Raw genomic sequence first — 144,179 nt, 5'->3', positions numbered from 1 at the left:
TTTCTCAGGCTCAGTTTCCTAATTTGTAAAATGAAGATAATAACACCTACCTCTTAAGGGTGCTGTGAAGATCAAATGAGACATGTGTAAAGCACTTTGCAAAATGAAATTTAAAGTGCTACATGAATATTTGTATTATTATCTGAGAGCCAGAAGAGGCCTTGTTTAAGAGATTAAAAAAATGATCCCCAGGGATGAGGAGCTTTGTCCTACAGTCCATGCTAGAAATAGGACAATTATAGAAGCCAAGTTTGATTTCTACTACCTCAGATACCAGTCAATGTTTTTAGATATTCTTGTGCCTCAAGGTGCCTAGAATTGTGCTCAAGTGGTGACTTAACTTTCTCAAGTCCTTCTCTTCCTCCAGATTGATTCAGTTTACCAAGTGGGCTTTTCTTTGTTGTTCAGACTGGAGGAGTTTGTGAAACACTTGCAATGAAAGGCTGTTTGATATTTTTAATCACTCAGCCAACCTGCGTCAGAATCTGGCAGGCAAACAAAGAGGAGTTAAAAGGGAACAGAGATAGAGTCGGCTTGCCAGGGCCCACTGCCATTTCTGCATTTCCACAAACGCTCATCAGTTGCAATGCATTTCCCCCTTCCCTGGCAATTCATTATCAGAAATGGAGGGAGGGTTGACAGGGTCAATAGCCAAGCACACAAGGTTACTGGCTTCTTCTTATTTCTGTACAGTGTCAAGTGGGAGAAAAAGCAAGGACTCCAAGTCTTTAGGTAGGAATAATTAGCAGCAAGAATAAACATGGTAGTCTTTGAGCAATGTATCTTCAGCTAATTAATTTAGAACTCAGGACATTTTGTATGTCCTTCATTTTCAAAGAGGACCAGCAAGGAATGATGTAATAACTACCATTGGTAGAGAAACTAAATCAGGGAGTCACTGAATGTCCTGGAAGCAGAAAGGATTGTTAGAACACAGAATGTTAGAGGTGGGAGAACCCTTAGAACCCAGGATGTCAGAGCTGGGAGGGCCCTTAGAACCCAGGAGGTCAGAGCTGGGAGGGCCCTTAGAACCCAGGAGGTCAGAGCTGGGAGGGCCCTTAGAACCCAGGAGGTCAGGCTGGGAGGGCCCTTAGAACCCAGGAGGTCAGAGCTGGGAGGACCCTTAGAACCCAGGAGGTCAGAGCTGGGAAGGGCCTTTAGAACCCAGGAGGTCAGGCTGGGAGGGCCCTTAGAACCCAGGAGGTCAGAGCTGGGAGGGCCCTTAGAACCCAGGATATCAGAGTAAGTGAAGTTTAGAATACAGAATGTCAGAGATAACAGAAGTGTTAGACAAAGGCTACCAAATCCAGAAGGAACATTAAAGAAACCCTCCTTCAAAGCTCTCCCTTTATTAATAAGAAGACCAAGACCCACATAGAGGAAGTGCCTGGTTGCAGGTCACACAGTGAGTCAGAAACACAGGGGCCTAGAATGCAGGTCTCCCCCTTCCCCATCCCACACTCTTTCCAATAGGCTATTCTGTCTCACCATTTATAGACCTTCCATTTCAGCTGGTGACGTACCAGGAGTTGACCAATTTTCACTGGCACAACCCGCCCTGGCAGACTGGGGCTCAGCACCTGCCGGGGCTCCCAGTGACACGTCCGACTTCTTGTCCTCTGCTAGTCTCCCCTCCCCTCCAGTCCAACAGACTCTGCAAACACTCAGCCCAGAGCAGTGACCCATGGCTTTCACAGTTTGTCTAATTGGCACATCCACCCAGCTATTTAGGGCTGGGGCAGAAGCATTGTATGAATAGTATGATTTTTATCTTGACAAGAGGCCCTGACACAATTGTTGTTTCTCCCCTCAAAGTACACTAAACGGAAATGAGAAGGGATAAAGGAGAAAGGGGGACTGATCTATGGGCCCAACTGGATTACACTTGGAAATAACACTCTATTATTCTTTGTTTACTCTAACAATCTGTGCGAGAGGTAGGCAGGGAGTATGTCTGGAGAGCAAGTCCAATCTAGGGTCACTTCTGGATGTGGAAAGGGGAAAAACCCCAAATAGGCATCCCTAATGTATATATATGGATATGTGCTTGTAGGTGCAGTGTGTGTGTGTATGTGTGTGTGTGTATGTGTGTGTGTGTGTGTGTGTGTGTGTGTGTGTGTGTGTGTGTGTAAGTGGGGAAAGAGAGAAACAGACAGATAGAGAGACAGACCCAGGATCTAGGGATGAGATTGTAAAATGGCATGGAGGAGGGGATGGGGCAAAAATCAGAGCTTTGGGTTATCAGGGCAAGAATGTCTCAAAGGCAAGATTGACACATCAGCCTTGGGCAGTGAAGGCCCATCATCTGTCAGTCCAATCAGTCCTCTCACTGTCCCCCTCCCTAGATGGAACCAAAGGCCTGAAAGCTATAAGAGACATTAGAACAAATTCTATTTGAATTAAAACAGACATTATGAGAACACAGAATGTCAGAGCTGGGAAAGTATTTAGAATACAGAATGTTGGAACTGAAAGGCACTTAGATCCACAGAATGTCAGAATTATGAAAGGTTTAGAACACAGAATGTTCAGTCAGAAAGAGCTCTAGAACATATACTATCAGAGATGGGAGGGATCTTAGAATAGTGAAGGACAAAGCTTAGAAGCCAATGGCTATTCATTGTTAACTACCACAATTCCTCACTTTACTGATGAGGCAGCTGAGAACCAGGAGGGCAAAATTACTTTCCTGAGGGCACACAGTAACAGTTAAAATTAAAATGTATTTGCCAGCTCTAAAATCAGTATTCTTTTGACACTATATCATCATTCTATCAGGAAGATCTTCAGAGAAAGAAGTAACCTGATTCATTTCTAAACCAGAAATAGGTTGATCATGGTACAGAGTCTAAAGTTTAATGGTTTGAGTGATCAAAAGTTATCTAAGGGATTTTTAAAGACTTAGAGGAAGGCTTCTAGTATATCAGGTACAGCCTGTAATAAATCGTTATACATTTATTAAGTTATATACATTATACTATGTGCCAGGTCTTGGAGTAAAAGCAGTAAAAGACAATTCTTGTCCTCAAGGAACATACAATCTAATGGAGGAGACAGCGAGCAAATGCATACAGATAAACTAGATACTGGATAAATTGAAATAATTAAGAGATAAAAGGTACTAGATTTAAAAGGAGTTTGGAAATGCTTTCAATAGAAAATCAGACATAAAGGAAACCACGGAGATGAGAAAACAGACAAAGGAAATGCTCAGTCAAGAGATGGAGGGTTTTGTTCATGGAATAGCCAGGGGGAGAGGAGAATATATCCTTATGGGCACAGATGAAAAACACACTTAATATGAAGGTATGGCCTGGTTGCCTGCTCCTAAGGCAGAAAGTCATTAACTCACAAATTTTTGAAATTCAAAGTCTACTCCAAAGTCAAAACTCCCTTTAAAATCCACAAAAAGTTCTATGAGACCAATCATAAACCAGCAATATCTATAAAACATTGATATGGCAATGAAAATGATCACTTCCATATCAGATCCTTGTTCTCCCACTAACCCAGCCTCTGGAGAAAAATAATTGCCAATTTCTATACTGGCACTCCAAATGTGTTAAAAACAAACAAACAAACAAACAAAAACCAAAGTTCACAAGCTCCAATCAATAGATTTATGGCTATTTGTTGGCCAGGTGATATAATTAATTCAAAGCAAAGGCATTTAATGGAATAGTATTATAGGAAAAAGTAGCTATATACCATTCCTTCATGTCCCAAAACACCTGGGTTATACTCTCCCATCAAATACTCATTGTCAGTACAAAAGGCAAACACAAATAGCTATGACACATGTGGAAAGGTAACACTGAAATATATGAAAATATGTGGCTAAAACACATTGACTTCTGCTGGCCCAATTCCTGTTTGCTGTGTTTACTATGTGTTTACTACGTATCTATTGCTTACAACCAGCTGCCCAGAATTTGAGTTGCCATTCATCCTAAGGGGCAGATCATAAGAAGTCAGGAAAGTCGGCTTTCCACTCTGGCTCTGCTGTTTGTCACATATATGGCCTGGGTCAAGTGATTTGGGCAAGCCGCTTAGACTAAATTTGACGTCAAAGGATCATAGGTTAATCATACCTGCCACTAAGTGGCTGTATGACCTTGTGCCACCTTTTGGGGGCCATTATTTCTTCAGTTATAAAATGAGGTGATTGGACTACATGACCTCAAAGATCCCTTCTAGCTCAAAATCTATGAATTTCTCTGGTCTCAGTTTCCCATCTACTCACAAGATCATAGTTTTAAAGCAGGAAAGAATCCTTGTGCTCACTGAGCCCACTCCTTTCATTTTACACATGGGAGCTCAGAAAAATTAGATGGCCACAATCACACAACTAGTAAGTATCTGAATCAAAATCTGAATCCAAGTCATCCTGAATCTAGGGAAAACATTACAAACCACTGTATTGTGCAGCCTCTTTAAGGGGGGTGGACTGAGGAGGTTTTAATTGGGTGATCCCAAGAGATCCTTCCACTTAAAATCCTGTAAACTTATTTTACCTGTGAAATGGAGCTGTTGTGAAGAAAGCCCTTTGTATACCTAAATATCTCATAAGAAATATATGGCTTTAAAAAAAAAAAAGAAATATATGACTAAAAATGTTAATACCGCAAGAATTAATGGCATTCCAGGGAAGAGACGAGATTAGCTACAGTCTTGAAACGCACGTTATTTGACATTCAATAGTTAGCCTATCATTTCTTTATTCAAAATAATGTAATCTATTCAAAACAATAATATCCATTATTTTTGGATAACCAAATTGGGCTTTTTAAATCCATTATTTATTCATTCATTCATTCATTTGTTTGTTTATTTAATTATTTGCACTAGGTCCTAGTATGTTGAAAATTCCCCTAAGCCCACAGTGAGCAAACCAACAAGCCTGTGAGACACTACCCCCAGCTAGTGACTGTTCCCAATCACTCTGTCCATAAATCCTCACCCCATCCCTCAGAAAAGGTCATCAAATAAGCAAGCAGGGAAATCCTACAGGATTTACGAGCCTGAGAGTGAGTCCCTTTCCCTCTGTTTAGGGGAAGACAAGGATCAGGTTACCCAGTGGGGACCGAGTGCTTAGCATCTATAAACCATGCTCACTCCCACCCTGGGACATGTCTCAGGCCCATAGCGGGTCATTTACTCTGAGTTAATGGCAGCAGTGATGAAGCAGTCAGTGTTTGAGAGGCCCTTACGGAGTCCTGATGGCCCAGTAATGAGGCTTTAAATCTGTCACTGGAGATTAAATGGGAAGGTGCATCTTTTCATATGTGTTTTGGAGGCTTAACTCCCCCCACCTAGTCATGATGCTTTTTTTTTCATTTATTTTTTTTACCTTAGCAAAAAGAATCCAACCAGCCAGGCTCCAACCACACACATCGAATCCCAACTTGGGGGTGCAGGGAGTGACAGCCGGGACATTTCTCAATTTTTTTTATTGTCTACAGAACAATAGTCTGTTGTGTTCCAAAGCACATAGGCTCATCTTGGATGGGGGCAAAAAGGAAAGAATGGGGAAGTTAGTAGTTCTGGTGGCAGCAACAGAAAGCAATCTCTCTCAAGAGACTGAAGAGGAACAGAGCGGGTTTGTAGGGAGTGAGACGAGAGAAGGCAGCACAAAGCACAAAGATGGAGTTATGGACTCAGAATAGTAGGGTTGAAAAAGGACCTTGGAATACAGAATTTTCAAAAACAGATTGTCTGATCGGGATGAATCCCTGGGAAATAGGGAACTTAGTTCCAATAGTCGTCATGGTACCTTCCACCTCTGGACTCAGGAGCCAGTGCTAGACAGTACCAAAACACATAAATGGGAAACCTTAAAAAGCAGACTGTGAGAGTTGGAAGGGACCTTATTTAACAGAATGTCAAAGATGGGAGAGGCTTTAGAACAGGGAATGGAACCTTAGAACATAAAATACATGGGATAAAAGGAGCTTTGGAATCTAGAATGTCAAAGCTGGAGCAAGGGAAAAGTACCAAAGAAGAGAATATGTTAGAATGGAGAAAGTCTGGGTGAAGCAGAATGCTGGGACACATAATTTTCAGAACTGAGAGGACTCCTAGAACATTTAATATTGGGACTGGAAGGGGCCTCAAAGACTTTGTAGTCCGGCTCCCTCAGTTTACATATATGGAAAAAGAAAATGACAATGACAAGATCAGAAGACCTGCTCTCTCACCAGTTGACTCTCAAATGTGTATCCCAAATGTTTATAATTTCTAATAGATAATTTCTTTACAGTCAACTAAGTGGTCCTGTGAACAGAGCATTGGATCTGGAGTCAGGAAGACCAGAATTCAGACTCTTACTATATGACCCTAAGCAGGTCATTTTTTTTCTCTGTCTGCTTCAATTGTAAATGGAAATAACAAAAGCCTTGAGCGCATAGATGTTGTAATGATCAAATGAGATAATATTTTAAAAGCACTTAGTACAGTGACCAACATATAGTAATAATAAATGCTTATAACTTTAGAGATTGATAACTCTTCTCGAACCTTTTATTTCAAGTCAGGCTCTCTGGGTGTAAATCTTGATCATCGCTGTGAGACCATGAGAAAATCATTTAATATCTTGGTCTGTTTTCCTCCTCTGCAAATTGGGGAAAATGCTATTTATTCAGGCCATCCCACAGAGCTCTAGTGAGAGAAATGCTTTGCCCTCAATTTGCCATCCAAGGACTGTTCAAATTTGGACCCACGTGAATGTCATTTCACTTCTCTGGGACTCAGTTTCCCTGACTAGAAAATGAGGAGGTTGGTTCCAATAGTCACTATGGTACCTTTCACTTCTGGACTCGGGATTCTACAACTATTCTGGAATCCTTTCTTTAAAGTTCTTTAAGCTATGATTCCCTTCAACTTCCACCCAAAGGAGTTAGACTAATTTCTTCTCCCCCATCATGCTTAATTACAGTGGTAGCTAGGGACTTGATGAGGGCTTAAATTGGAAGGGAATCTCGAAAGTTTTCAGATCCGGTGCTTTTATAGTCTTTATTCTTGTCTTTTGTTGACAGGGAGGGGGATAAGGGAGTCGAGACTAAAAGTGCAGCCGATGAGCACTCCACTGGCACAGCAGAAGGAAAGATTTGGTACCTCTTGGCAGACTGTGAATGCCCTTTAATTAAGTCACACATCTGGAGCTCTGGGGAGAGACAGAACTAAGGAAACACCCATGATGGCGACCCACCCTCACATCTCCCCTGACTATTGGACCCAGCCGGGCCAACCACTGCAGCAGCACCATCCGGCCCAATGGCAGCCTCCACACAGACAAAGGATACCCGAGTGCCGAGTCCAGTTTCTTCAAATCTTTCCCAGGCTGGATACATGGAGACAGAGACAGGGGCCATAGAGTAGCAAGCTATAATTCCGTCAAAAAGCTCTGGTGACACTTCAAACCCAGAAAATGTGGCCAGAGTGGTTTGTCACCAGGGCCCCAGAGGAATTGACTCAGAGCACGCTGCTGCCGGTTTCTAAAACATGAGGCAGCAAGGGGCCAGACTGGGAGCGTTTAGCATTCCTGCCTTTGTCTATCCGGCCCCAAGCCTCTCAGGCTGTTACGCAGAGAGCCTGCCTGATCAGATCAATTCCAAGGACCCCTCCAGGCCGCAGAGGGAGAGCTGATGGCCTGTCATCTGCCACCAGCTCTGGCAAATTCCTACAAATGCCACCAGTGCCGCCCCCATCTCCATTGCCATCATCGTGACATTTATAGGGTACCTCCCATGTGCCAGGCACTGTGCTTTGCACTTTACAGTTGATCCTCAGAACAATCCTGGGAGTAGAGGCTGTTATTATCCCCATTTTACAGATGAGGAACCTGAGGCAGCTGGTGGTTATGGTAGTTGCCCAGAGTCACACGGCTAGTAATAGAATTTCTGCCCAGCTTCCAAGTCCAGCCCCACCATGACAGTTTGCTTTTGTCCTTCCACACAAACGTTTTTCAGAGGTGACACTCCAGATCCCAGGGATTTCTTGGCTTCATTCTTCATGCGTTAGCATAAAGATCACTGAATTTGGAGTCAAGGACTTTTGTTCTATCTTGGTTCTGTTACTCTGAGCCTCAGTTTCCCCATCTGTCAAATGGAAGAGGAGGAGTTGTGTGAATGGAAAAACAGGATCATAGGTGCATAGATATAAAATGAAAGGGACACCCAAGCTTACCATTTCACAGGTGAAGAAGCTGAGGACTAAGAAGGCAAATTGACTTTTGTATGGTGACACAGGTAGTGGGTACCAGAGGTGAGATTTGAGCCCAGGTCCTTTCCATTCAAGATCCTTTGATTTAGATCAATGCCCCAAGAAAAATGAAGGCCTTGGACTGCTCCAAATTCTGAAGGGTGTGGACAGTGATGTGACACATTGGTCCATGAGGCCGGCAGTGAGCATCAGTCACTTTGTAATGGGGTCCCTGAGGCAGTGTCTCAGGTCCCAGTCTTCTGGTGGATCCTTGGTAATTTTTTTTTCTCCAGGGATTTGATCATCTGTGTGAGGGGTGTGTGTGTGTGTGTGTGTGTGTGTGTGTGTGTGTGTGTGTGTGTGTGTGCGTGCGCACATTTATGGGGATGAGCCAAATTGTGCCTGCCCCAGCCCCTACATACCTAAGATCTGCTCTTATAAACAGCTCTCCCCAGACATCCCTGTGATGTGTCGAGAGTAAATGAATCAGAAACAGGCAGGCAAGGCTGCCCTCGAAATACACTTGACTTTAAAAATTATGGGAAAGTGAGCCTTTGGCAAAAGACATCTCAGGTTTGGCCAAACCCAAGGCTTTTGAAAAATCACTTGAGACATTGCACCAAACCCTGAGAGCTGCCAGCCGGGCCCAGCCCTGATCATTATGGATTATTTGCAGCTTGTATCTTTCAAATGCAATTTTCTGACATCCACTCACTAAACACTTCTGATCCAACCTGACGCTGTCCAGATTTATCCAGCTGTTCTCCCCACCCCCAAACCACCACCACACCCAGCCCTCCGAGCTTAACAACCTGACAAGGCCTTTGGAGGAAGCTATTCTGCACAATAGTGCAGGCCAGGGCATTCCAACCAGTTCACAGGGCCCCCCGGACCCCGGACCTGCCATCCGCCAGCCCTGGCAGCAATTCCCCAAATCAAGCATCCTCCAGGTCCATTTCAACTACGGTGACAAGCAGGAAGGGCCTTGCCAACCTGGTGAGCACCTTTAAGTCCAAGAGTCACAAGGGGGAGGCTCAAAAAGGAGAACAAATGAGAAAATATTTGCTAAGTATTTAACACAGTATATGGCACACAGTAAGCTTTTAATAAATATTTGTTCCCTCCCAACTCCCACTGTCATAAAATGCTAAACTCTGGGGATATACCATATGTTCATCTAGTCCACTTGCCCCTCATTTCAGAGCGGGAAACATGTTACGCCATCTAAGTCACATATTGAACCGTTTGACTCAAGGTCTGTCTATGAAGTAATATATCCAGGGTGCAGGAATTCCTTCCATCCTGGAGATTTCTACCTATTTTTTCTCAGTACATAAATCCTGGAGACACAGAAACATTGTAAATTTTGGTCATACAGATTTGTATGCAGGTCTACCTGATACTTATCTCAACACTAAATCAGGTCAAGTCAACTAGACTTTATTAAGTGTCTACAATGTGTCGGGCACTGTGCTGAGTACAAGGGATACAAAGACAAAAAGACGATTCCTGCTCTCAAAGAATATACAGTAATCCTTGTTGGCTACCCTATTTTTTTCCTTTGGGTAGGGAAAAGGTGGTGGTCCAGCATGTCTGGCAATTGGGCAAGGCTCTGAGAGGATCAATGACCTTCTAACAGAAATTGAACCTAGGTATTCCTTATTCCTAAAATCCTACCAAGATCAACCCTCTTTCCACCATGATTTCTCTCCCTGAGGCAGCTAGGTAGCTCGATGGATAGAGTGCTGCATCTGGAGTCAAGAAAACTTGAATTCAAATATGGTCTCAGACACTTATTAGCTGTGTGACCCTGGACAAATCACTTGTCTGCCTCAGTTTCCTCAAATGTGAAATAAGTAATAGTACCTACTTACCAAGGTTGTGAGGATAGAAATGTGAGAGCTAACAATAGTGAACACTTATATCTGTAAAGTGATTAGCATATAGTGGAGACTTAATGCTTTTCATCCTTCCTTCCTTCTTTCTTTCCTTCCTTTCATAAAGCCCTAAAAAGTTGAGCTGGAGCTGGGCATGTTGGTACACATCTAAAATCTTTGCTACAAGGAAGGCTGAGGGTCAGAAGGTATAAACTTCAATAAGGCTACAACCAATCAGATAGCATCACAAAGTCTGGTACCAATATGGTGAGCCCCTGAAGGGGGACCTCCAGGTCCCCTAAAAAAAGGACAAACTGACCCAGGTCAGAAATGGAACAGGTCAAAGCTCCCATGCCAAAAAGCAGTGGGAAAGTATCCATGAGTGGTTGTACTTCTAGCCTCGGGGAGATAGGGAGTCCTATTTAAAAAAAAAAAAAATTGGCCAACCCCCAGCAAAGTTGCCCTGGGATTTTAAGATTTAGAACAAAAGTGGAATGGGATTCAGAGATCCTCCAAACTAACGCCCTCATTTTGCAGAGAATGAAACGAGGGCCCAGAGATGGCTATCGGGGTGCCCAAGATTACTCAAGAAGCAAAAACTTGAGCCAGGATTCAGAGCCAGCTACTTTGGCTTCCAATTCAGGTCTCTTCCCACCTACTCAAGCTGCCAGGTAGGTCAGATAGCCTGTATGGGATGCCTCAGCTTCTGTCCCCTAGCTCCCAGCACCAAAAGGAGCCTAGAGGTCAAATGCTCCCATTTCCAGAGTTCTGGAGCTGACTACATAGCAATGGAATGGGACTGCCCAATGCTGACCAGTTCAATACTGAAACAATGTTTATTAAATGCCTGCTGTATGCAGAGCTTTCCTACCTCCTCGTGATGATCCCTTAAGATATCTTGAGGATATATCATCCTACTGGGCAACACTACAAGTCCTGGTCCCTTTGGGACCTCCCTTTTAAACACTCCTCTTCTCCATACTCCTGAAACTATTGAACATCTGGTATATTTCAGGTCCAGGGTCCCTGTGTCTTTCAAGAAGACAATGAACTCATCTAATAAACAAAATTCTGCCTTTTATGGGAAAAGGCCAGAACAGATCCCTAATCCAGTCCCTTCCATCCCAGGTAATATTTATTTTTAAATTGTAAAGGACCAAGATCCATACTACCAGCTTTGTTATTTAACCCAGAATACAGGGAATTTCTGACCAGATATGAAGAGGTGACTTAATCATTAGACTTGTTGGATATTCAAGGGGGAAGAGAAACCCCAAGAAATCCCATCCCAGCTCTGTCATCTATCAGCTGGGTCACTTATGGGAAAATCATTTAAACTCTCCAGCCTCAGTTTCCTCATCTGTAAAAAGGGTGGGTGGGTACCTATACCTGCTCCTAGTTTTGTTGAGAGTGTGGATGGAGAAGCATTGTGGAGGAAGCAGTGGGTTCAGTGAAAATAATACTGTAATCAGAGAAGTTGGCCCAAATTCTGTCTCTGACATTTACCGGTTGTATGGCCCTAGGTAAGGCATTTTACCTCTGTCTCAGTTTCTTCATCTGTAAATTTAAAAACAGGAGAGTTAAACTAGATGGCCTCTGAGTTCCCTTCCACCTTTAGCCCTATGATCCTAGATCCTAGATCTATTGAATTGTAGCCTTTTGAAGGAAGGGACTGTCGTTTTGTATCCTCAGCACTTAAAATGGTGCTTAATAAATTTTTGTTGATTGATGGGATCCTACAAATGCTTTGTAGCTGTCAAATGCTATAAGAATGTGTTATCATTATGGTTCCCCCTCCTCCATAGACTATTAGATACCAGTGAGCAGGGACTGCTCCATTTTTGTCTTTCTCCCCTCATCCTTTAAACCAATAAACAGTAGGCACTTAATAAATGCATGTTGAATTGGGAAGGGAAAGAGAGAAGCTCTCTTTGGAAATAAGGAAGTGCTTCCCCAACTCCTGATTTCCCTATCCTCCACTCATTCCATGGCAAAGAACATAGACCATAAGTAGTGAAGAAGCCGGCAGAAAATCTGATCACTTGCCAAGGAATTCCCAGACAATCCCTTGCCCACCAAAGAGACATTTTCCTTGGCTGCCCCCAATTCGTCCTGTGGCAATGGATTCCACTCTGGCCAAGGCAGCTTTTTTCTCCCCCTCACTTCCCTGAGACAAATGTCAAGTTTCCATTTACAGATTCCCTCACCAAAACCCCGAGATGATCGAGCCATCTAAATGCCATTATCTCCGTTTTACAAGGATGTACCTGAGGTTCAGAGAAGGGGAGTAAGATGTGTACCCAGGATCCTAAACCCCAATCTGAGGGTTGTTGCCACAGCCCCATGTTGTCTGTTGCTCAGAGTGTGGTACTATACCCTGGAAAACGCTTTCAAGACAGATCTGAGAGAATTCTTCCTTCCTAACCCAAAGGAAAGGATTAGCCTAAATTTCAGACAAAGCTATAACCAGGGTGAGACATTTGGGGCTTTGTCCCAGAGTGGAAGATTTAGAGAGTACTAATAATGCCTTCTAAAAGTCCTTTCCCATCAATCCAGTTCCACTCCCTATATTCACAGCATGCCCCCTCCAGTGGACTTGCATAGTAATGGGCTTAGTGTGCCCAGGTAGGCTGGCAGAACCCAGGGCAAGCATTACCTTTGGCCTTTCCCTGCATCCCAGGGTGTGTCAGCACAGCAGGCCCTGCTCCCATATCTATGCCTCCTTTCCTCAGCTGCTGTCCTATCAGAGGTACAGAAATCTAAGGGGGGGCAAAGGTTTGTGGCAGCCCACCCCTCGCCCTTGCCCCCAGCAGCCACAGCCTTCCAGCCTCCCTCCCTCTCCAGCATAAGCCAGTCCTCCGTCCAGGTCCAGCAGCCCTGAAGCCTCCTACCTCCCCAAGCTGCAGCTGAGGTCAGACTCCTCCTCTACCTCCACTAGCCCTGGATGAAAATCTTGCCAGTAACAGCCCAGGCCCCCCGGGGGATTTCTTTTTATCTCATTTCCTTTGGTTGATAGCAAGTAGCAGGTACATCTGTTCTGAATCTCTCCCTCTCTACTTTGATCCTTCTAACGCGAATGTCTCTCATATGGTTGAGATTCAACTGCCTGGAACGCCAACAATGTAGTCGATGCTGGTGTTAAGTGGCCTGCCCAAAGCCTTGAATGCAGGGGTCAACGGAGCAAAAAGAAAAACTACTGGAGCAAAGAACTCATCAGTTACTGTTTGGAGAGAGACAGCATGGTACTGCTGGCTTGGGGCATCACACAGACCTGGCTTCAACTTCTACTCCTGATATTTACTGGCTACAAGTCACAACTTCTGAGCCTCAGTTTCCCCCTCTGTAAAATGGGGCTAATAATAACTATAGAGCCTATAAGCAGAAAAACTTGAGGTAAAGCCTCAGATGAGTTGTGTTTCAAAAGTCTTAGTTGTTTAGTAGTTTTCAATCACATCCCACTGTTTATGACCCCTCTTTCGGAAAAGAGACAAGAGTGATTTGCCATTTCCTTTTCCAGCTCATTTTACAGATGAGGAAACTGAAGCAGTTAAGTGACTTGCCAGGATCATTAGTAAATTTGCTATTTCCTTCTCTAGGAAATGACTGAGTCTGGATTAGAATCCAGATCTTTGGACGCTAAAGTCCACGAAGGAAGGATTGTTGTGGCTTCTCATATCAAACTCTGTAAGGGATCATCCATCCTGCCCCTAGGACCCACACTTTAACAACCAGGATTGACACAATAAAGGTCATTTAACCTACTCTTGCCTCAGTTTCATCATCTTTAAAATGTGGGAGTTGGACTAGATGGGCCTCCAACCTTTAGATCTAGGATTCTAAAGGTCTACGATTGCTCCCCCTTGAAGACCATCAGAACACCCCAGAAATGCAGTTTATCAGCAAAGAAAATCTTGAAGCTTTACTGCCATCTCGTGGGCATTTGAGAGGACAGCAATCCAATTTACAGTGTAGGAAACTGAGGAGTCTACTACATTTTTAAATCTTTCAGAAACCATGAGTCACATTTTCTATAACGACCAGACTAAGCTGCTTTTTAGCCTCCTTCAACCAAAAATGAACTCTCCATAAAAATAGCTTAAATATTTAAACCTAATAAAATGGCTGCTGGCTAGATCCCTTGGCAGATGTCTGTAGCCTTGCCAGTCAGGCCAGGGCCTGAAAAGCAGAGATCTCTAACCTCTTCTCAGCAAGCAACTGGCCAGGCAGATGTTTGATCAAGGCTGGTCCCAGAATGTGCTTCAGGAAGAATGAACAAGGCTCCAAGGACTCAGGGAGGGATGCTCTGGGATAAAAGGCTTGGTTAAGATGAGGGAAACTTATCCATTTCAGAGTTAGGAGGAAATACCTAGAATCAGGGCCCTGGCTATGATCACAAGTTCTCATACTGCGTAAACGTTCAGTCTTAACTTATCACTAGCTTCCACCACTCCACTAGTCAATTTACAAACACTGATTAAGCACTTATAATGTGCCGAGCATTCTACTAATCTCAAGGGATAATAATAATAATAACAACATTTATATAGCATTTACAATCTGCCAGCACTACTAAATTCAAGGGATGATAATAACATCAATAATAAATTTATTATATTCCAAGACTGTATTAAGATCCAAGAACAGAAAGTCCAAAAAAAAATAAAATAAAATAAAATACTTGCCCTCAAAGAGCTTACAGTCTAAAGACTATGGGAGAGGGAGAACTGTAATTTATATTCTTGGAGTCAGAAATTCAGTTCAATTTGATTCAATAAGCATTTGTTTAGTACCTACTAAGTGCCTAGCACTGTGCTTGACCCAAAAGAAATCATCCATAACTTCAACAAGCTTATATTCTACTGCACAGAATACATATAATTTCAGGCACTAGGAGAAATGCTAACAACGTAAGGAATGGGTCAAGAAGGGCCTCGTACTCTTGGATCCATAGCTGGCAAAGACCTCAATAGGCCCTCTACTCTGGCCTTTTTTTTTTTTAAAAAAAACAAATAGAAGGATCAAGACACACATAAATGAAGCTAAGGATCCAAGAGATGAGGTGAGGAAGTGAGGAGGGAGTATCTATGGTGTGAAAAAGAGCCTGGACAAAGGCATGAAGGGGATAACCCAAAAACTGTGAAAAGCCAGAAGGTGAGGGGGAGTAAGTGTAGAAAGATAGGTTGCAAGGTTTTTAGTGACGAACAAAGGAGTACTTTGTCCTAGAAGCAAGGAAGACACTGTGTTTCTTGAGCAGGGGAGTGGCATGAATCTAGCTGTTTAGCACTAAGATGATATGTCGAGGTTCTATGATTTTGTAGGTACAACCTCCAAGCAGATAGCACCCCATTCTAAGTCAGAAAATAAGGCTCTGAGAATTGTCGCAGGCTGACTTGCTATACACTGCTAAATCATAGTCAAGATTTGAATCCAGGAGTTCCTAGCTACTCCTGGAAGCTCAACCTTCTTTCCCCTATGCAACACTGCCCCTCAAGGATTTTATTAAAAGAGAGGAAGAGGACTTATCGGTGCAAAACCTTCATAGTAACTCTTTGTAGTAGTAAAAAAAAAAAAACAAACCAAAAAACCCTCCCTATGTCCAATTATTAGAGAAGGAATGAATATAGTGTAGTTTAGCATTCTAATGGAATATTATTGTGCCCTAAGGGATGTCAAAGGATCTGGTGGAAAGCCCTCAGAACACTGGAGAGGGACCCCCACTGAGGATTCGTGGAAGGGCAGAGATAAGTAGTGCACAGGATAAGAATTCATGCATTAGTTATTCTTTGTTCCATTGGAGAAAAATGTCCTGTCTATGAAAATCTTGAAGGAAGCAATGACAAATAATTATTTCACAACAATCCTATAAGGCAAGTCCTACATATATGATTTCTTCCCTTTAACAGATGAGGACACTATTTTGGAGCAAGGAGTTGCCTACAATCAATCGCACAGCAACTATGTATTAAAGACCAGATTGGAGCCTGGATTTCCTGACTCAAAATCCAATGCTCTACTCCCCAAGGCAGGCCATCTCCCAGGGACCCGATGTGGCGACCCTTCCAAATGAAGGAGACAGACCTCGAACTCTAGGCCAGAAAAGCAGCTGCATCCCCTCCCCCTCCTCCACCAGAGCTGACAATTCAGGCGTTCCTGTTTCACGGGGCCCTCGTGGGAATAGGATGCAGCATATGACTTAGTGCCATTAGAAAGCAAATATGACAGCCAGGGTCATTAAGAGACCGGAACGGGGTTTGGAGGCCATTCGTTTATATTTGATCTCCAGATGTGAAGCAGCTGAAAGCTAATTAGCTTGACTTAGATCCTTGAAGGTTCCTTCTTTTCCCCAGATGCTTCAGGCCTGGGGAGTGAGAAAATGTGCTGGGCTGCTCAAGAGTGTGCTTTGATTGGGAACCCTCGGGAATGGGGCCACACTCCAGAGGAGGAAAGAGCACCAGCACATGGTGCATCTGGAAAAAAGACTTCTCCGACCCCACAGCGGGAAATTAAGTGGTATCCTTTAATGAGGGAGCCATTTCCACCACCACCCCAAGGAAGCAGGGAACATTGTACAATCCTTGTGTTTCAGAGGACCAGACCGTGATTAACTTCAAACCTCAGTGGTCAGGAGCTACTGAATGTGGATTCTGTGGCTACTAATGAAAAAGCAATTACAATGCATTATGTTGCTGAACTGTTTATGAAGGCGAAGCAAGAAGAAGGCCGAGCAATCAGCCAGTGGTGCAGAGAAGGCCGGTTCTTGGATTAAGAAAAGCTTGAGTTCGAATCCTGAGTTCCTGAGCCTCAGTTTCCTCATCTGGAAAGTGGGAATAATAATTTTATAACATTGACCTCACAGAATCTGGGGACCACAAATTTAAAGCTAGAAGGTAACTAGAAATTATTTAGTCCAATGCTCATACTTTACAGATGAGTAAATGAAAGGCCAACATGGAATAGGGAAGAAAGTCCTGAATTTGAAGGCAGAGACCTGGGAACAATTCCAGGCACTGCTACTAACTACTTACATGACCTGCTTCTGCAAGTCTATTTCTTCCCTGATAAAAGGAGGAATCTAAGAAAGCTTTATAAAGTGATATAGAACAAAGAAAACCGAATGAAGGGAAGAATATACACAATGACTTTGATAAGGTACATGATAACACTAAAAAGCAATCTGTTGAGCTGTGATGAATGGGAGTGAGTGATATCCTATGAGACAAATACTGTGTATATGATTTCCCCCCATTTAACAGATCCAGAAGAGCTGAAAATGAAACTAAGAGAAAGTTTTCTTAGTAGGGAGGTGGGGTGCTATAGATGCAAAATGTGATATACAAATCAGCCACGGATGCTGTATTTGAGGGTCTTCTTTATTATAAAAAAGAGTTCATGATGGATGGTGTTAAGAAGAAAGTATTGTCATCAGTACTTCTATATGCTGCCAACAAAGTCCAATAGCAAGAGATAGAAAGAGAAATCCCATTACAAATAACAGTAGATAATATAAAATATTTGGGAGTTTACTTGCCAAGACAAAGTCATGAACTATAAACACAATTACAAAACGCTTGCATACAAATAAAGTTAAATCTAAACGAATGGAAGAATATCAAGGGCTCGTGGATAAGCCAACCTAATATAATAAAAATGATAATTCTACATAAATTGAGCTATTTATTCAGTGCCACGCCAATCAAACTGCTAAGAAATTACTTTATAGAACAAGAAAATCCATCTAGAAAAACAAAAGGTCAAAAATTTTAAGGGGATTAATGAAAAAATTACAAAGGAAGGCAGCTTCACCATATCAGATCTATATATTATAAAGTGGTAATCATCAAAACCATTTGGTGCTGTCTAAAAAATAAAATAATGGATCAGTTAAATAGGTTAGTGTCACAAGATACAATAACCAATGACTACAGTAATCTAGTGCTTGATAAAACCCAAAGTCTCCAGCTTCTGTGATAAAAACTTATTACTTAACAAAATAATTGCTGGAAAAACTGGAAAATAGCATGGCAGAAACGAGGCACTGACCAACATCTAATACTACTACTTGAGTCATCATTGCTGGACTGAATCAACACTGAAATTGTTTTTAAATTGAAAGCCCCCCCCCCAAAGATGTAGCTATCTTATTTGGTTAGCCAATCAGTTATTTCTTTCTTGAACTAATTAAAGGATTGCATGCTGGATAAAAGAATACAAGGTACAAAATACTTGGTTTATACATTTCAAATTTCATTATGTTCAAATATTCTCACATATCTTTAAGTTACATTAATTGGGGAATAGAACCCACATATACTTATCACTGTGCCATCTCCTTTTTCCTCTATACATACTCAAAATTCTCCAATGGCTCTGTGATCTCATTGATATGTGTGTGGCTTATAACTAACTCATCATGTGCATCATGAGAATACAGTGGAGCACTTCACCTGCCACCCTACCCCCAACTTCTGCCAAATAACCAGCCCATCTTCTCTTTCTCTCATACATCTTCCTGATGATACCTGCCTCCTGCTCTTTTCAAAGTCCCTTCCTGATTACGGGTTACAGTCTCCTCATCTCCATCACTTGACTCCCCATTGCCTTCTGTGTGATATTCATTTTCAATTCTTCAGAGACTGTTGTGTTCTATGTCTCCTAGCCATAGAACAACACCGGTAGAATATTGATTTCCCCTATAATAGGTATTAAATGAACTTAGGAGCCTAACTTGGCTATATTATGAAACACAAATAGGTTCATTTTTTTTCATTAAGTAATGTCTATAGTACATTAAAACTTCAATATTAATTCAGTCTCCACTAACAGTGTATAATGATGTCTCAACAGAAGTATTATATTCTGAATTAGGGAGGGTGATAATCCTGCTATCCCCATCAGGCCATGCTTGAATATTGCTTTCAGTTCTGGGAACCATATTTTTAAAAGGGACATTGACAAACTGGGGCACATCTGGAATAAGATCATGGAATTTCAAGCTGGCAAAGACCTCAGAGAACTAGAACAACCCCTTGAATTTTACAGATGAAGAAATTTAAGCTAAGAAGGAGGATATGGATAAGAACTATGTCAAATAGAGCATTTGCTTTTGAGAGAATCAATTCCTAAAATTAGATCTTTACCTCCTTTTCCAGTCTTGTTTAATATTACTTCCCATTTAAAATCATCTGCTAGCTGTTCTCCAAAACTGGAATTCCCTTCTTCCTCCTCCTTGCCTATGCCTAAGTGAGCATGTGTCTCTAGCATCTTTCAAAGCATAGCCCAGGTGCCGCCTGAAGAAATTTAGAGGGGGACATGATCACTGGCACATAGGAGAAGAATGAGATTTGTTCTTCCTGGCTCCAGATGACACAAACAAAGCCAGCTGGGTGAAAGGGACATGGATTTTACCTCAGTAGTACAAAGAACATCAAAGAAAGAAGAAAGATAAAAAAGAGAAAGAAAGAAAGAAAGAAAGAAAGAAAGAAAGAAAGAAAGAAAGAAAGAAAGAAAGAAAGAAAGAAAGAAAGAAAGAAAGAAAGAAAGAAAGAAAGAAAGAAAGAAAGAAAGAAAGAAAGAAAGAAAGAAAGAAAGGAAGAAAGAAAGGAAGGAAGGAAGGAAGGAAGGAAGGAAGGAAGGAAGGAAGGAAGGAAGGAAGGAAGGAAGGAAGGAAGGAAGGAAGGAAGGAAGGAAGGAAGGAAGGAAGGAAGGAAGGAAGGAAGGAAGGAAGGAAGGAAGGAAGGAAGGAAGGAAGGAAGGAAGGAAGGAAGGAAGGAAGGAAGGAAGGAAGGAAGGAAGGAAGGAAGGAAGGAAGGAAGGAAGGAAGGAAGGAAGGAAGGAAGGAAGGAAGGAAGGAAGGAAGGAAGGAAGGAAGGAAGAGAAATAAAGAAAGTGTTTTAATGTGAACTCTCCAACATTGTAGGTGTTATGATAGAAATGGGAAGACCATCTGTTGTAGAGAGAACTCCTCTTTCAGGTAGGAGTATGACTAGATGGCCTCTAAGGTTCCTAAAATTTAACAAGCATTGATTAAACGCTGAGTGTGTGTGAGGTCCTGAGCTAGACACTGGGGATACAAAACTAAAATTGAAATAATCCCTACCCTACAAAAGTTTACATTCTATTGGGAGTAAAGGGACAGGATAAATGTATCCAAGCAAGTATAAAGTATTGTGTATGAAAGTAAATCCTAATTTCTGAGGGTCAGCATGGGATAATAGAGACTGAGAGAACCTCTAAATCAGGAAGGTCTGGGTTCAACTCTCAGCTCAGGCACATATCAGATGTATCCTGACAAATTATTCAGACTAACTGAATGCCCCGGACACCTTCTGAGTGTCAATTGCAATATAGCTGCACTTTCTGCCAAGATACTTTAGGAGAAAAAATATCCTCATTAGCAATTCCTTACTTTAATGAAAACACAAGCCCCGGGGAGGAGAGGGAATCATTTCAAGACAAAGAATGGTTGTGAATCAGGAAAGGCTTCCTGTAGGAGGAGGCACCTGAGCTATACTTTGAAAGGTGTTGGAGGATATGCAAAGTAGAAAGGAGAAGGGAGGATATTCTGGACCTGGCGGCTCACTTGGGCAAAGGCAGGGAGAAAGAAGAAGGGAATGTCGGGTGTGGAGAAAAGCTAGCAGATGGTTTGAAATGGGAAGTCATATTAAATGAGACTGGAAAAGCAGGTGGAGATCAGATTGTAGGAAGCTTTAAATGCCGGAATGAGGACTTTGTATCTCTTCCTAAAGGCACTGAAGAGGGAGATGACATAGCCAGATACAGGATTTTGGAATAGCAATTTAGCAGCCATATGGAGGAAGGAGGGGAGGGGGAGAAATTGGAAGCAGGGAGATTGCTGAGGAGTGGCTCCAGGCAGGAGGTGATGAAGGCTCAGACTAATGTATAGTTTGTATAAGTGAAGTGATGAGAATTGATTCAAGGGAATGTTGTGGAAGATGGCAAGGCTTGAAAACTGCTTGGATATGGCTGTTGAGAAAGGAAAAGGGTCAAGGAAGACTCCAAAGTTGCAAAACTGGGTTGACTAAGTATGGTGGTACTGTGGATAGAAACAGGGAAGTTTGAAGAAAGGATGGATTTTTAGGAAAATATAACAAGTTATATTCTGAACATGTTGAACTTGAAATCCTTTTAGGGTATCAAAGTAGACGTAGCCAGTGGGCACTGGACCCATTATACAGGAGTGAGATTTAAAAGAGATTTGAGCTAGATGGACAAGTAGAACAGGGATGTCCCAGTCCTTATGAATACATAGTGAGCTCTGCCTGATTTGAATTCTCCCAAGGATTTTGGAGACTCTCAGGTATACATCTGCTTACCATATAGTAAAGAAATCCCAAGTGAGCATTCATAAGAACTCTCACAAAGGAATCCCTTTTTACCCTCCCCAGCTGTGTTGAGCTGAAGAAGATGAATTGCTACCAGCCTCCAGATAGCAGAGGGAACTCCAGCTCTTTTGACCTTGTTCATTCTTGCTTGTAGGGGAATGAGTGTTGGCTATGGAATAGACATGTATGCAATCTTGTGAGAACTTGAAAGCTTCAGGAAATGGAATCCATTGCAGATATTGTTGGCCACTGAGCCAGCTAAGGTACCGGCACAGCCCTCAGGAGTGACCTACTTACTTACCTCAGCTGTGGATCGACTAGAGCACCATATTCCTATAGGCAGGAGGATGTATAGAATCACTTCACAAGATTTTCTAAATCTATCCCCTTCATTATTTCTTATAACACAATAGTATTCTATCCAATTATATATAATTTATTTAGCCATTCCCCAACCGGGAACAAATCTTCATTTTCCCAAATCTTTGACACCATAAAAAGAGCTGCTATCAATATTTTTATATAGATTTTTTTTCCCTTTTCTTTGATCCCTTTGGAAAACAGACCTACTAGTGGTCTTGCTGGATCAAAGTTTTAAGCACAGTTCTATGGCATTTGGGCTTTAGATCCAAATTGTTCTCTAAAATGATTAGACAAGTCCACAACTCCACCAACAATGTATTAGTGTTCCATATCCTCGCCAGCATTTGTCATTTTCCTTTTCTATCATGTTAGTTGATTTGATAGATTAGGTTGTTTTAATTTGTATTTCTCTAATTATTAGTAATTTAGGGCATTTTTCATGACTATTGGTAGCTTTAATTTCTTCCTCTGAAAACTGCCTATTTATATCCTTTGGCCATTTATCAGTTGGGGAAACTATCCTCTTGCTAAGGGCTAATTGGTGTTAATTGGTTAAACATACTAAGAATCTAATTGTTAGGTCAATCGATGATATATGGGAATTTAATTCAGAGAAAACCTGACCAGATTGGATCTCAAACTGATGACATTAGAAAGATACTCTCAAATTCTCCAGGGTGTCCCTAGAACTCTGAGTGGGGCAGAATATAACCATTCTATGAAGATCCATCTTGTCAGTGAGAGTGGGAGTTGGCATAAGGACCCCAAAAGGATATAGGAGCTACATAAATTTGAGAGTTATCTGCCTAGAGATAACTAAACTCCAGGGGAGCCAATGTGACCACCAAAAAAGAGAAAAGAAGAAGCCATTGATACTGCCAAGGAGGATGCTTAGGATTCTATGATTCTATTATTATTAATATATTGAAATATAAATTTCAATATTGAATTATAATTCAATGTCATGGAAGCAACCCAAAATGAACTTGATGCAGATTCCCTGTATATTAGAAGGTCTGATCTAAAAATACTTGTATATATGGAATACTATAGCCAAAGAACTCACCCCCAAGTGGCCAACGTACTGTTAATAATACGCTATATTCAACAAGGCTTATCTTCAATGAGCAGATATAGTATGTGGCCAAGACTATGGTCCTGTAAGGTGCTAGTGCTTGTCATCAAGTGGTATTATTTTCAAGGACCCAGTGTCACAGGAACCCAGAGGCATCTGAATGGAACTTTACAAAGGTCCATATCTATTACAGGAAGGAAAAGAAAAAAAAAAAGATGTTTAGGGGTTTTTTTAAGGACTCTGATGTCCTACCATGGTTATTTTAAATGGATCAATTAGGATAAAAGTCAATTTAAATTAATGAAAAATCACAGCAATAGAATTTTTTTAACTCACCATAGTTTTATTTAATGGATTAATTAGGATGAAGATCAATTTAAATTAATTAAAAATCACAGAAATAGAATCTTTTAACTCACCATAGTTTTATTTAATGGATTAATTAGGATGAAGGTCAATTTAAATTAATGAAAATTCATAGTAACAGAATTTTTTAAACTCACCATAGGTTTGTTAATAGATTAATTAGGATTGTCAATTTAAATTAATGAAAACTCACAGTAACAGAATTTTTAAATTCACCATAATTTTGTTTAATCGATTAATTAGGATGAAGGCCAATTTAAATTAATGAAAACTCACAGTAGCAGAGTTTTTAAAAACTCATCATAGCTTTGTTTAATCGATTGATTAGGATGAAAGCCAATTTAAATGAATGAAAACTCACAGTAGCAGAGTTTTTAAAACTCATCATAGTTTTGTTTAGTCGATTAATTAGGATGAAGGCCAATTTAAATGAATGAAAACTCACAGTAGCAATTACCATGGGTTTTTTTTAATCAATTAATTAGAATAAAGGTCAATTTAAATTAATTAAAAATCACAGTAACAGAATTTCTTTAAACTCACCATAGTTTTTTAATGAATTAATTAGGATGATGGTCAATTTAAATTAATAAAAAATCAGAGTAATAGAATTTTTAACCCACCTTCCCAGTGTGATTTTATAGTACCTTCTTTCATACCTTCTATGTGCTAATGAAATGTAATAGCTAGCTCGATCTTCTCCAAGCTGCCCCAGACCTATGTACTTATACAAGTACAAGTCTTCAAGGCTTTCTTTTTTAGGGAACAGTGCTTCCTTCAGGAATAGGAGGGCTGTGAGCAACAAGGGAGTCATGCTCAAAGTTGCCACATTGGGGTGTGTGTGTTGCAGGGAGTTGTCAGAAGAGGACAGAGAGTGGGGAGAACATTGCTCTGTGGGGGCTGGACCAAAGACAAGAATTAATCCATATCATATCCTTGAAACAAGGGCTGGGTTGGTGTCTGGTAGCCAGGTGCCTAAGGTCCCTGGACAGGAGAGGGCTAGGGAGATAGAAGGAGTAGGTGGTTCAGGTTTGAGCAAAAGATGGTATATGGGGGTGACAGAGATGGGCAGGGGAAAGAGGAGGTGGAAAAGTAGCTTTTTTTGGCTTCTCTATTGGTTCCCTATCCATAACAGCAGCATACTTCCTCTTCAACTGGAGCAATTCCATTTTTTAAGAGCAAGCTAATTTTACCTCCAGATATCCTTTTTTCAGCCTCTGGTAAAATAAATAAATGAACAAACAAAAACCCTTAAGAAACGAATTAACATGACTACAGACCATAACAGGACCTGAAAAAATTTATTTTAGAGCAGTTATCTGCCGGATCACTGTAGGTTACCTTGGGATTCAATCAGTCTAAGAAGCCTGAAGTTGCTGCCCTAACTCTTCTCCACACATGAAGACCTGAGTACATATAACTCAGCTCCTTAAAAGGATGTGGCCCCCCTCTCTGATAAAGCCAATCACCATTATAAGCCAAATAGATTTAGGGATAGGAGGGAGCTCAGGATCATCAGGTCCAATCCCCTGTTTTTCCATTTGAGGAAACTGAGGCTCAGAAAAGTTAAGTGACTTGCCTAGAATATCCCAGCTATTAAGTCTCAGAGGCAGAATTTGAACTCACAGATTTATCTCCAAGTCTCACAGTTAATACACTAAGCCTTAGTGTATTAATTGAGTGTATTAACTGTCCAAACCCTGGACATGGAGTCAGAAAAACCTGGGATTAGGATGATCTGGATTTGAATCTTACTTCAGATACTAGCTGTGGGTCTATGAGCAAGTCATACATACTTTCTGAACCTCATTTTTTCATGTATAAAAGTGCATAATAATAGAATCCATCTCATGGGGTTGTTGGGAGATGAAATATGGTCATGGATAGAAAGCCTTCCCTTTTATCACTGTGGCTTTAATGAGCCACTATTTTCAGGTACCTAGCTCCACCAGTCCCTCCTTTCTCTCCCATAAACTCTCATTCAATCTTTCCTTCTCTTCTGGCTGGCTCTTTCATTCATAACAAGGCCACTTGTTAGGAAACTCTCTCCTAACTGGTGGAGTTGAATGTCCTGGCCTGTGTATGAGGTGCAGCTGAGTTACCGAGAGGCTACAGCTCTGATTCTCAGCCAGTCCTGCTTTGGGACTCTCTGAGTGAGTATCAAGGTGGAGCAGTGGACAGAATGCCAGGCTTGGGTCAGGAAGAACTGAGTTCAAATCTGGTCCCAGATACTTACTAGCTGTGGGACCCCTTGAGCAAGTCACTTAATCCTATTTGCCTCAGTCTCCTCCTTTGTAAAATGAACTAAAGAAGGAAATAGAAAACCACTCCAGCTTTTTGCCAAGAAAATTCCAAAGCTTCCACTTTTTTTTGGGGGGGGGAGGGAAGCAATTGGGGTTAAATGACTTTTTTATTTACCTGGATAAATGTTTTTTTTTTAATATATTCTATGTGTGTTCATTGTAGAACATTGTAGAATTCAAGCTTTGAATATAGAGCTTGGGGTCTTCCCTTCTCTCCAAAATGACAAAGTGATCACAAGTTAATTAGAATCTGTTCATAGCCCCTAGACTAATAATAAAGATACTTTCTGGGGAGAGCAGCGTGGTAACCTCCAGACCCAATCTCCTGTTTCCCCACCTGACAGGAATAAAAGTTTTCTTTGGAGAAGGGTGAAGAAAGAAGTTAGAGATGTCTGCATCTGTCTTCCTTTGAGCCACATAAAAAGACAATCTCTTGAAGCACAGAGGACTTCATTATATACAATTGGACAATTTGATAATGCTAAGGACTTTGCTTCCCTTCCCAGTCTTCAGCAGATGAGATTGCATTCGAATTATATTTGTAGAAAATACTCAATTTTAATTAATGTTTGGCAAAAAATAAAGATGTTGTGTTTTTTTTCTCCTTCCTTCTCATGGACCTCTTTAAATCTATCCAGATATTTCTAGACCAAAGATTAATATCCCCTGGACTAGAAGACCTCAAAAATCCTTCCCAGTTCTCTATCAGTGACCAGAGAATTCAGAAAACACAGAGCAACTGACTTGAACTTATTGAGGCCCCCTGCTGTTGGCTGTTGGTTATAGTCATTTTTCCCCAGCCAAAGAAAAATGGAGCTAGATCTAAAAGAAAGGGAAATCAGAGATCATCTGGTTCAAGCTCTTCATTTTATGGTTGAGGAAACTGAGGCTCAAAGAATTGAAGGCTGACTATCCCAAGGTCATACAAATGGTATCCAAGGTAGCATTTGAACTCAGGTATTCTGTCACCTTTTTTACATCCTTTAGTTGCCACTCCTTTTGATTTCTGAAGTTATTGGGAATCTTCCTTAATGTGGAACAATTAGAACTTCCCTCACTCTCCCAACTACTGCAGCATCTTCCTCAAAAAAATCCTCCCTCCCACCCTTAGATATCTCATAGAATCAGAATTGTCAGAATGATAAGGAACTTTTTCTCTTTTTGGTTGAGATCTATGATTTGGATGACTTGTGATATAGAAATTCTCTCCCTTGCTATATAGATTAAGAATTCAGCTATAACCCCCAGGGTGAGAAGGGAGTCTGGAGGGCTGAAAAATTCCATAATTTTGCACAGAAAGTTAAGAGAATGTTAAGAATGTAGAATTTTAGAACTGGATAGGAATTCATATCGTCTGAGCCTGACATCTAAGGAAGCTGCTCCTTTAAGGTCCATTTTTCAAACAGGACTCAAACTCTTGATGATATGTGTACCTACAAATATACTTTTAAAAAACTGGGCCAGGGAAATGCCAGCATAGATGGGTACATGCTATGGAATTTAACTGCCTGGGGCACTGAGAGCCTAAATGACCTTTACAGGATCAAACACCCAGGGAGGAATTGATCCCTCAGGTGATCCTGAGCTCAGACCAGCTCACAACTCTGTACTGTGTACCAATAAAGTAAGGATAACATTGCATGTTATCTCCTCCATTAAATTGTAAGTTCCTCAAGGGAAGGGACTGTTTTGCCTCTTTTTGTGTCTCCGGTGATTCTCAGAGTGCCTGGTACAGAGTAGGCTCCCAATAACAGTTTATTGATTGATGAATATAGCTTTTACTCTGAAGAACTGACAGGGAGTTGTCTTTTTGACTTCTCTTTTTCTACTCTATCCCTTCTCCTTTGAAGCTTGGGGGAAAGTTTCAAGTAGTAAGTGTCTGAAAGGGCCCCAGGAGGCTTTTAAAAAAATTCTTCTTTTGAAGGTCTCTTTCACAAAGAGCAATTTTCTTGGATTTTTGAGTTATAATCTTTGTAATGTGAGCTCTGAACTTAGTTTGAAGTCAGGTGACACATAGTAGTAATAATAACAATTATGGATATAACTCTTTATGGTTTTCAAAGAGCTTTAACATATTATATAATTTGATTGTCACAGAAACCTTATGGGGAAGGTGCTGTGCAATAATATCCCCATTTTACAAATGAAGAACTGAATTATAATTGTCTGATCAATTATAATATATTGTGCAATTGTATAATCACCCATAGGTGACTGCTCTAGAGCTACACAGCTAGTAAATATTGATGTAGGATTCCCATTTCTCCCAGTTGTTAAAATAAGAGATGTTTCAAGGGATGTGAATCCTGAACCTAAATTCTGCTGCTCTATTACCAGAGTACCACAAGGGGGCATTGAAATAGTTGAAATCCTACTTACTACCATTGCTCCACTGAGTCTTTTGCAGATTATTTAATTCTAGCTCCCTTCATTATTTTCTCCCTAAACAATTGGTTTTCTGACACTTTCCCTTTGTTCACATCCTGTCCCAGAAGCCCCTGCTTCCTTATTCTCAAAGGGATGTTTTCATATAATTATCTGACCGTGGTACACACAGAATTGACCTATGATTAACTCTTCTGGCAGGAGTAGGGACACAAAAGGGGCTTCAGTGTTTTGGTCTGGACAAACTCACTAGTGATGACTGACAGATCTCAGTCCCACCTTTCTTCTTAATCATCCATCAGAATGTATTACCGAAAACGCTTTAGCCTAAAATGGAGCCATCTTTTTCTTTCTCCCTTGATTGCCTCTGTGAGGAGATGTCCTCGAAAAGTGTGCTATTGGAGGTAGGGAGGGTGAGAAGAAGTAGTGTAGAGCCAGGAGTGGGGGCCCTTAGGTGTGATCTCTGCACTGAAAGGGGATCTCTTGAGCTAGGGAGTTCTGAGCCTCAGTAGGCCCAAAGTATATTGGGTGTCCACACTCATTCTGTCATCAATATGATGAGCTTACAGGAGCAGAGGCCACTGGGCTGCCTAAAGACAGGGCAAGTCTTTGACCTGCTTGGTTATCCCAATCTGGTCTGCTTCACTAATCTTTAGAAAACCTAGTGGATCTCTGAACCAGGCTAGATTGGAAAAAGCAAGCAGAATAGAGCTTCCAAGATAATAAATATTGGCCTGTGAGTGTCTACTGCACTTCCAGCCTAGAGGTGGGAAGAAGCAGTCTCTACTAATAAGAAAAGGAAGGAAGGAAGGAAGGAAGGAAGGAAGGAAGGAAGGAAGGAAGGAAGGAAGGAAGGAAGGAAGGAAGGAAGGAAGGAAGGAAGGAAGAAAAAAGAGGGAGGGAAGGAGGGAGGGAGGGAGGAAGAAAGGAAAGGAAGGAAGGGAGGGAGGGAGGGAGGAAGAAAGGAAAGGAAGGAAGGGAGGGAGGGAGGGAGGCTTTTGCCATGATTAATAAGGCAAAATTGGAGGGAGAGGAAGGGCAAAAATTAAAAAAAACACCAAGGCAGAAATAAAGCATTGTCCACTGAGGATCAGCCCCAGGAATTTAAACAGACTGTTTTTAAAGACAATTTTTCATAATTAAAGAACAACAATTCCTGTTAAGGGACAGGTCAATTCTTCGACAGCCTCCACAGCTGTGGATCTGAAGGGGTTGCAGGGCAGCCTTTGCTTACACAGGTATTGCAGAATGGGAACGAGATAAATTGGAGGCAGAGGGAAGAGGGGAGAGGTCAGACAGCACAACGGCCTCTCAGTCTCCTGGAATCATCCTCTCACAGGAGGAGATCCATTCTGGATTGGATCTCCAGCAGCCACTGTTAGGCAGCGCCCGTATATTACAACAGCTCTCCCATATATTCCAACAAATTCTGATAAATGTATATTATAAAGGAGATGGGTTATCACATCCCTATTCTGCCCCAGTTAGGCTATTAGGCAACTCTAAAGATTATTGGATGGGCTTGTGTTATCTCAGAGACAGATTCAGGCGAGGGCCATCTCCAGTATTCCTGATCTCTCTCTGGCCACTGGACCCAGATAGCTCTGAAGGGAAAAGTGAGGTAAGTGACCTTGTCTACTCCTCCCTCCCTTAAATCCAATTCATTTGCATGTCATGACACCACACCTCCATGATGTCATGAGGGACAAACAACAACCCCAACTATAACAGTAATCCAGACAGATCCAAATTTCTAAGCTGATTTCTAAAAAAAGGATCAAAGCAACATATAGCTGCTCTTTCCTCCATGATTCTTAACACATCCTGCACCCATACTGAGGGGGGCTGTCGCCCCATCTGTAAGGGGAATGGGAAATCATGGGTTCATCCAAATTCACTTGGCAGTAGAAGCTAAATTCCACATAATAATTAAATATAACCATATGATCATATATTTCAAGTTAACCAACATTTATGAAGCACTTACTATGTACCAGGCACTTTGCTTAGTTCTAGGGATACAGAGGAAGGACAGACTTCAGCTGAAACTTGAAGGAGGCCAAGAGTTTGAGGTGGGGGGAGAGAGAGAGAGAGAGAGAGAGAGAGAGAGAGAGAGAGAGAGAGAGAGAGAGAGAGAGAGAGAGAGAGAGAGCCTAGAGGCAGAAGAATTTTACAATGGATAGTTTCTTTTCTACACACTTTCCTTTTCCCACAACTTTATTCTTGATAGTTTTCTTTATTCCTCTTTTCCCCTGTAAATAAAAACTTTTGAAAATACACACTGGTCCTTATATGTAGCAACTGAAGGGAAGAAAGGAAAGAAGCTGTGGATACTAGAATTGGTCATCTATGGACTGTAACAGGGGCTGAAGGCCAGTCAGTTATTTGGTAGGCATTTATTAAACACCACTATATGCCAGGAGCTGTCCCAAGTGCTGAAGATATAAAGATTCCAAAAACAAAATTAAATTTCTTGGAAAGGAATGAGCTCTCCCTCATTAGATCTCTGCATACAAAAGCTAGAGTACCACAGTATATCTCAAGTCAAATCAATAAGAATTTATTAAGTGCCAGGCACTGTACTAGGTTCTGGCAACACAAAAGAAGGCAAAACACAAAAAATAACAACAAAAAGCCTTACCTGACCTCATGAAGTCTACAGTCTAATGGGGAGACCACATGAAAATAACCATATATGACCAATTTCTGAATTTAGGGAAATAACCATAGGTACCAAGAGAGCTAGAGACTCAGTATCATCTATTACGGGTCAGAGATAAGCAAATTTTAGAATATACTAAAAAAAGAAAGATTATCTGATATTTGTCTAGGGCTTTAAAGTGTGCAAATTGTCCTACTCCTCATCTCACTTAATCCTCACCATAAGTTTGTGAGGCAATCACTGTTATATCCATTTTATAGATACCTGCAGCTCAGATTGGTTATTGGATCTGCCCAGGGTCATGGAGCTAAATAAATGTTAGAGGCAAAATTTGAACCCAGGTCTTCCCTGGCTGGTTCCAAGTCAAGTATTTGGCCACCAGGCTACCTCTGACACTCAGACTAAGAGCCAGCTACTTCCCCCCTGTTTCTCCTCAGTTCTGATATTTTGGTGCTGAATACCAAGGAAAGTATTATGATCAGCAAGGCAGTTTCCAGATAGAACATGCCTTAGTTGAGAGCTACAACCTTCATATACATTGAGATTGTTAAAAAAAAAAAAAAAAAAAGGACTGGGTTCTCTCATAGGGAATCACTAAGTGGAAGGCTAAGGTCTATTTTTATTTTTCTTATCAATATTCAATATCCATCTATTGAGTCCTTTGCTGTCTGCTTGTATCATTTCTCAGAAACTAGATTTTGAATCTAACTCTTTTTGAGTGGAGAAGAATTCCAGAGAGGGACTTGAATTAATCCTGCCCTAACTGATAAGCACCAACAATTCCCACTGGAACAAGCCCCATAGTACTGTAATGTATCATGCAGCTACGGATGCCAGATTGACTGCTATCCAGGGGCAACTTGAGTCTTGAATCCTCTAATAGGCTTAAAAGCTATAGAACTTAGTTCTCTTCAGAGGATCAAACTGACAAGTATAAAGACAGATGCTGTACTAAGAATATTTACCAAAAGACAGCTGAAAAAGACTTTTATCTGCACATGCTGCATTGAAATCTTACTTCACAATAGCAAGATTAAAATCTGGGGACCAAGTGCAAAATGAGCCCTTGCCATTTGGGATGAGGGTGGGGGTAAGATACTCCTGAATAAAAGGAAGGACTGTTTGAGAAGGACTCAAACAGAGGAAACATTATAGGCACAAACAAAATCAATGCAATTAAAATTAGAAGGAAAACAGTTAACTGGGAAAAAAATCTTTGAGGTAAATTTCTCTGATAAAAATCTGATACTCAAAATACATTGGAAATTAATGTAGATATAGAAGAGCAAGGATGATTCTCAATGAACAAAATATTCAAAGGGTATGAATGGGTAGTTTTCAAAAGAAGAAAAGTAAACTATGGGAGACCATTTTTAAAAATGTGCCATTGCCTAAACTAATCATTCAAATAAAGATTAAAGCAGTTCTGAGATTCTACCTCACACCTATCATTGAAAAAGATGACAAAAAGGAGAAGATGAAAAAAAATTAAAAGGGGAAGGAAGAAAGGGTCTATGGGAGGATAGACACTGTTGGTGAAGCACTAATTTGGTCCAACTATTATGGAAAGTAATTTGGAACAATTCCCAAAAAAGTTATTAAACTGTGTATGTCCTTTGACCCATGATACCACCATTAAGCATGTCAAAGACAGGGAAAAAAATCCATATATAAAGAAATTTAAGGCAGAACTTTTTGTTGTAGTAGTGAGAACCAAAACAAAGTAGGTGTTCACTAATTAGAAAATAGCTGAACAAATTACAGAATTTTTCCCACCACAAATTTTGTTTTCAATAAAAATTGGATGATAATAATAGCCGTTTCCAGGTGATGCAGTGAATAGAGCACTGGTCCCAGAGTCAGGAAGAGCTGAGTTTGAATTTGACCTTAGCTTTCTAGCTATGTGACCTTGAGCAAATCCCTTATCCCTGTTTGCCTTAGTAAAATGGCTGTAAAAGAAAATGACAAACCACTCCAGTATCTCTGCCAAGAAAACCCTAAAGTTATGAATAAATATGACTGAATAACAACAATAAAATAGCTAGTATTTAAATAACATTTAAAATTTACCAAAAAAATTATACACACACACACCCATATACATACAGATATGTATATCCATAATATGTATAATCACACAACTAGAAAGTTTCTGAGACAAGATTTGAATTCTTAATTCTAGACAATTTAAAAATTCATCTGACAATGACAATCCAGGAATATTCACTGAAAAGTTTCAAGCTGATCAAAATTGACCAAACATATCCTTTCCCAAAGAAAAGTAGAAGCAAAGACCAAATGAATTCACCACACATCAGCTAGAAAATAAAGGAGCATGAAAGGGCACTTCTTCCTCTGCCAGCAATTCTCTTGGACAAGAAGTAATGAGCCTGAAGGAATTAGGCCTAATTCAATCTGTCTAATCTAACAAGTATTTATTATTGCTGCAACAAAGAATCCAGGGGAAATGGTGGAACAATGGATTTAAAGACAGAGACTCTAAAATTCAAACCTCAGCTCTGCCCTTTATGATCTATACAAGCAAGGTCACTTGACTTTTGTGTCTCAGTTTCCTCTATGTAAAATGAGGAGATTGGGCTAATTGGCCTCTTCCAGTTCCAAATTTATGATATTATGAGAAGCTTCCTATATAGAAAGCTATCCAAAGAGGAATGAGCTATCTCATGGAGCAGCAAGGTTCCCTTGAGTCATATCTTCTGGTAGAGTCTGAATGTTCACTTTTCAAAAATAGTGTGGACCCTGAACTAAATGACTTCCAAGGTTCTTTCCACTCAGGGGATTTTTTGATTCCACAAAAGCTCTTTGAATTGTTCAACCCCTAGAAAGCCATGTATCACAAATCTTCTATTTGGCCAAAGCCTTTATGGAGGATGTGGTCATTGGATGGGAAAAAAACAAGGTATTCACCAGGGCTTTTTGCTGATACTGTTGCAAGATCTTCAAATGTTACCTTGAAAACCCCATTGTACAAAATGCTCCCAATAGTAGAAGGCCAAAAGGGGACCAACCAGTCCAAAGCATAGTATATGGTTTACAAGTTCAACCAGGAGGAATGAAAAGAGAGAGAGAATCTGTATGTTCATGAATGGTCAAGGCACATAATCCTTCTGAACCTATAAAATTCATCTATAAAATATGAGAGGGGGCAGCTAAACTGGGTCTGGCATCAGGAAGACCTGAATTCAAATCCACTTTCAGACAGTTACAAGTTTTATAACTCCTAATCTCAGTTTTCTCATCTGTAAAATGTAGATAATAATAGTACCTCCCTCCCAGCGTTGTTAAGGGAATCAAATGAGATAATAATCACAAAGGGTTTAGCATAGTGTTTGGCACACAGTAAGCACTATGTAAGCATTAACGATGATGATGATGATGATGATGATGATGTTGATAATTACTGAATTAGATGCCAAAAGAAATACCCACATATTCCACCTTGGTCACTTTCCCAAAACTGCTTATCCCAAGAAAATAAATTTAGATCATAAGAGCAAATATTTAGAGGCAGAAGGGGCCTTGGAGGTCAATGAGTCCAACTCCTCATTTTACAGCTGAGGGAACTGAGAAACAGAGATGTTAAATAACTTGGCCACAGTCACACAGCTGGTGAGTATGTCAGGAAAGATCTGAAATCAGATTTTTCTGATTTTGAGTTCAGCCAGCTACTCTAGCCAAAGAAGGGTTGTGAGCAAAGTCTAAAATCATCTTTAAAATAAATAGTAATGGCTAGCATTTAGATAGTGATGTAATGTTTGCAAAGCATTGTAGGTTATTTCATTTAATCCTCACATAGCCCTTTGAGGTAGATGGCATTATTATACCCCATCTTATAGTGGTGGGGATGGTGGTGGTGGTGATGATGATGAAAAAAAGGAAGAAAAGGAGGAGCAGGAGGAAGAGGAAAAGAAGGGAAGACAGAGGAGGAGAAAGGAGGAAGAAGAGGAGAGGGGAGGAGAAAGAGGAAAAGTACTTCTAGCTGGAAATGATCTGATTAAGCTATTTACAGTAAGGTGTGAATTACTGATAATCTAATGTGTTAACTCTTACAAGAGTGTTGCATCACTTTTTCCCTTCTTGTGTTAATCAATTTGAGTTTATATGTAGAAACATTCTCCTAGGGATTAAATGTTCATAAACATGTTTATCCTGAGGAGAAAAGTGGGAATATAAAAAAAAAGCTCTTAAAATAACAAGTCCTTACACAACATAGATGAACCAGTAATGATTTAAAAGCTAGACTTAGAGGTCGGAAGAACAGGATCCAGATCTGACTGATACTATCTGACAATATGATCTTGAGGAAATCATTTAAGTTGTCTCAATCTCAATTATTTCTTCTATTTTAAAAAAAGGAATAATAATACTTGTCATACCTATTCAATACAGTAGACATGAGGCTTAATGAGATAATGTATACAAATGGCTTTGCAAATTTTAAATAGTTATATAAATCTTTATTATATTATCTCAATAATTATATTACAAAAGAAGGCACATTCAAGATTCCAAGAATCTTTTAATTTTGTTTGACCCTCAAAAAGAATTCTATGAGCTAAATGTAACATATATTATCCCCATTTTATTTATATTTTCTCAATTATTTTAATTAAAGCTTTTTATTTTCAAATATGCATAATTTTCCAGTATTCATTCTTATAAAACCTTGTGTTCTAAATTTTCCCCTCCATTCCCCCCATCCCCTTCCCCAGTTGGCAAGTGATCCAATATTTGTTAAAACATGTAAAATTCTTCTATACATGTTTCCACAAATTGCTGAACAAGAAAAATCAGATCAAAAAGAAAACAATGAGAAAGAAAACAAAAAGCAAGCAAACAACAGCAAAAAGAGTGAAAATAATATGTTGGGGTCCACACTCAGTTCCCCCAGTCCTCTCTCTGAGTGCACATGGTTTTCTTCATCACAAGACCATTAAAACTGATCTGAATCACCTCACTGTTTGCAAGAGACATATCCATCAGAATTGGTCATCACATAATATTGTTGTTGCCAAGTACAATGGTGTTTTCTGGTTCTTCTCAGTTCACTTAGCATCAGTTCATGTAAGTCTCTCCAGGCCTCTCTGAAATCATCCTGTTGGTTATTTCTTACAGAACAATAATATTCCATGACATTCATATACCATAACTTATTCAGCCATTCCCCAACTGATGGACATCCACTCAGTTTTCAGTTTCTTGGCATTACAAAAAGGGCTGCCTCAAACACTGTTGCACATGTAGGTCTCTTTCCCTCCTTTATGATCTCTTTGGGATACAGGCCCAGTAGAGACACTGCTGGATCAAAGGGTATGCACAATTTGATAGCCTTTTGGACATAGTTCTAAACTACTCTCCAGAACTGTTGAATCAGTTCACAACTCCATCAACATTGTATTAGTGTTCTTTCTGTTGATGTTTGCTTGCATTTTTGTTTTCCTTCTCAGGTTTTTTTCTTTCTTTCTAGATCCAATTTTCCTTATGCAGCAAGATAACTGTATAAATATGTATACACATATTGGATTTAATACATACTTTAACACATTTAACATGTATTGGGCTTCCTGCCATCTAGGGAAGGGGGTGAGAGGAAGGAGGGGGAAAGTTGGAACAGAAGGTTTTTCAAGGTTCAATGTTGAAAAATTACACATGCATATATTTTGTAACTAAAACTATAATAATAAAAAAACAATACTGTACTAGTTTTTCCACATCCCCTCCAACATTCATTATCTTTTCCTGTGAGAGGTATGTAATAATAGCTCAGAGTTATCTTAATTTGCATTTCTCCGATCAATAGTGACCAAAAATCTCTTGACTCTATATGGTCTTCACTCCTACTACTCTTTCCATCAATTCAGTGATCCAAGGCAATGTTAATAGACTTGGGATAGAAAATTCCATTCACATCTAGAGAGGGAACTATGAAGACTGAATGTATGTTGAAACATACTATTTTCACCTTTTTTTCTGATTTTTTGTTTCTTGTGGTTTTCTTCTTTTGTTCTGATTTTTCTCTCCCAACATGATTTGTGGAAATATGTAAAAAAATAAATGTGCATATATTAATTAAGAAATGAAATTTAAAAACAAAATTTCCTATAGATATTGTGCAGATAAATTATTGCTTTTCTGATTGGTTAAAATTATTGGCATATAAGTTCATCTTCTGGAGGTTTGCTGAACATATTTAATATTTAGATGAGATAATAGAGATGGCATGCAATTTACCCTTTTACAACTAAGTTTTAAGGTTACAACATGTTTCCACATTTTTAAAGCTTTTTTTTTGCACTGTAATATAGGATTGTGAGTAGCCAATATGTCAATGTTTTATTTACATATAGCTATGTGGGTCATATTTTCTTCTTTATTAAATTGTGAGCCCCTTGAGGGTAGGATTTGATTGTATTTGACTTTCTTTGTATCCTGAGCACTTATCACAGTACCTGGCATATAGTAGGTGTTTAATAAATGCCTACAAAAAAAGAGTAAGGAGGTTCTAACTGTCTTCAATCATGTTGAGGCTCTACAAGCATTGGATTGCTTCAAATATTTTTGACTTCCAGCTTTGAGAGGGAAGATGGAAGAGGCTAATTCTACTTCAAGTTACAGATCCTGGAAAACATAAAGAAAGCCAAGAGTTTTCATTATGTCCCTATCCCTAGCCTTCTATACTAGAAACTTGGGGAGTTTTGCCTTTGAATGAAACCCAGGACTCTATTAGTTGAGCTGACTTATCTCATTCCCAATGAGAGAGCTCCTTTATTCTGCATTATCTAGTATACTTCTCTTGGTACCTTCTCTGATTTTTGGTTTGCTGTTGACTTGGATTAAGGTTTTTGTTTGTTTGTTTGTTTTTGTTTGTTTGTTTTTGGCTAATCTCTATGTGTGTTCATTATCAAACTGGTATTTGGTGGAGAAAAAGTCAAGCTTTGGATAGATAGCTTAGGGTTCCATTCTCTTCAATAAGAGAATTCATAAGTTAGCCTGGACCTGATCATATTCCCCTTGACTAATAATATTTAAGGAAGAACATAGATATACTTCTAGTCTGTTACATACATCTCCAGCTTCCCTCCTAACTTCCTGCTTTCCCTCCAGGCACGAAGGAAAGTCTCCCTTGAAGAAGGGTAGGGGAAGAAGGGCAGGCAGGATTTTAAGTTCCTAGCTTCCTCTTCTGTTTCTTTCCTTGACTCCAGATTACCAACCATGGCTGCCAAAGAAAAAGTGAGATACAGAGAAATAGCCCCTCCTCACCTGCTGGAAGAACAACAGATTGCTCCCTGAGTCCCAAGTTAGAGGCTCAAAACACAAGATTCTTTCTATATCATTCTTTTATATCCTAAGGACAAATAAAATTGAGAGTCTACTCAATTTCCTACTAAAGAAAAATTTAGCATCGACAAGAATCAGAAAAGTCTAGAACTGTCCCTTGCCATACAATAAAGAAATTCCACATCTTAAACCTTTCTATCATACTGTTGAACCTAACAAGTAGCCTGAGATCAAAACAAAAAGCTCAGGAAAGTCAACATGTGCTATTTCCAATATGTGCGTACAATTCCAATAGGAATGATGTCACAGGCTTTACATAATGTTACTGATCATGTTTGGGCAAGATTCACAACTGCTATTGACTTGCACTTGGGAACTTCTGATGAAGGAAGTGATCACACTTATTATACTTGTATCTCTCACTTGAGAGAAAAGCTGAAAGAAATCTTTTATTCATGCTCTGAGATAGAAAGCACATGCCTGGCAGCAGCCCACTGAACTTACACATGGGTCTCCTGTGTATGTAACCAGGACTGAGTTTTCATTGTAATACTGTGTTTTCTATTTTTGTCTTTCCATTATTTTCTATGACTAAACTGAAAAGTTTTTGAAGGCAGAATTTTGTCTTCTGTAAATCTTTGCACTACTCATACCATCTTAAAAAATGCTAGTTGAACAAAATTAATTTAAAAAAACTTCAACAATCAATAAGACTAGACTAAATCAAGGAAGCATAAAATTATGAAATGTGGAAAGAGTTTATGGTTTGAGTTCAGGAAGACCTAGATCCAAATCTTGTTTGACTTATTTACTAATAAATTATAGGCAATATTATATCCTCAGTGACTATAAAATGAGAGGATTCAATTAAATAAACCCTATGGTCCCTTTCAACTCTTCTATTTTCTATATATCTTCCAGCTCTGACATGATTCTAGAGCTTCTTCCTGGAGCTAACATTCGATGTTCTAACAATCTGTCCTAGTTGATGAGTGCCTTGATTAGGTCAAGGATGGGTCCATATCACTTTATATTCTCTGCTTAGAGTTACTTGGTTGTTGTCCTTCATTCTAGAAGAAGACTCAAATGATATCACATGGCTGATGAGCTCCATACAAGTGCCACAGATCAAGCACAAATAATTTCTATGAACATTTGGGGTGGATTTTAAAATTTTGTGCAACTTACATTTCTTTTGAGCTGTTGCAATTTGCTTATGAAGCACAGCAACTTCTCTAATGAAAACATGCCATGCTAGGCAATCCTGTGCCAGTGTCTCCAATGTTGTGCTATCATTTCTAAAATTCTTAAGAGAGACCTTGAAGGTGTCCTTTTATTTTTTCTGACTTTTCTAACTGCTTGAATGCTTGCCCTGTATTAGTTCTCCATAAAATAGTCTTTTGATAAGTGTGCATTTGGCATTCAAACAATATGACCAGTCCAACAGAGTTGTGCCCTTTGCAGTAGAGTTTGGATACTTGGCACTTTAGTTGAAGAAATGACCTCAGTGTCTGGTTATCTTATCTTGCCAGGTGATCTTCAGAATCCTCCTGAGACAATTCAGATGGAAGCGACTCAGTTTCCTGACATGGTGCTGGTATACTGTTCAGTTTTCAAAGCCATACAACCATGAGGTCGGTATAATAGTTCTGTAGACCTTCAGTTTGGTAGTCAGTCTAATATTTCTCTCCCACACTTTCCCTCAGAGCTTCCCAAATACTAAACTAGATCTGGCAGTGCATGTATCAACCTCAGTATCAATGTATAAATCCCTAGAAAGTATACTGCCAAGGTAAGCAAACTTATCCACAGCATTCAAAACACCTTTTAATGTAATTGATGGTTCCACATACGGATGAAATGGTGCTGGCTGATGGAGTACCTATGTTTTCTTGGTTTTCTTTAATTCCATCAAAAGTAAAATCCAGGGGCAGAGCCAAGATGGCAGAGAGTAGATACAGCTGTATCTGATCTCCTCTGACTTCCTGTCAGATCAATAGTAGATTAAGCCTCTGACCTAGTTTTGGAGTGAAGAACCCACAAATATTTGGAGTATAACAAATTTCCAGAAGATACTTTGGAAGAAGTTCAGGAAAGATCTGTTTCAATGGAGCAGGAGAAGAGGGTGCTGAGCCTGGACTGCAGCACAGGCAGCTCCAATGAGAGCTGGGGCAGGTGCAAGGGGAAATCTCTTGTGAGGTTCTTAGGATATTCTGTCCTGATTGCAAGCTGGTGGTATAGCATATTTGCTTCTTCGAGACACCCAGGGCTAATACAAAAGGCAAACTGTAAGCCACTGAGCCCCAGGAGAATGCAGACTGAATGCAATTATCCAGCACTGGAAATCAGTCAGCAGAACTGCCTCAGGGCAAACTAAAGCAGCTGTCACTCATTTGCCTTAAGATCAGACAGACCTCAACCATTTAAAAAATGAGCAAAAAAACAAAAAGAACTCTGACTATAGACAGCTTTTATGAAGAAAGAGAAGAACAGACCTCAAATCCGGAGGTTCCTATAGGTAAATCAGCTATAGATGAAGCCCTAAAGGGTGGTACAAGCTAGTCTCCATTTCACAAGGTTCTCTTGGAAGAATTCAAAAAGGATATTAAAAGAGAGTTAGAAGAAAATGGGGAAAGGAAATGAGATCTTTGCAAGAGGAATGGAAAAGGAAAAAACAGAAATTATCTGAAGAAAACTCCTTACAAAATAGATTTAGTGAAATGGAAAAGCATATACCTCCCTACAAAATAGATTTGATGAAATAGAAAAAGCATTTAACTCATTAAAAAATAGATATGAAAAAGAAACCAAATTCATTGAAAAACAGAATTTATAAAATGGGGGGGGGGGGGAAATGAAATGAACAAAACAACTCATTTAAAATTCAATTGCCCAAATTCCAAAAGGAATTTAACAAAAAGTAACTGAAGAAAATAATACATTAAAAATTGGAATTTAGAATTGAAAAAATGGAAGTGAATGACTCAATGAGACTTCAAGAATCAGTCAAAACCAAAAAATTAAAAAATAGAAGAAAATGTGAAACAGCTCATTGGAAAAACTGACCTGGAAAATAGATCTAGGAGAGACTATCTAAGGATTATTGGACTTCCTGAAAACCATGATGAAAAAAAAAGGGAACCTAGGCATCATCTTTCAGGAAGTCATCAAGGAAAACTGCCCTGATATCATAGAATTAGAAAGTAAAGTAGCCATTGGAAGAATTCACTGATTACTTCCTGAAAGAGAGCCCAAAATGAAAACTCCAAAGAATATCATAGCAAAATTTCAGAACTGTCATATCAAGGAAAAAATATTGCAGGAAGCCAAAAAAAAAAAAACAATTCAAATATCAAGGAGCTACAATTAGGATTACCCAGGACCTAGCAGCTTTCACCTTAAAGAATCGGAAGGTTCTAGAATCTGATATAGGAAAGGCAAAGGAACTTGGATTGCAGCCAAGAATTAATTACCCAGCTAAATTGAGCATTATCTTTCAGGAAAGAAGGTGGACATTCAATGATACAGGTGAGATTTCATTTATTTCTGATGAAAAGGCCAGAGCTGAACAAAAAATTTGATCTCCAAATACAGAACTCAAGAGAAGCATAAAAAGGTAAAAAGGAAAGAACTCTTGAGAACTATATCTGGGCTATGGTTATACTTAGAAAGTGAGAGTATCATTTGATTTTATTGTGATAATATGAAAAAGAAAATGGAGGTGAAAAGGGGATTGTATGAGAGAAAGTGGAAAATGGAGGTAAAATGAGGGAAATTACATCTCATAAAAAGGAAAAAAAGACCTATTATAATTGAGAGGAAAAAGAGAGAGGGGTGAACATGGTGTGAATCGTACTCTCATCAGATTTGGCTCAAAGAGAGAATATCTGACATATTTGGTTTCACAAAGAAACTTCTCTCACTTTATAGGGAAGTGGGAAGGGAAAGGGGAAAGAAAATGGGGAGGTCTAATAGAAGGGAAAACAGAAGTAGTAGGGGAAAGGTATAAGAAAGGGGGAAGAACTATAAAGGGGAAGGGCTGTTTGAGGGAGGTGGTCATCAGAAGCAAAATACTGGAGAGGAGAGAAAGGGGGAAAAGAAAGAGAAAAGCATAACTTGGGGTAAATAAGATGGCAGGAAGTACAAATTAGTTATTTTAACTGTGAATGTGAATGGGATGCACTCTCCCATAAAACAGAAGCTGATAGCAGACTAGATCAAAAGTCAGAATCCCACAATATGCTGTTAACAAGAAACACAATTAAAGCAGAGTGATACATACAGAGTGAAGGTGAAAGGCTAGAGCAAGATCTATTATGCTTCAGGTGAAGTAAAAAAAATGCAGGGGTAGCAATCCTGATCTCAGATCAAGAAAAAGCAAAAATAGATCTAATTAAAAGAGATAAAGAAGGAAATTATATCTTGGTAAAGGGTACCATAGATAATGAAGTAATATCAATAGTAAACATATATGCATCAATTGGTATAGAATCCAGATTCCTAGAGAAGAAGCTAAGAGAGATGCAAGAAGAAATAGACAGCAAAACTATATTAGTGAGGGATCTCAACCTTGTTCTTTCAGAACTAGGCAAATCAAACCACAAAATAAATAAGAAAGAAGTTAAGGAAGTAAATAGAATTTATTCCTAGAAAAATCTCTGGGGCCAGATGGATTTACATGTGAATTCTACCTAACATTTAAAGAACAATTAATTCCAATACTATGCAAACTATTTGAAAAAATAGGGAAAGGAGTCCTACCAAATTCTTTTAATGATACAGATATGGTGCTGATACCTAAACCAGGTAGGATGAAAACAGAGAAAGAAAATTATAGACCAATTTCCCTAATGAATATTGATGCAAAAATCTTAAATAAAATATTAGCAAAGAGATTACAGAAAGTTATCCCCAGGATAATATATCATGACCAAGTAGGATTTATACCAGGAATACAGGGCTGTTCAATATTAGGAAAACTATTAATATAATTGACTAGATCAATAACCAAACTAACAAAAATCATATGATTATCTCAACAGATGCAGAAAAAGCATTTGATAAAATCCAACAACACTAGAGTATATAGGAATAAATGGATTTTTTTTCTTAAAATGATTAGTAGCATCTATTTAAAATCATATGTAATGAGAACAAACTAGAACCATTCCCAATAAGATCAGGGGTGAAACAAGGTTGCCCGTTATCACCATTATTATTCAATATTGTATTAGGAATGTTAGCTTTGACAATAAGAGAAGAAAAAGAGATTAAATGAACCAGAGTAGGTAATGAGGAAACCAAATTATTACTCTTTGCAGATGATATAATGGTATACTTAGAGAACCCTAAAGAATCAACTGAGGGTAGATTAAAACATAGTATTCCACTCTTTTTGTTGTGGTTTGTTTCAATTTTTTTTTCTTTCTCCTTTTTTAATCTGATTTTTCTTATGCACAAGATAATTGTATAAATATGTATGCCTATTTTGGATTGAACAGATATTAGACTAGGGGATCTAGGGGAGAGAGTGGGGGGAAGGAGGGGAAAATTGGAACACAAGGTTTTTTTCAAGGGTCAATGTTGAAAAAATTATCCTTGCATATATTTTGAAAATTAAAAAAACTTCAATAAAAATAAATAAATAAAAGAATCATTGAAATATTAATTCCCACTTACTGATGTTAAACTTCAGGAAAAGTTGGAGAGTAAAAACTAAACCTCTTTTCTGTTTCAAATTTATTTCTATGACTAGAATAAAATATAAAATAGTTCACATATCAAAAAAAAAAAAAGCAAAATAGAGAGATGTATCATTCTTGGCTCAGCAAAAAGGCAAATGGAATTCAGTTTTATGCTGATAATAACAATCCAAAGTGCTTTATGATGTCCTCAGGTTATCTATGTGCCAAAGATCTATGATGCATTTTAACTATTCAGTGTATAAGGACATGATCCTAGAGAAACAGACTGAATACTTCCATAGTGTTCTCCACAGATTGCCATCAATCAATGCTAAAGCACTGACTATTTACCTCAGGTTGAAATTAATTCTTCCCTAGTTGAAATTCCAATTGAAAAAGAGCCTTTGAATGCCGTTAGGCTACTTTCATGTGGCAAAGCAGTTGGTACTGATTCTATCCCAGCTGAGGTTTATAAAATATGTGGGGGGAGGGAAGAGGGGGGTTATTGGTCATTCAAAAGCTGACTGAAATTTTCTAGATTACATAGCAAGAGGAGGTTATGCCTCAAGAGTTCAAAGATGCCCCCACTGTCCATCTCTTTAAAAGGTAAAGGGGGAATCCATTGTCCTGTGACAGTTGGGGGGGGTTTCTCTTAGTCATTGTTAGCAAGATTTTTGCCAGAATCCCCCTTAATGGACTGATCCTTCATCTCTACCTGAGAACCAGGAGAGAGATTCCTAACTGGTTTCAGGAGTGGAGGAATAGTCCATACGGTGCTTATTGTCCAACAATCCAGGAGAAGACGGAAGTCTGTACATATTCTGATCTGACTAGGGGGTTTGATAGCGTCAGCCAAATTCATCAGTATCGTATGTCAGTTTCACGATGCCGTGCTTTCTGGGCTCTGGACCACAAATGATGCTCTTGTGCTGTCCCAGCCACCAGCGGGATAAACCAGAGTGCGAGCTGCTCCCACACTTAGCTTCATGTTTTCAGTCCCTTTGTCAAACCCTTTCAGTGAGGACGAACATGGCAACGAGATCAGCAGCTGCGCACTTGATGGTAAATTCTTCAGTTTGAAAAGGCTGTAAAGCCAAAATGAAAGCCAAAGGAGCCTCCGCGCATGATTTCTTTTGTTGCAGGTGATTGTGCGCTGAAGACAGCCTGGGAAGCTGAGAGGTAACAGAGTGTGGAGACTCTGCGGCTTGGGCTGCTCTCTTTGGCTTTGCCCACAGATGCTTCTGGGCACATCCTAAATTAAGCGCCTACTATGTGTCAGGCACTTAGTTACAGTGATACAAAAAAAGGATGCAAAAAAGTAAAAAAAAAATAACTCCCATCCTCAAGGAATTTATAATCTAATGAAAGATACAATATACAAACCACAATGATTGCTTAACTAATGTTTTAAAAAATTATGACGTATGAGATCCCACCCAACTCTGGCATTCTATGATCCTGCGACTTGTTTTTGTTAGCTGGTTTTGGCTTTTTTTTTTTTTTTTTCTAACATACGTCATCTTTCCCTTACAAACAATCCCCTGCAAACCACCTACCCTACAGGAACTGTGAGGATTACTGGGTGTTAACTCGGTTGTCTAATTTAGCAAGGTGCTTAACAATTCTCTAGTTCAGAGTTCACACCTTTAAAAGGAGTTTACACCTTTAGAATCTGAAAGGATTACACCTTAGAAGGAATTCACACCTTTAAAAGAAGCTAACTCATTGGCTGTAGGAGTTCCCACAAACCCATTCTCTGGGAGGATAAAAGGAGCCAGGATTCAGGAAGAAGAGGATTCGAGGTTCTACCTTCTCTCTGGCTAGAGGCTCCAGAAGCCTCCCAAGAAACCTGTTCACAGAGAAAAGGATTTAAAAAAAAAAAAAGGAACCTCCTCCCAGAGAAGGAGTATAACTGAGGGACAACAGACCTTTACAAGGAACCTTTCCCATCCACCCTCAGCTCATCAATTACTTCTGCGCCTGCGCAGAGTCCCCTACGCTTCCCCTCCCAGCTCCGGCGCTTTTCTAGTTTAGGTTTGGTCGGGCGGAGTCTCGAGAGGGAGGGGGGCGCGTTCGCCTCAGGAAATACGTCACTGGCGGAAGAGCCTTAAACCGGATGTTTTAGAAGTCATTTCCTTGTTTTTCCCGGAAGTTGTCCGAGGAGTTGAGAGATTCGCCGGGATGGCGTCGGGACTGGAGATTGAGGTAGGGGGAGTGCTGACCGGGGCGGTAGGGAGGCTGGAGGCCCGGGGCAGTGGGGAGGCCACGGCCACGGGCGCGGGACTCTCGGTGCGGGGGAGCCGGGCCTGGCTGACTGTCCTTTCTGCGTTGCAGACTCGCCCAGAGACCCTGGAGGACGAGGAGGAGGAGGAGCGGCCCCTGACCGCGGCCGAGGCGCTGGCCGCCCAGAAGCGAGAAGAGAGACTGAGGAAGTTTCGGGAGCTGCATATGAAAAGAGTAAGTCGGGCCTTGGAGTCGGGGAGAGGGGCGCGGAGCCTCTGCGGCCCCGGAGCGGCGAAGCTGGGGCGGCCTTGTATCCTCTCTGGAGTCGGGGGAGCGCGAGTACTTCTGCTCTTCCCTCGGCCTCAGTTTTCTCCTCTGCAAAATGGGTTTGCTCATGAAACGCAGATCGCGGGGTTGTTCTGAGGTATGAGATATGTGTAAAGCGATACAGGCACGCTCGCCATAATTGATATTAACAAAGATAGTTAAGTGATTAATGGAGAGGCGGCCGGCATGAGTATTAACGTCAAGAAGACCTGGCTTCCAATGCTCTCCCCTCCCCTGCCCTCCCCCCCAAACTGGCGTCACCCCGGGCAAGGCGCTTAACCTCTTGGAACCTCAGCTTGCTCAGCTGTCAGATGAAGGGGGCTGGACTTGTTGGTGTTCGGACCAAATCTGTTCTCTTATTAAGCATTTAGTAATAATGGCCTGAATTTATATGGCCCTTTAACGTTAGTATTATGCATAATAATGGTGATCTCCAACCACCCTGAGAGGTCAGGTGCCTGTTGTCTCCCATTCACAAATGAAGAAACAGGTTAAATGACATACTTTTGTTTTTTTTTTGTTTGTTTGTTTTGTTTTTGTTTTTTAGCTAAAGGTGATTGGTTAATTTCTACATTTTGTTTTGTATTTGCCATTTCTTCTTCTTCTTCCCCCCCCCCCCCCCCGCTGGGGTTAAGTGACTTGCCCAGGGTCACACAGCTAGGAAGTGTTAAGTGTCTGAAACCAGATTTGAACTCGGGTCCTCCTGAATTCGGAGCTGGTGCTCCGTCACTGCGCCCCCTAGCTGCCCCTGCTATTTCTTTTTGCTATATGATTTCTAAAAGTAGTACTGCAGAGCGGTTTAAAAGCAAAATCGTCTCTCCTATAGCTCCCTTCCCAGTTGATTTCTGAGTACAAAAGAAGAATCAGAGGACTCAGATAGTTCAAGAAAGTTGTCCCCTTCTCTTTACTCTATCTAATAGAGCATTTAATGAATGTTTAATAAATGCATGTGGACTGACTTTTAAAGAAAGTATCCATTCCTTCATTTTAAATAATCTTGCTAATAAAGACAGCTGCTTTCCTTTGTAAGAAGTGATAAAAGTACCTGTAAAATAAGCACCATGTATAAGTAAGTAAGAAATATATAAAATAGAAATTTTGTGTGAGGAGAGGTGCTAGGTGCTAGGAAATTAGAAAAAGTCTCTGATGGCACTTGATAGATGTTTAATTAGATGTTTGATTGGCAGCTGAATTGTGCTTTGAAGAATTTAGAATGTCTGGGAACATCTATAATAAATTCTTTATCTGATACTCATTTACAAAGGACCTTTAAAAAAAGCCATTTCTTTTAAAAAGCATTTCTAAATTTAAAAAAAAAGTTGAACAGACTTAAATGTAAATACAATATAAGACTTAGGTGTAAATCTTTTTTTTTTTGCCCAAAACTAAGAGATGAAGGTGAAGGAAGTGTGTATTTTAGTGGGGAAAGAACGGGGAGGGGAAGCCTGATCCAAGGCTCTGATATTCAAGTTGATTGTATGGGAAGGAGCCTGGAGAACCAGTGGGCTTGAAAGTAGAATTGGCGGCTTTTTAGAAAGATAGGCTGAAGCCCCATTGTGAAAGAATTTTGAAGTCTAAGAAGGAAAATTGTTTTGTATTCTCAAGGCAGTGGGAAGCCAACTGAGTCTTTTTGAGATCTTAGTAAATAGTATGTCAGAGCTGGAAGAAAGCTCACAAAATGATATGTCAGATCTTGAGAGGGGAACTTGGGAACATCAAGTATCAGATTTGGGACCTTGGAATAGTGTTTCATGGGTACAAGGACCACAGAAATAATATAATTCATACTCTCACTTTAAATGAGGAAACTCAAGTCCCTGAGACTTTTTAATTGAGATTATTTTGGCTCAATAGAAGAGCATATGAAAGAAGTGTTCTAGATCCCACAGCTACATTGTGACAGTACTGTAACCAGAACTCAGATCTAATGGGGAAAGAAGACACTTCCCCCTCCTTTGTCCATTCAGCTTAATTCACTAAGCATCTCTTAAATGCCTACCAGCTCCAGTCTTGGACTTTGGTCAATACATGCAAAGATAACAGGTTGCAATCTCTCTGCAGCTTAGATTTTTAGGGAGCTGCCCAAAGCCCTGCAAAGTTGTGACTGTACCTGAGCCCTTGTGTCAGAAATAGGATCAGGGGCAGGCCCCTACTGTTTTGGAAACAAAGATGATACATCTCTGTTCTCCAAGAGCTTAAAACTTAAATATAAACAAACAAATGGTTTTACAGGCTAAGTAATTAAGTGGAGCTTCAGTCAGAGAGGCAGCAAGCTTTAGAGAGCCCATGGGGCAGTCTTTGACAGATTTCTGGACATCCTGGCATCTGTGTTGGGCCTCAAAGGAAAGTAATAATTTCACCAGCTAGAGTTGTGGGTGTCTTCTAAGCCTAGTGAATGAAAGATAGTAGCAGATGGTCTGGGCATGATCCCAGTAGTCTTGTCAGTGGGCTTTCTCTTTAAAGGCTCTTTCTAGTCCTCCAGGCAGCTGCCAAAACAGTCATTACCTCTAAGATAAAATAGGATTTTTTTTAACCCTGATGTTTAAAGGTCTTTTGCAGTCTGACTCCAATCTTCTTTTCCATTCTTTTACATCATTCAGTTCATACTAGATGTTCTAGTGAATCTGGCTTACTAGCTAGCTATTTCTTGAACTTTTTTTTTTTTTATCTGCTGCCGCTGTTGATTTAAATTGCACAAACATGGATCCCTGTGCTTCATCTTGGCCTCACACAGTGACTCCTTATTTTTCCTTAAGATTCAGCTCATTTGTGATTTCTGTAAATACCTTCCTAATCCTCCCATTGATTAATGTACTCTCCCCTCCTCAGATGTCCTTGTATGTATTTACTTTGTATTTGTTTTGTCCACAAAGTAGAATTTAAGTGTCTTGATGGCAGAGTATTTGTATTTGTCTGTTTCTAGCATCTAGCACAATGCTTTTAGGCACATAGATGAGACTTTCTAACAGATTAGTTTGTCTGAAGGGAAGAGCATGGGAAAGAAGTGTGAATGGGCCCTTGGGGGGGGCGGGGTTTATCTGGCTGAGATACTTGTTAAGGAATGGTTTGGATAGATGTCTCTTGGGTCTCTTCTAATTGAGCTTCTGTGAAATAAGAAAGAAAAAGCAGTCTGTCTGGGCAGAGGACAAGTGGAACTGAATTCTGGTAATAGCACTAATGAATAGAAGAGAACAAAAGGCAGAAGTCTTGGGGAAGCAGAATCCATAGCACTTGACAACTGACTGAAAGAGGGTGATAAAGAAAAGGAAGAAGCCCAGAAAAACAAGAGCTCATATTTGTCACAAATGAAATTTTACAGGACTTTCTTTACAACACTTCCTAAGCTGGGTACTGCAACTATTTTCTCATTTTCAAATGAAGCTATTGAAGGCCAGTAAAATTCATTGACTTTACTAAGGTCACAGGGATAGTAAGTGACAGAGCCCGCACTGCAGTCCAAGGTCATCTGACTGTAAGTGAATTGTTTTTTGGTTTTTCTCAGTGCATTGGACTTGTCTCCAGTAGTGATATCAAAGTTTCGATTTCAGATGATTGAAAGAATAATGGGAATCATCACTGATATTAAAAGGGAAGTTGGAGAAGATCAGGATCATTTGGGTCATGTTGAGTTAGAGGTGCTAGAGATTCGAAAATAGAGGTAATCCCATAGGAAGTTCTAAACTTCAGAGTTAACTTTCTGTGTGAGAGAATCGTGGACACAGAAACCAACTTGATACAAGAACTTTTTTGGTTGATGGGAAGCAGTAATGGGGAGGGAGGGGCAGGGGATTAGGAAAGGTCTTATGTAAATAACATTTTGAACTGATCTTTGAAGGAAACTAGGAATTCTAAGAAGTTGTGGTGTGGTGGGGACAGCCAATGCATATGCCCAGAGTGGATGAAGCAATACTATGTTTGAAGAACGGTGAGAAAGCTGTTTATTTAAGAGCATGAAAACAGGGGATTAGATAAGGTTGGAAAGGTCATTTGATGCTGTCATAAAAGTCTGTGTTTGAGCTTTGCCATAATCTGTATACTGCCGAAATTTACTGAAAAAAGGGGGGCTGACATGGTCACCCCCCTAACCCCATGGTCACTTTGAGACAACAGCTGAGTGCTCTCTGGGGGATGACTTAGAGAGGGGAGATCCTGTTTGCAAAGAAACCAGTCAGGAAACAAAAGGTAACCATAGTGAACTGTGCCCTCACTTAGAATGGAGAGAAAGGGCTCATCAATTCAAGAGAGTAATCAGTCATTCATTAAGTGCTGGCTATGGGCCTACACTGCTAAGTACTAAGATACAAAGAAGAATGTTCCATCCCTACCTTCAAGGAACTTACATTTTCGTGGAAGATATTAGTAATTAGGGGAATTGGGAAGGACATCATATAGAAGGTGTTGCATGAGCTGAGCTTTAAAAGAAACCATTGTATATGGCCACTGGACCCACTTGGCTCCAAAGGGAGAGAGAGGCTGGTGACTGCTTAGCTGGACCTCACTTCAATCGAGTTCACCTCCCTGCTATCATGATCTTCTTGAGGAACAAAGGATAAACAGTAACAACAAAAGATGTCAAAAGACAGAGGTCAGTGTATCTTGCATTAGGTATGGGGATAGGACATGGAGTATTGCATGTGGAACAGCAATATGTCAAACAGTCAGTATGGCTAGGCCTAGATTGCAGGGGAGAGATGCTATGTAACAAGAATAGAGAAGTAAAAGGGGCCTGGCTTGTTAAGAGAATTAAATGTCAAACAGGGGAGATTCAATTTGATCCTGGGTAATAAGCAGCCAACCACTGAGGTCTGTTTAGAAAAGGGGCTGAGATAGAGACTTTCACAATAGGAAAATCATTTTAGTGGCTTTATGGATGATGGAGTTAGGAGAAGCTCGAGGCAAGGAGACCAAAGAAAAAGCTTTTGGAGTTGTCTAGGAGAAAGAGCTTGTTGGTTAGAATGAGGAGATTGCTGTGGGAGGAGAGGAGGATATACATTTCAGAAATATTGTGGAACTAGCCAACCATCTGCCCAGTCTTATTGCTATTTTCACAACATACTAAGATTGAAGAATCAAGGATGAAATCAAGATTACTAACAGGAAAGATGTCAGGTCATTGGCAGGATGGCTGGTCATTGCATGTACTCTTGAGAGTAAAGAGAATATTCACTGAGTTTGAATATTCATTTCTCTTACTAATTTTAGTGATCTAGAACATTCCATGTGGTTAAGAGTGTGCAGTTCTTTTGAGAACTGTTCATATGCTTTGAACTGTTGTCTTATTTTCTACATTTACAAAGCATTTTCTTCTCCAGTATTCTATAAGATTAATAATGTGAAATATACCCATTTTTTAGGTGAAAAAAACTGGGATAAACATGAGATAAATTGCCTAGAAACACATAACTAATATTGAAGTGGAATTCACATAGCTCACCTGATTCTGTGTCCAGTTAATTCCTAGCTCAGCTTCTTAGTACTTTTGTGACCTTAAACAAGTCTCTTTTTTTGTGACTCTTAAGCAAATCATTCTTTCTAAGCCTGTTTTATCTGAAATGTGAAATGAAGGTATTTGAACAATATGACCTCTTAAATCCTCTTCCTGTTCTGAATCTCTTCTTTCCACTAAATTGATGCTGTGTCTATTTCTATTTTTCTCTCCCATTTCTCATGTGTCTAGCCCTTTGTAATCATTTGGTAAATTTATTTGAAAAGATACCTACATCTAAAACTTGCCCTCATTTTTACAATGAATGAGAGACTGGGAGAATCTTCAGAGGGGTCCTTGGCCCTGAGACTCTTGCCTCACATTGTTGTGTTTAGTTCTAATTTTTTCATCTTCCAGCTATTTATCCAGGCTAGTTTTCTGTGGTGGTGACACATTCTCCTCATATTTTTAGAATGAGGCCCGAAAATTAAATCATCAGGAAGTTGTGGAGGAAGATAAAAGGCTCAAGCTGCCAGCCAACTGGGAGGCTAAGAAGGCTCGTTTGGAATGGGAGCTACAGGTTGAAGAAAAGAAGAAGGTAAGTCCCACTGTCCTTACTTCAGAGTGGGAGAATGTGGAACCATGGAAAAGTCTTGGAGATGAGCTTCTTTGAGAGGTTGAGTCACAACCTCTTTGAGCCTCAGTTTCTTCAGCAGTAAAAGAAGATGGCTCCATCTTCACAGGTGATAGCAACACTAAACCTGTGATTTTGTGTGGAATCATGCTTCTTTTTTCTAAAGCTGATTCCCAAATTTTAAAACATTCATTGCCTACTGTTCAAAAAAAAAACAAAAAACACTGTGAAAATGTGTTGGGGTCATTATTTTGTTTTTTAATTCAGGTCATTAAATCATAAGATTTAGAACTGAAAAGTAATTTAAAGGAAATGCCCTCCAACTCTGGTTTTACAGAGAGAATTCATTAGATCTGGGAATGGAAGTGACTTAATGCCCAAGACAAAGAAAAACTGGGACTCCAGATCAGGGTCATTGGATTGTAAGATATTTAGGTGGGAGAGACTTAGAGTGGAAGAAGGCAGTCAGATATTCAGACTCTTACTTTAGGAAAATCACTTTGGTGGGTCTGTGGAGGATGTATTGGAATGGGGACAGGCTTGAAGAGGTGATTGTGATTGTTTGAGTAGTAAACTGGGGATGGATGTGAGAAAAGGTCAGATAACAAGATCTGGTAATATATGTGGTATGAAGAAGAGTGAAAAGTCAAAAGTGATGTGGATGTTATAAAAGTGGGTGACAAAGAATGGAGGTTTTCCAAACAATAAAAGGAAAATAAAGAAATAGAGTGGGCTTGGGAGGTGGGAAGGGAATAAGCTGTGGTTTGGGTGTGTTGAATTTTTAGGCCCTAAAAAACTTTAAAATGTCCAGCAAACAGTTGTTGATGTGGGACTGGAGCTCAGGGGAGACATGAAAAGGTAGTGATTAAACCTCTGGGAAAACTAAGTTTGAATCCCATCACCATCACTTGGTAACTCTGTAATGTTGGCTCACCTCTTTGGGCTTCAGGTGGCTTTTGCAGAATGTGGTGATGATATTTGCCCTATGAAGAGGCAATATAGTATAGTGACTAGAACACTGGAATCAGAAAGATTTTTTTCAGTCATTTTCAACTCTTCGTGGTCCCATTTGGGCTTTTCTGGGCAAAAAATTCTGGACTGGTTTATAGTTTCCTTTTCCAGTTCATTTTACAGATGAGGAAACTGAGGCAAATATTGTTAATTGTGTGAGTCCTTTTGTAGCTGAAAACATCACACAAAGATACAAATTCAACTATTAATTTTTTTTTTTCTTTTTCTGAGGCTGGGGTTAAGTGACTTGCCCAGGGTCACACAGCTAGGAAGTGTTTTAAGTGTCTGAGATCAGATTTGAACTTGGGTCCTCCTGAATTCAGGGCTGGTGCTCCACCAGCCACCTAGCTGCCCCCAACTATTAAATTATTTAAAAACAAAACAAAACAAAACAAAACAAAAAAACCTTGATCTTTTAGGAATGTGCTGCAAGGGGAGAAGACTATGAACGAGTGAAACTACTGGAGATCAGTGCTGAAGATGCAGAAAGATGGGAAAGAAAGAAGAAGAGGAAGAACCCAGATCTGGGCTTTTCAGGTAAATCCTTTTCATTGACTAGATTTGCTATATTAAAACATCCAGTGATTCTAGTGAGGCATCTCCTCAGTGGACTAGATCTTCAAAGAGTAAATCAGTAAGAACTCTTACTGACAAGAGCTTCCCTAGATTCTCATCCTGGAGTGCTTCATGCCTGTGAGGTTTATAATCCATTCATGCCCACCAGTCATGGTCTCTTTTAAAGTCCTTTATCAGAGATCTGACCAGGTTGTTCAAGGCATCCATCAAAGCCCTTCTCACTTCAGGGTTGCCAGTGCAGCATGGAAGCTGTCCTTTGCTGTCACCATGTAGCTTACCCATTTCTCTTGTCAACCCGACCCTTCTTTCTTCAGGGATGCCATCTTCACTACCTTTAATGGGTCACCTTTGGTAAAATGCCACGTACTGTTTGTGTCTCTCCATTTGCCATTGAATCACTCACAATTTTGATTTTTCAGATGTGGTTGTGTGAATTATAGCCAGATGGGATAACCAGAAGAACATTGCTATTAAAAAAGATGGGCTCTTGTACTCACACATGTGTGTATGGGTGTCTGATTGTAAGAAGAATTTGAGATCATTGAAAAGCCTTGTTCTAAAATGTAATTCTGCCCACTGTCAAAAATGCCCGTAAGTCAAGGAGACACACTGTGGTTGGAGCAGAATAATGGTTTATCTCATGTAACTTCTCTGCTGTTTGTAGTATTTTTGAAAACCAAACTATCCTTTCTCCCCATCTACCCCCTTTCTTCTCTGGGCCTGGAATGGATCTTAGAATCCAGCTAGCCAAACTTACATCTGAAAAAACCTCTTCAGTGTACCTAACACTAGGAGTCATCTAAGAAGTAAGTCAAAAAGTGTTCTGCACATATCATGGGCCAGGCCTGTGCTTGAAATAGCCTTTGCTTGAAGACTTCTAATAGCAGAGAACCCTGCCTTCTCACCTCCCCAAGCAGAAAGCTTTTTTCTTACATCCAACCAAAGGGCATTTCTCTGTAGATTTTTCCACAGCACCTATTTCTGCCTTCAGAATGTCTCCATAACCAAACAATTTCCCATTTTATTTTAAAGATTATGCAGCTGCTCAGTTACGCCAGTATCACCGGTTAACCAAGCAGATCAAACCTGATATGGAAGCATATGAAAAACTGAGAGAAAAATAGTAAGTACTAAGACCCAATAATCATAGTAATATAGTAAGTAATAGTAATAATAGTAAGTACTAAGACCCAATCAATCAGCCTTTGTTTCCTCTCCTAAAATAAACACCATTTACTACATCACTAAGGTCTGTGCTGTTCCTAGCACTGTGTATCTCCATCATCCCTGGAGCAATCATCTTAAGTACCATCTATCTCAAAACTATGTAGTAGAGTGTTTGCATTTTAGATGGAGGCTGACAACATGTATGATCTTTGGGAAGATTGTAGTAAAACAAGAAGGCCAACATAGTGGTGAGGAGGATGGAGATTTCAGGCTGGAGAATAGTGTGGACCAAGGAAAGGATCATATCTGGAGTCTGGCTTTTACTAGCATGAGGAGTGGGTGTGGGGTGAAGACCCTTCCCAATAAATTCCAGGGCTTCAGGATAAGTATAGTAAAAAGGAAAGTTTATTAGAAAGGACACTCCCCAAAACACCAACAGTAGCGTCAACAGAGGATATTAGGGGTGGGAGGAGAGTGTGGGTGTGGGTGTCTATGTGTTCAGCAAAGCAGATTATATAGACCCTAATCTCAAACTTCCCCCCCCCCCCCCCCTTCCCTTTTTCCTCTTTAACCCATCTGCTGGGTCTCAGGAGGTACAATCTATTCTTAGAAATCTACCCCAGCACAAAAACAAAGAAAACGATGTTTCTCATAACATGTCTCACCAGATGGTAAGGCGTCAATCTCCTTCCCTTCTAGTCTGGAGGTGTCAATTTTTCGTTTGGGTCAGAATATACTTATAGCTGTCAAAAACAATTTGATTTACAAGGCAAAATACAGGATTATGCTGGGCCCTTCAGAGTGAGAGATACTCTCCTAGCATAAACATCTCTTTAACCCTGAGAGCACTGTATCAGATCACTCAGGTGCTATTCTGCTTAGCCCCAAAGACAGATATACTGTTATTGGCCATGTTTCGAACCTCTGCTCTAGTCTAAAGGGGAATCCCCTCTCCAGTGTACTGACAAGTGGTTATTCAGCCCCTGCTAGAATCTAGGCCTTTGGAGATGATTTTAGCCAGTCTATGCAGCTTGGGTGGCTGTGGAAACGTGCCTATTTCTTTTGTGTTCTGCACTCCAAGTGACACGAAGAATAGTGCACTGGGCATGGAATCAATCAGCAAGGTCTGAATTCATATCCAGCCTTAGACCTGTGTGACCATGGGCAAGTCACTTCACTCTCTCTCTCTGACTCATAATAGTAATGTTTACTCCCTAATGTTGTTCTGAGGATCAAATGAGATAGTTTTAATAGTTTAATGCCTGATAAGCCTTCATTTCCCTCCTACTCACACAGTATCTGCTCTGGGTACCTGCCAGCCAAACATCACTTGTCTGTATGAGTTCAAGTGGTGATTGTGTGACCACTTACTTGGGAAGTTGTAGAAGACATTGATGCTTTAGATAAGAATTCAACTTCTTGACTTCAGAGAGGGGCCTTCAAACTCTGGGATTCTAGGTTTTGTGATCTGGCTTCTAGTTCCCTATTCTGGCACCATCTTGTGACTTGTCACACATCCCATTTTCTCACATGTAAAATGAGGAACAGGTCGGAACTGTGGGAAAGTTGGGCAAGATGGTCTCTAAAGTCCTTTCAAGGTTTAATATTCTTGGGGATTCTATTTAATACTAAATATAGTATTTCAAAGTAAATCATTTTATTCCCATAGCTCAGCATTTGTGACAAAATATATGTTCATAATGTTATAATTTTGATTTCTTGCAGTGGAGAAGAATTCTACCCAACATCCAATAGTCTTCTTCATGGAACACATGTACCTTCTACAGAAGAAATTGATAGGATGGTAATAGATCTAGACAAACAGTAAGTATCTAGCACAAGTCTTGGGTTTGAGCTGTTCTCATGCAGACTTCCAAAAGTTATTCTAGTTCCTTACAGTGTCTTATTTTTTTACATCAAAACATTTTTGATCTCATAGAGGCAGTTACTTATTCCAATAATGCAGAGCATAATCCTCCTGTACCTTTTTTTCCCATGAAACTGTTGTCCTGTCTACAGTCCTGCTGTAGTCTACCTGATGTGCTTAATTTTTATATCTCTTGACTTTGCATGTCATATACAAATCTCCCATATAATAATTTGTATTTTGTCATTTCTGTGAAGCGTTATGAACACTTCAGCAATAGATGAGGTATTATGAAGTTGGATTTCAGCAGTATTTTTAAAAATCAAAGGGAAGTTTTGTTGAAACTATTGTAGTCGGTGAAGGATTACGTTCTGAATTGTCATTACTATTTTTTACTTTCCAGATATCAGTACATTTGAGGGCTATACCTGAATTGTGGATATATTGATGTTTATATTTAATATATATAGAATAATATATATATATGATATAGATATAGATATAGATATAGATATATATAATTATATTATTATATTGATGAACTGTTTGTATTGCTTATTTTACTACATATAAGTAGTTGCTGAGAAGTCCTCACAAGGGATCTGGGAATGAAAATTCACCTAAATGAGATATTTTCCAGGGCTTCCTATGTAAGTGCAGATATTGAGGCTCTGCCTTCAGGGAGCTTAATGTCTAGTAAAGGAGAAAAGTGTGTTGAGCATAGGGTGTTTTTTTTTCTCTCTATGCTAGGATCAGAATTTGAGGGTTATAGCGTTTGGAGTAGTTAATCCTTGAAGTCGGTCAGTTAGGCAATGTCCTAAGCACTGGAGGAAAAAACAACTACCTGTTCTTAAAGTTCATACAGTTGAGTGAGAAGTGTAGAAAAGATATTGTGTAGATGAGGAGGGGGAAGCAGCTCTCAATAAAAGGCCTGAGTTTTGTCAGTGAAATAAGCAGCACAGTTCTCATCTGGTGTGGGATGGGGTGTGTGAGGAAAGATGAAAATGGCTACTGTCAGCAGGGGATAGGGAATTAAGATGATGCAAAAAAAAAAAAAAAAAAGTATGTAAGTTGGTGCATTACACACAATTTCATGATTTCTCCAGCTTGCTTCAGCACAGAAGTAGAAGCAAAGACAGTACATAGGAATGATCCAGATCTGGGAAAGCAAAATGGGGCAGGGAAGGATGCAGTTCAAGATGGGGGAGGAAAGTAATCAGTATAGATAATTAAGCCTGGGAAGGAACGAGAGGTGGAAATTCCGTAGGTTATGGTGAGAATGAAGAACAGGTTTGGGGGTCAAGATAGAGGAGAGTTCAGATTTTTATGAACTTAAAAACCTCTTTTCATTTTTTTACGGTTCAGAAAACTTTCTACATGGGAACATGTTTTTCTAAATTTTGGAACATGTTTTTCCAGAAGACCAAGCTTAATTTTTAATACTTTGTTTTTCAGAATTGAGAAACGAGAAAAATACAGTCGGAGACGTCCTTATAACGATGACTCTGATATTGACTACATCAATGAAAGAAACGCCAAATTCAACAAGAAAGCAGAGAGATTCTATGGAAAGTATACAGCTGAAATCAAACAGAATTTGGAAAGAGGAACAGCTGTTTAAACTTCAGGAAACGTTGAACTTGGTTGTAAATTGAGTCAAGTAAATTGCCATCAGTGAACTGTACAAATAAAGGATTTTTACTCTTGTATCTAACACTCAAATGCATTTTTAAGTTTGTGTATTTTCATATTTCAGAGTACGGCTATTTTAGGAAAAATACAGTCTTTAGGAAACTTTTCCTATCTCTGATAGTTACCAGGCTGGAACACCACAGACAAGACTGTATTTCCAGGTGTAAAATGGGAACAATGAACTAGTCTTACCTACCTCACAGGGTTGTTGTGAGGCTAAAATGAGAATGTATTCAAAATGGTTTGTAAACTTCTATATAAAGTGCTACTTCACAGTCATTTTCTTCTCTGTTGTTATTAGGGATGCAGGCGTCAGCTGCCTCTTCCCTGGGCTCAAGTGAATAATAGAATTTGAGTTATGAGATTTTGAAGCTATCTCCTTCCTCTGCCCAATACCTGAAGCTCTTTGCAGCCTTCGTTGCAACACCTAGAAAGGTTATTTTGGCAGAGCACTTATTTGTGCTCCCAGTATATCTAAGTGATCCTTTTAGCAGCTAAGGCTAAATACATTGTCTGGGTTTTGTTCACACTTAGCTAATAGTTCAGATTGTTTACTACTTCCCATTTGTGAATGTTATTAAGTATAGGAGTTTAAGTTGTTGACTAAAGTCACTTGACTTTTTATGACTCCATCTGGGGTTTTCTTAGCAAAGATACAATGGATTTTGCCACTTCTACAGCTCCTTTTACAGATGAGGAAGTGACTTGCCCAAGGTCATACAACCGAGATCTAAAATAAAATTTGAACCCAGAACCTGACTAATCTGTATCATTTAGTTGCCTAAAACTACATTTTGGCTTTCCCTCCCCTCCCACCCTTATAATTGGAATCTACATGTGTTAAAAGTAGTTAAAATGCAACATGCTAACCTCAGAATTAAGATTAAAAGTAAAGATCCTAATGTATCCTTATATCCATATGCACACAAGAATTATTCCTAATTCTGGAATAAAATTATCTCTAAGTGACTGAACATTTTGAAAGGATGAAAAGCCACAACTAAGACTGAGTTGGAAAGAAAATCCTCACAAAAGAGCTAATAAAAGCACTTAAAATTAAGTGCTTAGATATATTAGTAGAAGGAACTCCATAATTTCAGTTTTCTTAACATGAGCTTGTCCCTGCTTAATTCCAACAACTTTTTACTAACCCCTGCCTTGAATTTTAAAAAGCTTTTTAGAAGCTATCAATATCCTACTATGTAAAAATTTAATTATATCCCATTGTGGAAAGCAGGGCCCTCACCTTGTCAAGTGCCACATTTTTACAATTTAACAGTTATAATTTGTACAGTAGGGGAATACTGAAATTGATACCAACAAAATTTAAATAAGAAAATATTAAGCTGTTGATATTTATCATACCTCACATCCACAAAGGCAAAAATTCCTTCTCAAAATAATTGAGGGGGAAAGGGACAGGACAAAATGTCACTGCTTTTTCTATTTGCATTATAGTCATAGCATAGACTTGTTTCCCTGGTTGTTTGCCTCACATCAAGTAATAGTATTTTTTTAAAGAAATGAATAGGGAAGTTTGTGACAACCTTCAAATACTTAACTCTTTCCATGGATACATCCAGGTTTACTTCACATTCACAGGACAGCAAGACTGACAGAAGGGACAAAGAAAAGCTTTAAGTATATGGGCCATTATACAAGCTTAGTAGCCCAGAAGGCTATATACATATGGTCCATGCCTTAGTTCTGCTCTAAAAAAATAAATCCTTCACAAAATCCTGTGACCACTTTGGGAATTACTCAGGTAAACAGCCAGATCCCAAAACAGCTTCAAGCATACAAGAAATGATATCCTTCCTCATTATTTGCACAATTGGCAAAATGCCTGGGAACTAAAACAAGGCACTATGAATTAAAATGTAAGCTGTTTCAAATTAATGACTAGGCCTATGTTTTCATTTTCAATCTCTTATTATTTGTGAAAAGAGCAAGGCAACTCCAACTTCAAATAGGTCCAGACCACAGATTGAAAAATTATCTCCAAGCACTAGCAATCTCTAGTCAAGTTTGATTACTCCTTGGGGCTAAATTGTTTTATCAAATATTTAAGAGTTCAGGAAACCTCAAGCAAATATTATTTTGAGGAAACATGTTTCAACAGGCTTCCCCCCCCCCCCATTCATTATTACTTCAGTGGCAAAGAGGCAACAAAGGCAGAGATTGGGGAAAAAAATAGACTTTATTAACAAATGAAAATATATACAATGTCAACACATAGCTGTACAGTAACTTGAGTTGGCACTGGTTGTATTTAACCCAGTGCAATGCCACTTAAGTATTTACAAATATCTACATACACAAATAAAAATCCCACCTGTGATTTCTGGTCCATTTTGTGCTCATTTCACTTATCTGGAAAAGAAATCTAAGACAGATTAAAGCACTTAATCTTTTCATGCCACATTTCAAACTGTCTTTTATAGCTAAATATAGCTTTTGCTATTCATGAGGAAGAGATGAAATTAAACATCTTAAAATTTGAAAGACAGTACTGTTTTAGGAGAACTTAAAAGTAAATTATTTTCCTCTTTCTTGATAGGAATCCACTGTCCATATGAACTCTGGCTTTTCTCATCATCTTTAGGGAATCCTGCAGTTTCTTTAGTTGTTTTCTGAAGTGCTGGATTTGCTATAGAGTTCTGCAAAATGAAAATCAAGTACCGAGTCAAACTTTAAAAGTTCAGTAAGTTTAAGGAGATCCTAGTAAAAATTCTGAAATTTCTTTCTTGCAAAATAAATTTGAAATAAGTATCAAAATTCTTATGAGCTACAAATTCTAAAGGTGACACTTATATAAAAATTCACCTTAAACATTTTTTATATTGCATTTGAAAAGTGACTGTTAAATTTGTTTGATAAATAATTTGGAAAAAAAAACACTCCATTTTAGAAAAAAGGAAACAAGGAAATCAACCCATAGTGGGGTACTGGTATTCCCAAGGTTACACTGATAAGCAGAATAGGAAACTGGAGCCTACATGACAGAGCAAGAAAATGAACATAAGTTTTCCAGCTCTTAATCCAACATTCTTTCCACTATCCATGGTACTCTCCAAGAAACCAAAATGAAAATCATATACTTACACCACAATGGAAAGGTAGGTTTCTTTGCAGGGAAGAACTTTCATTTGAGGTTTTAATTACATCCTCATTGAATCTTCCTGACAGCTAGAAACATGGATAAGAAAAAAAAATTTTTTTAAAAGACTGAGTCATCCAATTGATAATTATTCTACAAAAGAATTCATCAGTATAATAACAAGTTTTATCTAGTCAATAAGATCAGACCCAAGCAACACAATGGTGTGTTGAGGCCTAGACATAAAAAATTAACTCAATGTCAGACTCAAAATATGGCAATCTTGAGAAGTTAACAAAGGGCTCTTTCTACTTACACCTCACTAAGGCATAGGGATCATGATAAAATCCAACCAAATCTCAATTATAAATTCAAATTCACATGGACATATAAAACACCATACCAGGTAAAGTGAAAATCTCATGCTTATTAATGTCACTGTTTTCCATCATTCTTCACCATAAATTAATGAAATATGAATGTTTTAGTTTTATCACCTATTAATTTTGCATCGAAAATAGTAAAATTAGGACAGTTAAGTCACCAAATATTTAACATTTTTGGCTATAACAGGTCATTGTCTTAAAGAAAATGAGTTCACCTGGATGGCATTTCACATCTTTACTATATAAACCTATTCATATATTAAAATGAACAAAAATCTATTTTTTAAAAATCAAATGAGTTAAAGAATTTAAGTATTAGCAGCCTCTCAATACTCTTATTCACTTACATAGAATAATTAGACAATGACCAATGTTTGTATTAAAAAGATCCCAAAATCTAACTGTTAAATCAAAACTATCCCTATCTTCTTAATCATAAAAGCTAAGGAATGTAAAGTTTTGATTTTTATGTAATGGGAAATTAAAGTACATTGCATCTGACTGATTCAAGTGCATATATCCTGCCAATTCTGGAGAATGACAATAAACTTATCTGCAAGTGATGCAGGCCTCTTCTTCTGTTATCTCTCAAACATCTGGAATATATTGCATACATTATGAAAGGGACATCTATAACACAGATGCCTCCCCAAATCACAAAGTGTACTTTTACAGTTATCTCTGAAAGGCAAGTTTAGGTATTGTTTTGAAGAGTAGCTAAGTTTACATCTGTCCAAATTCTAGCATGCAGATATTCTACTATCACAAAACTAAAATTTTGCAATTCATGAAAGTTAACTTTCAAGTAATTTAAACCTCTCTCACAGCAGCTTTAGCCCATGTATCAATTACCAAGAGATTCTCTTCATCAATGTCTGGAGACCACATTCATGATTTCTATAAGACAGAAATAAAGCAAGTGAACTGTACTGAATGTTGGGAGTACAGAATTTTTGGGAACATAGTTTGTTGCAAATGAAAATTAATGAATAGTTTGTATTTATTAATCTAACTCAAGTGTTAAAGGGAAAAAAAAAATACAACTTTGAGAATTACATTGATGTGCTTGAGGTACCAGAGTGTTTCAGTCAAGTCCAATAAGTATTCCTTGAAATGTAGAGCGAACTTCCCCCAAAACAAGATCATTACTTTTCCATCAACACTGTTAACTATAAATTTGAGTTCATATTTTCTAAGAAATGTAAACTAAGGCATTTTGAAAATAAGTCACTATGCATTGTTCAAATTCATCCTGGAAGTAGTTTGTTTCTGAAGTTTTGTTTAAGTGAAGAAATATAAACACCAGAAATATAAAACAGTAAGATGATACTTACCTCAAGTTTCGTAGCATCACTCTGTATTTGTTTTCCATAATTTGCATCTTTAGATAGTAAACCAGTTTTGAGACTAGCTGGCAGTTCAATATTGGCTGTTCCTAAAGCTTTGGCTGCATTAGCTTTTGCAATTTCTAAAAGTTCCATCCTATCTGGAAAACAGAAAACAAAACAATTATTAATGCTTAAATGTTAACTTTTCACCAAAAAAAAAATGTGTCAGCATAATATAGAAAATCAAACATGCTTCTTTTAAAAAAAAAAAAAATCCTTTTTCTCCTCATTCCTTCAGGTTTTACTCTTTTAATAGATGGTGGTGTCTGATTCTTTATGACCTCCAACTTGGGGTTTTCTTAGCAAAGAAACTGGAGTAGTTTGTCATTTCCTTCTTCCAGCTCATTTTTACAAATGAATAAAGTGAAGCAAACAGGGTCAAGGGACTTGCCAGGATCATACAGTTTCTAAGTGTCTGAGGCAGAATCGAACTCAGGAAGATGCTGACTTTGCTGTCCCTAAAAATATAATGTATTCAATAAAGTGAAAGTAAAACCTTTTTTTAAAGCTCCTAGCCACTGCAACCTTAAAAGAGCTACTGCTGACAGTGGAGTTTGGGGTGTGGTCAAATGAGAAGTCATCTTGAGCAACAATTGTACAGATGGAACTTAGACATGCCCAAATCAGAGCGTTAGTTCACACACATGAAAATTAAATAACTTTCAACACTGCCTCAATATCCTGTAATTTACCACTTCTATTCCAAAGACAATCTGGGTTCATAAACAGCCTCAGACACTTATTTGCCTAAATTTCTCATCTATAAAATGGGGACACATTTAAGAATGATTCAGCCAACCACTGCAGTATCTTTTTTGGGGGGGGAGGGGGGGAAGAAGAACCACGACCTTTTGTCAAAACAAGGGATCATGCAGAGTTAGGGTCCACTGAACAATTACAAAGATGAATTACAAATATAGAATTCCCTACTGATACAAAAGTGTTTTGTTTTTATTTCCTCTGCAAAAGAGGCAACTGGAGTAGGAGCCGATAGAGACCCCCCCCAAAAAAAAACCTCTGCTTTTTCAAGTGTGGAGCAGCCTTTCTAAAAATCACATTTACTGATCTGAATTTAGTTTCATACCTCCACCCAGCCAAGAGAAAAACGACCGGGAAATGAAACCGAGAGCCCGGAAGAGAGAGAAAAGGGAACTTTAACAGACAAGGAGGGAAGGCCACAATCCGTGCCGTTGCCCGCTCGCTTCTCCAAAACATCGCTGGTGCTCACGGAGCTTTCCGGGGCCGCGCGCCGCCCTCCCAAGCTCACCTTTGTCGCTGAGGCGCAGGGGCGTGTGGCTGCGGGAGCGGGAGCGCCATCTCGGGTGCGCCTCGGGGTAGTCCGTACGCCCGAAGCCGTAGTACCGACGGCCCCGGGGGCCCAGCGCAGGCCGGCGGTAGTGCGAGCGTCCGCGGGAGCGGGACCTGCTGCGGGATCTACCTCGCGACCGTGAGCGGTAGGACCGGCGGTAGGCCCGCGGCGGCAGACGCTCTCGGTACCGGCGGCCGCGCGACCTCGATCGGCTCCGGGAGTAGGAGCGCGAGTAGCGGCGGTACTTGCGCTGGTGGCGCCGCCGGGTCTGGGAGCGCGAGCGGCGGCGCCGGGACCGGCTGCGGCTGCGCGAGGCCGACGAGCGCGAGGAATGGCTCGAGGCGGCACGGGAGCTCGCCGAGGACGACGAGCTGTGCGACCTGGACGAGAGCCGGCTGGAGCGGTCCGTGCCCGACCCCGCGGGGGAGTCCTTGCTCTGGGGAGATCCGGGCCACATATCGTTTACATAGCTCGTCATGGCGCAGTGGTTCCTGCAAGGACAGATACCGGAAGCCGTCATCACCCGCCCTCCCAGAAGAGGAAGTGGCACAAGCGCTCGGGGCCGAGACGGGCCTATTGCAGAGGGGCTCAGAAGAGGCCCAGGCCATCCGAGCCGTAACCGCGAGGGGTTGCACTCGACAAACCCGTAACTCCCTGGCCTCAGCCCACGGTCAACTGCCAGTCCCAGAACGCGCCCCAATCGGCGCACGCGTGCGCTCCTGCCCGCCCCCGGCCCTTTCGACAGACCCCCAAATGCAAGCCTTCCATCCTCCTCCTTCCCCGCCGCCCCCGGCAGGCTGGAGCACGCCCGCGCGATTACTCTCCCTCCCATCCGCGCTCTTTCTCCATCAGCCCAGTCTGAGAAAGCCGAGAATCCAGCCGAACAAAAGGAACTTACACGAAACCGACACGTAAAAAAGCGTGAAAGAGCTGGAGCCCTTTGGTCTCCTCTTTCCGACAGGAGAAACTCTCAGAGATTCACCTTCCGCTCTCCTCCGAGATCTCCGCCTTCTGAAAGCACCAACGCCCAGCAGTCGCCGAAAATACCAGAAACTCTCTCGGTCGCGCGTGCGCAACGACCGCAGGCGGGACGAGGGAGGAGCTAGCCTTGTCAAACCCACCTCCTCCCAGTGCAGACTTTCCGCCGGCGAGCGCATGCGCGTCTCCTTACTCCTACATCCGGGCTTAAGGCTGGGCCTTTAGTTGTTCGATTCCTCTGGCTGGGCAGTGGATGCTCTTCTGAGCGAAGGACTCGTAGTGAGGCTGAGGCGGAGCCCGGAGACTGACCGACCGACCGACCAGTGTCGGACTGACGGCCGCCAGATCTGCGTCGCTGCCAAGGGCTGGGGTCCGGTAAGAGCCGGGGCGAGGCCGGGAGGTGAGACGCCCCCGGAGCCTCGCGACAGCCCGAGAGGCAGGAGTCCGAGGTGTCAGCTGTTCTAGCAGTTGGGGAAACTGAGGCTCGCTCGCACTCACTTCTCCGCTCGGGCCGGAGGCGAAATTCGAATGCGGGTCTCCGGACCGCTGACTCAACCCGGCCACCGCCCCGCCCCCCCCTCCTCGGGCGTAGGGGATTAGTAGAGCCCTAGGGTTCGAGGAGGAGAAAGGGGCCTCCCCCGCCCCGCCTCCCTGAACCTGGGTCTGTGAATCTCCCGAGACCTTCCTGCTGAGCCCCACCCCTGGGCGGGCTCTGGGCCACCGACTCGGCCGCCCCCCACCCTGGGCTCTGGAGGATCGCGGCGGAAAGGAACCGCCCTTCCCTCGAGGGGCGGAGAGGGCTGGACCCCCTCCCCCCCTGCTGTGGCTAGGGGCTGCTCCAGCTCTGGCCCCTGGATGGATGCGAGAACAGTGGGGGCACCGTGGGGACCGACTCCCCCGACTTTAAACAAAGCGCTGCCTCAGTTTCCCCGATTGTACAGGATGCTGAAGTCTTGTCCAGTCCCAATCCCAGGAGTCTAGTCCGGGGATCATCCTCCCGCCTCCCCCGCTCTTTGCAGAGAGATGAGCAGGAGTTGGGAAAGGCTGTGATTTCAACTGGTCTATTGTTTTTTCAGAGTTTAAAAAAATCCCCGTTTTACTTTCTTGGTGTTGCCACTTGAAGGGTGTGACCCACAGGGCAAAATGAAGGGTGGAATGAGGATGTTAGTGAAAATAACCTTAGAGTTTGTTTTTTTTTAATCGATTTCTTTTTCTTTTTTTTTTTTTTAAATCACCAGAAATTCTCCCAGGTTTCCTCTCTCCCTCCTAGAGAGCTGTTGATCTTTTTACTTTTAATTTTGGAGTACAGTGCTATATATAGCACTATATATATATGTATGTATATATATATATATATATATACACACACATATGTATGTGTATGTATATGTAATATACTATGCTGGACTATAGGTATGAGACAATTGTAAAGAAAAGCACTTGCTTTGGAGTTGGGTAGAGGATGGGTAGGATTAAAGTAGATTAATTGGGAAGCTTGGTTTTTGTTTTTAAGAAAAATGGCATGAGGTATTCAGAGGATTTGCTTGTGGTGGAGATTACTTAGAAAATTTTATTATGAGATAAGGCTGGAAAGGTAGGGTGGCAAGGAAAAGAAATATGGTTAGTGGTAGAGAGTCACTGAAGATCCGTGAGCTGAGGAGTGACCAGATCTTTCTGTAAGGAAGCAGTATGTACATACTTTCACATAGTATGTACTTTTTGGAAAACACTGAACAAAGGTACTGGGTGGATTCAGGCTAGGTGGATAATGTCTATCCAAAACAGCCAGAATCTATGGACTGATTTGTAGCTTAGCTGAATCTTGGTGTATGATTTATAAGGTAAAATGGGGTAGGAATGGTGGCAGCACTTTGGAACATAATCAGAGCGTCACTCATATGCGATTCTCCCTCATTTGGACCCATCTTGCATGTGTTTTTTTAGAGTTTTGTTCCAACTAAGGAGGAGAGACAAAGTGATGTCATGGAAAGACCACTACTTAGCTTTTAAGTCAGGACACCAGGATTTAAGTACCAGGCCCAGCATTTCTAGCTTTGTAACTAGAGAGTCAGTCTCAGTTCAAATTTACCCATTTGTAAAATGGGAATAATAATGTCCTTCAAAGGGTAATAATAAGGAAAGCACTTCGTTATTTTTAAAAAGTTGTCTAAATGATAAAATTGGGAACCTAGCACTATCAGATGCATAAGAAGCATTTCATCTGTGAAAAACATTTTCATGATTTACTGGATAGCCATAATTGTTATGTGCTCAACCTCCTGTATGAAAACCTAGAGTCTCACCAGTAAAACCAAAACAGCTAGTCCACATGATTAGCAAGTTGCTGCCTTTCTTCATATGCTAAGATTGTTGTTCCATGAATGGCTGGTACTGAGACCAGTACAACTTGCTGGCTCATGTCTGGTAGGTCCCACATTATCAGTGTTTGCCTCTATTGAAACCTAGCTTGTTAAAGTCAGAGATAAGTAGAGTAATAAAGTGGTTAATAGTAATCATAGCCTTCTGATAGCTTTAACAGATTCTGTCATTTGCTATTTACAACGAGTCTAGGAGATAGGTGCTATTGTTGTTATCCCCATTTTACAGGTTAGAAAACTTGAAGCTGAGATGGGTTGAGTGACTTGCTCAGGGTCACATAACTACTACATGTCTGAGTCATCAAGAGTCAACTCAGGTCTTCAAACTCCAGGTACAATGTATTGTCCACTACGCTCCATTTCTAGAAGTTAGTAAAGAAAACAAGAAATAAAGAATGGTGAGAGGGGGTGGAGCCAAGATGGCGGAGAAGATACATGAGGTTTTGTGAGCTCCCTTCTTTCCCCATTACCAATTAGTTAAATCAGCCTCAAAAATAATGCTGGACTGATAGAAACCACAAGGATTAGAAGCACAACGTACCACCTAAAGAGAATCTGGAGTGTCAACAGAAAAGGTCAGTTCCAAGGAGAGGAAGAAAAAAGGCCAGCACAGACAAAGCTAGGTGCTAGCACACTGTGCTGATCAGGCTGGGGAGAACTCTGGGATCAGAGAAGCCACTGAGATAGAAGAATCTGGCACAGGCTGATAGCTCTTCTCTGCTTATAAAACAGCAGTTCAGAAGAGAAATCAAGCCACTTTAAAATATAAAGCCAGATCCTAAAACCACTCCAATCCGGAAGTGACCTAACAGATCGCCACACAGCTGTGCAGCCACTTTCTGCTATCCGGGGCTTCACCTTGGGGTAGTTAAGAGCCTGAAGAGCAGGGGACACAGCCTGAGGCAACATCTAATCCACATAGTGCCGGGCTTAGCCTGAGGCCATGGAACTAGAGCAGCCTCGGAATTCCCAGAGAAACAGAACCTTTGAAATAGGGACCAAGGTTTCTGGGCAGACACTTCTGCCAGGGGCTTTTCACGTCAGCTGCTGATATCCACGCCCCACTGGACGCATTGGCTGGGCTTTGTGTCGCTTTTACTGTTCAGTCTTAAACCTCAGGGAAGTCACTAGGACACACAGCGGGGTCCTTCACTGGGCAACCCTCACAGTACAGCCATACTAATCACCTCTGAGGCACTTCCAGGGAAGGGGAGGGAAACACTCTCCCAGAGTTTTCTCTTAGCTCAGGCACAGTAGCAGCTGCATCCATCTGGTCTGGGAGGAAGCTGGCAAATAAATAAATAAATAAACTTCTTATCCCAAGGGCAGACCCCAACAGATTTTTAACAATGAGTAAAAAGCTGAAGAGAACCATTGATTCCTTTTACACAGAGAAAGAGCGGGTATCCAACCCCGAGGAAGTTAACAGCAGAGACCCAGCAGATAAAGGGGAACGATACCTGCCTCCCATCACATAACTCTCTCCTAGAAGAGACTATTAAAAAGTTAAGAGAGTTTGAAGAAAAATGGGGAAAGGAAAGAGAAGCTATGATAGAGAATAACAATGTTCTGAAATTTGAGTTGGAAAAAATAAAGAATTCACCGGAGATGCAGGGAAACAAAATTTGTGAATTAGAAAAAATCACAGGAAAGTATTTCTGAATTGGAAAAGATAAAAAATTCTCAAAAAAAGTAGTATTTCTGAATTGGAAAAGATAAAAAAGTCTCAAAAAAGTAGGATTTCTGAACTGGAAAAAGAAAATAACTCTAAAAAAAATTAGGGAAATGGAAAAAATTCAATAGAGCAAAATAATTCATTTAAAAACTCAATTGGGCATATACAAAAAGAACTAAAAAATGTGAATGAAGAAAATAACTCATTAAAAATCAGGACGGAACAAATAGAAATGAATGATTCATTGAGAACCCAAGAATCAGTCAAACAAAACAAAAACAACAACAAAAAAAAATATGGAAAGCTGGAGAATGACGTCAAATACTTACTGGGAAAATCTGTGGACCTGGAAAATAGATCTAGGAGAGATAATCAGGATCATTGGACTTTCCGAAAACTATGATAAAAAAAAAAAAGAGCCTAGATTCTATTTTATAGGAAATCATCAAAGAGAACTGTGTCCAGAGATAATAGAAACAGAAGGGAAAATAGGTGCTGAAAGAATTCACCGAATACCTTCTGAAAAAGATCCTAAAAAAAGAACTCCATGGAACATTGTGGCTAAGCTGCAGAACTACCCAACGAAGGAAAAAATATTGTAAGCAGCTAGAAAAAAAAAATTCAAATATCAAGGGGCAACAATATGGGTCACTCAAGTTCTGGCTGCCTCCACATTAAAAGATCGAAGGGCCTGGAACCTGATATTCTGAAAGGCAAAAGATCAAGGATTGCAACCAAGAATAAACTGCCCAGCTAAGTTTAGCATTTTCTTCCATGGAAGAAGATGGTCATTTAATGAAACAGAGGAATTCCATTTGTTTCTAAGAAAAAAACCAGACTTAAACAAAAAATTTGATCTACATCCACAAGACTGAAGAGAAACAGAAAAAGGTAAAAAGAACTCTTGAGAACTGTATCTCTGTTGTGGATATATAGAAAGTCTGCATGGATAATTTGATTTTACTGATATAGAAAAAAGGTGGAGTAGTAAAAGGAAGGGGGTAGTATCAGAAAAAGGGGAAGGAGTGATAAAAAGCGGGAAACTACATTCCAGGAAGAGGCATAGAAAAATATACCATGTCTGAGAGAATTTAGAGAGGGGGAGAAACATTGTGCGAATCTTACTCTCATCAGAGTAGGCTCAAAGAGTAAATAATTGATATATTTGTTTTTCAGAGAATTCTCTCTCACCTCATTAAAATGGGGGAGAGGAAAAGGGAAAAGGAAAAGGGGAATAAGGGAAGGGTACAAGAAAAGGGAAGGGATTTGGAAGGAGGGGGGAGGGATACTAAAAAGGGAGGGCTGTGCATCACAAGTGGGGTCTATAAATTAAATATTGGTGAAGGGGTTCATGGGGATCAAGGGAAAAAGGATAATCTGGGGATAATATGATGGCAGGAAATACAGAATTAGTAATTTCAATTGTAAATGTGAATGGGATGAACTCTCCCATCAAATGGAGATGGATAGCAGACTGGATCAAAAGTCAGAACCCTACAATATATTATTTACAGGAAACACACTTAAAGCAGGGAAATACATACAGAGTAAAGGTAAAAGGTTGGAGCAGAATCTATTATGCTTCAGGTAAAGCCAAAAAAGCAGGGGTAGCCATCCTTATCTCAGATCAAGCAAAAGCAGAAATTCATCTAATTAAAAGAGATAAGGAAGGAAACTATATCCTGCTAAAAGGTAGCATAAACAATGAAGCCATATCAATACTAAACATATATGCACCAAGTGGTATAGCATCTAACTTTCTAAAGGAAAAGTTAAGAGAGTTGCAAGAAGAAATAGACAGTAAAACTATAATAGTGGGAGATCTCAAACTTGCACTCTCAGATTTAGACAAATCAAACCATAAAACAAGAAAGAAATTTAAAAAGTAAATAGAACATTAGAAAAACTAGGTATGATAGACCTTTGCAGAAAACTGAATGGCAATAGAAAGGAATATACTTTCTTCTCAGCAGTTCATGGAACCTATACAAAAATTGACCATATATTAGGACATAAAGATCTCAAAATTAAATGCAGGAAGGCAGAATAATAAATGCCGCCTTCTCAGATAACAATGCAATAAAAACTACATTCAATAAGAAGTTAGGGGTAAATAGACCAAAAAGTAATTGGAAACTGAATAATTTCATCTTAAAGAATGACTGGGTGAAACGGTAAATTATAGAAACAATAATTTCATCCAAGATAATGACAATGATGAAACATCATACCAAAATCTGTGGGATGCAGATAAAGCGGTAATAAAACCAAGAGTTGGTTTTATGAAAAAGCCAATAAAATAGATAAACCTTTGGTAAATCTGATCAGAAAAAGGAAAGAGGAAAATCAAATTGTTAGTCTTACAAAGGGGGATCTTTCCACCAATGAAGAGGAAATTAGAGAAATAATGAGTTACTTTGCCCAACTTTATGCCAATAAATTTGATAACTTAAGTGAAATGGATGACTTCCTCCAAAAATATAGGCTTTCTAGATTAACAGAGGAGGAGATAAATTGCTTAAATAGTCCCATTTCAGAAAAAAAGAAATAGAACAAGCTATTAATCAACTCCCCAGGAAAAAATCCCCAGGACCAGATGGATTTACATGTGAATTCTACCAAACATTTAAAGAACAATTAGCCCCAATGTTATATAAACTATTTGAAAAAATAGGGGATGAAGGAGTCCTACCAAACTCCTTTTATGATACAGACATGGTACTGACACCTAAACCAGGTAGATCAAAAATTGAGAAAGAAAACTATAGACCAATTTTCTTAATGAATATTGATGCTAAATATTATTTGCTAAGATATTAGCAAAAAGACTTCAGAAAATCATCCCCAGGATAATTCACTATGATCAAGTAGGATTTATACCAGGAATGCAGGGCTGGTTTAATATTAGGAAAACTATTAGTATAATTGACTATATTAATAATAAAATTAATAAAAACCATATAATCATCCCAATAGATGCAGAAAAAGCATTTGATAAAATCCAACATCCATTCCTACTAAAAACTCTTGAGAGTATAAGAATAAATGGACTATTCCTTACAATAATCAGGAGCATATATTTAAGACCGTCAGTAAGCATAATATGCAATGGAGATAAACTGGAACCTTTCCCAGTAAGATCAGGAGGGAACAAGGTTGCCCACTATCCCTATTACTATTCAATATTGTATTAGAAATGTTAGCCTCAGCAATAAGAGTCGAGAAAGAGATTAAAGGAATAAGAGTAGGTAATGAGGAAATCAAACTGTCACTCTTTGCAGATGATATGATGGTATACTTAGAAAACCCCAGAGATTCTAATAAAAAGTTATTCGAAATAATTCACAACTTTAGCAAAGTTGCTGGATACAAAATAAATCCACATAAATCCTCAGCATTTTTATATATCACCAACAAAATGCAACAGCAAGAGATACAAAGAGAAATTCCATTCCAAACAAATGTTGAGAGTATAAAATATTTGGGAATCCATCTACCAAAGAAAAGTCAGGAATTATATGAGCAAAATTATGAAACACTTGCCACAAAAATAAAGTCAGATTTAAATAATTGGAAAGACATTCAGTGCTCTTGGATAGGCCAAGCGAATGTAATAAAGATGACAATGCTCCCCAAACTAATCTATTTATTTAGTGCTATACCAATCAGACTCCCAAGAAACTTATTTCAATGACCTAGAAAAAATAACAACAAAATTCATATGGAAGAATAAAAGGTCGAGAATTACAAGGGAACTAATGAAAAAAAAGTCAGATGAAGGTGGTCTAGGTGTACCTGATCTAAAGCTATATTATATAGCAGCATTCACCAAAATCATTTGGTATTGGCTAAGAAATAGACCGGTCGATCAGTGGAACAGATTAGGTACAAAGGACAAAAAAGGGTACATCTATAGCAATCTACTGTTTGACAAACCCAAAGATAGCAACATTAGGGATAAAAATTCATTATTTGAAAAAAACTGTTGGGAAAACTGGAAATTAGTATGGCAGAAATTAGATATGGATCCACACTTAACACCATATACCAAGATAAGATCAAAATGGGTCCATGATTTAGGCATAAAGAATGAGAACACAAATAGATTAGAGGAACAGAGAATAGTCTACTTCTCAGACCTGTGGAGGAGGAAGGAATTTATGACCAGAGGAGAACTAGAGATCATTATCAATCACAAAATAGAAGATTTTGATTACATCAAACTAAAAAGTTTCTGTAGAAACAATACTAATGCAAACAAGATTAGAAGGAAAGTAACAAATTGGGAAAATATTTTTACAGTTAAAGGTTCTGATAAAGGCCTCATTTCCAAAATATATAGAGAACTGACCCTAATATATAAGAAATCAAACCATTCTCCAATTGATAAATGGTCAAAAGATATGAACAGACAATCTCAGATGATGAAATTGAAATTATATCCACTCATATGAAAAAGTGTTCCAAATCACTACTGATCAGAGAAATGCGAATTAAGACAACTCTGAGATACCACTACACACCTGTCAGATTGGCTAAGATGACAGGAACAAATAACGATGAATGTTGGAGGGGATGTGGGAAAACTGGGACACTAATACATTGTTTGTGGAGTTGTGAAAGGATCCAACCATTCTGGAGAGCAATTTGGAACTATGCCCAAAAAGTTATCAAACTCTGCACACCCTTTGATCCAGCTTATACCCCAAAGAAATACTAAAGAGGGGAAAGGGACCTGTATGTGCCAAAATGTTTGTGGCAGCTCTTTTCGTAGTGGCTAGAAACTGGAAGATGAATGGATGTCCGTCAATTGGAGAATGGTTGGGTAAAGCATGGTATGTGAAGGTTATGGAATATTATTGCTCTGTAAGAAATGACCAGCAGGACGAATACAGAGAGGTTTGGAGAGACTTACATGAACTGATGCTGAATGAAATGAACAGAACCAGAAGATCAATATACACTTCAACAACAATGCTGTATGAAAATATATTCTGATGGAAGTGAATATCTTCAACATAAAGAAGATCCAACTCACTTCCAGTTGCTCAATGATGGACAGAAACAACTACACCCAGAGAAGGAACACTGGGAAGTGAATGTAAATTGGTAGCACTATTGTCTATCTACCCAGGTTACTTATACCTTCAAAATCTAATACTTAACGTGCAACAAGAAAATTGGATTTACACACACACACACACACACACACACACACACACACACACACACACACACACACACACAGAATGACGAGATAGGACATTTAAGGAAAATGAGTAACTAAAAAATGGATTGGGTGGAGATGAGCACAGAAAAAAAGCACTGTGCAATAGAATGTCTAATTTCGTAGAGGAAATTTGAAGAAATATAATAGCTAAAATGAAAAAGGTTTTGAAGGAACATAATAGCTATAAAATAATCTTTTTTGAAAGAAAATTTCTTCTGTTGTCTGAAATGTGGAACACAATCTCTGAGTTGGACGAGACCTCAGAGGCTAAACCAATTGCTGAAAAGAAATGCCTTCTGCATTTTACCTGACTCATCAGCCCAGCCATTGATGGAAGACTTTCAACAAGGTCAAGATAAAGGCCTCATCCCTCCTGTCCACTTTAACTCTATTAAGGAGTCTTTTCTTACATCAAGCCAAAAATTTTTTTTCTCTGCAGTTTCTGCTCTTTTTTTCTGTGTCTTATCCTTTGTGGCCCAGGAGAACAAATGTATTCTCCACAGGTACAATACTTGAAAGCAACTCTTTTGTCCCCCTTAGGCTTCTCTTCCTCAGATCAAACACCTGCAGTTCCTTCAAATGGCCCTCAAGTGACATGGATTTGAGAATCTTCAGAATCCTGCTTATCCTACTCTGGACACCTCCTAACTCAAGAATTCTTCTAGGATCTATGAACTTGTTGTTTTAATATTTTGGTAACTGGTAAAATTTCAATATAATTGGTTTCCTTAATAATCCAATATATTTCATTTTATATATTTAAAAACACTATTCAGAGAGGAGATCCATAGGTTTCAATAGACTTCCAGAGGGGTACAGGACACCCAAAAAAATTGAGAATCCTTGTTCCAGTTTAAGTACTCGTAACTTAAAAGTTAACTAAAATATATGGCCCAGAGTCCAGATGTGCTTTGATCCTGGCAGTGGCACTTCTTATTCTCAATATTATCATTCTTAATGTGACCTCAGATCCATGGAGTATTCAACTGGAGATCTTCCAAACAGACAGAGGACTTTTTGAGGAGAAAGATTGTTTTTCCTTTTCTCTTATTCCTAACACTAAGCACATGGTAAGATGTTATGAAATGCTTGTTGACCGACCCAAATTATCACATGGGTCTTTGTATCTTGTCCACATGATTAGCATGAGAGATTGTCAAATGCTCGGCTGGAATCTGGGTAAACTACATTGTTTCCCTTAATCTACTTGTCTTTTAGCCCTGCCATTAAAGGAAAAAGCTTAGTTTCTGTGTGTCTGTCTGTATTTCTGTCTCTCTCTCTTATACAATTGACACTGCTTTTGACAATATGGAAATCTTACAATCTGATGTTCTGACTCTTAAAATTATCTAAATTCCTTTTGCCTCTACAATGTTTATGTTAGAACAGGCTGTAAGTCATCTAAAACTAGTCAAGCAACTGTTATAGTTCTAGAATGCCGGCCATCAACTTTCAGTAAGTAGCCAATCAGCAATTAAGATATTTTAATGTTCTGGCAAGAATTAGCTTCATGTTTCATAACTATATAAAAACTATCCTTTAAATTAAAGATATAAGATCATTGATTTAGAACTAGAAGGACTCTTGGAAGCATATGTACACACATGAATGAATCTTTTGTTTCTCAAAATTAGAAGTCTTCAAACATTTCCCCAATATTTCTGAGCATCTGTGATTTCAATGATGTGGGTTATCTGCTGCTAGTTCAGCAATTTGCAACCCATATGTGACTTTCTATCTTGGCCATATCCTCCCATAAATCTTCTTTAGAAAATCTTATCTAGTGTACTGAAGACATTCTCCTAGCTTTTTTTTTCAGTACCAGTACAATAACAATAACTAAGCTATCTTCTGCTAACCCTAACACTCTACCTGATTTTCCAATCATAATTTTCCTATGTTATTTTTTTTAGGCTACTTCCTACATGCATGTCATCATTGAGTAATCTTTTACAGTCTACTAATACTCACCATATAGATCTCCATCAGATCATGTGGGGATAAGTAGTCACCCCATATTAGTTGGAAGACCACCTGTAAAGAACCACCCACTATTTCCTAAGATAGTTGGTTTTACTTTGAGGTAGATCTAATCATTAGGAAGTTTTTTCTTTGGTAATAAAAATAGATAGTTACAAAATTTTTTTTGCCTTTTTGTTATTATTGTTCTTGAGCTTTTATCTATAGAAATTCTTGAATGATCTGGCTTAGTTGAGTCATCTGACTACACTGTCTGCATCCTTGTTTTCCTCTCCATCACTTTTCTTTATTTTGTAAGGTGAATACAAGTGAATCACCCACCATTGTCAACAGCCACTAGTTTCCTCAATAACATTTTGCAGATGAATTTCTGTTCTAACCAATATTGCCTGTGTCTATGTGCTTGACAAAACAGTTCAAGCATCTGAGGCATTTTTGGAGTTTCTTAGTCTCCTTATTATGGTAGTTATTTTACCTCAGTTGAACTTCTGGGGAAATCACTATCAGTGTGTTTTCCTTTTTCTGTCTTTCATAGCTTGTTTGACTAAGTCAGTAGGGCATTATGACTGTGTGTAGTTTTGTGTCATCTTTAATCTTCTATGATGTGAGAACAAGGAACTCAACAGAGGTGCCTATGGCCTCTTTCCCCCTCAACTCCAATATAGTTGCCAAAGCATCATTGCTTAAACACAGCTATGATCTCACTCCCACATTCAGGAAACGACCCCTTTGCACCAGGAAATCATGGATGAGAAGAAAATTTCCATATACACCAAAAGACAAACTCTTGCCATTTAAAGCCTTTCACAATCTAAATCCTGCCTACTCTGCCAGGCTGATTCCACCTTATGCCCTATACATTTCAGTCAAATTTTCCTGCTTGCTGTTTCCTACTTGGGATTCTCTCCTTCATCTCACAGAAATTCTTTTTGTTTCAGATCTCAATTCTCAAGGCTACTTCAAGAGGTTGTTCTCTAGTTGTTAATCCTTCTTCTCCCAGTTACTTTGTATTTATTTGTATTTATCCCATATTTACTTATCTATGAACATATGTCATCAACACTTAACGTAGTCAGTGCCTTGTACATAATAAGTACTTCATATTGCTTATTTATTGATTGACTGGTATGTTTATTGAGTTACAGTTGATAGCCAACTGGGAAGGATAGCTGTTATTAACCAGATGTGCTAAGATTCAAAAAGATCATTACTGGTTAGAACATGGAGTTGGACCTAATAAAATATAACCTAATAGGGATTAAGGCAAAATCTTATATTTAGGTTAAAAAATTAGTTTCACAAAATGAGATATTCTTGAGTAGATAGCTATTCAGATAAAAAGATGGGGATGGGGACGTATTGTAGATTACAATTTGAACATGTCAGTTTTGTGATATTGCAGCCATGAAAGCTGATGAAATCTTAGATTCTAATCAGATGAGCCTTGTTTCCAGAATTGGGAGGTAATAGTACTGCTACCCTCAGCCTCGGGCAAACCACATGTGGAACATGAGGCTCAATGCTCGGTGCACACTTCAGGAATGATACTGATCAGCTTGTTGTGAATTTCTCTAGGGTGCTCATTACATGGTATTGAATTGTATCAAGCCCCAAGATCTCACAAAGCCTCACAAGAGATATGTAATGGCCTGGCCAACCACACAGGAAGACCAAATAGATAAAGAATGTCTGTTGCCCAGACTTGAGTATATGTCTAAATGGACATGTCCATTTAGACATAGCTTATCCAGTACAACGAACATCTGGGACACACAAGTATAGAAGAAAAATGAGCTGGGTTCCCAGTGTAAAAGAAGGAGGCAAATATGCTAAATTCCTTTTGGAAAATTATAGTGCATCCTTATCTAAGTTTCCCATAACATCAAAAGTCCATTTAAAAATTATTTATTTTTAATACACATTGCTTTATGAATCATGTTGGGAGAGAAAAGTCAGAATAAAAAGGAAAAAACCATGGGAGAGAAAAACAAAAACAAAGAAGTGAATCTAGGATGTGTTGATTTACATTCAGTCTCTGTAGTTCTTTTTCTGGATGCAAATGGAATTTTTTTTATCCAAAATTTTTTGGGAGTGCCTTGGAAGAAGTCCATTTTTTTGAATACAAGACATTTTCTTGGTATGACAGGGAGACGTAGAACACCACTCCTTCTGAAAAACATGATGAGGTTCACACAGGGAAATGGAAAGGCAAAGAATATCAAGAAGTTGTGTGACTGAGAAGTTGGGCTGATCATATGGCAGGATAGAAGGATAACAGCTGGTCCTTTCCATGGTCCCCTCAAGAATAGACCAAAGGGGACAGAATGGACAGAAATCCTCTAGCTCAACTTAGGTGTCAAAGTTTGGAGAGAAAATAGAAAGGAGTCAGGCATTGTATATGCATTGTTAGGAAAACTCCCATATTGATAAACCAGACAAGTATCTAAAGTTTTTTGCTCACTAAAGGTCTTAAGTTCAAGCCATATGAGAATCAGTTAAATTATAAATGTTTAGCCAGAAGAAAAATACTTGAGGGAAATAAGTAATTGTCTTCAATTATTTGAAGGAGTGGGTAGAGTCTACCAGGTCAAAAATCAGAAAGAGATGGATTAAATCCAACCTGAGACACTTACTAGCTGTGTGACCCTCTTTAACTGCTTCAAGTTTCCTCATCTGTAAAATGAGGGTGATAATAGCACCTACTGGCAAGGGAGGTTATGAAAATATTTGTAAAACACTTTGCAGAGCTATATAACTGTCAGCTGTCATTATCATAATTCTCTTTTCTTCAGAAAACAGATTATGTGTAGAAGCAGAAAAGCAAATTTAGGCTTGAGGTCAGGAAGATCTCTCTGAAGGGGAGTGGGCTGCCTTTTGTAGGAGTATGGCAGTCTCTTAGCAAGAGCTGAGTGAACAATTGTCCACTACATTCAGAAGAATATTTTTGTTCAGGTAAGGATTGATCTTGATGAACCCTAAAATTCTGTAATTCTCTTTCATTTCTTTGTCCTGAACCATATTTTCCAAATTTTTGCCTTGGACTTTCCTACCCATCTTTACATTGGAATCACTGTTAAGTTAAGCAATGTTTTGCTTTGGGAGATTTTATCGAGTTGATACAATATGTGTATTTCTTCATCTTCTCTGTCAGATGTTGCTGCCACTGCTGTAGTTATTGCCCATCATGGGTTTTTTTCTTGTGAAGATCAAGCACACTGTAAAACAGGATAACCAAGTATCCCAGGAAAAGCAGTTTTTTATTTCCCTTAGATAGAAGAAGCCAACTCTTTTATTTGCCTCTCCAAGGAAAACCCATGAGACAAGACTTAAATTAAACTACTTATGTCTTCTGCTTTGTTTTCTAGTGAAGATGTTAATATAGAAGTTTAGCTTCTGCTGATTCTATTATATTATGGTAGCATGTCAACTCATTAGTCATTGCTTTATTAAATTAAACCTGTGTTTATTGATGGTGTAAGAACTGTGATTTTTTTTTTACCTCTTGCCCCTTTTTTGCTTTTCTGCCTCTGCAGCAGTAGAAGGAAGCTGTATAGGACTGCAGAAAATTTTTAAAATTATTCTTTGTTTCATGAGTTACTGTGACTAAATCATTATACATCATGAGTAGCATGATGAACTTATCCATCTCTCATTCTATTCCATCTCTCACTAGGTTAGTCCTCTTAATAACAGAAACTGTCCATCATTAATAATGAGTTGCAGGTCTTTTCAGCTTAATAGAACCTGCCAAAATTTGTGATGCATGGGCATAATTTAGAGTCCAGGCTACTTCCATAACACAATGAGACGTAGGAGTAAGCCTTTAGTGAAGGCCAAAACACTGCAGATATTCTCTGTTGTGGGATAAATAGAGTTAAAAGCATCCATAATTTTGTACCTAATTTCTTCATAATATGTTATATACATTTGATGTGAATTGTCACTTTTTCACTAGGGACATATCAATATAAATATAGTTTAAATGATTGAATGCCTTGTTCAGTTTTTTCCTAGAGACTTGAAAAATGTCTGGATTTCTGGAAGGTCTTCGATGTTCAGAGTGCATTGACTGGGGAGAAAAACGTAATACTATTGCATCTATTGTAGCTGGACTTCTGGTATGTATATGGCTATGATTGCCTCCATTTTTTGTTCTCTTTATGTGACTTAAATTGACAAAATTGTCTTTGCTTTTGTTAAATTTCTATTTTGGGATACCAACAATAGTATAATTTACTAAACTCAAAAAATTATTGCTATGTATGTTTTTGTATCATCTTTATATGGGGAAGATAAAGATCCTGTCATCCCCACCTACAGGGATCTGATATTTACTCTCTTTGGTTAATTTAAGTTTTGTTTGTACTAACCCAAGGAAACCATGGATGAGAAGAAAATCCCCATATACACCAAAATAATCATAGCTTCATTTTTAAAAATTTTTTTATTTTTATTTTTTTTATTTTTTTGTCATGGATAAGAATTGGAAATGAAGTAGATACTCATCATTTGGGAAATAGCTTAACAAATTAATAGTATGTGAATGTAGGGGGCAGCTAGGTGGCGCAGTGGATAGAGCACCAGCCCTGAATTCAGGAGGACCCGAGTTCAAATTTGATCTCAGTCACTTAACACGTCCTAGCTGTGTGACCCTGGGCAAGTCACTTAACCCCAGCCTCAAAAAAAAAAAAATAAAAAAGGGAAAAAAATAATATGTGAATGTAATAAAATAGTAGTATACTTGAAGAAATGGCATTTGATTTTCAGAGAGACCTGGAGAGACTTACATGAACTGCTGCTGAGTGAAATGAGCAGAACCAGGAGATCATTATACACTTCAATGACAATACTATATGATGATCAATTCTGATGGAACTGTCTCTCTTAAACAATGAGATGATCCTAATCTGTTCCAGTTGTTCAGTAATGAAGAGAACCTGCTGTACCCAGCGAAAGAACTATGGGAAATGAGTGTAGATCACAACATAGCATTTCCACTCTTTCTGTTACTGTTTGCTTGCATTTTTGTCTTCCTTCTTGGGGTTTTTTTTTAACCTTTTTCTAGATCCAATTTTTCTTGTGCAGCAAGATAACTGTATAAATTTGTATGCATATATCGTATTTAATATATACTTTAACATATTTAACATGTATTGGTCTACCTGCTATCTAGGGGGCTTGGTGTCTTTCATTTAATAAACTCCTGTTTCGTTCACTGCTTCATTATGTCATGGTAGCCACCCTAGTTTTCAAAGGCTTTCTTAGTGGAGTGTGAGCGTGGTCCTCTGGCCCTGTGAAGCTGATGAGCTTTCTGACATAGCTTGGAGATGGACCAAGAGCCAGCCCAGCTCTTGCTTAGAAGAGAACCACATCTCTAGGAGATGGCTCCCTGTGCTAGTGGCAGAACTTCCTTCACTGGTGCTTCAAAGTACAGTTAATCCCTGTGACTGCCTCCTAAAGTATTGGTGATACTGATGTTATGTGTGGTGTTAAATTTTAGAACATGATACATTATGTCTTACTAGATAAGTATTTTCTGATTGTTTTTATATTGGAACTATAATTAGAATTAATTTAATGAGAATGATAGAAACCAAAAATATTTCTTCAAAACATGGCATGTTGGAAAGAACCTTTAAAGATCTGGTCCTACTTCCCATTTTAGAGATGAAGAAGCTAACATGTATCCACATTACATAGCAAATAATCAGTGCAGCTAGGACAAGTGCCCAGGTTTCTGACCCACAGATCACTTGTCTGAGTACCAGAAGGGAATGCACTCCATATAGCCATCTGAGTGCTAGGTAGATGTGGCAGCTCCTGATTGCTTGTATAAAGGAGCAGCTGACCATATGTAGCCATTAGAATAGACTGAGATTTGCCCCCAAATCCCTTTAGGGTCTAAGAATAAAAGGAGAAAGGTCAGAAGTGTACTATTCTACAAAACGAAGGGCATAGGAGGTGTACAAGAGGAGATTGGGATAGAAAATACATTTGTTCAAAGATGAAATGAGTAAAAACTGACTGAGCAACTATCTTTTTTTGATTAGTTATATCTATTCTCTGGAACATCGATTTTTTCTTCTACTTGGCTCCCTCCCTGCTTTCAAGGCCACCCTCTGATAACCCTCTAGGTTTGCCCAAATGCATTGACTTGCTAGAGCTTTGGGGGTGCAGCACTTGGCAGACCCGTATTCCTTTTTGCTGGGGAGAAGAGAAGGCAAGCCCAGCCCCCCACTCAGCCTGATCCTCCTCACACTGCCCAGTAGGTTGACTTCCCAGGATTGGCAGAATTGGCTATAAGAACAGAAAGGGGCTGTGCTGTACAGCACTTAATCTTGTTCCACAGACATAATGTTGATTCAGGTATTGCTATATAAGAATTTTCTCTTCCAAAAATATTTCCTGCTTAGATATCTCTTTAAGGATTGTTAGAACATAAAACATCCATCATGGAAGTGTCTGCTCTAGATAGTACTCAATGCTCTGGGCCCAAGCCTTGTATCTGCCCCACAGCTGCCTCTTTTCCCTGGTTTTCCTTCTTTCCTCCCTTCTTCCCACTCTTCCCGAGCCCTTTTCAAAGCCTCCTTCTTGGTGAAGTCTGAGATCCTTCAGAAAGACATTAACCTTCTTTTGTAGACTTTCGCAGCATCTTGTTTTTGGTTTTCATGTCCCATTTTGTGTTAATGTTATTGCTTTATCCTCCGATCACATGAGCTCCATAAAATCAAGGGCTTTCCTATGTATACTTGGGCTTCCGTAGTGGCCTAGCACTGCTGTGTAACCAACATATACTCAATAAGTATTTGTCAAATTTGTCAAGTTTTGTTGCAGCCTTGCATTGGGACAGCTCAAAATTCTTCCTAAAGGCTGCAGCAATATGTCACTGCTGCTTTTTCAATCCAGTGGTATGTTGGGTTGTTCCTCACTCCTTTCCCTTCTACATGTTACTGTAGTTGTAGCAGATTGTTGCTAAATTTTTGGCAGCCTTCAGAGTTTTGTTATGCCACTGAAAAATAATAGTTCGGATAAGTTTATTCGTAATAACTATCATGGTCATTTCCCTTAAAACTCTTTAAAGATGGTATATTGTACTTCTTTTTTAGAGATATGAAAATAGGCTCAGAATATTAAGTGACTTGTCCAAGTATCACATGAGGCCCAAATTTGAACACTATATATTATGATTTAAAATCCAATATTCTTTCTATTAAGAAAGCCCATTTTAGCACTGAAAATGTACTGCCATTAAGTAAGTGTTAAATCAAAGATTCCCTTTCTCTGTAAGGAAGCATACTAAGCTTTTAATTTAAGAAATTTCTCAGTTTACTAGAAATGTGTATATTATATTGAAATAGACCTCCACGCTTGTCTAAATTACTTTTTATATTAAAGTTAAAATATTTTTTAGTGGGTTTGTTGAGGATTTTTGTTGCTTCTTTTTTTTTTTTTTTTTGAGCTTAAGTCAAAAAAATCTTCTTTGGACTAGAAGTACAACAGCTACTTTTAGGCCCAAACCATTATTGATCAGTAAGAAAGTTCCTTTTCTAATCTGGTCCAATTTGCTCCTCCTTAAGCAACCTATTGGTCACCATTTTGGGGGGGTTGACTTTGTTGATGATGATAACTCAGCTGGGGATACTCAACCTCCTCCCCCCTCTGATTGGAGGACTGGAGGCTGAGGTAGTAAATTCTTCCCGAAAGTTTTCTTTTATAGAAGTAACATAACTTTTCTACTAAGTCCCCTTTCTGTCTGCAGTTCCACTTGTTTTGAACTTTGCGGAACACAGTGCCCCCGTGCTGGCTAAACCCCCAGTGTCCAATTCACCCTACTTCATTGCTTACCAGTTTCCTATTGTGAGTTGTCTTCTGCAATTATTGGCTGTAGAGCTGCTCTTTCTTCATGACACTCATTAGTCATGTGACCCTGAACACATCACTTAGTCTCTCAGGAGCCCTCACACTTGCTAAGATCGTGCCAGATTTATACTGTGCACAGTCATCTCCTCATCGAGAGCTTTGTACATTGATGAAATCACTTGTGTACACTAGAGAAAAAAAGGCATGTGTGTGTTAAAGGTTTTATTCTCTCCTTGTAGAAATATTTTTGGTGTGATAATAAAGTAGCAGCTAGCATTTATAATTCTTTATAGATTACTTAAGGGCAAAAATTGTCTTCCTTTTTCTCATTTGTTTTCAGCATTTAGCATAGTGTCTCATGCATAATAGATATTTAATAAATGTTTATTGAATTGAATTGATACCAGACTTGTTATGGATATATGGTTGGCTTTAAACATGCTGCAGCTAAGAACTCTGAATCTCAAGCAATCCCCCAACTTTGGTCTTTTGCAGTAGCAGGAGTTATGAGCATACAGTGTCATTCTTGGCTAAATTTTTAAAATATTTAAATAAAGTATTCCATTTTTAACTTATCAAACTGAAAATTCCTTCATTGGTCACTCAAGATAACATGTTGGTTTTTAACAGTTTTTTACAGGTTGGTGGATCATTATAGATGCAGCTGTTAAGTATCCCTCTATGGAAAACTTCCACCATTCCTATCATGCCTGTGGAGTAGTAGCAACTCTTGCCTTCCTCATGTAAGCATCAGTCTCTTAATACTACTGTCAGGATTTAGATTATCAAATATTTCTTAAAGACTTCTGGATTGAATTTTAACCAAAAAAATGTCCAATGTCCCTATGCCCACTTACCTCTTGATTCCAAATTTTAAATCATAAATTTTTTCCACACATATGTGACTATAGACAAATCTAGTTCTACCTTCAACTAAAAGGACCAAGGCAAGTTAGAATCTATTTGGCTAATGGTCTTACTGTTCAATTATTCCATCAAAAAAGTAATTATCCTTTTAAAAAATGAGCAAAATATCCAAATGTTATAACTTTTTTTTAGAAAGCCCAATATATTATCTCCAGTCCCTAACACTTTATTTCAATTATTCTACACTGAAACCATATTAGAATATATTTTATTAAATGGGAAATTTCACCAGTTCCATATTTATGAGTTTTGTTTTGGTTATAAACAACATTGTGCCATAGGGGATAGAATCAAGACCTTACACCAGGTCCAAGGCCAACCTATGCATGTACTGACTATGGAGCTGCTATTTCTTAGTGAGACTTACTAGCCATGTGACCCTGGACACATCACTTAGTCTCTTAGAGGCCTTCAAACTTAGGGCTAAGATTGTGAGCTTCAGAGCAGTGCTCTACTAGCACAATCATCTCACCAAGAGTTTTGTACATTGATGAAATCACTCGTGTACTCTAGGAAAAAAAAGTCATGTTTTTGTTAAAGATTTTAATATCTCCTTGTAGAAATATTTTTTGTATGATGATGATGATGACAGTAGCAGGTAACATTTATAAATTCTTGATTTGTTATCTCATTTGAGCCTCATAACAACCCTGTGAATTAGGTGCTGTTACGATGAAGAAGCTAAGTCTGAGAATTGCACTTGGTCACATAGCTAGTAAGTCTTGCACTTGGTCACATAGCTAGTAAGTCTCAACTTGTTTAACACTGTTCATTACTCCTTGCCCAGCCTTCCTATTACACCCTTGAGTCCAGTTGTATCCATAATGGATTAGCTCTCCAAGGCAGAAGAGCTTAACAAGATCTAAAGACTTATATCAGATCTTAGAAACCAACTCTCCCAGCTCTCCTCAGCTGACATCAGAGGAAATGGGCCCAGAGCAGTTATTACATTGTCCTGTGCCTGGAGTACTTACACAGCTTGTCACAGAGTCAGGACTAGATCAGGACAGAAATGAGGGGGCAGCCTAATGTAGCACCCAGGTCCAATTAGCTGATCTTCTCCAGCATGGCTCGAGAATCCAGACTTGAGACCACTTGCTTCTTCAGCATTCATTAGCAGAGGCAGAATGTATAATGGAAGCCCTGGATCTGGGGGCCAGAGGCCATTGAACCCTGACCCAAGCTAGACACAGAGTTTAAAGCAAACAGAGTCCTTGCCCCATGGAATTTATAATATAAAGAATAAGTCACACACACACACACACACACACACACACACACACACACACACACACACACACACACACACACAGTCTGCTATAATATTATTTATAAATGCATTTTAAACACCTAGTATTATGTGAGATCAAGCTCCTTAATTTCTCCTAGATTAGGCTTTCACAACATGTCTGTCATTAATGTAATTATTATGATTTCACAGATTTCAGTTATTATGAAATGTGAGTACAGAAATACCTTTTAAAAATAAGGAACTATATCATGTCAAGTTCATTTATCCCTTTTTACATAAAAAAACACAAGCTCAGACACACATAGCCTTCCCTAATTAATATAAATAGTTGAGAGTATTTTATATTCCAAATGTAAAAACTGAGTAAGGTACTTGTAGTAAATTTTGTTTTGTTATGTCAGACTTCATTATGTTTATTTTATTCAGGATTAATGCAGTATCCAATGGACAGGTTCACGGTGATAGTTACAGTGAAGGGTGTCTGGGTCAAACAGGTAAGCAGCCAGTCATCTGGCATTTATTTAAAACCTTTTGGGTTAAAAAAACAAAACAAAACCCTGCAAGGCTCAGGGGAAGGTAGAGGGATAAGTAATGTCAAGTGCCTGCCAAAGTGTACAGAATAGGAGGGAAACTGTGATGTGTGCACAGACAGCTGCTTCTGAATCAAGTACCCAGGACTTCTCGCTCTGAGAGCCACACAGACACTTGGACCAGGGCTGCTCCAGCTTTTTTCATCACAAGCCCTTTTTGCCTGAGGACCCCAAATACATAGTATAGAAAATAAATATATGAATCAAATATTTACTGACAGTAAATCATAAAGAAATTTATTTTAAAACAATTCTTTGGTATATATGTAATTTTGCCATTTAGTAAAGACATAAACAAGTTGAAATGGATGTGCTTGTTTATTTTTACATAAATAATTAAATTTTGGTAGATTACTATTACTATTGCCATATTTCTCGCAACCCCCACATTCAGTTACGGGACCCCATATGAGGTCAAGACCCACAAAGAAACTTTTACTCAGAGGACTAGGAAGAAGAGTCAGCAGCTTCTCAGTCATCACAGGCTGAAGACGCAGTCAAAGCTTATGTTAAAAGAGTCATTAATGAGTTTAGGTAAATGTTTCCAGAGGTTTTAGAAGTTGGGAGTCAGGAGACCAGAGTTCAGGGTCAGGGGAAGTTCCTGTACTTCCTTCCAGGAAGTTGTGAGCCAACCTCCTCTACATCTCAACTCACATTTTCTTTTGTCTCAACTCACAAAATTCTTTGTTATTTTTGATTAAATTGTAACAGATAGTTTCTGCCTTTGAATTTCTCAAAATTAGTATTGCTTTCAGTCTTATTTAATATTTTACATTAAACTTTAAACAAAGCACCATCTCGATCTCAAGGAGTTCATTCATAGATCTTTTTTATAAAGATGGCTAATAGCTTTTTGATGATGAAATGAAATTTTTAAAATCACATAAATTACTTTTAGAAGAAAAGTTTAGCTGAATGTCAAAGACTAATTATTTAGTGATTGTTGAAAATAGGAAATAAAGGTCTACTTTAAAATACTCTTAAATTTGTATACTTGGGGAAATTTTTCTCACTCTGGGACATATTTCAGTCTACAATTCTCATGTTTCTACTGCCTCTTGTTTATTGCTACCATAATTAATATGCTGAAACTGGTAATGTAGGAATTTGAAATCTACTTGTATGACTAAAAGGATACTGGATTTTAGGACACAACTTTAAGTAGGGCCTGAACCTTAGAGGTAATCATTCTGAACCCAGATTTCATGAATAATGGCTTAACTCACACCTAGGATTTTATACTTTGGGTAGGAAGCCAGGAATTAATATATAATCTATCACTTCTGCTATGCTTTATTGAGCTATGATGCTCATGGGCACTACTTTTATTAAATACTTGAGCTAATTAAGTCAAAAAACTCATTTATTTCAGAATTCATTTTAGCTAGTCAAATGATTCAATTTATTTCACTTTGTAATAAAGTATAGCAAATATTCATAAATATTACGTAAATGTGACTTAAAAGGTGATTGTCCTCATCTGTTATCAAAATTATAATGCAGCATTCCCAAGTGCTAGCCAGCACTGCCCAATTTGAATTCATTTCACTATCCTAAAATAGTGAAAGATGATGGTTTATATATTCCCTCCTCAGTGAATGCAGATTTATTATGGAAAAAGATGAGGGGAAGGCTGTCTGAAAGACATTTTCCTTGCAAAAGAAATTTATATTTTCCCATATTTAATTCTTAAAGGAAATTATCTATTGAGCAGCCTGAAAGAATGCATGAGCCAGTATTTTATTGTGAAACATTGTTCATACTTGACATTTTATGAGCAAGGTTAGGATGGAGGTGGGGTGAGTTTGGTAAAGTAAAGATAGATCCAGACCTTGAAAGTAAGTAATGACAGCTGACAGAATTGTGGAATTGAAATCCTAATTCCAGATTTTTACAGTTTCTGTAGCCATTTTAGATACTTCCTCATAGCATCTAAAAGCTGATGGATTTCATCCCTCCCCTTCGTTCCCTCTTCTAGTACACAAAATTTGTAATCAGATCACAAACAAAATATCTATATTTTCATGTTAATATGTTTATAATTTTTCTTAAAGGTGCTCGAATTTGGCTGTTAATTGGATTTATGTTGGCCTTTGGATCTCTGATTGCATCTATGTGGATCCTCTTTGGAGGCTATGTCGTCAAAGGTAAAAGAAAACAGATTCTGGTTGATTTAGAAGCAGTATCTGGACTAAATATTTTATTATGTTTTGTTTTAATTCAAAAATTGCCGTTAAACTTTTAGGATTTCATCATTCTTTTGGAGGTGTTTTGTTTGTAGATGAAGCACTGAAAAGACAGTTAAGCCCTTTTATCTATAGGATCATTTTCAGACCTCATATACAACCAAAAAAATCTTCCCCCTCTCCCAGATCCTGCTTCCCTACCTCCTCTATAATTTCTCCCACTCAGGCTCCCTGCAAAATATCACACACACACACACCCCATACATACACACACACACACACACGCAAAATATCACACCCCATACACACACACACACACACACACACACACACACACACACACACACACACACAGCCTTTTGAGCTTCCTTTCAAATTGCTGATAATCTCACAAATTGAAATCGGATCTTGGTCTCCTCCTGATGTATCCTTTTGTATACCAAGGATGCCCCCCTGATCATTCATGAAGATTCTTCTCCTAAGGGGGTCTCAGAAAAACAAAATAAAGTCTTGTGTGTGTCTCTTTCTCCCCCTTCCCAGTCCAACTTCTCTTTGATTTTTATGTGGAAATGCCATAGATCTATTCAAAATATCAGCCCAGTGCTCCTATTATTACCTCCAAAATTCTATTTTCCAAAAGCCTGAAATGGCAAAGTTGTTATTTATTAATATCCTCTTCCATGGGAAAAAAAATAGAAGTGGGGGTGGGCATGAGGAATATTGCCTCAGGGTAGATAGGGATGAGACCTGGGATTTCACTGGTTTCTCTTATCCATTCAGGTCAGCACCTTGCAAATGATTTAGGAACTTCCTAGAGCCTAAAGTACTAAAGTGAAGGCTAACCAGGGTCATATAATTAGCTTGGCCCAGAGGCAGCACTTGAACTCAGAGCTTTCTGGCTATGTGGTACTTTCCCAGAACAATTTCCAATTTTTGAAGTTAGGAACTCTTTCTTTTTTTTTTTTTTTTTTTTTTTTTTTTTTTTTTGTATCCTAGGCACTTGTACATGCCTGGCACTGTGCTTGTTGACACTCAAATTTTTATAATTGAGTTTAAACTTAAAAGCTCAGGGTTTGTTTAAGTCCCTTTTATCTCATTTTCAATTAAGAAGTCCTTAAATGCTGATCTCCAAACAGCACATTTCATTTTCTATACCCTACTCCTTATGTCCTCAACTTAGAAAATTTCAAATTATTCACATAAACAGTTAAAAGCCAGGAAGTATTGTGTGTAAATAATTGTTGGCATCAAGGTACCTGTGCACTGATGAGAGCAGTAAGTCCACAGGCCTAAAGGCTCTATTTTTTCTGACCCTTTTACTGTTCCAAACTGAACCTGAACTGGCCAGTCCTTCCACTGGTCTCTTAATCAAATGGAATTCCAATCAGATACACTGGAAATTACTCTGCAGGAAAAATGGTATAGCTGAACTTTCAGGGAGTCATTTTCTCTTCCTCTTCATGCGTATTCCAATTAGGAGGTAATTACTCAAAGCATGTGGGGATCAAGCCTTAGAGGAATTTAAACTGAAAAACCAGAACAGATCATGCCACATGATTGCAGGAAACTTGGCATTTCCAATATATTAGAACCTACAAATAATTGCGAATTTAAACTACTAGGAATTTATTGTAAATTATTTTCTTTTCAAACAGAAAAACCAATAGTGTACCCTGGAATTGCTGTTTTTTTCCAGAATGCATTTATCTTTTTTGGGTAAGTCTGTGTCTATTCCTTCTGTCTTTTAAAAATGTCTATGTCACTTGTTACAGTTGCTCCCTAAACCTCCTGAGAAAATGAGAGGCCTGTGGGAGGACTGTGTTGTGTGCATCCATTTCACTTAACAGATGTGGCAAGCCTGTCTCGGGCAGCATTTCTATAGCATAAGCTCCTCCAGGATGGCTTTTAGTTGTTACTGTAGCCTCTTCAGTCCCAGGCAGGGCATTTTGGTCCTAGGAGCTTCAGTTGATGCTTGCTGAATGTATGGATTGTAACATTCAAGGTTACCCTTCATGGTGGTCTAGGCTTTCTTGATTGTATCATATCATGCTAGCTCATCCTGGGAGATGCACTTTTTCCTGTCCTCACTGAAAAAGGGAATGGGGATGAGACTTTAACCTGATGCCATCAGAGCCTGCTAGAGGAGTGTTTGAAGCAGCTATCATGGGAAGATCACCTCCCCCACGCTTCCCTAGTCAGAGACCATTGAGCTAGAGAACACGTAAACTCCTTTGATTGAAAGACTGCCAATCACACATAATGAAAGAATAGTTTCTGGGCACATGTTGTGTTTTGGTGTAATGGTAATTAATTTCACTAGGCCCAAAATAGTAGAAAAAATGGGGGAGGGAGAGCCCTATTTCTAATATTTCTTTTGATTGACATACCAGCTAGTGGGAGATAATAACATTTAGTCCTTATAAAACACCAGGGCTTTTAATAAAAATGTCAGTTTGACTCAATTCAGTCCTGGAGCACTCTAAAATGCTAATTGCCCATGTGCCCTCATCATCGAAAATACATTTTAAAAAATTTTTTAAAACACCTTCAATGAAGTCTTCAGGTTCTAGAACTTAACAGGGTAAACTTCTGAAGTCACTTTGACACCTACTTAAAATATTAATTGCCTGTTCTGGAATAGCCTGTCCACTAGGTGCTCACCCCTATTTAATTCATGCCTTCAGGCATTGCAGCATTTTTGAGGCAATTTGCCTCTGTCATTAAAAAAGCTTAAGCACCCAGATTGAGGCAAGATGTAAAAATAGCCTTTTTGGGGAACCTTTGAGTGTTTGTGGCTTTTATGCTTATGGAAGCTCCAGATCTGCATAGATTTGATTGAAGTTTGTCATCATCATCATCATCATCATCATCATCATCATCATCATCATTACTGACATTCTGGCATTTATTTTCATGGCACTTTCCATGCATGGTCTCACTTGTTCCTCACCATAGGTAGGTCTGGGAGGTAAATTCTCCAGGTATAGTTGTCCTTATTATGTTCACAAGGAGATAAAGCATTTGTGTGAGGAGCAGGATTGGAACCCAGGTCATCTGACTCCAGTCCAGCTTGTGCCTATTTGCAAAAGCATCAAGACCAAAATTCTACTCAGTTGACTAATAATGCTAGGCCTCTTTGAAAAGTGGGCACCCCATGACTGCTAAAAACCTTTGGAAAAAAGCACTGTTTGTCAGAACATGTTGACACAGGCCATTTTGCAAACTACTTCTTAGGAAATTATTTTCCAAACTTTGGAATTCAATAATTTGGATTCCCATAATTAGGGAGAGGGACACTGTGAACTAATTGACAAGTATTTGTATTTATGGCTTCTCTTCATTTGAAATTATGGAACAGAGGCTTAAATTAACTCTTTAGTTTTGAAGAAAGATTATTAGGCAGCTGCCATCTGACCTTGGCTCTAATGCTCTTGGCTCCTTACCAAGTGACAGAAAGATGGTGGAAAGAACATTGGATTTAGATTCAGAAAACTGGGGACAGCTCTGCCATCAGCCACCCCAGGTTTTTCTTTTGGACAAATTGATTAACCTCAGTAGGCCTGAGTTTTCTTAGGTAAAATGAGGAGGTTAAATTCAATATTCTGACTGTCCTTTTCCCATTCTTAAAATTTTTGTATCTCTGATGACTCCTAAAGCTTAATTTCTTTTTGAGGAGGAGTCTAGCCGTGGGGGAGGGAGAAGCAAGAAGCAGCTGGCGGAGGGGAGAGAACCAAGGGCTGACCAGCCTTTCCTTGCTCCCGTCCAAGCCGCAATCTGTGCCTCTAATTCTGACCCTACCTGTCCAAGAGGTACAGCTTTAAGGGCCCTTTGAGAGTATCTGATCTAATCCCCTCTTTTGTCAAGAGGCCCTACTGAAAGGAAGCAGTAACTTGCCCAAGGACCTAGCATCTCCTTATCCCCAGGACAGAACTGTGATCCCCAAATGCTAGAAATGGATCAGATTACTTGCTCAAGTTAGCTAAAGGAGCTGTTTGTTGGAAACCCTTGGATTGTTTTCCCATTAGCTACTGTTGTGCTTGTGAGACTAAGCAGCCTTTGGGAATGACCTACTAGCTAATTGAAATAGGAGAATTAGACATTACTTGGCGTTGCTACCTTCTCACTACTTCATTTGCACGTTATTCTGAAATGTCAAAGAATAAGGTTCAAAAATAACATTGTAGCTCCTGCTTCAAAAAATCTGAGCTAGCTAGTGGAAACTACCAAAGTGACAATCTGACCATTAAAGAGTATGAAGGAACGTGGGTATCACCCTTGAACAAAACAAAACAAAACAAAACAAAAAAACCCTCCAAGAAACTAGTTGCCACAACTTCCAGCTTTTGAGTTTTCCCCATAAAAGCATAGACCATTCTCTAGCATGTAACTCTCAGAATCATGATCCAGATTTGGCCTTAATGTTTACAACTGATAATTAGAGGAGCCAAGAGCAAATCTTACAGCTCTCAGAGGTGCCTTAATCTCTCACAAAAAGTGCCAGTGTCACCCACTCACTGGTAGCAATCTTGTCATAATTAAAAGGGAAGTGCCCTTCTTAGAAAACAAGGTGGACACAAAGAGTCTCCTGTGGGCAAGAACCATGTCTCAGACATCTTTGTTGCCCCCCCCATACATGGCATGGGCTTTTGTACATAATAAGCAAAATAATATTATGTTTGTTGAACTCTGACATATTCTGACTGAACAGAGGTTTACATTATGTGAAACAGTCTTAAAAGTTTAAAAAAAAGTTAAAAAGGGACATGAATTTGGATTCAGGGAACCAGGGGCAGCTCTGGGCAGAATTGGCCATTCAGGTGTTTACCTTGAACAAATTATTTAACTTCATAAGGCCACAGTTTTCTGCACTCAGACATAAGTGTTACAATCGAGCTTTAGTTTTAAGTATTTGGATTAAAAATATGAAATCTCTGTATCCCGAATATATTGTCCTTCTCCCAGAAACCTTCAAGCACTCAAATCATGTTTTTTCCTTCTCTTAACAGAGGCCTGGTCTTTAAGTTTGGCCGCACTGAAGATTTATGGCAGTGAAGAGACATGATTTCCCTCAGAAGCCCTGCTTGGCTTTTATGCTGTGTTTTGTTTTTGTAACTCACACCCAGTCTTTTATAATACTATTTTATAAACTTTGCTGAATATCCTCTTGAATGAAAAGTGACAAGCTGATTTAAAAAAAAAAAAAAAAGTGGTAAAAGTACTGTTGTAAGAAACTCGGAAAGTTACAAAGCACTCTAAAATCATGAATGTAGGGGGTTTATATATATGTGTATGTGTAACCATATGTATAACATATATATATTATTCTGTCAAGTATTGGTTTCAGTTATGAAGTGTTAATGGAAATTATTTCACCAAAGTGACTTTGGTCAAGTTATGATGTAACTCATTTTGAAAAGTAAGTGAAAGAACAATCTAGAGAAATAATTATGGGTGTATATGTATTTGACATATCTGAAGTCCAAAATTGCAATTAAAAGTGCTTTAAATGATTTTAATATATTTATTTAAATGTGGTATCTTATGTGTCAATTATTAAACTAAATATATAAATACTTCCTTGTTTTATATAAAGTCTATCTGGTGGTCAGAACTCTTTCTCACTATAGATTGCTTTCATTTATTCAGTTCTCCGAAGGAATTGAATCATTGAAAGTTAGAGCTGGACAAGACTTTATTGTGTAAAATATTAGAAAGGGAATGTACCCCTACAAGAATGGGAAAGAGCCCCATCTCCAATAATGTTCTAGCCATAGTTAGGAGCCTGGATTTAGAACTGGAAGACTTCTCAGCATCCATTGTGAAATCTGCCCACCTCCCATTTTTAAATGAGGGAATCGAAGCTTGTGCTGTGCTGCCACTTCCCCCCCTTCCCCTCTCCTCATCCATACACTCACTAGTGCACACATACTAGAGCATGAACATACACACCTTATGTTTAATTAGAGGAAACTGTGGGCCAAAGAGGTGTCTAAGCAGGGTTAATAGTGTATAAGCTGGTCTTGCACCCACCCTGGGCTTCCGGCACCAAGAATATCCCTCTTCCTGAAATACCACGCTGATTTTCAAACTGTTGTTGATTAATTCAAAGGGATTTTTGGTGAAAATAGTCATCTCTAGGATTATCTGCCAGGTTCTTTGCATCTCACCCAGGCAGAAGATCCGTGGCAACTCATGTTCCTGCTGTTATCCTAATGACGGGCACAGATGCTTTAAACTGCCCTGTTTTTCCCAGCCTGCCCCTCCCATCAGCACCTAGGCTGGCTGCTGGCCACTCACCATGTCAGTGCTGGATTTTTAGACTCACAGCTCAGAATTCCCAAACTCGCCGGTAACAGGGACCACTGCTGCCCTCCCCTTAGGATGACCAGAATGGAAAGGGAAGGGGGTGGCTACATGGGCTTGCCTCTTCACACTCCTACTTTGCCACTTCAATTTTACAACCTTTTTAAAAAGTGAAACTAAGGCATCTATGAGATCAAAAAGGTGTAAAGCTCTCTGACTCCATATGTACCTTAGCAGAAAAGGGGGGGACTGGATCTTAGGGTCTTAATTCAGATGAAAAAAATTCTTGTTCAGTAATGGAATTGTACGATTTTATTTGCTTTTATGAAGACAGAATTTCTCTGATGCCAATTGTAATTATCAACTTTGATTCCAAGTGGGTTTCACAGTCTGATTCTCTTGGGATTCATCTTTAAAATCTAAAATGTTAGAGATGGAAAAGTCTCCAAAAGATACAACATCCTAGTGAATGGGATCCTAGAACCAAAGGGGACTTTGGAACATGGAATTTTAGAACTGGAGGGGCCCTTAAAGAGATCACCTAGTACTCATTTTACAGACAAGGAACACTGGAGACTCGGAGAGAACAGTGATTTGCCCACAACCATCCAGTGAGTAGGTGACAAGGTCAGTACTAGAACCCAGAATTCCTACCTCCTAGTGGAGTACCTTGGTTCTCAAGACTGTAAGAAAAGAACCTCCTTATTAAGGTAACTTTTTGTGATGCAAATGCATATTTTTCAATGGTGAGTTTTTAATCCTGACCTAATTTGTCTTCCTACCTTAGCTTCTTAGCTATCTCCTCTCTTCTCACTACCCCACCCTCCACCCCAGTTCTCTTGACCAAGGTAAACTCTTAGAACATAAGTCAGTTTTGTCTAAATTATACCTAAATAGGTAAAACTAAGAACAAAATAATGTATTCAAGAGCCAAATAAAAAGGATTTTTGATTGGTCCTCTGTTTCTCATTGTCTGCTCTGATAAAAGATTAAAATCCTTTTTTTTAAGCATATTAGAAAAGACCCTAGAGTATATCACACTAACAAATAGTTGCATTTACCAAATAGTTCAAATGATATAATGTGGCATTTCATGTTCTGTAGAATAACACATTCTATCATCTTGAATAAAACTAACCAGATTTTTCATAAATTATTGTGGCTTAAACATAGGACAGTTTTTAGATTTATTAATATCAAAAAACGTGTCCAACCATGTTTCTTCATAAATTTTTTAAATAGTTTATAGTTCTGGAAAGAAAATAGAACTTGAGAGGTAAAGGGGGCCTCAGAGATGATCCAGTCTTAACTTCCCCATTTTACAAAAGAGGGGATTGAAGACTAGAATGACAGGCTCAGGATCACCCAGCAAGATTGAGGAAAGGTCAACGCAAATGAAAGGAGGAAGAAATATAATGGTGGTTTTCTCTGGTTCTCAGCTGGCCTTCAGGGAATTAGTGAATTCATCGCTTAAAATCCAGCAGCCAAATGGGGAAACTGTAAAGGAAAAGAAAAAAGTTAACAAGTGTTTTCTTCTCATGTATGTACCTGATGCTGGCCTTTGGATATACAGGGACCTAAACGAAGGACCATGACCACCAGAGTCTTGGCTTGGGGTGATATGGTGATGGGCCAGCTCCCTCCACCCACCCAGAACTTTAACAGGGGCCTCCAGCCATTCTGAAAGGAGCAAGAGGGAAACCCAGGTTAACTGTGGCAGCCAGACTGTTCCTGAGAACACAGGCCCAGAAGGGGTGTGAGAATCCAGAATCAGAGCTCCATGGAACCTTCACCCCTCTCTGGCCCAGAGGCTCTGAACTCCCTTGGGCAGGAAATCCTCCTCAGAGGTATGTTTTCAACATGTAAAAGAAAATACATGGGATGACAGAGCCAGCGATAGAAAAAATACAGGTTATAGAAAGAGAAACTTATTTTAACTTTATGAACCTCAGGTTAAGAACCCCAGATCTAGATTGATCTCATTTATATAATGATTTCACTCTTCACTTTCCAGAACTGAGGGCCCACAGGGGACAGGACCCGGGCAATGGTTAGTCTGGGCAGCCAGCTCGTGGAAAGGCCGGGACGATAGCCCTGGCCCCAAATGCCCCGCTCTCCTCAGACGGCATTTCCTGAGCCATCGCCTCTGTCTGCCGTCGAAGCCACGTTTTGAGAGCTGGCAATTCACAGAAGAGCAACTAGGGCTTGGACACATTCTGTTTTCATACCAGAGTAGGAGCAGTTATTTATATTCCTTAGCAAGAACATTGTTTCCAAATAGACTGCAAATGCATATTCAGAAGCCGCAGAACGTTGTGATTCTTTCATAGAATTTTAAGATGGAATGTTCTGGTTCTGCCCCATGGAAAGTCGGTGGGGGGAAAAACATGAAGGAATGGGAAAAAACATTGGCTTTGGGTTCTGAGTCTCAGCCACACTGGATAAGTTTAAGGAGCTAATCTCTCTAGATTTCATTTTCCTCATCTATAAAAAAAAAGAGGGCTGGAGTAGCTTATCTCTAAGTGCCTTCTGCTTCTTGCCATCCATCTGTGCCCCTGCCTCTGGGTGGGGAAGTCAGCAAGCATTTATCAAGCACCTACTGGCTGAGAGGCTAACTGGTGGGACTGCAAAGACAGGCAAAAATGGGGGCTGCCCTCGGGCTCCTGGGGGAGACCACCTGCAAACAATGATGTACCAACGAGGGCAACAGGAGGAACTGAATTAGGTGGGTTAGGAAAGGCTGTGCAGAAGACAGGATTTTAGTTGGGAGTTGAAGGTAGGGAGGAGAGAGAATTCCAAGTACTGGGGAGACAGTGTAGCATGCAATTGGGTGAAAGGGTCTTTGGAGGGTGAGTGTTATAAGACAGGAGAGTGGGGGAGAGTGGAGAGATAGGAGGAAGGAACCAAGCCTAGAAGGACTAGAAAGGTAGGAAGGAGATAAGTTGTAAAGAGCCAAAGAGAGGATTTTGTATTTGATCCTGGAGGTAAAGGGAAGCCAGTGGAAATTATTGGGGTGCTATGGAAGCCAGACTTTAGGATGAAGTAGACTAGGAAGAAATTTGAGGCAGAGAAACAAGCCAGCAGGCTACTATTGCTTTACAGAGTTCAGGTCTCCCTATGTGATCCTGAGCAAGTCACGTCACTTCTGTCTCAGTTTCCTTAACTACTAAATGGGGATCATAATAGTAACTGCCAGAATTACCACAAGGATCAAAAGAGTTTATATTTGTAATAATAACTCATGGACTTATAGAATTTGGGAGTTCTTATTATAGGTACAGATCTATCAAAGATCCACTCTGCTGCATAATCAATACAAGGCACGGTGAACTTCTCATGCTCTTGTCACTGGCGTGTCTCTCACATCTTTTCGGGTCTCAGCTCTCGGTGGAGGAGCTGGCTGATGGGAACCGCCACCTAAGGCAGCAGCAGCTCGCTGGTTCTGATTTACAAGGAAAGGAATAAAAGATCACCTTCCTACAAAGTTGCGTGGCGTGTGAGCACCTCTCCCATCCTGCCATTCTGGGGCGGGCTACCATCCCTAATTCAAGGCCTTCTCACTCTTCCCTGGGTGGCTGGCTCATTTTATCACATTCTCAGACACGGCATTTTTACCAATGGGAGGTTTATGGCAACTCTGCCTCAAGCAGGCCTGGGGGTGCCATTTTCCCAACAGCATGGGCTCCCATTGTGCCTCTGTCAAGTTTTGGTAGTTCTCACAATGTCCTTTATTATTCTCTCTGCTTTGGGGATCTGTGATCAGGGATCTTTGATGTTACTGTGGTCATTGTTTTGGGATGTCACAAACTTGCTTCATATAAGTTGTTGAACTTAATGTTGTATGTATCCTGACTGCTCAAAACTTCCCATTGCAGTCTCTCTCTCACTCCTCTCAGACTTTCCTATTCCCTGAGACACAAGAATATTGAAGTTAGACCAGTTAAGAATCCTATAATGGCCTCTTAAGTCTTCAAATGAAAGGAAGAGGCAATAGAGGCGGCAAATTTCATCTTTGTTTTAGTTTAACAAATTGCCACAATCACCCCCAACTTTGAGCAACCCTCATCCTCATTAGTCAGAAGACCCTCCACCAGCAAAAAGATTTTGACTCACTGAAGAGTTTAGATGATGATTAGCATTTTTAGCAATAGGAGTATTTTTTTAAAGTAGGATATGTATTTTTCAGGCATAATACAACAGCATATTTAATAGATTATAGTATAATATAAACACATTTTTATATGCACTGGGAAATAAAAAATTTGTGTGACTTGCCTTATTGCAGTTATATACAGGATACATTGGAGATAATCAACAGAGGGAAGGCACTAATGTTCAGGGAGATCAGAGAAATGCTTATTGATAGACTAATAGAAGAAGATACATAAGAAGTTTCACTTGCAAGTCAACTATTCACCAACTAGGACAGTGGTGGGATCTTTGTTCATTTTACCCTCCCACACATACACACCTTTTTATTTACTCTCATGGGTTTCATTAAAATAGAGACACCTAGAGAGTCCAAGGATAGCTAGGTAAAGCACTACATGGAACAGAGGGCTTGAGGCAGGAAGACCAAATTTCAAATTCAGCATCAGGCATTTACTAACTGTTTGACGCCAGGCAAGACACTTTACCCTGTTTGCCTCAGTTTCCTCATATGTAAAATAAGCTAGAAAAGGAAATAGCAAACCACTCTGGTATCCTTGCCAAGAAAACCCTAAATGGAATCAAAAAGTTGGACAGGACTGAAACAATAACAAGCAAGAAAGGTCAAAGAGAGAATCTGCTTAGATTATGATTCAAAAAAAAGTAAAAGCTGGTGGAGAGCCTTGGAACAAAGAATGTCATAAGAAAATGTTGGAGAAGAAAAAGACCAGAACAGAGAATGCAAAAAAAAAAAAAAAAATTCTTCAGGATACAAAATATTAAAACTGGAAGAGCTCTTAGTAAATAGAATGCTAAAATTGAAATAGTCCATAGAGTGTCAGAGCAGGGAACAAAACTTAGGAAATAGAAAGCAGAACCTTAGAACATGAAAACATGGCTCAGAGACAATACAAGTGGCCCATTGAAAGTACCTGGGATGGGGCAGCTAGGTGACAGTGAATGGAGTACCAGCCCTACAGTCAGGAGAACTTGAGTTTAAATATGACCTCAGACACTAGCAATGTGATCCTGAGCAAGTCACCTAATCCCAATTATCTTAAAAAAAAAAAAAAAAAAAGACTAGTCTAAGAGATTGGAAAGTCTCACATGTTTACAACTTTGTAGCAGCAGGTTCATTGAAGGACTTACCTCCCAAAAAGCCTGATCATCAAAGTATTTATCTTTAGATGGTGCCTTCCATAGATTGAGACTTAAAATTAAACCTGTTTAAGAATACACAGAAAAAAGTTACCCACTGTCTCTGTGTAGTTTTTTACTTATCCTTTCTAAATCAGAATATTGAATTCCCCTAGCTGGCACCTTGGTGGGAAATTCCACTTCCTACAACCAGATGTCCCAGGAAAAAGCCCTAGCTTTCCATGGTTGGGGCTAATTAATTCTAAAAGGAATTGGCAAAGGCGGTCGTCTAAGAGGATTTGAATTACACCAAAAGGATTCTGGAAACCATATATCTGACACCCTTCCAAGGACAAGATACAAAAAGTTCTTTTTAGAGGATGGACCATTTACAAGTTGACCCATTTAAAAATCGAGACAAATTTAAATGATGTCACTTTATCCTTAGCTTCTTTCCTGAACCTGGGAGCTAATTGACATAGAGATCCCCAAATCTCCTAGCATAGTTGTCCTGAGTGCTCCTTAGAGATCATCCCCATCTGCCTGACTGGAGCCTTTCCTTTGGGCAGCACTAAAGTACCAGGTCCTTTCTTTGTTATCCTGATGGGCCACTTCCTTTCCTAGTCGTTTATATGTGTATATATATATATATATATATATATATATATATACACACACATATATATATATATATATATGAGGCAACATATAGATATAGATATAGATATAGATATATAAGAGGCAACATTGAGCCTGGAGAGCAGTCTGGATTGGGGAAGGACAAGAGCTGGAGGAGATTCAGAGCCAGGATTCAGGAAGAAGAAGAGGCTGGCTGGAGGCTCCAGAAGCCTCCCAAGAAACCTGCTCATAGAGGAAAAGATTATACAGAAAAAAAACCTCCTCCCAGAGAAGGATTACAACTGAGAGACGATCAGAACTTTACAAATTAGAACTGGGCAATTTCAGAGTTAAGCTATATTATTTTAAGTCAATATGGTTTCTGGGCTGGTTATAGAATGGTCAATACAATATTTTGCTTTAGTTTATATATATATATATATATATATATATATATATTTATGTATATAAACTATATATATATATAGTTTATATTTAGTTTATATATATATATTTAGTTTATATATATATATATAAATGACTAGGAAAGGTGTGTGTATATGTATATATACACATACATACACACACATATTTACTTATCTAGCCATTAGTTTATTTATTTATTTATTATCTTTGATATCATTTCTCTTAGCAAGGTATTAACTTGCATCTGCTATATGTCTTTCCATTGTTCATTAGGCCATACAAGCATAGGATTTAGAGCTAAGGGACCTTTAGAGATCATGAGAGCATAAGCTTTGGGTTTCCTTCAAGGTTTAGCTCAAAGCCTACCATCAAAGCCTTTCCCAATCTATCTTAAAGTCTCTGTTATCTCCAAATTGTCACATCACCTCTTGTTAGTACACAGTTGTTTAAATGTAGTGCCCCTCATTAGATTGTAAGTTCCTTAAGAGCAGGAAGTTTTTTGCCGTCATATCCCCAGTGTTTGGTACATAGTAGGTGTTTAATAAGTGCTTGGGACTTGATGATCATAGATCTTGAGTTAGAAAGTTACCTTCGAGGCCATCTATTTCAGTGGTTTCATTCATTGGTTCACAAACTTCCAATGGATTCATAGTAATGGCTTAAGAGGTTCACCCTAAAATTCTTTAATGGAGGAAGGAAGCATTTATGAAGCACCTACAAGTACCAGGCAGTATACTGAGCCCTTTGCAAATGTTTTCTCATTTGAACTTCCCAGTAATCCAGGAGGTTGGTGCTGTTATTATTCCTGTTTTACACATAAGGAAACTGGGAGAGATAGAGAGTTTAAATGAGTTGCCCAGGATCACACAGCTAATACTATTCTGAGGCCACATTTGAACCTGGATCTTCCCCAACTCTTGTCCTGCTATATGTGGCACACCGCCTAGTTGCTTCCATGCAAGTCAGATCACTCTGCCAAACCTCACCGCATCCCATCTCCTAGAACAGCCATCGGCCTCCAGAGTTTTCAGTAGCCTGAGTTTAAGCCTAACCTCGGTAGCCTGGTACAAAGATTCCATTTAAACCTTAGAAGGTTTCTAATGAGCTTGCTTCCTGCCCTGCCACTCCCACGGTCTCAGGTTGGTTAGTCCTATTTCATTTCCCAGGTTTCCAAAACTTGTTGATTTTCACAGAAATTCAATGACCATTCTCGAATGAATTGGCTCCGTTGTGTGAACTGGACTCACCAGTGTCAGATTTGTCCTTGGCCTATTATTCTGTTCTAGGCCTGGATAAGGAAGCAAAGATCTCCACTACATTAGCAGGTATCCTACAAATGGCACAGCACATTATAGTTTCTGGTCAACCAGAAGTGAATTAGACGTCTGCAAACATTTATTAAGCAGCTACCATATACAGAGCGCTGCTCTGCGTACCTGAAATAACTTTTACATAAAACATAGTCCTTGCCCTCACAAGACTCAAAATTTGGGCAACTCAAGTTTAGTCCTTCAGATACTATTTCTCTCCCTATCCTTAAAAAGTGGCCTTGATTATTTAGGGCTGGGAATCTTTCTAAAATAACTGCCTAGTTTAACAGAGGCCCTTAAACAGAGACACCTTTCCCAAGTGTCCCAGGGACAATGAATAATCATTCTATGAATATTCCTTATTGTGGTGTCCTCCCAGGGAAAAGAATTGATTTGAATTTTTTTTTCTTTTTGCTGAGGCAATTGGGGTTAAGTGACTTGCCCAGGGTCAACACAGCTAGGAAGTGTTAAGTTTCTGAGTACAGATTTGAACACAGATCCTCCTGATTTCAGGGCTGGTGCTCTAATCACTGCATCACTAGCTGCCCCAGTTGAATTGAATCTCAAAGATCACCTAAATCTGATCTTCTCACTAAAAATGAAGAAACTAAAGCTTTAAAATGTCCAATAACTTGTTTAAGGTCATATCATCCAATAAGTCAAATGAACAAGCATTTATTAATGATAAGTAACAGAACCAAACAAGAACTCAAGTTCTCTTACTCTAAATCCAATCACTTAATTTCTAATTTCTAGAAGCAACTAGGGGCACAGGGTTTTCAAAGCAATAGCCTGGAGTCAAGAAAAACTGGGTTCAAATCCAGCCTCAAGCACTGGACAAGTCACCTAGACTCTATTTGCCCCAGTTTCCTCAACTATAAAATGGAGATAATTAAGTACCTATCTTCCAAAGTTGTTGTTACTGTAAAGGTCAAATGAAATAATATTTTTAAAGCACCTAACAAAGTTCCTGGCACATATTGGGTATGTAATAAATTGCTCGTTTCCTTTTCTGGTGCCATTTTCCTCCCTTTTAAAGTGGGGTAATTCCTGCATTATAAATAAGTAAGCAAAATGTTCTATAAGTCATGGATCTGTGAGCTCATCACTCTCTGGGACTACAGATCACAGCCTATCCAGACCTACCCATTCTGGATAACTCTTGCCCATGTCATCCCATAAGTTCACCAGAAGAGGGTCATCCACCATACTGGAGGCCCTCTTCATTTTCTCCAGACATCACAAAGGTACCAAAGGAGACTCTGGATGTCCACAGTTTGTCTTGTCTTCTTATCAATTCTTTGATGACTCCTATGCTTTGGTGTTGTCTGTAAAGCACCTATGGGTCCTTCCATTGTCTTCAATGTATGGTATTCATGACTAATTCTCCAAAGATTACTGCATTCCATGTTCAACAAGTCAACCCCAAGTAGAATGTTGATATTAAAAACATGGCCCTTTCTTTCATGGGAAGCTTGGCGACATTAAAGGAATTTTTCAAAGGTAATCTGTACTATTCACCTATAGTGAATGTCAGTGCTCTGCTGCTGCTGCTATTATCTTTCCACCAGAGTTATATATATCAACTGTTATTATCTCTCCAATGAAGTCCCAAGCTGATGCCAGTTATTGTTATTTTAATTCCTCGTGTTATTGCTTTTAACATCACACCTCCATTGAAGTTTTATGCTTCTGTCTCATCATAAGTATCCTTTTCCTCAAAGGGTATTCAAAGGCTTTACCAGCTGAGTATGAGGCCCTGGGACTCAAGTTGGGGAGGTTCCCAACATGGATCTGGAAAGACCGATTTCTGAAGGCTGGCCCAACTAATTTCCGAGAAGTATCCCCAGAAGAATGGATTTTGGATGACATTTTTTTGGTCACAGTAACTCATTGAAGCTAAAATCAATGGGAAAAATCCCCCATTGATTTTAGCTTTAATGAGCTACTGTGACTAAAAAAATAAGTGGAAGGAAAGGCCCTACACCGATGGAATCATAGACCATTGAAAAAATCTTTATTTCTTCCTCCAAAGTCCTTCTCTAAGGTGTCTTAGAACTTCAGGGGCCCTCTGCTAGACAGCCAGGAAATACGGCCTGCACTGTTCAAGGCTGGAATATGCTGACAACATGGCAGATGTGGGACTCAGGAACTTTAAATGGGATGAGAGGTGAGCTCCTTAAAAGGCAGCAGCAAAGTCCCACCCGTCAGGACCCACACCTCTCCCTTCCCCAAGCTTGACATGGCAGGGCACTTAGTGGGGGTCAGTCCTTTGCTCTGACCAACCCTGTGACCCTGAGAGAAGGAAGCTAACAAGCCGTGAGGTCACTGAGCGGAGGCCCTTCTTGGACAGTGGCTCGGACTCCCAGATGGTGGCTCTGAACCTGCCAGGGTGACTCAGAGAAAGATAATTGCCACGTTGTGTAGGGCATCTGGCTTATGTGCCCAATGGCAGACCTACCTAACAGATGGCTAGGAGATGAAATCAGTTTCTGAGAGAGCCTAATTGGTGAGGCAATTTTCCCTTCTCCTGTGATTACGGTAGCAAATGGATGCTTGGAGTACTTTGTTTTGGAGGTGTCCCAAAAGTCTTAGTGCAGTTGTAACTGCTAAAGATCACTAAGCTCACAACTGCACCAAGGTTTTGGGACCCTCTCTATCTCTCTATCTGTCTCTGTCTTTGTCTCTATGTCTGTCCCTCTCTCCCTTTCTCTCTCTATCTCTCTGACTCTCTGTCTCTCTCTGTCTCTGTCTCTCTCTGTATATATATGTATGCATATATAGTATAATAATAAAAGACAATATAAATTAATAATAATATACTGTATATACACACAAAGACAAAGTAAAATCAAATTGGTCTTTTTTAAAACAGAAGAAAGGAGCCAGTGAGAGTCATACTGACCTGTCAGTAAACCTCCTGCCAAACCCATAGCCATGGACAGGCAGAGATAGCCGATTGAAATTGGGATCTGAAAGCTGACAAGAGACAAAACAGATGGATTCACACTCAGGTTTCAGGCGGCCTCACATTTCCCTCAGTGACAAGAGAGACACTGTCTGAGCTGTTGCTACTGATGTATAAATGCTCAACTAGGATAGGGACTGAGTGTGGGTAAGGAGGGAGCATCTACCCTGGGAGCCAGCAGGAATCAGGACTTGGGGAGGGTGAGGGAGGGGAACTTCCTATGGGGAAATCACCTGATTTAGTCCTCCTATTGACAAGCTCCTGTTTTAAGGAAGTAGAATGTGTGTGTGTGTGTGTATGTGTGTGTGTGTGTGTGTGTGTGTGAATGTGTTTGTAGTTCATGAATAGCAAGAGCCTCATCTATTGGCCTTGGACTTAAGGGCCCCAGCTTTGAACCTTGCCCCTACACTTACTAGCTCTGCAACTGCAAAGCCATAGTTTTCTCCTCTTTAAAATGGGTATAATAACTATAGCCTCACCTGCTCAAAAGTTCTTATGAAGAAATCACTTTAGAGTCCTCAAAGTGCTTTAGAAACGTGAGCTGTTATTATCATTGGGGTTGGAATGAACTTAAATGATTATACAATCACTAGAACATCTGCCTCGTTTTACAGAGAAGGGAAGTCATATGGCCAGGGTCACCCAGCTATTACGTGTCTGGGACGGGATTTGAACTCAGATCTTCTTGATTCCAGATCTTGTTCTCCCTATACCAACCTGCCTCAGATAGGTAAATCCCCTTTCAGTTCTCAAATTTAAGATTCTATGATCCTGCTCTCATTTTCTAGGTCTAGGTGTGCTTAATTCCCAAGTGGAATATCCATAAGGAAGGTCTAAAGTCGAGCTTTTTAAAATGTGCTTTGTAACCTCACGTGGGATCTCTTAACCGAATGTGGGAATCACGAAATGATGATTTATTACCAGCTAATGTTTGATTTGTATACCTGTTTTATATACCTATGTAGCTGGGGTCATGTAGCAATTTTTCGGGCAAAAAGGGATCACGAGTGGAAAAAGCTGAAGAAGCTCCCTTCTAAAGGACTTACATGACTAAGCTGGTCCAGCCACCTCGATTAATGATCAGCAGAATGTAGGTTAGCCCTCCCAGCAGCCCGGGCAATCCGAAAGTAGAATGAACATCACAGGTGTCATGAAGGCCAATTATCTCATTAAAACATCCCTAGGAAGAGAAAAATTAATGAAGACTAGGTTCCTGGTTCTAAAGGTGGAGGGTCCTGCCCTAGTGGATCCTATCTCCTTAGATATACAGATTCATTTAGACTTAGACTCTACCCAAATTTATCTTCTCTCTCCTTTTTTTTTTTTTACCCCCATCTATTCTGGGCACAAGCCAGAGAGGTTTTCTGAGTGTGCAGGTAGGTTCATGCTATTTATTCCTCTGAACAAACACATCTCAGGGCTCCCCAGGGAGTACTTTATTAAAGAGGCAGACTCCCAGTGCAAAGGGAAGTGACTAGAACTAGGAAAATGACTACAACAACAGAAATGGAGCAAACAAAAACTTTCAGTGCTTTAAAATTACAAAGATAAATAATATATCACTTACCTTCTCAAAGAGTGAGAGGGAAAGAACTTGAAACTCATTTTTTAAATGAATGTTTAAAAATTTTACATCTAATTGGGAAATATTTAACAAAATAAATACAAATATATTTATACAAATAGGAAGACACTGAATTTTCTTACGTAGCATAATAAATGTGAAAATATGTTTAGAAGAATTGCACATGTTTAATCTATATTGGATTATTTGATGTCTAGGGAAGGAGACAGGGGAGGAGGGAGGGAGAAAAATTTGGAACACAAGATTTTGCAAGAGTGGATATTGAAAACTATCTTTGCATGGATTTTGAAAAATAAAAAGCTATTATTTTTTAAAACAACATACATAACTACAATATGCAAATATTAAAAATATAAATACAAACATATATTTTTAGAAGTATGATGGCTTCAGAGTTTGGTCTCAGAGAAGAGCAACTCCCCAACACTATTTGCAGAGGGAGGAACCCTGGGTGCTTACTGGGTCAGATTTTTTCCATATATTAGTAGGTTTCATTGAATTATTTCCACCTTTTTTCATAAAGGATGGTTCTCTGGAAAGAGGAAAGAAATGGGGTACACTGAGAAATGTAGGTTTAAAATGTATTTAATGTTTTAAAATTTTTAAAGCACCCAAAAAATGAAAATGCAAGTTTCTTGTCCTGATGTTCATAGGCTTTTGACAATCTATACCACCGTACTTATCCGTGTGATTTTCAGTGAAGTAATTAACCTCCCTGTGCCTCAGTTTCTCCATATGTCAAAAGGAGTCATTGGGCTCTAAGGTTTCTCTAAGATTCGGGAGACATCAATCACGTACTTTTATGAGCAGCCGACCTCAAACCTATAATGATTGCAGCATTACCGGCAAGAACTTGGCTCCTACAATGGAAATTGTGCCTGCAAAAAACCCAAGCACCATGGCAGGCCAAGGGGATTGGATGAGGTTGGTGGCGACCCCCACAGCGACCCCTCCAGCCAGCGTTGCTCTGTGGACATGTTCCTGTAGAAAAATAGTACACATTTGGGGAAATGGAGGAATAAAGAAGCCCAACATCAAACAACAGAGGCAAGGCTAAAAGCTGGTACCCATTGTACTCATTCATGCTGTCCAAGGCAGCTAGGACTGGGGGGAAGGAGTTCCCATGAGGCTTTACATGTTCTCTTCTTACCATACTGATTTTCCCATCAGAGTTAGTTGCAGCTGAAAAGGACATGGCGACCACAGCACTGACAGCAAGGGCATAATAAGTGTTATATACAGCAGTTTCCCTCTCACCAGGGTATTTTAGCAGGGCAGAATTGAAAGATGGCCAGAAGATCCACAGGAAAAGGGTACCTGGGAAATATAGATGGTAATAGACAGAGAATGTCTCTAAAAACAAGTCGATTTGTTTTTACAGGTTTCTAGGCAATTCGAATATGGAAGAGGTGCAAAGGACCACAAGACACAAGATATTAAAAATAAGGAACTTTAGATAATCGCATACATGGCAACAACTACCCAGATACCATTAGGAAAATTGCCTCCTTTACTTTCAAATTACTTGCCTCCTTCTAGCTCCTAAATCACTTCATGATGAAGCAGGACCTTTTGAAGGAAGGACTCTGCTACTCAGCTGGGTGAGCAGTGAGTGAGAGTCCCTCCCCTCTCCATCTTTGTTTTGGGTGGGACAGAGTACATAGAACAATAAATAGTACATATACATAATTTATAAATAATTTATCATCATATGTATTCTGGGGGTATATGAAAATTTTACTGACAGGGATATGTGATAAAAAAAAATTGGAAACCACTGTGTTAGAATATAAAATGTCAGCACTGGGAGGAGTCTTAGAACAAACAATATGAGTTCTGGGAGGCCCTTAGAACCCAGGATGTCAGAGCTGAGAGGGAGCTTAGAACCCAGGAGGTCAGAGCTGGGAGGGCCCTTAGAACCCAGGATGTCAGAGCTGAGAGGGAGCTTAGAACCCAGGAGGTCAGAGCTGGGAGGACCCTTAGAACCCAGGAGGTCAGAGCTGGGAGGGCCCTTAGAACCCGGGAGGTCAGAGCTGGGAGGGCCCTTAGAACCCGGGAGGTCAGAGCTGGGAGGGCCCTTAGAACATAGGATGTCAGAGCTCTGGGGCTTTAGAGTTCAAATGCAACTTCCTCACTTAACAGATGAGAAAAAGCAGGGCTGAGATGATGAGTCCAAAACCATTCACACAGATTCAGAGTTAGCATCCTAGGCTGAAGAGCCTTCTGGCTCTTTTCATTATATTCCCTTTTGCATTTGAATAGTACTTTAAATTTGTTGGTTAAAGAATCCTCCAAAGTGGATTTGTCCTACAGGTAGGAGAGAATGACTGATGGCCAACTAGACATAAATTCTGTAAATTATTTCTCTCTCCGTTTTGTCTCCGTCATGTATATTCCTCTCCCTGAGATTATCCAGCATCTAAACACAATTAAATGGAAGAGATTTGCTCTCTCATCCCCCAGTGGCTCACACTACCCAAAATCCCCACTTCTTGGGCTTTTTACAATCCTACATCCTTCCCTTCCCAAAAACCATTGACTTCTGGAGCTCTCAGCCCTATGGAGTGCTTAATACAGAGAAGGCCTAAGCTATTATGAGGGGACCATTTGTGATCAGGAAGCTTTGGCTTCACATTAAAATTAATACAGAGGTAACTTTCCCCTTCGCCTGCCCACCTGGGAATGTGCCAAAATGAATGAGAAGATCCCCAAACAAATTGGTCAGGGAGGTTATCTGATGGGATTGGCACCCACTACGAACAAATTGATTTGTTTTTAAATGCAATAAATGTATATAACCTTTATTCAAGTTCCTGTAGAGTGGGGATGACAATGGGGGGATGGTCATGAAGTGGTCAGTGATGAGTCCATTTACTTGAACTTGAGCCCCTCATTGGGGCTCACAGATTGAAGAATGTGCATGGAAGTCAACTAATAGTTTTCAGAAGACTTTGACCCCGGCACATGCAGCCTCTGTTCATATGCTCCCCCTTACTGGTCTCGGAGAACACAAATGGAAGCATCTCTACTTGTGGCTGTAAGATTTCTTTGTCCATAGGAATCAAACCAAAAGGCCCTACCCAAGCCTCTCTTTTCTGCCCAACCTAGCATAGTTTGATAACAGATTCTCAGAGTTGGAAGGGACCTCAGAGGGAATTTAGTCTAACCCATATTCTAAACAAAAATCCACATGCCAACATGATCCACAAGTGTGCACCCAACCTCCACCTGAAGACGTGTAAGGATGGAAGCTCATTCATTTCCTCCCAAGGGATACTGTTCCAATTTTGACAGCTGGACTTTAGAAAGGTTTTCTTCTTGTTGGACTAAAATTTCCCTCTCTCCAGTTTCTACCCGTTATTCCAAGAAAATAATCTTTGTGAATAATCAATTCATTTTTTTTGTCTTTGTATTCCCAGAGTCTAACCCAACATCTGGCAGGCAGTGGGTGTTTAATAAAGGATTATTGATGAATAGATGGATTGCTTCTAGTTAGACCCTGGGCTCTTCCTTAGCTAAAATTCTTATAGGAATTATGGTCTGTCCTACTTCAGTACCTAGAACAGTTCCTGAGTACTTTGGGGTGATTGTGGTTGTGGTTATTGTGTCATTTCCAACTCTTCCTGGCCCCATTTGAAATTTTCTTGGCAGAGATACTGGAGTGATTTGCCATTCTTTCTCTAGCTCATTTTACAGATGGTGAAACTGAGGCAGAGTGCCCAGAGGCTAGATGCTATTAAGTGTCTGAAGCAGAATTTGAATTCAAGTCATCCGAACTCCAGGCCTGGCACTCTGTCCACTGTACCTCCAACCTACCCTGGGTATCTAGTAGAAACCAAATAAATACTTATAGCTCTAGACCAAGAAAGTACTTTAGAGACTGCCTAGTTCCAGGCCCTCATTTTTCAGGAAGATAAATGACTTGCCAATGTTCCACAAATAGTAAATAACAGTAAACTGTTTGAGTCTGAAGACTCAAAAATCCATTGATCTTTTTACTGTACCACATTGCTTCTCAATAACTACTGATTGATTAATTGGACTTTTATTACATGCCACTTTGAATGGTTAGTTATATCATCAATCACTTAACATTTATTAAGTGTTTACTATATGTCAAATGCTATGCTAGGCAATGGGTATAGACAAAAATGGACTATATGTGTGTCTCATCTCCCCAAATGGATTGTAAATTCCCAAAGAGCTCCCCAATGAGTCTTCTCTTCTTCTGTATCTCCCAGAGGGAAACAGAAACAGAACTGCTCCTGGGACCCAGGCATTCAGGTTCCTCACTGCACTCCAATCAATATCATAATGGATGTCATAATTAAAATCCTATTTAACAGAACTACACACATAGCCTCCCATGTCCATACAGGGGAAAAAAATGACCTGCACACATTTATCTGATAAGACTGATGTGATAGCCACCAGAGGGAGTAGGAGTAATACTTGTAGAACCAGAAAGTCACAAGTTCCAATTCTTATTCTGCTGCAACTAATTTGGGTAGATAATTTCACCTAACACCAATTAACTCATCTGTAAAATGAGATGGCTGGACACATTCTATGTTATAAGGTAACTTCTCTATTCTTAGGGCCCTCCCAGCTCTGAGCTCCTGGGTTCTAAGGGCCCTCCCAGCTCTGAGCTCCTGGGTTCTAAGGGCCCTCCCAGCTCTGACATCCCGGGTTCTAAGGGCCCTCCCAGCTCTGACCTCCTGGGTTCTAAGGGCCCTCCCAGCTCTGACCTCCCGGGTTCTAAGGGCCCTCCCAGCTCTGACCTCCCGGGTTCTAAGGGCCCTCCCACCTCTGACATCCCGGGTTCTAAGGGCCCTCCCAGCTCTGACCTCCCGGGTTCTAAGGGCCCTCCCAGCTCTGACCTCCCGGGTTCTAAGGGCCCTCCCAATTCTGACATCCTGTGTTCTAAGGGCCCTCCCTGTTCTGACATCCTGAATTCTAAGGACTCTCCCAGCTCTGACATCCCAGGTTCTAAGATTCCTCCCAGCTCTGACCTCCTGGGTTCTAAGGGCCCTCCCAGCTCTGACCTCCCGGGTTCTAAGGACCCTCCCAGCTCTGACCTCCTGGGTTCTAAGGGCCCTCCCAGTTCTGACATCCTGTGTTCTAAGGGCCCTCCCTGTTCTGATATCCTGAATTCTAAGGACTCTCCCAGCTCTGACATCCCAGGTTCTAAGGTTCCTCCCAGCTCTGACCTCCTGGGTTCTAAGGGCCCTCCCGGTTCTGACATCCTGAATTCTAAGGACTCTCCCAGCTCTGACATCCCAGGTTCTAAGATTCCTCCCAGCTCTGACCTCCTGGGTTCTAAGGGCCCTCCCAGCTCTGACCTCCTGGGTTCTAAGGGCCCTCCCAGCTCTGACATCCCAGGTTCTAAGGTTCCTCCCAGCTCTGACCTTCTGGGTTCTAAGGGCCCTCCCAGCTCTGACTTTCCGTGTTTTAAAATTCCCTTGTGGCATTAAATTATTTTCTAAGGACTCTCCCCAAACTGAAGGCCCATGTTCTAATATTCTCAGATTGCTCCCAGCGCTAGAACACCCCTGGTCTTCACCCCTGAGTAAAGCATTAATTGTAGCTAAGGACTTAATTGTTCTCCCTTTCTGAGTAATTTGCACCTTACAGCTTATCCCCACATAGGTCAATGCTAACTGAAAGGAATGACTTGGCTCCACTGATGGGAGAATTTCAGGCACCAAGAGTGAGGCAGGATTTCCCCAGGTACTTCCAATCCCAGGATATAGGCCACCTAGTTCCTTCTTCTTACCCAGTGTGGTAAACAGACAAGAAGTTGGGGTTCTCCGCTCCTTATCCTTAGCTGCATTCAGCCTTGGCTGGGGGAGGCACCAGGCCACGGTCACACCAAAGTAAGCCCCAAACACGTGGATTTGCATCATGCTCTCATGTTCGTCCATCTGTAACTCAATCCAGGACATGCTTTGAGACAAGGTTGGTAACCGTGTGACCAATTCTTGTCTTCCCATGGATTTCTTCCCCTCCCCATTCCTGTGGCTCAGCTGTCTAATGCAAGGAATCATTGTCTTAATTGTTTGGATGCCAAGGTTCTCCCATTGAATAAATACTCATGGAGGTGAAATTTTATGGATAAAGGGCATCTGAAAAAATGGGCTTATATGGGAAAAATTACCAGATGAACATGAAAAACCAGCATTCCAGCACCAGCTCAACTATCCCTTGTGTGAAATTGGCCAAATTACTTCTGCCTTCTCATTCGGTTTTCCCATCTGTACAATGGAGCTAATAATCATGCTACTATTTAGCTGACAGAATAGTTGTGAAGAAAACCTTTTGCAAACCGTCTAACTCTAGAAGAACATGAACTAGTATAGCTGTGAGTTAGGCATTAGAACTCTGGCTTTTGAGATTGAAAGGCCTCAGTTTAAATCCTTCCTCTGCTATTTATCACTTGTGTAACAGAAACTTTCCGGTCTGGATATAACTTTAGAACATAAAATGCTGGAAGTATTGGTGCTGGAGGAAACCTTAGAACATACAATGCCAAGGCTGGAAGGAAACATAGAATACAAGAGGCTAGAATGAAAAAAGATTTCAGGACACAGAATATTGGAGCTTAATCCTAGGTCAGATTTTACAGATTAGAAAAGTGAAACTCCAAGGAAATGAAGTAGCTTGCTTATGCAAAGTCACATGAGTTAGTGACAGACTAAAATCTAGGTCTTTTAAAGGCCATTTAAGTGTATATTTGTTTATTTTTTTTGTTTGTTTGTTTTTCCCCACTGCAGCAAAATCAATCTTGTGATAGATGAGAATGAAGGTATTAGAAGTCATTTGTTCCTACCTATAAATCAATTCCCCTGATGGATTAGTACCAACCCTCTAAGGCAAATATTCCAGAAGCCTTACTATTATTCCCATTTTACAGATGGGGAACCTGAAGTTTAGAGAGGACAAATGATTTATCTTTAGTCACACATCTAGGAAGTTTGAGAAGCAGGATCTAATGCCAGATCTCTACTGACTTCCAGATTCAATGCCAGAAGACCAAATAGACAAGGCAAAGAAAAAAGGTCAATGGGGAGGTGGGGGAACTACATTTCAATCTAAAGGAAAGGATCTCATCTCTTCTCACCTGACCCCTCTTCTAATTCTTCCCCCATGACTAGAGACACTATGGTGCCAAACTCATTGCCCCCCAAACTCTGAAGGGCCAATTAGCAAGGCTAAAATGCAATTGGAAATGTCCAGCTCTTCCCTCTTCTTGAAGCCTCTATCTCTTCCACTACAAAAGTAGGGAGTTGGATTTGAAAATCATTAAGATCCTTTTCAGCTCTAACTTTCTGGGATTCAGTGCCATACATTGAGGACATCCTGGATGAGCTTCTTGGTTCCTTGGAAGGCTGTTACTTCCAGCAAGGTCATTACTATCAGCTGGATCAAGTTGACTTTCCCCAGGACGGCCCCAGATGAGATGAGAACAGACATAGCACTCATGGTACCCAGTATGATCCTGAGGAAAAGAAAGAGCAAGGATTGCCTTTCAGTGCAAGGGTCGGATGGAAGGACACAATAAAATACAACAGGTGCCCCATCCTAACTGCCATGGCCTTTCTTCTCTGCCCCATGGAGCAATCTATTCTTTGGCAATCAATTCTCCTCACCCATCTATCGATTTGAAAAAGTTCTGAATCTCGGGGATCTCAACCTTTTTTCAGTCCCCATAGCCCTTAACTTTTTGGTAAACTTTCCCATATACCTTATTCATCATGAAAGCAAATAACTTCTAGAATTTTTGACACATATACACATGAAAAATAAAGTCCATTTGTTTTTCTTCTCCAAGAATATACAAAAAATGATAACTTCATTAACTGGAAATATTTTCAGAGTTTAAAGAATGTTTCCATATCATAATATGACTATTCACCAAATAGTTTCCCTTGATAGCCTTCTAGGATCCTAAGATATTTTTCTTAAATGTAGTTATTTAAGTCAATTGGGGTTACGTTACTTACCCAGGGTCACAAATTAGTAATGCTAAGTGTCTGAGATCACATTTGAACTTAGGTCCTCCTGACTCAATAACTGGTGAGCCATCTAGATACCCAATGTATTTATATATTTAAAACTTAAATAAAAAGTAGGAAGAAAAGAAGACAGAAAAAGGAAAAAAACACAGCCATGTTGGATTCTAAGATTTACAGCCAGTACAAAACTTTGTAGTCTCAAGTTTAACCTAATAATAATAATAATAATAATAATAATAATAATAACTTGCATCTTTATATTTTTAAATTAAGGTTTGCACAGTTTCACAGTGTATCTCATTTGATTCTTACAATAACCCTGTGAGGTGAGTGCTGCTATTATCCCCATACTACAGACGAGAAAACCGAGGCCAAAGTAAATGATTTTCCCAGTCACACAGCTAGTAAGCATCTGAGACTTCAAAGTCAGATCCTCCTGACTTCAAGTTCAGAACTTTATTTTTTTTAATAAAGCTTTTTATTTTCAAAACGTATGCACGGATAATTTTTCAACACTGACCCTTGCAAAACTTGGTGCAGAACTTTATTTCTGAAATAAATAAACTCTCCTTAGTAACTATATGAAATGACATTTGATGAGGCTCTCCATGAGACTAGATCAGATGGGCCTGAGATGAGCCACACCGAGCTCTCCCATCTGCCAGCCCTATGGTCCCCATCAACCATCCCAGGGACACAAGCAGGAATTTCTGGGCGAGCCCAGATCAGGTACCTATGAATGTTGATGATGATCCTCCCACTGGAGAAAGAGAACAGGAAACCATCCAGGATAATGGCCAATTGCACCCCGAGGGCCAGGGTGAAGAGGTTGAAGGCCACGCTGCTCCACGTGTACCTCCTCAAGGAGGCCTTGAGGAAGGCCAATCCCAGCACGGCCATGACATTGATGTCCTGGAAGGCTGCTCAGGGAAGGTGCCAGAGGCCCAGATAGACAAGGCAGACGAAGAAGGTCAGATGTAAAGGAATGAATGTCCTTTGCTCATCTCTTCTCACTTGCTCCCTCCCCTAATCCTTCCCCCATGTCCAAAGGCACTATGGTGATCCAAGCCAGAGGAGCCAAACTCATTGCCCCCAAAATTCTGAAGGGCCAACTGAACCAGTTTAAAATACAATTAGAAATGTTTAATAGATAACAAATGGAATAAATAATAAAAAATAAAATTACTAAAATAATAAATTACAAAAACAATCAGATGATAATACGTGATTTTTAAAGGCAGTTTATCAGTTTCTTTTTAAGTTTGGTCTGAGAGATGGACTGACAAGTTTGGGAGAGAGTCAGGACAAGCAAGTAATCAACAAATATTTATTGTGTTTACTGTATGTCAAGATATACACTGAAAGCTGAGGTTATTAAGAAAAAAAGGAAAATATACTCCCCTGCCCTCAATTCTAGTAAGGGGAAATGATAGTCTAAGGGGTGGTATAGTGGATAGAAAGTCCTCTCAAAGCTCCTGTAGCTGGGGGAATCAAGAAGAGCCTCCTGCAGAATGTTGAAGGAAGGCAGACACAAGAAAGAGATGGAGGCAGAGCATTCCAAGCAAAAGCAAAAAGACAGAAGGAGGAGGGGGGATCATCGGCAAACAGACCTATGTGCCTGGATTGTAGAGTTCTTGCAGGGCCCAAGTTCTCCCTCATAGGCAATGTGACCCTGAGCCTTCTTTCTGACCTCCATTTCCCTCAGGTTTGATTGGACCATGAGAGAGAGAGTTAGAAGAGTAATCTAAAGTTCCTAACGGAGAAGATCAAGGTGGTCACTGGAAGAAAGGAAGGAAGGAGTGGAAACAAAGGAATTTAGGACTCCCTTAGCTTCTCCCAGAAGCAGCAGCCGTATCCTAGAAACCATTATTTTTCTATGGAGTCTGAGGATAACGTATAGGGATGAGGAACAGGAAGTTGAGGGCACAAGCTTAGAAGTGGGAAGAGAACTGAACTGAGAAGTGGGTTGGATTTCTCTGGGTCTTAGTTTCCTCATTTGTAAAATTAAGTTTAATTAAATGTTCTTTTCTACAAGCATTTATTCAGTACCTACTAAATGTCAGGCACTCCGTAAGTAAGAAGACAAAGCCAGACTAAAAACAACAAAAAAGCAGGATGTCACAGGCAAATGACAGCTCTGAACCTTTCCAGCTCAGAAAGTTTATGGCTTTAGGTCCCTTCCAAATCTGCCTTTTTAAGTTCTAAGTTCCCTCTCTCTGCTCACTTTTTACATGCTAAAGACCCTCTCAAATCTGGCATTCTATTTCTTGGGAGGCTTTCTGATTCAGCCATTTTATGTCCTAAGGCCCATTTCTACTTTTAATATTTTATAAAATTTTATATTCTAAGATTCCTTCAGGCTCCAAGGTCCCTAACCAGATCTAACATTCAATGTTCTATAATTCCTAACAAGTTCTAACTATAATTATCTTAGAAATGTGCTCAACTCAGAGGAAGCACATTATTAATATGTTAGCTCCCACCTCTACCCCTGCAGACACTTTTGAGAGTCCCTATTTTGATACTTCTTTCTTGGTACAAAAATGTTAAAGGGAAGAAATAACTTTGGAAGGAAGCTCTTTCTTATTTTTATTTAAATTTAAAGTCATTTATTTAAAAAAAACTAAAATTTAAATTTTTTTTTAAAAAAACTAAATTTTATTTCAAATAAAAATAAAAATTTTTATTTTAAAAATGTTTTAATTTTTATTTAAATTTTTTTAATTTTTATTTTAAAAAAACTTATTTTTAAGTTTAATCTGTTTTATTAAAATTTTCTCCATCATTTTCTTAAGTCAACAATCAACAACAACAAAAATAAATCAAGCCATGATTTGTAGGTAGGGAAGCTTTTTTCTTACAGGTTTATGTAAATTCCAGGGAAGAAGAAAGAGGCACGGAGACAGGAATAATTCTGGGTAGGATAATAAGAAGGGCAGACTCAATCCAGGGAAGGCTTTATCAGCCTCTGCAGCTGTCCCTGCTCTCAGCTGTTTGGCCTGCAAGGAACTCCCCCCATGACCCAGCCTGACATCACTGTAGACCCAGTTGGGGGGCTGGCCAAAATCAGGAAGGGTGGATGGGAGGAGAGGCCTGCTTGTGTCATCCAAGTTTAGCAGGCCCTATGGTTTCCAAGGAAGGAGAATTTGTTCCCCTCTCTTCCCTTCTAGTGCTTTCTTTAGCATCCCCTCCTCTGTTCCCGAAGTCCTCAGGTCTCCCCATCCCCAGCTCACTGGGTCCTCTCTGTCTCCTGGCTTGGGCCAAAGTGCCAGGCCTCTCCTGTCCCTCTGTCTCTTCATTAAACCGGACCTATCCTGGGTCTCCTCCCTCAGTACTGTGCCCTGCTTTCCAAGCAGATAGGCAGCTGGACCAATAATAGGCGGAGCACCAAGGTGTTCTTGAGTGATAATGGGCATGGAAGCAACTGCCCCATCAAACAAAAACAGCAGGCTCAAGTAGTCAGGAGACCTGGGCTTCTTTTTCTACTTTGGGGGCTTAATTTAGGATGTAAGCTTCCACTTGTCAGATCCGGCCTCAGTTTCAAAAAATCTCCTCCCAGAGTGGATAGAGAACTGAATTCAAATCCCACCACAGCTACTTACTGTGTGATTCTGAGCAAACCACTTGTCTTCTCAGCACTCTGAATAACCATCTAATATGACAAGTTACAGGAAAGTACCCACCAAAATTGGGCGAAGGGAATTTACTCATGCAGGGGTTCCCAGCATCAATTTAATCCTGAATAACATTCATGTAAAATGAGGCTTTCTGATACCTAAATCCTAGCAATAATGGGATTTCCTGGAGCAGATGGGGGGAGTGGATGTTAGGAGCGGGGTTAAACCCAGCAGAAAGCTTCCTACTCTGTATGCAAGGTTAGTTTGTCTCGACTGTTCTCCCCTACCCTCCCCAACCTAATAGTTTCTCTTTCTGTGATACCTAATTCCTCACCCCCTTCCCCTCTTCCCTCAGCCCTTTCTAGGTGGGAGGGGAAGAAAGGATTGACTTCTCTGAGAGTGGGGAAGAAACACACAATGCTGAGAATTCTGCATGATGTTTGGTTCCCTCTCCTAGAATTTCCACTAGCCACTGGTTATTCTTGGATTAATCCCTTAATTCTTTGAGCCTTAAATTTCCTGATCTATTAAATGGATAACTGAAATAGATGATCTCCAAATAGGTGATCATTAAAAATGATGATCTGCTTCCTGTTCTAAGCTCTATGTTCTTGGGGGCTTTTCAGTTCTGACATTTAATGTTCTATTTTTAATAAAGGTCAAAGGATCACAAGTTTGTAGGTATAAAAGTGTTCAGGACACTATATTTTTACATCCTATGTTTTAAGTTCTCCCCCAGATCTAATTTTTTTTGGTCTCAGTTCCCTTCTAAACTCTGATATCCAATGTTTTTAAAGTCCCTTCATTCTATGTTCTAAGGGTATTTTAATTCTTTATTTTAGAATTGATGGAGTACAGCTTCTGGGGAGATGTAGTAGTAACCCTAAGGTCACCTGACCTTGGGAGTGATGTAGTTAAAAAGGATAAATTTCTTCTCCTAGTTTCTAGGTCAGATGTACTGATGACCCTAAAGTCCCTTGACCTTGGGAATGCAGTATTTCCACAAATGTGGCTGGTTGTCAGATAACAATCTGTGGGTCAGTGATAAAGTTTCTGAGACAATAATCCTCAAATCCACCTCTAAGCCATAAAATTAACATGTAGTGACATGAAGCACCTGTTCTCTCTTTTTCCTGTAAATTTTGCTCCTGCTTCTGTATTAAATTCGTTTGAAACGTAGCCTATTTTAATTGATGTCAAAATTATAATAAACTTTGCCCCTTGACTTGGAGATGAGTCCAAGCCTGCAAATTCTTTTGAAACACCTCATAACTTCAGTCTGGAACCCTAACCTTGTTTGGACCTCCTTTGAACCCCAACAGGATCCCTTCTAATTCTATCAGTATCAATTCTGATGTTCTATGTTTAAACCTTCCATATTCCATCACTGTTATTCTGATATTCTCGGTTCCAAGGTCTTTTTGCAAAACCCTGACATTCTATATTCTAAGTTACCTTAGCTCTAGGTGTGCTTTAAGGCCCCTCCCAACCTTGAATTTGATATTTTAGCTCTCTAAGTTATAAGGCAACCTCCACCTTTGAAATTCTGTGTTTTAACATTTTATGTTATAAAATATTAGGTGCTAGCATTCTATGTTCTAAGGTCCTTTGTGATTTTGACTTTCTGTGTTCTAAGTCACCTTCCACCTTTAAGGTTATGTTCTAAGATTCCTCCTTCTCCCACCCGACTCCTGACATTCTGTATTTTAACCTTGTAAGTTATAAGTTCTTTTCCACCTTTGAAATTCGGTGTTTTAACATTGTGTATTGTAAAATCCTACGTTCTAAGAGCCTTTCCAAATCTGATCTTCTGTGTTCTGATATTCTATGACTGAAGGTTCTTTCCAGAGCTGACATTCTTTGTTCTAATGTTCTACTTTCTAACCTTCCACAGTCTAAGGTCTCTACCAATCCAAACACCGTCTAAGGCCAGATGCTGCAAGTTCTACAATCTCTTCTCCCTCAGATATTCTAGGACTACTCAGAAGCCTTAATTATTCCTAGGCCTCTCAGCCCCTGGGTCCAGGTGCCCTGTCTCTGGCCCTAGGCCAAATCAGCAAAGCATTCTGTGAAAGCGTTCTTTCCCCTCGCACCACCTGCTCAAACACTTTGCATGTCTGCAGCTGAGCCCTGGAAGTGGTGGCTAATTAGGTTTCCCTCCCCACCTCCCTCTTCCAGCGTGACTGAGGTATCAAATGGGCTCCATCATCAGCTCTGCAGCAATTGAATTAATATCACTTTTGGATAAACATTTAACCAAATTCAGTCTTGGTTTTCTCTCCCCATAGAGTGGAGAATGACTCCTTCGTTATCATAAACAACTAATAAACATGGGGAGAAGCCTAAAATTCGTCTCAATAAGGAAAAGTGTAGCCATCTGTCTTATTTACTTTGCTTCTCTTATACTCAGAGGAGTTTTTTTGGCTGGGTAATAACACTGTGCGTCAGAGAGCTCAGCTCAGGAGGGGAAAGCTCATAGCACTGAGACGCAAAGGTCAGTCTGGGCTGTTCACGTGGCCGCTTATGGATTCCAGTGATAGGCAGCTCACACTCAATTTCTCTATGCCTCAGTTTCTACTTTTATAAAATGGGAGTAGTGATACTCACTGTACTTCCTTCCCAAGGTCAAGAATGTGAGAACCTAATGAAATGCAGAATTTCTTTTTAAACGACTGAACATTAGATTAACACGAAGAACCATTATTACCACTAGGACTCCTAGGACCTCAAAGTTGGGCTGGACATCAGAGGATCATCTCATCCAACCAAGCAAGCAGTAGGAATAGCCTTGGCTCTGGAGTATGGTCACCTAGGGTCAAATCCACTGTTGTGGGGCAGGTCCCTTCCCCTTCCCCAAATCCTTTGGGAAGGATTTGTTCTTAAAAAGAAGGAGAATAGACAGAGAAGTCTATTGAGGCTGAGGGATTTAGAACAGACATCAATTAAGATCAATAAGGTAAGAGGGGCCTCAGAACAAGGAATATCAGAGCTGGGAGAGCCCTTAGAACCCAGGAGGTCAGAGCTGGGAGGGCCCTTAGAACCCGGGATGTCAGAGCTGGGAGGGCCCTTAGAACCCAGGAGGTCAGAGCCGGGAGGGCCCTTAGAACCCAGGAGGTCAGAGCCGGGAGGGCCCTTAGAACCCAGGAGGTCAGAGCTGAGAGGGCCCTTAGAACCCGGGAGGTCAGAGCTGGGAGGGCCCTTAGAACCCAGGAGGTCAGAGCTGGGAGGGCCCTTAGAACCCGGGAGGTCAGAGCTGGGAGGGTCCTTAGAACCCGGGAGGTCAGAGCTGGGAGGGCCCTTAGAACCCGGGAGGTCAGAGCTGGAAGGGCCCTTAGAACTCGGGAGGTCAGAGCTGGGAGGGCCCTTAGAACCCAGGAGGTCAGAGCTGGGAGGGCCCTTAGAACCCAGGAGATCAGAGCTGAGAGGGCCCTTAGAACATAGACGGTCAAAGCTGGGAGGGCCCTTAGAATACAGACAGGATTAGGATTTAGGCTACTTTACTAACTCATTTTATGACTTACGACAAACCTTCCTCCTCCATTTGTAAAATGAGAAGTTTGAAGTAGATGACTCCCAAAGTTTCTTTTAATTCCAACATTCTATGATCTAAGTTCCTCTAACAGCTCTATCATTTTCTGTATTCTGTATTCTTTCTGTATTCTCAGATACCTTCCAACTCTAGTGTGCTACTTCATGGTTTATGAGTCCTCAGATAAATTTTAGAGGAAGAAGAAGGAGAGGGGAACTTCTTCCCTTTAGACTTTTAAGATTAAAGCAGCCATCCTCCCACTATTAAGGGACTAGAAATGGGAAATGGGGTAAGGTTCATCCAAAGGAATGCACCAGCTTAAGAACTGTCCAGGTTTGCCAACAAAAGACAATTCCATAGCTCACAACACTTACCTGGATATTTCTTCAGAGGCTCCAATTTCTGTAAGGATGTCTCATAAGATGTGAAAAAGAAGAAAACCAGAATGAAAGTGGCTTCCAAAATCAGAGTCCATAAAGGAAGGGATATCCTGAGGGACTTTGAGCCCATCCTGCCCTCAGGGAGATCACAGGACAGACCTAAGGAATAACTGGGTATAACTTTTGCTCCTTCTACTCCTTTCAAAAGGCAATAATTTTGTGGACTAGAGATCTGGGGAAGTCCCAACCTCCCTTAGCTGTTATCTTGAGCCAGCAATGGGTCTATTTCCATTGAGTTAAGATGGCAAACTAGATTGGATACTAGTGTCTTCAAAGGCCCTTGAGGAGACAGAGTGGCAGTTAAAATGGCCTGATGATTGAAGTAGAAGCTATAATGACTTAGAAGAAAGAGAGAGCCATAGATTTTTCCAAAGCATATCCACCAGATGCAAAATCCTGGGCAAGATGGACTTAAATAGTTTTGATAGTATTTTGATAGTATTACCTTCTTTTGAAGTAAGATTTCCTGACATAGTAGCTTTGATCCCCTTTCAGATCCAGTGTCTTTAAGTCTCTGGAGAAAGGATTGATAGGCTTATCTTGATTTAGTGTCTCCTTTAAATTTTTTTTTCTATTTTATTGTGAACTTTAAATTCATTAACAAATGTGAATATTTTAGTATTAAAAAATCAAAAAAGGATTGTATGTGAAACTGACTTTTGTTTTATATATATATTTGTATTTAAAGTATGAATTAAAATTTATAGAGGGGAAGCTAGATGGTAAACTGGATAAAACACCAGCCCTGAAATCAGGAGGACCTGAGTTCAAATCTGACCTTAGCCACTTAACACTTCCTGGCTGTGTGACCCTGGGTGAGTCACTTAAACACAATTGCCTCAGCAAAAAAATTTACAGAGTAATAACAAAATGGCTCTGTTTGTCTCTGGAATTTATTTTTACTTGCATACTTTTAAAAAGTGTTATTTATAACACCCTCTTTCTGTGTTTTCTCTCCTTATTTTTCCTTCTTTCTTCATGTTTCTTCTTCTCTTTTATTTTTGCTTTTTACAAAAAGAAGCATTCACTAATTGCCCCCAAAAGGAAATCTTTCATTATGACAAATAAACCTATTTCATAAAAGTTTTAAATAAAATATTATCATCTAGCCTACAATAACATATTAGAAAGATTATACACTGTGACTAAGGTTGGTTCAACATAAGGAAGTATATAAATATAATAAATCATGTTAACAATACACATAATAAAACCACACAAAGCTTTTCACAAAACCCAATCCTAGTTTCTGTAAAACAAACAAACAGCAAAGTAGAGGAATAAATATATCTTTCCTTAACATGGTAAATGAATTCTATTTAAAACTAAAAGCAAACATTATACAAAATAGAGAAAAGTGGGGCAGCTAGATTATGCAGTGGATAGAGGGCTGGCCTTGAATTCAGGAGGTCCTGAGTTCAAATTTAGTCTCAGACACTTAACATTTCCTAGCTGTGTTCCCCTTGAAAAGTCACTTAACCTCAAATGCCTCAAAAAATTACAGAGAAAAGTTAGAGGCCTATCACTACTATTTAATATGGTCCTAATAATGGTAGCTGTAAGACAAGAAAGAGAAATGGAGGGAGTAAATATAGGCAAAGAAAAACAATATCATTTTTGGTTTTTGTGGATGATAAGATGATTTACTTAGAAAACTCTAGTCAATTGACAAAGTAAACATTGTATCATAGTGTTTGATAAAACCATATCATGGGTAAGAATTCACTATTTGACAAAAATTATTAGGAAAAGTAGCAGTTTAGCAGAAACTGAATATAGACCAACATCTTTTACCATAAACTCCAAATGGATACATAACTTAAACATAAATTTTGATATCATAAACAAATTAGAAAAGCAAGGAAGAAATCGTTTCCTATCTATGGTTAGAGGAAGAGTTCATAACTAAACAAGTAACAAAGATGATTCCAGAAAATCAAATGGACAATTTTGATTATAAACAATTTTAAATTGTTTACATAAACAAATATAATCCACTCCATATTAGAAGGGAAACAAGTAAATGAAAGGAGGGATGTTTTGCAGTAAGTTTTCTTGATAAAGGGCTTACATATAAGATACATAAGAATCAGTCTAGAAGCTATTCTGTAATAGACAAGTGGTTAAAGGAAAATAATTTGTGTTTTTCAAGGGCAGCAATCTAAGCTATCAATAAACATACAAAAATATGGTCCAAATTCCTAATAATTACACAAATGAAAATTAATACTACTCTAAGATTCTTCCTCATACCTATCAGTTGGAAAAGATGACAAAAAAAGAAATGAAAAATGTTGAAGAAGTGTAGATAACTCCAGAATTCTGGAGAAATATACCTGAAACAAAGCGACAAAGCGTTAACTCAGTGGAATTGATGAGATGATGGTTCTCTAGTTCATATATATATATATATATATATATATATATATATATATATATATATATATATATATATATATATATATATATATATATATATATATATACTTAGTACTTAGTATGGTGATGTAATACTTCTGTAGTTCACACATAATCAGTATGCTGTTGATGTAATTGTAATGGGGTATTTAAGAGCTGAGAAGGACTGGAAAGGGGACACTCCATCTTTGATCATACTCCTGGTGACTCTCCTGCCTTGACTCCTCCACTAAGAGCAAAGCTGGTCACGAGGTCCTCCAGAAAGCTAGCCCAAACATTACAAAAAAGCTTTGAAAAATAAGGTATACATACTGGTACCTTCTTAGTGTAGCTAAAAAAATGATCCAGCCATTGTAAAAAACAATTTGAACTATTCCCCAAACATTATTAAATTATGCATATCATTTGGTCCACTGTACCATTTTTATGTCAAAGAGATAAAAGAAAAAGAAAAAGACTCATATGTACAAATACTTCTATCAGCTTTTGTAGTTAACAACTTCTTGGGAAATGGCTGTACAAATTATGGCATATGAATAGTATGGACTATGTCAAAATGTAAGAAATTGTAAAATGAACGATTTCAGAGGAAAATGGAAGGACCTCTACCATCTGACACAGAGTGAAGTGAACAGAATTAGAACATTATTTACATAAAGACAGTGACATTATGGAGAAAAAACTGATTAATATAATCATAAACCACAAGTCCAGAGGATTTAAGATGAATCATACCACCCACCTTTTACCAACAAGCTGATGGACTTAGCCATAAGAATGAGGTATCTATTTTGGGACATAATTGATGTGGGCATGCTGGATTGCATATGTTTATTGGGAGGATGTTGTTTTTTGTTTTGTTTTTCTTTTTTGAATTCTTCCTTTGGGGAAGGGGGATGTTTTGAAAAGCAAATAAGCACAATGAAATAAAACATGGATACATTGGTCATATTATAAAATATGTGTCCTATTCTGCTTATTCCAAGAGATAGATGCATGCTTCAGCAGCAGCTTTCTGGAGCGATGATTGGTCCCTGAATTTCTCAGTTACTAAGGCTTTCAGGATTGCTTTCCTTTACATTATTATGATTATTGTGCAATCTGCTCTCTTGTGTCTGCTCATCTCACTCTGCAATAATTCACACAAGACTTCCAGATTTCTTTAAATTCATCATGTTCATCATTCCTTATGGCACTATAATAATGCCTACCTCTCTATATTGTAACTTGCTTAACCATCCCCTGATTTATGTTTCTAATTCTTTGCTACTAGAAACATTAAAAATATTTTGTACATATGGGCTTTTTTTTAAGAGGAAATGGAAGTGAGGAGAAGAAAAAGGGGGATATATGCCTACTAGTGATTTTGCAAGTTCAAAAGGTTTACATACTTCAATGACTTTTTTGTTATGATTTTAAATTGCTTTCCAGAGTAAGAAAACCAAAAAATTTAAAATGGAAATCCTACAAATAAGAAAAGAGATTAACAAAAATGATAGCAATTAAAAAAACTAAATCATTGAATTAATAAATTAAACTAGGAGCTATTTGTTAAAAACAACTGCAATAAAATAGATAAATCACTAGCCAACTTAATAAAAAAGAAGAAAGGAAACTAAATTGCCAGTATTGAAAATGAAAAAGCAAAGTTTACAATAAATGAAGTAATAATGAATATTGGAAACTTGCCCAATTATATGACAATAAAACTAATGATTGAAATGAAATGGATAAATATTTACAAAGATATAAAACGTTCAGATTAAGAGATGGATAGAAAATTTAAACAATCCAATCTCAGAAAAGAAGGAATTGAACAATACATAAAAAACTCTCAGAAGAAAAAAAAACCAAATCTCATACCAGATGGATTCACAAATTAGTTCCATCAACCATTCAAAGAACAATTAATTCTTATATTACACATACTGTTTGCAAAAAGAAGAATCCTATTAAATTTCTCCTATGATATAAATATGGATAAAAAAATGGAACTATAGACCAATATTTTTAATGAATTTGTGCAAAAATTTCAAATAAAACATTAAAAGGCTACAGCAACATATTACAAAGATTATATAGTATGACTAAGATATTTTTATATTAGAAATATGAGTTTGTAATGCAGACAAGATTAGAAGAGAAGCAATAAACTGGGAAACCATTTTTATAGTCAAAGATTCTGATAAAGGCCTCATTTCCAAAGTATATAGAAAAATGACTCTAATTTATAATAAATCCAGCCATTCAATTGGAGAATTGATAAATGATCAAAGGATATGAACAGTCAATTTTCAGATGAAGAAATTGAAACTATTTCTAGCCATATGAAAAGATGCTCCAAATCACTATTGAGCAGAGAAATGCAAATTAAGACAACTCTGAGATACCACCACACATCTCTCAGATTGGCTAAGATGACAGGAAAAGATAATGATGAATGTTGGAGGGGATGTGGGAAAACTGGGACACTGGTACATTATTGGTGGAACTGTGAATGGATCCAACCATTCTGGAGAGCAATTTGGAACTATGCTCAAAAAGTTATCAAATTGTTCATACCCTTTGATCCAGCAGTGCTACTACTGGGCTTATATTCCAAAGATCTTAAAGAAGGGAAAGTGACCTGTATGTGCAAGAATGTTTGTGGCAGCCCTCCTTGTAGTGGCCAGAAACTGGAAATTGAATGGATGTCCATCAATTGGAGAATGGCTGAATAAGTTGTGGTATATGAAGGTTATGGAATATTATTGTTCTGTAAGAAACGACCAGCAGGATGATTTCAGAAAGGCCTGGAGAGACTTATATGAACTGATGCTGAGTGAAGTGAGCAGGACCAGGAGATCATTATATACTACAACAACAATATTATATGATGATCAATTCTGATGGACGTCCATCTTCAACAATGAGAACCAAATCAGTTACATCTGTTCAATAATGAAGAGAACCAGCTACACCCAGAGAAAGAACACTGGGAAATGAGTGTGGACCACAACATAGCATTTCCACTGTTTTTGTTTTTGTCCACTTGCATTTTTGTTTTCCTTCTCAGGTTATTTTTACCTTCTTTTCTAAATCAGATTTTTCTTGTGCAACAAGAAAACTATATAAATATGTATACATATATTGCATTTAACATATACTTTAACATATTTAACATGTATTGGTCTACCTGCCACCTAGGGGAGGGGATGGGGGGAAGGAGGGGAAAAGTTGCAACAGAAGGTTTTGTAAGAGTCAGTGCTGAAAAATTACCCATGCTTATGTCTTGTAAATAAATATCCATAAATAAAAATAAAAATATTATATAAATGTAAATAAAATAGCTATTGTAAATAAGAAACTATAATAAAAATAAAAAATTTTAAAAAGCAAAATGAGTTTGGTTTAAGATTAGAAAAACTAGATATATAATTAACCATACTAATAACAAGATCAACAAAAATCATATGATTGTATCAAAAATTAAGAAAAATATTTGAAAAAAGTAGCATTCATTTTTGCCTAAAAACCACTAGAAAATATAAGAATAAATGGATCTCTCTTAATACAGAAAACTGTGTATGTATGTATATATATATATATGTCATGGGCATCAACTACTTTCTTCCCCCAATTCTTTCCCTTCAAAATTAGTTTCCATTTATATTGTATATATTTTCTATGTGAAGGGAAGCAAGGTGTTGCAATGAATAAAGCATCCATCCTGGAATCAGGAAGATTCATCAGGAAGATTCATATGGCTTCACACACTTACTGTGTGATCTTGGGCAATCACTTCCTCCAATTGCCTCAGTTTCCTTATTTGTAAAATAAGCTGAGAGGGAAATGACAAACCACTCCAGTATCTTTGCCAAGAAAATCTGAAATAGAGTCAAGAAGAGTTAGGCAGGACTGAAACAATCTAATCTATCTTGTATGTACATAGTTTTTTCCTATTGAATTCCCCATTAAATTGTGATCTCTTTGAAAGCAGGATACTATAACTGTCACATAATAAAGTCTCTCTGCTATGAGATAAGAATTCAGAGAAATATGAAAAAATTCATAGGAACCAATTCAGAGAGAAGTAAGCCAAACCAGGAAAACAATTTGCAGGATTAGTCAAGTTAAGAATTGATTAAGTATTTACTATGTGCCTGTTACTGTGCTAATATCTGGGAGATACGAATTCAAATGAAAAAGAAAAGCAGTTTCTGCCCTCAAGAAGCTTATATTCGAATAAGAAAATAAAACACATAAAAACAAGCTAAAAGGGAAAGGCAGTAGTCCCCAGCTGCAACCAAGTCTACTCTCCCCAATTGTAATTCCTTCTCATCAGATTGCTTCTTCACTGATTGATCATATTGGAGTACTGAACTTCTAAAGATTCTCTGAGTGTAGCATCCGGTGTCATTATGCTCCAAGTGTTTTTTGCCTGGGACCCTGAAGCTGAGCCCTGATTCCCGTTTCTCTGAATCAATCTACATTCTGAAGTCCAATGGAAGCATTTGTTGCATTTTGGACATAGGGTTTTTGGTCTCCCATCCTGTTTTTTTCATTCTATCTTTATGCCAAAATTGAGATTTCCAATGCCCTACTTTACCACATTGAAAACATTGACAAATCTCTCCGAAAATCCCTTACCAAAAGGGATTCTGTCTTTCCATGTTCAGATCTTGAAAAGTCTGCATCATAGCCTGCATATAAAAGGTATTTATGCCCACTGTGGCACAGCATCCTATGATCTCATCTAAAGGAGCATACTTGTTTAGTCCTAGTATAATTCTTCTACAAACTTCATTAGCGTTTTCCTTAGCAAGTTGTCTTATCATAATTTTTATTGCTACATTTTCATAGCTAATATGACAGCTGTCTGTAGACATCTCACAAAAGTTTCATTTTGATCTTGTGCTCTTTTCATGAAGGCTTCGCCTCTATCTTGTCTTCCTGGAAGAGTGTTCTGTGCTTTCATAGCAGCAGAAGGAAATAAAAGTGAAGTTTTTAAAAAGAAGGGTATCAACAAAATATTTAAAAAGAAAAATAGTGCTCCTGGATCTGAAGATAAAACATTTGGATTCAAAGCCTAAATTTTTTCTTATTATTAGATACTGTCCCTTCCCTTCCCTTTCCCTTTTCCCCTCTTTCCTCCCTTACTTTCCCTTCCCAAGGTGTCTCTGATCTTGAGTTTTCATATGTGTAAAATGAGAGAGATAGACTATATGATTTATAAATTCCATTTCTCACTTTAAATCTATGGTTTGTGTGGGGGGGTTGGGGGGGACAGCTGTGATTCTGGTATACATGACAGGGATGCAAGTGGGAAAGGAGTAGAGAAAGGACAAGATGCTGTCCATGGTGCTGGTGATGTAGGCAAGCATGAACTCTATTGCTGAAGAGATGAAGTTGAAAACCTGTCTTTCTTAGGTTATGTCCGATTCTTTGAGACCCCACTTAGGGTTTTTGTGGCAAAGACATTGGAATGGTTTTCTAATTCATTCTTCTTAGAATGGATGAGGAAACTGAGGTAAACAGGGTTAAGTGACTTGCCCTGCCCATACAGTATCCAAGGCCAGATTTGAATTAAGAAAGATGAGTCTTCCTAATTCCAAGCCCAGTGTTCTATCTACTATATCACCTAGCTGCCCAGGTAATAAAGGATTCCCCTTTAACTGCAAAGGTGAGATGACAACTAATTAGATATTTTGAAGAGAGGGTTTGTATTTATGTTTGGGTCGGTTGTATCATTTTTACATAACTACCACCTAATTCAGATCACCATCACTGTTATAATATTCCTAATTCATCTCTCTTCTCCCTATTTCATGCTGAACGCAGCTACAAAAACCACCTTCCCAAGGCTCAGGCCTAACTGTACCATTAATCTGTCAAAAACCTTCCATAGCTTCCTATTCCTGTGAGGATCAATTACAATGTGTTTAGTCTGGCATTTATGGCCCTTTACCATTTGGCTCCAACCTACTCTCTGCTCCCTTCTATATTCAATTTACCATAGTTCCTAGCAAACAGTAGGTACTTAATAAGTACTTATTGACTGGCTCACTATTTCTACATTTTAGCCTTTGTTGTTAATTTTTAGTCAAGTTTGACTCTTCACATCCTATTTGGGTTTTTTCTTGATGAAGACACTTAAGTTGTTTACCATTATTTTCTCTAGCTCATTTTAAAGATGAGGAAACTGAGCAAACAAAGTGACTTGCTCAGGGTTATCCAGGTAGTATCTGAAGCCAGATTTGAACTCATGAAAATGAATCTTCCTGACTCCAGGCTTGGCATGTAAAATTTCCCAGATTTCATTCCACCATGTCTGCCCTCCTTTCCAAGGCATCCACACCTTTGTTTCCCCAAAATACCCATTCCTCGAATACATTGTGTCCTTCCACCTCTCTGGCTGTTTATGTCCTTTTCCTTGAGTATTCTGCTCTAGCAACACCTCCTCTGTGAAGCCTTCTCTGACCCCTTCCCCAAGCTGAAACTAGCATCTGCCTCCTCACTTTTTCTGGAAATACATCTCTCCTTTGTCCTCACCACACTTTCTTCTATTATACTTTTATAATGTTTCATTTCTTCTCCTGCTCCACTGAACACAGTAGATTTTAAGCTTCTTTAGAAGCTGGGTTTTTTTATTGTTTCATCTTCAGCGCCAAGAACAGGTAATCAAAAACTGGGGAAAATCTGAAAAAACATTTTGCTTCCTAAGTCTGGAAGTCTTTACAGGGCAGGTTGTCTCTCCTGCAGATTTTTTGCTGGCATGAGACACCCCCTTCCTTTCTGGGAATCTACTCAAAACCTTCAGGACCAAAATCTATCATACCCCCTTGATAATTGGCATGTCTTTGCAACATCAGAAGTAAGAAACTAATCAGATGTGCCAGGGATCTTCTTGCTGTAAAACCCTTAATCTTCACTGGGTTGACTGATGCTCTAGGTTATAAATTGCCCGAGGCTATTCCAATTGGTGGCCTATCCCCATAGTCAGTCCTCCTGATGTAGGGGAAGGGTGCCTGGAAAGTTGAACCTGGGATTATGAAGGTCAAGTAACATCACTCCACAGAGCCATTTTGGAAGTCCCTTCCCTTCCAGCCATGATCTGTAGGTAATCCCCACCAAGACTCCATATATTGATACAAAAAAGGCCCTCCAAAAAACATCCTTTTGTCAAGGAGTTCCTAGAGTAATTGATAAGTGCTTATTCAATGATTGTTGGATGGATGGATGAATGGATAGATAGTTTGAATAAATTAATGGACTGGCTTTCTCTCTGACTTTGGGCAAGTTTAACCACTTTAAGTCACAGATTCTTCCTCTGTAAAATGACACTATCACACTACTTGTCTTTCTGGATTATTATGAGAAAAATATCTTGCAAAGCTGTTAAAAATGTGAGTGGACTAGAAATTCAAGCTGTTAAGATTAAGTATTATTAAAGTTATTGTTGAATAAGTAATATAATAATTGACTTGAAAATAATGCTACAATAGAATCACAAAATCCTGTAGCTGAAAGTGATTTCTGAGGCTCTCTGTCCCACCCTTAACTAAACAGGTGTCTCCTTTACTCCCTTCCCAATAAATAGCTATCTAGCCTTTGCTTGTGAAGTGAGAGTGAGTTCATTACCTCCTCAGTAGTGTCTTTCAAATAGTTTGGGTTGTTATAAACTTTTCTTCACCTTCCCAATTTTACTCACTGGATTTATGCCTAATGAAACTAGTTCTGCACTCTGGAGAGCCAAGCAAAATAAGTTGAAATCCTCTTCTATGTGACAACCCTTCAAATACTTGAAGGGAATCACGTTTCCCTTAAGCTTCTTTAGACTTCGACACCATCCTCATTTCTTTTGATCTATCCTCATTTGACATCTTTCAACATTCTGGTTTCTTTCCAATTAATTAATGAGTGAATGAAGAAAAAGGTATTGCTTAAGTGCTTACTATGTGCCAGATACTGTGCTAGGCTTTGTAGATACAATTTTTTAAAAGAGAGATATACAGAGAAAGAAACAGAGACAGAGAAAGAGAGAGAGAGAGGAGACAGACACAGAGAGACAGAGATAGAGATAGAGAGAGTCAGAGACAGAAACAGACAGAAAGAAACAGAGACATAGAAAGTCAGCAAGAAGAGACAAAGAAAGAGAGACAGTGGTGGGGAAGGGAGGGAAAATGACAGACACACAGAGAGAGGCAGAGAGACAGAGACCAAAAGAGATAGAAACAGAGATATGGAAAGTTAGAGAGACAGACAGAAAAAGAGAAAAAGAAACAGAAAGACAGAGTTTTAAAGAGACAAAGACAGAGCCTCACTTCCTTCCCTTGAGGAGCTTACATAGAGGAAGTTAGGTGGATAGGGCCCCAGGCAAAGGGGGCCCAGTAAGGCCATGAGTTCAAAACCAGCCTCCCATATATAGTAACTGGAAGAACCTGGGCAACTCAAAGACCCTCTTTTCATCCTAATCTCTCTTCTTTAAAATGGGAATACCATATATCTCCCAAGGTTATTGTGAGAATCAGATTAACTAATATTTATGAGGAGCTTAGCATAGAATCTGGCATCTGGTAGGTGCTAAATAAATGCTTATTAAATCTGAAAATTCGATTTATCTAATAATTCTATTAGCATTAACACACACAGAACACTGGTGACCAAAGAAGGATCTCTTGGTCTGAAGAGTAAAAGAGCAGTTGAATTGATGTAGATGGGTGCCCTTTTCAGAAGGAATTGTACTCAGTGAAACTAGAAGAACCAGGAATGTATTATACACAGTAACAGCAACATGGTGTGGTGACTAACTGCGAATGTCTTAGTTTTTGTCAGCTGTACAAAGATCCAAGACAATTCCAAAGGACTCATGATAGAAAATGCTATCCACTTCCAGAGAGAGAACTGATGGAATCTGAATGCAGATCAATGCATACTATTTTTACTTTCTTCTCTGTATGTATTCGTGTATCTTTTGGTCTGTTCCTTCTTTTACTATGTGACTAATATAGAAATACTTTTTTAAGTAATTGCACCTATATAATCAATATCAAATTCCTTATGGTCTTAGGATGGGAGAGAAGAGATGCCCTTTGTTTTCAAAGAGAACCAAGACATCAGGGAAGATGCAAGTGAATTGGATTTAAGTGAGGGAGGGCTGTGCAATTGTCACCTGCCTTACTTTCTCCTCCAGAGCCATCTGGGGCTGGTGACAAGAGATAAATCAAGAAGATTGGAGATGGTCCTGGATGAAATGGGAGACCCCAGAGTGCAGAACTACTTTCAACAAGTAGAAAGTCAGTGAGATGAAATGGGGAGAAAATGAAAAGTCTTCAACAGGTCTCAGTTTGATTGAAGCCACACCCATTCAGTGATTAAGGTTAGATATAGCAACTGAGGCAAAGCATCTCCTCTTATACTTCATCCAAATAAATAAATAAATGAATAGTTAAATAAATAAATGGATGACTATAAATAAATAAATAAATAATTCTGAGAGGGGAAGACCCTCAGGGTTTCTGGCCAAAGCAGAAATGATAGCTATATTCCTTCAATCTAAGTCAATCAAGACCCAAACAATGACCAAATGGGCTGGGCCAAAAACCTATTGGTGGCCAATGAGGGAAGGAGTAGAGGGGAAGAGAGGAAGTGAGGGAGAAAATTTGGAACTAATATGTTTTTAGAGAATGTTTAAAATTGTTTTTATATATAATTGGGAGAAAAATCAAGTACTATATTTTAAAAAAAAATAAAGAATTGCTTGATTTGATTATGATGCTGAGTCCAAAGCAGAAAGCTGGGGGAGAGTAGGGGATGGGGGGAGGGACTACACAGTGGCAAATGGTAAAATAGCTTAATGTGAAGCAAAGTGTGATATCTAGGGGCAGTCAGTGGGAAGGAGAGATGGAAGAGAGTCTGTATGTAGCTAATTTCCATCACCTTCCTAAACCATGGTACTCACAACTGAACACAAAACTCCAAATGTGGCCTGACAAGGGAAGAACAAATTGGGACTGTCACCTCCCTAGTGATGGACATTCTGTCTTTTTTAAGGCAATCCAATATTTCTTTAGTTTTTTTCAGCTGGCATGTCACATTGCTGACTCATAATGAGCTTGCAGTCTCCTAAAAGTCCCAGATCTTTTTCACACAAACCATTATTAGCTAGGCCTCTGCCATCCTGTGACATTATCATCATCATTAATAATAATGATGTCTTACTGTTTCAATAACTCTTATGATCTCACCGGTGTGGATATTCCTGCCAGTGATGCAGATGATGCACACCCCATTCATGTCTGCCTTTCTATGAGACTCCGGTCTGTGTTCTTCCATTAGTTCTACACAGGAGGTCCACCTAAATACCCTGGAGCCTTTCTGAGATCTCTGGACATCACAAACACACCGGTGAAGTACCTGGGCCACCAAACTATTCATAATAATGACAAAATGATTATGTGACTTTGACTTCAACTCACTTTTAAAAAATTTTTCGTAGGTTATCCATTACAATCATTTTCTTTTTTGTTTTTTTCTTTTCTTTTTTATTGAAGCTTTTTATTTACAAAACATATACATGAGTAATTTTTCAACATTGACCCTTGCAAGCTTTCTGTTCCAAATTATCCCCTCCTTCCCCCTACCCCTTCCCCTAGATGGCATGTAGTCCAATACATGCTAAATATGTTAAAGTATAAGTTAAGTACAATATATGTATACATGTTTATACAGTTATCTTGCTGCACAAGAAAAATCAGATCAAGAAGGAAAGAAAAGAAAAACTGAGAAAGAAAACAAAATGCAAGCAAATAATAAGAGTGAGAATCCTATGTTCAACATACTTTAGAAATCTGTAATTTCATCAGGCTGTGCTAGTGTCCTGACTGATATTGATTGCAGCCTCTTTCTTGCTTGGTTAATCATCTCTTAGAGTGAATGTTGTCCCCATATTAATCATTCTATAGCTAAACCGGAGATGAGCTTCTCCAAACTTAGCTAAGCTGGTCCTTTGAGAATGGATATACTACTGGGACCAAACTTTAAACTGCTTGAATTCAGTAAGATCTGCTGAAGATTGTCTTCTGATTCTAAGATCAATTCCATACCACAATGAGGCATCAGAGATCAATTTTTGTGGGACCTGGAAGGTGAGACATTTAGTGGAGGTTCGTATGAAAGCCTTCACTTAGATTACAAAATCAGTAACCCAAGGACACAATTAGAAGGCAACAGGGTATTGTGGAAAGAGGGTTGGAGTTCCTGAGTTTAAATCTTGCTTCTGTCATTTACTCTCCATGGGACCTTGCATCAGTCACTTTAACTCCATGGCTCCAAGTTTCCTGATTTATAAGGAAGTTGGACAAGACAGCCTCTAATATCCTTTCTGGTGTAAATCTATGAGCCTGTAAAAAAATTGTACTTGGACATACCTGGAAAATTGGAAATTCAGAAATTATGAAGTTAGTATAACAAGGTAATCCCTAAAATGCTAGACTTGTTATGGAAATCTAGCATGAAGAAGGAAGGATGGGATCCAGCTGTCTTCTGCCTTAATCAGATGCATAACATGAGATGAGCAAAGTTAGAAAATCCACCCCAACTGTTCAGAGGGGCTATTTGTGTCCGACATGTGGCAGAGCTTCCTGAGCTGGTATTGGACTGATCATCCAGTTGGACACACTGTAACTGGACTCTAAACATAATGTAATTTGGGGCCTTTTCAAGAAGGACAGCAACTAACTAATCAGATGCCACAAAGACTACTGCATCCAGGTTCCTGACCTGGTCCAGCCTTTGGTTTATATTTGCTTGATTGTAATCTGGATCTTACCCACATTTTAGAAAGGATGTCAATAAATTGGGGACTAGCTAGAGCAAGGCTACTAGGAAGGTGGCTCAGTGGATAGAGCACCAGCCTTGAACTCAGGTCCTCCTGACTTCAAATCTGGTCTCAGACACTTAACCCTTCCTGGCTGTGTGACCCTGGGCAAGTCACTTAACCCCAGCCTCAACCAAAAAAAAAAAAAAAAAAGAAAAAAAAAAGAAAGGAAGGAAAGAAAGAAAGAAAGAAAGAAAGAAAGAAAGAAAGAAAGAAAGAAAGAAAGAAAGAAAGAAAGAAAGAAAGAAAGAAAGAAAGAAAGAAAGAAAGAAAGAAAGAAAGAAAAGAAAAGAAAAGAAAAGAAAAGGAAAGGAAAGAAAAGAAAAGAAAAGAAAAGAAAAGAAAAGAAAAGAAAAGAAAAGAAAAGAAAAGAAAAGAAAAGAAAAGAAAAGAAAAGAAAAGAAAAGAAAAGAAAAGAAAAGAAAAGAAAAGAAAAGAAAAGAAAAGAAAAGAAAAAAGAAATTGGGTGGCAAGGCTACTAAGATGGGGAAGACCCTGAAAATCAGGCCAGATGAGATTAATGGGAGGATTAAGAATGATAGATTTAGAGGGGACATGATAACCGCCTTCGAATATCTGAAGGTTCATGCTATTGTTTCTCTTCCACATGAAAGAGTATAAAATTGGGTGAAGGAGGACCTGACTTCAAATCACATCTCTAATACTTACCAGCTATGTGACCCTGGCTAAGTTATTCTCTCTCTGAACCTTGGTTTCCTTCCTAAAATAATAGGGATGATGATACTTGTAATACCTGCTTCACAAGGTTGTTGTGAGGATTAGATGAAATAATGTACCTAAAGCACTTTGCAAATGTAACATAAATACCATCTTTGAGAGATCTGTGTGGGTATATATGCGTGTGTGTGTGTGTGTGTGTGTGTATAATCCAGCTCTCCGATCTCGTTGGGTAAGAAACTCCTAGGAATGAAGTTTCTTCTCCTAATGAAGATAGTCATTTTTCTATGACCTACAGTTATATATATATATATATATATATATATATATATATATATACACACAAATAGTTTTTATTTACCAGATATATGCATGGGTAATTTTACAACATTGACAATTGCCAAACCTTTTGTTCTAATTTTTCCCTTCCTTCCCCCCCACCCCATGGCAGGTTGACCAATATTAAATATGTTAAAGTATAAATTAAATACAATACATGTATACATGTCCAAACAGTTATTTTGCTATACAAAAAGAATCAGACTTTGAAATAGTATACAATTAGCCTGTGAAGGAAATCAAAAATGCAAGCAGACAAAAATAGAGGGATTGGAAATTCTATGTAGTGGTTATGACGTACAGTCTTAATGAATTACCTGGGATACTTTGAAGTTAAATGACTTGGACAAAGTCACATAGGCAATGCCAAGAGGCCTTAAACTCAGGCCTTCCTAATTCTAAGCCTAGCCTTCTAATACCTAGCTTCTTAAACAGGGGTTAAGACTCATATGGGGTCTTGTAACTCAATGTGAGCTGTGAAATTATGATTTATATCAGTAAATGGTGGTTGTATACCTGTTTTATATACCTATATATCTGAGATTGCATAAGGGTTGTGAATGGGAAAAATTTAAGAAGCCCTGGTCTAACATACAAGTCTTCCATTACCATTAATCACCATTATCATCATTATGCTTGGCCCCCATAGAACAAAATAGGACCAATAGATGGAAGTTATAGAGAGTCCAATTTTAGATCAACAAAAGTACAAATTTTCTAACAAGTAGAGTTTATTTTCAAAAGGAAGTCTCTGGAAAATCTTTGCATCAGGCAGGAGATAGATCAAGTGACCTTCCTGGTCCCTCTTAGCTCTGACATTCTAGGATTCTATTTTAGATCCTTGGCAAAGGATCCTCCTTACTTATCTGTGAAATATTTTCCAACAGGTCACTGTGGTTGGATCTGGAGCACAGAGATCCCGTCTTGAAAGCTCTTGCTACAGTTAAGCACAGACACAGTAATCACTCAAGAACTTGAAATTAGTACTGTTATTAACTGCATTGAAGTGGGCCTAATAAGTAACCACAAATTGTTGGCCTTTGGAATCAAACTGGAATATTTTGTTCCCACGTTGACCAAAGAGTTGAGTGGTCTGGGGGGTGGGTGTGTGGACCACCTCATCAATTTGAATAAGTCAAAAGGAAGCATAGCTGATGTAGTCCATGACTATGTCAACACCTCCCAATGGATCAGAAGGCAACAGAATTGCTGCTATCAATGTTAAGGAATCAAGCTTTGGGGAGGTACTTTGTGCATGTATACAGCTTGAAATCTCTCTGTCTCCTTGCTTCTTCCATCTAAGGATTTTGGATTTTAGTGTTTTAAATAGCCTTTGTCACTGTCTTGGCCTAGCTTCTGGTTTACACATGTTTGAAAAGTAATTTGAACCCTGGCCCCTTTTATTTGAGTCTGGGGGATTAGCTTAATCGCCAGCTAGTTTCAGCCTACTGTGTTGAGTTGGATCTCAGTGGAAGGAGCTAGGGGATAGTCAAAAGGGGAAGAGGGAAGTGAGAAAGAGGAGTTGGGGATGAGGACTCTTAAGGTTTTACTGACTCTTGGCAAATGTCAGTTAAATCAATAAGATTTTATAAAGCACTTGCTCTGGACCAGGCACTGTGCCTTCTAAGCATTGGGGATACAAAGAAAAGCAAAAAACAGTTACTGCTCTGGAGGAGCTTACAATCAAATGAGAGTATGACATACAAACGACTATCTACAAATAAGATATAGACAGGATAAATCGGGGATAATTAATAGCATGCAACAACAATAAAGAAGGAAAGTCTTATAAAAATTGTTTTTAATTATTTTTCTCTCAATAGTATTTTCTTTTTCTAAGAATATGTAAAAATGATTTTTGATATGTTTTTGTAAGACAATGTTCTAAATTTTTCTCTCTCCCTCCTTTATCTCTCTCTTCCCCAAGACAGCAAGCAGTCTGATAGAGGTTAAATATGTGCAATAAGAAGAATCTTGCAGAAGGTAGAATTTTAGCTGGGATTTGAAGGAAGCCAGGGAAGTCAGGAGGAAGAGATGAGATAGGAGAATGTTTATAGATGAGACTTAGAGAGGGGGAAGTAATTTGCTAATGGTTATGCTGTTACATAGCAAAGCTAGGATTCAAGCCAAGTAGAATCTCCTGACCACCCTAACTCCACCCCCAGCTGAATGTCATTTCTACCATTGAGTAGTGTTTCACTCTGACTTTCAGTGTCTGAATCTTGATGACCTCATTTGGCGTTTCCTTGGCAAAGATATTGAAGTGGTTTGTGAGTTCCTTCTCCAGCTCATTTGACTGACCAGGAAACTGGGGGAAATAGGGCTAAGTGACTTGCCCAAGATCACACAGCTGGTAAATTTCTAAAGTCGGATCTGAATTCAGGAAGGTGTGTCTTCCTCACTTGGGGCCAGGCGTTCTATCCATTGTGCCATCCAGCTGCCCCCTCATTTGTACTCCTTAGCACAGCTCAGAAAGGGAGTACAGAGAGTGTTTGATGAATTCCATTTCTATTCCTTACAGGGGAGCAATATGGGTAAGTGATTAGGGTTTGGGGGTAAAGGTGATTCTCATCCTGGGATAAGACAGTCCACATCCAAATAGGCACCCAAGTCATCCCAAACTAGTATCCAGTGGAGAATCTCTTTTTCCTTCTCCCCCCTGACTCCTGTCTCTGTGTCTTTCCATCACTGTGTCTCTCTCTTTCCTTATCTCTCTCTCCCCTCTGTCTTTCTTTTTCTTCTCCCCCCACTAATACCAGTGATTGGGATGAGGAGAAATCTAGGTACAAGAGTAAACTCAAGCTGGGGAGTCCTGGATCAGAAGGTGGCAACAGGGAGCGTTGGCAAGCCAGCTCTTTGTCTGACTCAACCTTCCTCCCTAGAGCTTTGGCTTTTTGTGGTTATTGTGTGTTCCCCACCCTGCCCTGTGCTGATGTGTCAGCAAAGCCATTGGCCCACTCCATCTTTCCCTTCAGTGATTCAGCCCTGTCTAGAAAGCCAAAGGTGCAGAGACAACCTAACAGATCTTTCTAATAGGAGATCTAGCAGTTAAAGTGTTGATATCCACCCAGATCCCAGCCCACTGATTGGGAGCTGCACCTTAAAGTTTTTCCATTCCCAGAGACTGCCATTTTAACTGGCATCAAACCCAGTGGAATTTGCCATCTGGTAGGGGCAGATTTTTTTGGCCTAGGCCCTCTTCCTGGTCCATGGAAATCTCATGATAAGTTGTTCTGTTTAACCAGCTGGTCAGAGCAGACTGCCTGACCAGGTTGGATTTGTTGTTTTGCAAGGACCTCTGCTTTCCAGAGCTGAGTTTGTCTAAGATTATCTCCATTTTGCCATGTCTATAACTTCTTTGTACCTGATTGCTTACATGTTGTGTCTTCCATTAAACTGTAAGCTCCTTGAGACCAGGACTGAGTTAGGTGGGGGGTTTCTCCCCTTTCTTGTATCACCAACACTTAACCCAGTGCAGGTCTGGCACACAGTCTTGTTGGCTTGACTTGACTGGGCTGTTTTCTTGTGATAAGAAAATACAGTGGAATGAAGATGGCATTTTTCCCTGTCAAAGGACTGGGGCCAAGAAGTAAACGATTTCTTTTTTGTTTTTTTTTTTTTTTTTTTGCTTGTAAGCTGACTTTCATCTTTGTAATGTGAGTTCAAGTCTTATTTATACAAGGTGTTTCACAAATGTTTTCTGGGTTCAATTTTTAAAGAGCATGCCATTACTAGAGTGTTATGGAACTCGAGGGTAATGATGATAGGGAAACTTTTTTCCATTTTATTTTTTTAAATTAAAGCTTTTTATTTTCAAAACATATGCAGAGAAAATTTTCAACATTGACTCTTGCAAAACCTTGTGTTCCTTGTGTTTTTTTCTTTCCCTTTCCTCCCACCCTCTCCCCTAGATTCAAGTGATCTAATAGATGTTAAACATGTAATTCCATATATATTTCCACAATTATCATGCTACACCAGAAGAATCAGATCAAAAAGGGAAAAAAGAAAAAGAAAACAATGCAAGGAAACAGTAACAGAGAGAGTGACAATGCTATGTTGTGATCCTCACTCAGTTCCCACAGTCCTCTTTCTGGATGCAGATGGCTCCTATCACAAGATCTTTGAACTGGCCTGAATCCTCTTATCATTGAAAAGAGCCTCGTCCATCAGAATTGATCTTCATACAGATTGTTATTGCCATGTATAATGATCTCCTGGTTCTGCTCACTTCACTTAGCATCAGTTCATGTCAGTTTTTCCAGGCTTCTCTGAAATCATCCTGCTGGTCATTTCTTATAGAACAATGTTATGGGCCAGAGCTCTTTATTTGAAACAAGGATTCTTGCAAGGTTCTAACTCAGTGGGATTGATAAGATAATGATTATCTAGTTTAGCATGGTGCATAACAGTTCTCTAGTTCAGTACATGTACTTAGTACTTAAGATTGACACCTATTCTTCAAGATTCACACCTATGATAATGTAATGAAAATAAAGCCTTTAAGCTGGAACAAACTCAGCCAGATTCATTCCATCGTCCACCTTTGTGGTGGCTGGAGGCTGAAGTACAAGCCCTCGGACTCAGAGACACATTCCATCTTCAGTCAGGCTCCTAGTAGCTCTCCTGGGGAACCAAGAGGCTCAGAGACAGAGACAGAGAAGCAAGAGGACTGGAGGCGGGAGCTCAAGCTTTCAGAGCCAAGGAGAGACATTCATTCCATCTTTATCAGCCTCTTGGTGGCTGGCCTATCCTCCTACTCACCCCACTGAGACCAAGGCTCATCTGAAGGCCCTCCCAAAAACTAGCCAGGCCCCAGGCAAGGAGACAATCAAGAATTTGGACTTTGGACTTTAATACTTGGCTATTCTTGTGGTAATTAATCTACTGAAAAGAAGACCGGTCCAAAGAGATCCAGAAAACCAACTGGAACATTACAGAAGAATACTATTCCATATACCATACCTTATTCAGCCATTCTCCAACTGATGGGGATCCCCTCAGTTTCCAGTTTCTAGACACTACAAAAAGGGCTGCCACATTTTTGAACATGTGGGTCCCTTTCCTCCTTTAT

General features: G+C 39.3%; 4 protein-coding genes across 10 annotated transcripts; 2 read left to right on the top strand and 2 right to left on the bottom strand.

The window, feature by feature from the left end:
• The first annotated feature begins 45,353 nt into the window (after positions 1-45,353).
• SYF2 (SYF2 pre-mRNA splicing factor) lies at positions 45,354-58,756 on the top strand. The gene is made up of 7 exons (XM_074305804.1): positions 45,354-45,760; positions 45,890-46,012; positions 52,003-52,128; positions 53,595-53,712; positions 54,784-54,874; positions 56,644-56,742; positions 58,241-58,756. The coding sequence occupies exons 1-7, from the start codon at positions 45,737-45,739 to the stop codon at positions 58,404-58,406; spliced, it is 747 nt and encodes a 248-aa protein (XP_074161905.1). The 5' UTR covers positions 45,354-45,736; the 3' UTR covers positions 58,407-58,756.
• A 1,902-nt stretch (positions 58,757-60,658) lies between these two features.
• On the bottom strand, positions 60,659-65,737 carry RSRP1 (arginine and serine rich protein 1). The gene is made up of 5 exons (XM_074305803.1): positions 65,559-65,737; positions 64,619-65,151; positions 63,298-63,449; positions 61,583-61,666; positions 60,659-61,137 (listed from the first exon to the last, which is right to left on the bottom strand). The coding sequence occupies exons 2-5, from the start codon at positions 65,136-65,138 to the stop codon at positions 60,970-60,972; spliced, it is 924 nt and encodes a 307-aa protein (XP_074161904.1). The 5' UTR covers positions 65,139-65,151; positions 65,559-65,737; the 3' UTR covers positions 60,659-60,969.
• Positions 65,738-65,803: 66 nt separating this feature from the next.
• On the top strand, positions 65,804-95,308 carry TMEM50A (transmembrane protein 50A). 5 transcript variants are annotated; one of them, XM_074305806.1, is made up of 8 exons: positions 65,875-66,013; positions 79,694-79,853; positions 80,905-81,019; positions 85,392-85,504; positions 87,367-87,434; positions 89,585-89,677; positions 91,372-91,432; positions 94,723-95,308. In XM_074305806.1, the coding sequence occupies exons 3-8, from the start codon at positions 80,927-80,929 to the stop codon at positions 94,766-94,768; spliced, it is 474 nt and encodes a 157-aa protein (XP_074161907.1). In that variant the 5' UTR covers positions 65,875-66,013; positions 79,694-79,853; positions 80,905-80,926; the 3' UTR covers positions 94,769-95,308. The 5 variants fall into 5 exon arrangements, with proteins under 5 accessions (XP_074161910.1, XP_074161908.1, XP_074161907.1 ...); XM_074305808.1 differs by lacking the exon at positions 79,694-79,853 and adding an exon at positions 68,246-68,348 and having other exon boundaries at positions 65,887-66,013; XM_074305809.1 differs by lacking the exon at positions 79,694-79,853 and having other exon boundaries at positions 65,804-66,013; positions 80,916-81,019.
• A 1,008-nt stretch (positions 95,309-96,316) lies between these two features.
• Positions 96,317-123,975, bottom strand: LOC141563963 (RH-like protein). 3 transcript variants are annotated; one of them, XM_074305800.1, is made up of 10 exons: positions 123,748-123,973; positions 116,961-117,147; positions 115,560-115,710; positions 113,989-114,136; positions 109,363-109,529; positions 109,056-109,193; positions 107,674-107,807; positions 106,565-106,638; positions 101,318-101,391; positions 96,317-97,516 (listed from the first exon to the last, which is right to left on the bottom strand). In XM_074305800.1, exons 1-10 carry the CDS (start codon positions 123,881-123,883, stop codon positions 97,490-97,492), a joined length of 1,236 nt encoding a protein of 411 aa, XP_074161901.1. In that variant the 5' UTR covers positions 123,884-123,973; the 3' UTR covers positions 96,317-97,489. The 3 variants fall into 3 exon arrangements, with proteins under 3 accessions (XP_074161901.1, XP_074161902.1, XP_074161903.1); XM_074305801.1 differs by lacking the exon at positions 106,565-106,638 and having other exon boundaries at positions 123,748-123,974; XM_074305802.1 differs by lacking the exons at positions 96,317-97,516; positions 101,318-101,391; positions 106,565-106,638 and having other exon boundaries at positions 107,724-107,807; positions 109,011-109,193; positions 123,748-123,975.
• Between the last annotated feature and the right edge of the window lie 20,204 nt (positions 123,976-144,179).

Source organism: Sminthopsis crassicaudata, chromosome 3, assembly GCF_048593235.1.
Source record: "Sminthopsis crassicaudata isolate SCR6 chromosome 3, ASM4859323v1, whole genome shotgun sequence".
Taxonomy (NCBI): domain Eukaryota; kingdom Metazoa; phylum Chordata; class Mammalia; order Dasyuromorphia; family Dasyuridae; genus Sminthopsis; species Sminthopsis crassicaudata.
The sequence above is the reverse complement of the archived record's forward strand: the minus strand, read 5'-3'. Positions and strand labels throughout refer to the sequence as shown.

What these genes read in the sequence shown, in the direction of transcription:
- SYF2 (XM_074305804.1), top strand. Translation starts at nt 45,737, where the DNA reads ATGGCGTCGGGACTGGAGATTGAG. An exon ending in AGGTTGAAGAAAAGAAGAAG is followed by an intron (nt 52,129 to 53,594) that starts GTAAGTCCCACT and finishes TTGATCTTTTAG; the next exon opens with GAATGTGCTGCAAGGGGAGA. An exon ending in GTAATAGATCTAGACAAACA is followed by an intron (nt 56,743 to 58,240) that starts GTAAGTATCTAG and finishes TTTGTTTTTCAG; the next exon opens with AATTGAGAAACGAGAAAAAT.
- RSRP1 (XM_074305803.1), bottom strand. Translation starts at nt 65,138, where the DNA reads ATGACGAGCTATGTAAACGATATGTGGCCCGGATCTCCCCAGAGCAAG. An exon ending in CCTGCGCCTCAGCGACAAAG is followed by an intron (nt 63,450 to 64,618) that starts GTGAGCTTGGGA and finishes TCTGTTTTCCAG; the next exon opens with ATAGGATGGAACTTTTAGAA. An exon ending in GTGATGCTACGAAACTTGAG is followed by an intron (nt 61,667 to 63,297) that starts GTAAGTATCATC and finishes CCATGTTTCTAG; the next exon opens with CTGTCAGGAAGATTCAATGA.
- TMEM50A (XM_074305809.1), top strand. Translation starts at nt 80,927, where the DNA reads ATGTCTGGATTTCTGGAAGGTCTTCGATGTTCAGAGTGCATTGACTGG. An exon ending in TGGAGGCTATGTCGTCAAAG is followed by an intron (nt 89,678 to 91,371) that starts GTAAAAGAAAAC and finishes CTTTTCAAACAG; the next exon opens with AAAAACCAATAGTGTACCCT. An exon ending in AATGCATTTATCTTTTTTGG is followed by an intron (nt 91,433 to 94,722) that starts GTAAGTCTGTGT and finishes TTCTCTTAACAG; the next exon opens with AGGCCTGGTCTTTAAGTTTG.
- LOC141563963 (XM_074305800.1), bottom strand. Translation starts at nt 123,883, where the DNA reads ATGGGCTCAAAGTCCCTCAGGATATCCCTTCCTTTATGGACTCTGATT. An exon ending in TCATCCAGGATGTCCTCAAT is followed by an intron (nt 114,137 to 115,559) that starts GTATGGCACTGA and finishes ATTGAGTTACAG; the next exon opens with ATGGACGAACATGAGAGCAT. An exon ending in TAGGAGCCAAGTTCTTGCCG is followed by an intron (nt 107,808 to 109,055) that starts GTAATGCTGCAA and finishes TTCTCTTCCTAG; the next exon opens with GGATGTTTTAATGAGATAAT.